Source organism: Amblyraja radiata, chromosome 7 (genome assembly GCF_010909765.2).
Source record: "Amblyraja radiata isolate CabotCenter1 chromosome 7, sAmbRad1.1.pri, whole genome shotgun sequence".
Classification (NCBI taxonomy): domain Eukaryota; kingdom Metazoa; phylum Chordata; class Chondrichthyes; order Rajiformes; family Rajidae; genus Amblyraja; species Amblyraja radiata.
In genome coordinates, this window is record NC_045962.1 from 34,750,785 (window position 1) to 34,878,705 (window position 127,921).

General features: G+C 43.5%; 1 protein-coding gene across 4 annotated transcripts; it reads right to left on the minus strand.

The window, feature by feature from the left end:
* Window positions 1-338: 338 nt before the first annotated feature.
* On the minus strand, window positions 339-82,961 carry rbms1 (RNA binding motif single stranded interacting protein 1). 4 transcript variants are annotated; one of them, XM_033024141.1, is made up of 14 exons: window positions 82,695-82,961; window positions 46,919-47,091; window positions 23,430-23,488; window positions 20,662-20,753; window positions 19,055-19,212; window positions 12,188-12,267; window positions 8,897-9,003; window positions 7,004-7,047; window positions 6,752-6,845; window positions 5,619-5,669; window positions 4,179-4,289; window positions 3,324-3,404; window positions 2,067-2,157; window positions 339-486 (listed from the first exon to the last, which is right to left on the minus strand). In XM_033024141.1, exons 1-13 carry the CDS (start codon window positions 82,758-82,760, stop codon window positions 2,074-2,076), a joined length of 1,200 nt encoding a protein of 399 aa, XP_032880032.1. In that variant the 5' UTR covers window positions 82,761-82,961; the 3' UTR covers window positions 339-486; window positions 2,067-2,073. The 4 variants fall into 4 exon arrangements, with proteins under 4 accessions (XP_032880032.1, XP_032880031.1, XP_032880033.1 ...); XM_033024140.1 differs by having other exon boundaries at window positions 8,888-9,003; XM_033024142.1 differs by lacking the exon at window positions 82,695-82,961 and adding an exon at window positions 66,118-66,478 and having other exon boundaries at window positions 8,888-9,003.
* Window positions 82,962-127,921: the final 44,960 nt, after the last annotated feature.

Genomic DNA, 127,921 nt, shown 5'->3' on the forward strand with positions numbered 1-127,921 from the left:
TTATTAAAAATATCACTTCACAACACTCACACAGCAAGCGTAGAACATCAGTGGAAAGGTGATCTGGTCACTTGTGATACTTCAGAAATTTCCTAGCATATAATACAGAAGATAAATCGAAGCAGAAGTTGTTAGTCTTCGAAGACCAACCTGACCTGCAACTTGAACAATAAATTTCACTCCATCAATCCATGAATATATATGTCAAAGGTTTGAGAAAAAAAATCTTAAAAATAACCTCTCTCTTTTTACCAAAATAAAGATATTTCCTAGAGGTTTATTTACCTCTTTATGAATGTTAGCATTTATATATACTTGACAGAACTTATACCAAAATATTTGTTTCAGTTGATTTTATTACAAATATTTCTTTCTTAGAATCTGTGCAAAAGTTGACAATTGTTAGAGAATATTAGATCAGAAGCCATGATTGTTTCAGTCCTTATGTGTTCTCCGCCCACCAGGGAGAGGGCCGATCCTGTAGATCTGAAAAAGGAATGTTTTTAATAAGAAGGATTTTTTCCATCTTTAATGCTCATCCATTCAAAGAAACTGCGATTTTCTTCCATTTCTCTGGCTTAGAAGAAAACTTGCTCGTGCTCAATGAAAGGAGAAAGAAAAAACGGGGAGGGGGTACGGGTAGGTTGGAGCAGCGGCCCTAAGAAAGGGCTGTCCCCAGGGTCTACAACGTGAGCCACAACAACAGCCATGTGACCGGAACGTGTAGTGGGCGAAGAAGGGCTCGCTGATACACCTTGCGAGTCGGGGGTGGGGTCAGAAGTCGGAACTCTAAACGTCCGGGGATACAGTGGGAGCCAGGGATGGGTTGGCAGGTCATTCCATTCACATTCAGCTTGCATTTTATACTTGTTTTATTTAAGTTTCTGGCACTCCATGATGCTTTAGAGGCATGGGAGGTGTGTCATTAGCGGGCCAGTGGTGCATTGTCGTTTCATTATTACGTGATCTCTATTGATCCAGAAAAACAGATTATCCAGAAAAGCTCTGGAACGGAGGGTGCCGGAAAATCAGTGTTTAACCTGAGTACCTGGCGCAACTAGAGGATGTACAACATCATTTAAAAGACATTTGGACAGGTTTACGGATAGGAAAGGTGTGGAGGGATGTGGGCAAAATGCGGGCAGGTGGGACCAGTGTAGATGGGGCATCTTGGTTGGCATGGGCAAGTTGGGCCAAAGGGCCTGTTTCCAAAGGGCTGTATGACTCTATGACTCAATGACCTACCCAGCTCCAGCACATCGATGTAACCATAAAGAAGGCACACCATCGCCTCTACTTTCTTCATAGTTCAAAAAGATTTGGCATGTCTCTGAATACTCAACAAACAAGATGTACTGTAGAAAGGATCCTGACTGGTTGTATCATGGCCTGGTATAGCAGTTGTAATGAACAGGGACTGTAGAGAGTGGTGGACTTAGCCTGGTCCATCAAGGGCACAGCCCTGCCCTCTATCGGAAGCATCTACACCAGGCGCTGCATCAAGAAGGTGGCATCTATCGTCAAGGATCCCCACCCTATGGGCCGTGCCCTCTTCTCTCTGCTCCCGTCGGCAGGAGGTACAGATGCCTGAAGTCCCACAACATAATGTTCAGGAATAGCTACTTTCCTCTATACTATGTTCCAATTTTACTTGGCATCATGTTCGGCACAGACATTATGGGCTGAAGGGCCTGTTCCTAATGCTGTACTGTTAAAAGAAACAAGGAATTGCAGAGGCTGATCTACAAAAAAAAGACAATGTAACTCTGGAATAACTCAGCCGGTCTGGCAGCTTCTCTGGAGAACATGGATAGGTGAAGAAAGGTCCAGACCTGGAACATCACCTATTCATGTTCACGAGAGATGCTGCTTGAGCCAATGTGTTACTCCGGCACTGTGTGTATGTACTGTTCTATGTTCTATCTCTGCTTATATTGACTCTACCTTTAAAATGCGCTGTGATGTATAAACAGGTTGGTTCTGTCATTCTGTCATTTAATTTGCCATAAGGGAATAACTCAGGAATAAAATAAAAATAATCAACACAGGGTATAGTTAATAGCTACCTGAGGATTACTTGCTTTGCTGATAGGAGTAGGGAGAGTGTTCAGATGAAGAATCCACAGAAACTTGCTGCTGCTGTTGACCGCTGGGCTCCTACAATAACAACACGTTTTATACCCTTGTCAAAGGAAGTTCACTACAATTAAGTCACAAGTTCTCATGGTCACCTGTAGCTTCTTACTAATAAGCATCTATAGTTTAGTTTAGAGATACAGCATGGAAACAGGCCCTTCAGCCCACCAAGTCCATGCCAACCATCAATCACCCATTCACACTAGTTCCCACTTTCACATCCACTCCCTACACACTAGGGGGCAATTTTCAGAAACCAATTAACCTACGAACCCGCACGTCTTTGGGATGTGAGAGGAAACTGATGCACCCTGAGCAACAGGGAGAATGTGCAAACTCCACACAGATAGCACCCAAGGTAAGGATTGAACCTGGGTCTCTGGCTCTGAAGGGCAGCACCCCTACCAACTGTGCCACTGTGCCGCCACAAGTAATTCATGACCATTACTCATGAACTTTATATTTTACTTAGGTATTTTACTGTCGACAATTATGGCAGAGTGAACAACATTCGATAAATCACTTTTTGAATGTCCATTCTTTACACGAATATTGGACATTTTTGCCATCATCATGAATTATTGTCAGAACATGTATGCAACAAGAAGATTGAGTAGTAATCATAATACAATGTTAACATACATCAAAATCATGTATATGTCACATACAATCCCCATACAAGAAGTCCTATTACTGCAATTGTTAAGGTTCACATTTTAAGAGGATGTTTTTTTTTACTTGAGACCTTGAGCTATAGGGAGAGGTTGGGCAGGTTGGGAGCGCAGGAGCTGAGGGGTGATCTTATGGAGGTGTATAAAATCATGGGGGGAATAGATAGGGAAAATGCACAGAGTCTTTTAGCCAGAGTAGGGGAATCATGAACAAGAGGATATAGGTTTAATGTGAGAGGGGATAGATTTAATGGGAACTTGAAGGGCAACTTTTTCATACAGAGGGTGGTGGGTATATGAAATGAGCTGCCGGAAGAGGTAGTTAAGGCAGGTGCTAACAAAGAAATATTTGGACAGATACATGGATAGGAAAGGTTTAGAGAGATACAGGCAAAACATGGGCAGGTTTGATAAGCACGGGCAATCTGTTTCCGTGCTGTATGACTCTCTGCAGTTGAATAACTGTTTCCATAACTGCTTATACTTGACGGATATACGATGTGTACACATACTCACCTCCATGGGAACATTGGCTGTTGGCACATGTGCATACTGGGGGATGTATGCTCCCTGCATGGCCGTGGCAGTCGGAATGTACTGAAAATGAAACCAAACAAAACAAAAATCATTATTATTTACAGTCTCCGAATCCCATCAGCTCACTGATGATGGTGCCTTCGCCATCTAGGTGCACAATAAATTATACCCTAGTTTAGTTTAGAGATACAGCGTGGAAACAGGCCCTTCAGCCTACTGAGTCCGTGCCAACCAGCGACCACCCCGTACGCAAGCACAATCCGACACACAAAAGGACAATTTACAATTTTTACCAAAGACAATTAACCTACAAACTTGTACGTCTTTGGAGTGTGGGAGAAAAGCAGAGCACATGGAGAAAATCTATGCAGTCTCAGGGAGAACGTGTAAACTCCATACAGACAGCACCTGTAGTTAAGATCAAACCCAGGTCTGGCGCCGTAACTCTACCGCTGTTCCACTGTGCTGCCCCTTGTATGTCATATACAAGATTTCATTTTAATCAACATTTAAGAAAAGCAAGAATGGTGAAATAATTTAACATATAAAACTTCGAATATTGAAACATTATTTAAAAACTGGATTTTTTTTGAAGGCATAAAGAACTGTATTTGGCTGTCTCTGCCCCTCGACAGTTTAGGTGGATCGATCCCTTACCGTTGGACTCCTCTCGGAGGCCATGACATCTGTTGGTCTGGCAAAACAGATGATCCAGAAAGGTTGGGAAGGAAGGGTGACGGAAAATCGGTGGTGGACCTGTATTGCATTTATCAGACCAACTTCCCTCAATGAGGTTAATAGCTCAAAATGATGCTGCCTTGAGACACCACCTACCGTTCCTGTGTTGTTCATTGAAAGATGACTCATTTGTTGTGTCAGTGGGCTCATCATTGATGTAGGTTGCATTGACATGGGGTGTTCCATGGATTGAGACATTACTGCGCCCTAAATGAAAAGAGAAAGCAATTTATCAAGGCACAGGGATGTTTGTTTGGTTTGCATCAAAATAATGTGGCTGTGTGAGGTGAAGGGATGGCGCGTTTGCGGGTTGATGTGTCCGAGTCATGGTGATCGTGGAGTAGGCCGCTGGAGGCCCTGCAGCAGCGCTCCAAGAGGCCGAGCTTGCGGATCGGAGGTGGCCTGCAGTGGCCGGTGTAGGCAAGTTGGGCCAAAGGGCCTGTTTCTACACTGTAAGACTATGACTATGACACTTTGTTGCATGTTACTTACATCAAAACACCCACAACACTTTCTACCACTATGTACAGCGGCACCTTGGGGTCAAGTCTACTACTCTCTAAAAGTGGCAACACAAGTAGATAATTTAAGAAGGCATTTGGTACGCTTGGTTTCACAGGTCATGGCATTGATAGACAATAGGTTCAGGAGTAGGCCATTCAATGTTATCATGGCTGATCATCCCCAATCAGTACCCTGTTCCTGCCTTCTCCCCATATCCTCTGACTTTAAGAGCCCTATCTAGCTCTCTCTTGAAAGTATCCAGAGAACCGGCCTCCACCGCCCTCTGAGGCAGAGAATTCCACAGAGAGTATAAGAGTCAGGAGGTCATGATGCAGCTCTACAGGGCTTTGGTTAGACCGCATTTGGAATATTGCGAGCAATTCTGTTGCCCTATTACATGAGGGATGTGGAGGCTTTGGAAAGGTTGCAGAGGAGGTTTACCTCAATGATACTAGGATAAGGAGAATATTATCTATAGGGAGAGGTTGGACAGACTTGGATTGTTTTCTCTGGAATGCTGGAGATTGAGAGGAGACCTGATAGGAGTATACAAAATTAGAGGCAGATATAGGATAGACAGTCAGAACCTTTTTCCAAGGGTGGAAAAATCATGGGAATCGTTTTAAGGTGAGAGGGGTAAAGTTTAAAGGAGATGAGCGGGGAAAGTTTTTTTACACATATGGTGGTGGGTGTCTGCAATGCATCACCAGTGGTGGTGGAGGCTGATATGATAGTGGCGTTTAAGAGACTTTTGGATAGGCACATGGATATGCAGGTAATGGAGTGATATGGATTATGTGCAGGCAGATAAGAGTTGGTCTTGGCATCATGTTCGGCACGGACAATGCGGGCAGGTACATGGATAGGAAAGGTTTAGAAGCCAAACACAGGCAAGTGGGACTAGTGTAGACGAGGCATCTTGATCGGCATGGAAGAGTTGGGCCGCAGTGCCTATTTCTGTGCTGTATGACTCTAGGCAATGTGAATATTCATCCCTGCAAACTACTGACAGTACGTTGCGAGTGAACTTACAGCGTGTTGCATTAGGTAAGGTTGGTGAGGCATCCATGATGTATTCTGCACCTGCAATGTAATGTAGAGAGAATCAAATTATATTGTGCAAAAAAATCAGACCGTGTTAAATCCCTGATGGATCTATCACGTAGCATGGAAACCCATCACTAATGGGATAGACACAAAGTACTGGAGTAACTCAGCGGGTCAGGCAGCATCTCTGGAGAACATGGATAGGTGACCTTTCGGGTCAGGACCTTTCGTCAGTCAGAAGAAAGGCCTGACCCAAATTGTTGCTGAACCATGTTCTCCAGAAATGCTGCCTGACCCGCTGAGTTACTCCAGCATTTTGTCTTTCCTTGGGAAGCCAGTATCCACAGTTCCTTGTTTCTACATCACTAATGAGGTATGGAAATACAAAGCATATGCCTGAAAACATGAATGCACAGTGGGATTTGGGGGCAATTGCATTACCTTTAGCACCACCTGAATTCAAGGCACAAACAAATATTAACTCAGTCAACGTCATTCTCAATCTACTGGAACATTTAATTGAAAAATGAATGAATTAAATTTTAAATGGTCCAAATCTAACGTAGCTACTCAAAAAATATTATCTTGCATTAAAAATGTTTAACACACCACTGGAATAAGTTTAGTGTTTAGTTCAGAGATACGGCATGGAAACAGGCCCTTCGGCCCACTGAAACCATGCCGACCATCGATCACCCATTCACACGAGTTCTACGTGTTATCCTGCTCTCTCATCCACTCCCTACACACCGGGGGCAATTAACAGAAGACAATTAACCTACAAACTTGCATGTCTTTGGGATGTGGGAGGAATCTGGAACACCCAGAGGAAACCCACGTGGTCACAGGGAGATCGTGCAAACCTCCCCCACAACACACAAGACAGCACCCGAGGTCAGGATCGAACTTGGTTCTCTGGTGCTGTGAGGCAGCGGCTCTACCTGCTGCGCCACTGTGCAACCCCTGGGAATTATTTGAGATGCTTCAAAACATTTGACACGAAATTATTTTAAAATCAGCCACACTCTCCTCCTTGCAACCCACCCTAAAGTCTTGCAAATTCATTATTACAGTTCCTCTCAAAAACCATAAATGATTTGGAAAGTTGGAAAACCGACCTGATAGGTTGAAACAGGAGATGCAATGTAGGGTGCAAGTGATGTCTGTGCAATCATTCGATTTGCTGCAATACTGTAAGGTGCCGAATAAAATCTAAAAAAAGACATACTGCAGAGATAAGCAACACTCGGCAATAGGCAGGATATTGCCAAAAAATAGCAAATGTGGGAAACAAATGTCACACCCAACATAATGCTACCTCGTTCAAAGGAAGCTTTGACAGGAGATGGAAAGCACTTTGCGTTACTTACCCGTTCTGCAAAGCTCCAGGGTCATATGCGAGGGTCATGCCAGCCTGAAAATGTAATCGGAATCATCTTAAATAATATTTGTTAAATTCCTGTAATAATCTAATATTGTAATGATTATTATTATAAATGAATACTATTACTATTATTAGATAATGTCATAATCAAGATTTAGCTGTTTTACTGCTTTAAGGAAACTATTATGACATCAAGATATCAAGCAAACAGTTCTCATCATTGTGATTAAACAGATAACAACATTGTCAATACTTCAGTCAAACTTTAAAAATGATTATTTGAGAAAATGATTATCTGATACAAAATTAATGAGACTTTAGACTTAGATAAGGCTTAGACTTTAGATATGGCGCAGAAACAGGCCCGACCAGCGATCGTCCCAAACACTAGCACTATCCGACACACTCGGGACAATTTAAATTTTTTACCAAGGCCAATTAACCTACAAACCTGTACATCTTTGGAATATGGGAGGAAACCAGAGCACCCAGAGAAAACTTACGTGGCCATAGGGAGAACGTACAAACTCCCCACAGACAGCACCCGTAGTAAGGAGCGAACCCGGATCTCTGGTGCTGTAAGGTAGCAACTATACTGCTACGCCACTGAGCCACCCCTTGATTCTTGTAGATTGTTTCAAAGCAATGAACTCTTGTCTGTACATCAGCATCTGATGGCATGAGGTTGTTTCAGACACACAATACTTGGCCCCAGACCTAAAAGTAGCATTTTCTCCAAACAATAAACGGGTGACTGTTACTATCGATACACCTTCAAGTTTATAGTTTATAGTGGGGGTCGGCAACCTACGGCCCTCGGGCCGAATGTGGCCCGTAACCTGAAATCATCCGGCCCGCAGGCGGATATTTTTCCCCGTATTCATCCAGCCCGCTGAGCGCCGAAAGCGGCCGAGCTCTGGCTGCATTGCATCCTGCGCAAAGCTGCCAGCACGGTCGCGCACCTTCTGTGAACATGTTTAAGAAAGAACTGCAGATGCTGGAAAAATCAAAGGGAGACAAAAATGCAGGAGAAACTCGGCGGGTGAGACATGTAAGGATTGCATGAGGCTGCCTCACCCGCTGAGTTTCCTCGGCATTTTTGTCTACCTTCTGTGAACACGTGACTTGATGCCTGCCATCCGGGGCGGGATCCATGTGCACCCGTGATAGATGTGGCCCGCCATCCGCTCACGGACATGCATCCCAGCCCCTATTCAGAACAAGGTTGTCGACCCCTGGTTTATTGGATGCTCGAGAAATTAAAAAAAATACTCCTGGGGTTCGCTACTGTGTCCCTTCCACCCCTTGTCCTGTCTCCACCATCTCTGCTGCCGAGACAAACTTGTTTCCCTCTTTCGCAGTTCTGAAGGGTTCTGGACCTAAAACATTAATGTTTTCTCTTTCCACAGATATTGCTCGATCTCCTATGTTTATCCAGCAAGTGCCAATGTTGATTGAAACACAAGTAGAAAAAGCATACTTCCTAAATATTTATTGCATGAATATCTACTTTGAACTATCTGCACAAGGGCGGCACCGTGGTGCAGTGCCTGATCCTGACTGTGGATGCTGTCTGTACATAGTTGGTACGGTTTCCCTGTGACCTCGTGGGTTTTCTCCGGGTGCTCCGGTTTCCTCCCACACTCCAAAAACATGTACGTTTGTAGGATAATTGGATTCTGTAAATTGTCCCTAATGTCGGGTAGAACCCGTGTATGGGGTGATCATTGTTCGGCGTGGACTCGGCGGGCAAAAGGGCCTGTTTCCATGCTGTATCTTTAAACTAAACGCACATCATAAAAACTCAATTTGAGCAGTTGGCGACAATATTATTTCCACAGGGTTATTTTAATTTCCTGAGAGCACTTACAAGTCTCACCTCTCCCTCTCGATGCCAAGCCCGGCCATTTTGCACAAATTTGTTTTGATTTTGCCGCTTTTTCTGCCCACCATCTGCAAACTTGCAGAGTAATGGTTCTATGGGAGCTGTGAAGACACAAGATCAAGCTTAGGGAGTTACATTTTTTGTGTGTATGACTAAAAACATGATGCATTTTACAATTACATAGCACTACACCATTGTCTCCATCTACACCTCACACCTCAGGAAAGCAGCCAACATAATCCATGACCTTTTATATCCCAGTCATTCCCTCTTCTCCTCTCTCCCATCCGGCAGAAGATACAAAAGCTGAAATGCGGGTACCACCAGACTCAGGAACAGTTATCAGGCTTCTGAACGGTCCTCCCATAAGCTAGGGAGTAGTCCCGATCTTCCAACCTATCTCATTACGGACCTTGGACTTTTTCTCCGTAACTGTGACGCTCCAATGCAGTACAACTATATTTTTCCCTTTGTACCTGTTGTGCTTGTGTATGTCTTGGTTGTACTCATGTATAATATAATTTGATTGGATGGCATGTGAACAAATGTCATGCATGGAAACAGGCCCTTCGGCCCAACATATCCATGCCAACCCACATGCCCCATCTACACTCGTGCCACCTGTCAGCATTTGGCCCATACCCCTCCAAAACTATCCTATCCATGTACTTGTGTAAATGTTTCTCAAACATTGTGATGGTACCCGTCTCAACAACCTCCTCTGGGTAGCTCATTTTGTTTAGCCACCACACTTTTGTGTAAAAAAAGTAGCCCCAAAGGTTCCTATTAAACCTTTCTCCCCTCGCCTTACACCTAAGTCCTCAGGTTCTCGATTCCCCTACTCCAGGTAAGGATTCTGTGCTGAAGAAGGGTTTCAACCAGAAACGTTGCCTATCTCCTTCGCTCCATAGATTCTGCTGCATCCGCTGAGTTTCTCCAGCATTTTTGTGTACCTAAAGGATTCTGTGCATTTACTCTATCTGCTCCTCTCATGATCTTATACATCTCCATAAGATCACCTCTTAGCCTCCTGCACTCCAAGGAATAAAGTCCCTGCCTGCTCACCTCTCCCTATAGTTCAGGCCATCGAGTCCTGGCAACATCCTCGCAATTCTTCTCTGCACTCTTTCCAGCTTAATCAATAGATTATCATCAACAGATAAAATAGGCTGTAGGTATTCGGCAGTTTGAAGTAGGGTCCCAACCCGAAATGTAACCTATGCATGTTCTCCAGAGATGCTGGTTGAGCCGCTACGTTACTCCAGCACTTTGTGTCCTTTTGTGGTAAACCAGCATCTGCAGTTCCTTGTATGTGTTGTTATTACTGTAGGGCTCAGGCCTGACCCCTGGTGGTGTCTGTGTTGACTTGCACCCAGAAGGTGAACTGGCTGAAGTGATGCATAGAGAGTTAAGTGAGGAAGGGTTCCGACCTGAAACGTCACCCGTCATTTTTACCAGGATGTTGGGGCTGAGCTAAGGGCAGAGGTTGGGCAGGCTAGGACTTTATTCCTTGGAATGCAGGAGGCTGAGGGGTGATCTTATAGAGGTGTATAAAGTCATGAGGGGAATAGATAGGGTGAATGCACATACCAATAGTAGGGTAATGAAAAACAAGAGGATATATGTTTGAGGTGATGGGGCAAAGATTTAATACAGACCGGAGGAGAAACTCTTTCCACACAGAGGGTGGTGGGTATATGGAACGAGCTGCCGGAGGAGGTAGTTGAGGCAGGTACTATAACAACATTTAAAAGATATTTGGGCAGGTACATGAATAGGAAAAGTTTAGAAGGATATGGGCCACACGCAGGCAGGTGGGACTAACTTAGTTGAGACATCTTGGTCAGCATAGATGATTTGGGCCAAATGGCCTGTCTCTGTGTTGTATGACTACAGAAGCTGAATAGCTCTGGGGAAAGAACTCATCTTTCTGATACTCTATTCTTCCGTACTTTTCTAAACTCGAACACCCAGAACAAAGGAGGTTGTAAAAGCGGTGGACACTACCCGATCCATCACGGGTATTGACTTCCCCACCATCGAAGGGATCTACAGGAGTCGCTGCCTCAAAAAGGCAGACAGCATCATCAGAGACCCACATCAGCCTGGCCACGCTCTCATTTCACTCCTGCCATCAGGAAGAAGGTACAGGAGCCTGAAAACTGTAACGTCCAGGATCAGGAGCAGCTTCTTCCCTACAACCATCAGGCTATTAAATACTACAACCTTCAAATAGGTTCTGAACTACATGGACTTGAGGACATTATTTTTGCACTATTATTTATTTGTACGTATGCTTTTTTAATGTATATATACACTGAACTTTTTTGTAGGAAGTAACTGCAGATGCTGGTTTAAACCGAAGATAGAGACAACATTGTCTATCTTCACTGAACTTTTTAGGTTTATTACAGGGTTTAGAGAGTACTATGTTCACATATCTGTTGTGCTGCTGCAGGTAAGAATTTTATTGTTCCGTCTCGGGACATATGACAATTAAATTTGATTCTTGAATAATGTTATCGTCAAAATCTTGACTTGAATACTTGTGCTCTCGCCAGTCGACTGTATTTCCTCGTTTGGGATACATGTGTGCATCAATCACAAAAGCCAGAATGCGTGATGATCTGGCAAGCAAGCCCTTGTGTCACGCCCTATCACATGCGCCATTGAGGTCATGGAACAGGATGGCTATTTTAAGATATTAACTGAAAATATTTCTCAAACCCATTACTCAAGTTCAGCATTAATTGCTTTCCACTTCTGACTTTCTTTCCCCCCTGTTTTTAAAAATAATTCTCGTAACTTGAAAAATAGGCTGAAAGCAGGGACTGTGTAACAGAAACTTTTCTCCTTTAAACTTTGCTCCTCTCGCCTTAAATCTATGCCCTCTTGCCTTTGACATTTCCACCCTGAGAGAAAGTTTCTAATTGTCTACCCCATCTATGCTTCGTATAATTTTATACCTCTATAAAATGGTATACTTCTATCAGGTCTCCCCTCAACCTCTGACATTCTCAAGAAAATAATCCATGTTTGTCCAACCATTCCTTGTATCACATACTCCCTACTCCCCCCCCCCCCCTTGTTTTTCATTGTTGTATCAGAAAAATCAGTATTCCTAAATAGATGATTCAATATGCCTGATTCTTTGAAATATTTGAACAAACCCACAGCGTATCATCATTTCTCAGAAGTAATCGTATTTCTTCATCATCATCAATAACGTCATCTGTTCCATGAATTCACATCTACATCAGTTTAACAAAGGTCATCAAAACTCACCAGGGACTCCAGGAATGGTCTTAATAAATTTTCCATTAAAATGTGCTATGACTGTCTCACATTTCTCTGTCGATTCCATCCTGGCAAAAAAAGAATTTTTTGTTCATTTACAGTTATAAAAATTAGCTGAAAAAAGCATTAACCACTTTAAGGTGATTGGGGAAAGATTTAAGGGTCCCACGATACGAGTTTATCCAAGAGCTCTCCCGAGTTTAAAAAAAAATCAAACTCGTGGTAAGTACGTAGGAATGTACGTAGCGGGTTCGTTGGAGCTCGTGGATGTCTCGTAGCGGCTCGTAGTGCCAACGGCAGGTACTCGGGAAACCCGGAAACTCGTGAAGTTTTTTCAACAGTGTGAAAAATTTCCAAGATTAAAAAAATACTTGTGATGAAGTACCACGAGTTTGATTTTTTTTTAAACTCAGGAGAGCTCTTGGGTAAACTCACATCGTGGGACAGGGGCTTAAATAAGAACCTGAGGGGTAACTTTTTTTACATAAAGGGTGGTAGGTGTATGGAACAAGCTGCCAGAGGAGGTAGTCGAGGTAGGTACCATCACAATGTTTAGAAAATATTTGGACAGGTAAATGGATGGGGCAGGTTTAGAGGGAAATGGCCAAACATGGGCAGGTTGGACTAGTGTACAGTTTCTACCCCAAGGCCATCACCACTCTCAACTGAACACACAGCCCCGATAGCCAATATTTTGTACTGCCACAACACTATCCTGTGAAATATTGTACATTATGACCTGACTTAACGTTTTCTTGCTGTTTTTGTTATTCGTTTTTCGTTATTATTTATCTGATATGTTGGAGCTCCGCTCTCGCAGTGCGCCTGAGATTTTGTTGTATGTATTTACAATGACAATAAAGTATTATTATTGTGTAGATGGGGCATGTTGGGCAAGTTTGGCCTAAGGGACTGTTTCCTCGCTGTATGTCTCTATGACACTGCGTAATTAGTCTGATGGGGATTAGACCAGCATGGGGATTTTTATATATATTTCCTTTTTTCCTTTTGCAGTTGAGTTGTTGCCTCACTGTGCCAGAGACCCGGGTTTGATCCTGACTACAGGTGCTGTCATACGGAGTATTCTCCCCGTGATAGCATGGGTTTTCTCCGGTTTTCAGGTTTCCTCATACACTCCAAAGCGGAAAGGTTCGTAGGTTAATTGGCTTTGGTAAAAAATATAAATTTTCCGTAGGGTGTAGGATAGAGCTAGTGTTTGGGGTGAACGCTGGTCAACGTGGACTTGGTGGGTCGAAGGCCTGTTTCTGTATTTCTAAAGTCTCTAAATCATATCTAAACTTGAGAACATTTTATAAAACATAGAGCGGATTCTGGGCAGAAAACGCTTTTGAGAGGAAATAGGTGAAGATATTGGACAAGAAAGAAAGAGGGGTTTGGCTAAGGAGCAAGAACTGTCAAAAGTAATAATTGATTTTTGAGAATCCTATGAAGAACTGCGAGATCATGTGCAGATTTTGTTTTGAATGAATTTTACTTTCTGTACATTAATTAAGGTCAATCAATCATCGCTGAAAACATATTTGGGTTATCAACTCTTAAAAAAAAATCAGATGATGACAGCAACATATTTGGATAAAATGCGTGAAGACCAGAAAAACAGTACGGAAAAGAAAAAAATGCAAAGAGGCTGAGGGAGAAATAAAAGATTTACATAATACAGAAGAATAATGCCTCCATTTCCTGCTGAGTGTATTATAACGACCACGAGATGTGCAGAAAATACAAAAACATAAATAAAAAGCTCAGATAATTAGTGTAGAAACAAATTGACATCATCCAGACTACATTGGTAAGGCCACATTTAGAGTATTGTGGTCAGTTTTTGGCACAATGTTATAGGAAAGATGTCAAGCTGGAAATGGTGCAGAGAAGATTTACGAGACTATTGTCAGGACTCAAGGGCCTGGGCTATATGGACAGGTTGAGCTGCTGGGACTCTAATCCTTGGAGCGCAGGAGAATGAGAGGTGATCTTATAGAGGTGTACAAAATCATTAGAGGGATAGGTTGGGTAAATGCAGAGAGTTTCTCACCCAGGGTAGGGGAATCGAGAATCAAAGGACATAGGTTTAATAGGAACCTGAGGGGTAACTTTTTTTTTTACACAAAGGGCTGCCAGAGGAGTTAATTGAGGCAGGTACTATTGCAACGGTTAAGAATCATTTAGACAGGTACATGGATAGGATGGGTTCAGAGGGATATGGGCAAAATCAGGCAGATGGGTTTACTGTAGATGGGACATGTTGGTTGGTGTGGGCAAGTTGGGCCAAAAGGCCTGTTTCCATGCTTTATGACTAAGACTACTACACAATACTAATGGTGCAGGATGCTTTGAGATTCCTGCATCACATTTAGCAGTCAGCAGCTCATCCAAGCGAAGACCTGTCATTTTCTAAGCAAAACCATGCCATTTCTGGAAACATTTCAACGATTATTATGACACTCAACTTCAACAGCTCCGAACTGCAATCAAAATCATTGTTAGCATTTTCAGCATGAAAAATCACCCCAGCTTCAAATAGAGATTCAAATGTCAATCTCTCAGTTGTGTCCTCGTTAAGTGTGCATCATTTTTAACGGTTAAAAGAGGAGTAAATTGGGCTCCACTTTCAGCAAATTTGAAACATAGATGGCAAAATATTTGAAGTGATGGTCCACCACCAACTTTCCGACATCCTAGCTTCCAGAGCCGTTCTGGATTATCCATTTTGTCGGAACAACAGATGTCCCGGCCTCAGAGAGGAGGCCATCGGTACCGGAATGTTCCGTCTAGGCCACCGAGGGGCCGAGATATCGGCCTGTAAAGTCAGATCTGCCAGCTCTGGCTGGGCCTGATTTCCACAGCCCCAGCCGCAGGGGGCAAATTCGACCCACCGATCAGCTGCAGAAGTCCCGATGAGGTCAAGATCGGCTGCCTCACCCGGCCTAGTCGCCACATTTTCAGGCGGGGATTTCAAGTGTGCTCTCAGAATTTTTCCAGATTAAAGGTGGTCCTGGACCACCAGCAGCTGGAAAATCGGTGGTGGATCTGTACGTTAAATTTCAAAAGTAAGATGAAGCATCTTATTTTCAATTCTAATATTTGTAGCAGTCATAAGGTGATAACACTGCTCTTTGGTTCAATTGGGGTTAAGTTTTGATTTATTGTTGTCACGTGTGCAAAGGTGCGGTGAAAAGCTTTGTTTTGCATGCTATCTGAACAGATCAGATATACCATACATAAATACAATCTGTTCAATATCAAGAAGATAAATGGGAAGATGCAGGGAGATGTTAAAGAGAACACTGAAAATAGCAACAAGCTTGAGTACTGACTCACAACACTGTTCCTCTGATTCTGTGCTTGAAGTTTATATTTAGTTATACATAAAATATTAGCTGTCAGAGTGGACAGCTATCTGCAGAGCCAAAAGAGATGGGGGAGATATTGAACAATTTTTTTTCTTTTCTTTTTTTTTCTTCTGTATTCACCAAGGAGAAGGATATTAAATTATGTGAGGTAAGGGAAACAAGTAGGGTAGCCATGGAAACTATGAGGATCAAAGAAGAGGAAGTACTGACACTTTTGAAAAATATAAAAGTGGATAAGTCTCCAGGTCCTGACAGGATATTCCCTGTGACATTGAGGGAAGTTAGTGTAGAAATAGCAGGGGCTATGACAGAAATATTTCAAATGTCATTAGAAACGGGAATAGTGCCGGAGGATTGGCGTACTGCGCATCTTGTTCCATTGTTTAAAAATGGTTCTAAGAGTAAACCTAGCAATTATAGACCTGTTAGTTTGACGTCAGTGGTGGGCAAATTAATGGAAAGGATACTTAGAGATAATATATATAATCATCTGGATAAATAGGGTCTGATTAGGAACAGTCAACATGGATTTGTGCCTGAAGATATTGTTTGACTAATCTTCTTGAATTTTTTGATGCGGTTACTAGGGAAATTGATGAGGGTAAAGCGGTGGATGTTGTCTATATGGACTTCAGTAAGGCCTTTGACAAGGTTCCACATGGAAGGTTGGTTAAGAAGGTTCAAATGTTGGGTATTAATAGTGCAGTTGCAAGATGGATTCAACAGTGGCTGAATGGGAGATACCAGAGAATAATGGTGGATAACTGTTTGTCAGGTTGGAGGCCGGTAACTAGTGGGGTGCCTCAGGGATCTGTGTTGGGTCCACTGTTGTTTGTCATATACATCAATGATCTGGATGATGGTGTGGTAAATTGGATTAGTAAGTATGCAGATGATACTAAGATAGGTGGTGTTGTGGATAATTAAGTAGATTTTCAAAGACTACAGAGAGATTTAGGCCATTTGGAAGAGTGGGCTGAAAGATGGCAGATGGAGTTTAATGCTGATAAGTGTGAGGTGCTACATCTTGGCAGGACAAATCAAAATAGGACGTTCATGGTAAATGGTAGCGAATTGAGGAATGCAGTTGAACAGAGGGATCTAGGAATAACTGTGTATAGTTTCCTGAAGGTGGAATCTCATGTAGATAGGGTGGTAAAGAAAGCTTTTGGTGTGCTGGCCTTTATAAATCAGAGCATTGAGTATAGAAGTTGGGATGCAATGTTAAAATTGTACAAGGCATTGGTGAGGCCAATTCTGGAATATGGTGTACAATTCTGGTCGCCAAATTATAGGAAAGATGTCAACAAAATAGAGAGAGTACAGAGGAGATTTACTAGAATGTTGCCTGGGTTTCAGCACCTAAGTTACAGAGAAAGGTTGAACAAGATAGGTCTTTATTCTTTGGAGCGCAGAAGCTTAAGGGGGGACTTGATAGAGGTCTTTAAAATTATGAGAGGGATAGACAGAGTTGACGTGGATAAGCTTTTTCCATTGGGAGTAGGGAAGTTTCAAACAAGAGGACATGATTTGAGAATTAAGGGACAAAAGTTTAAGGGTAACATGAGGGGGAACTTCTTTACTCAGAGAGTGGTAGCTGTGTGGAATGAGCTTCCAGTGGAAGTGGTGAAGGCAGGTTCATTTTTATAATTTAAAAATAAATTGGATAGGTATATGGACGGGAATGGAATGGAGGGTTATGGTCTGAGTGCAGGTATATGGGACTAGGTGAGAGTAAGTGTTCGGCACGGACTAGAAGGGCCAAGAAGGGTCGTGCTGTAATTGTTATATGGTTATATGGTTATACTTTTTCATTGGAAACGCAATAAATCGCAGATGTTGGAATGTAGAGCAAAACACAAAGTGCTGGAGAAACTCAGTGAGTCAGGCAGCATCTGGGAAGAGAATGGACGAGCGACGTTTCAGTTCTTACTCCTTGGCCACAGCCCTGTCCTCTTCATTGGCAGACCAATGCCATACGCAATCTGGAGGAACAGCAACTCATAATTCCAATTGGGTAGCTAACAACCCAACAGAACAAAGAATACTGTTTCATTAGAGAGACGAGGAACTGTAGATGCTGGAATCTTGAGCAAAACATACAAGTCCTGGAGTAACCCAGCGGGTCAAGCAGCATCGGTGGAAGACCCTACTTTTTCTTTGCCTGGGTTCGAAGAAGTAACATAATGGATAACCGGTGGTTTTTTTCCGTTTTTTTTCTTCTTTGTTTCAATTTAGTTCCTTATTGTAAATAATGATGATCAACATTTAACAGTTGAAGATAAACAAATTGAAGACAAAGGAACCGCAGATGCTGGTTTACAAAATATGATACAAAGTGATGGAGGAACTCAGTGGGTCAGGCAGCATATCTGGAGAACATGGATGGGCGGTGGAATAGGTTACGTCAGTCTGAAGAATAGTCCCGACCCGAAACGCCACCTATCAGTGTTCTCCAGAGATGTTGCTGCCCCGCTGAATTACTCCAGCACTTTATGCCCTGAATTGAAACTGGATATTACTCCTTCAACAATTTAAAAAATCTCATTTTGGATGTACATTGGAGCTGAACATTGTATGCATTAGAATTGATAAAAAGCATGACTGAGCCAACAGTACCAATTAAGCTTTTAAAATAAAAACGATATGATACGAAATCTTCGGTTGGCGGCGCGACTCACGTTGCAGCAGCCCCTGCAGCCTGTCTGTCTTTTATTATTTTTTTGCCTAGTTAAATGTAGTTGTTGTGTTTTTTTATACTGTTTTTAACTGTGTATATGTGGGGGGGCGGGGGAACTTTTAAAATCTCTTCCCTGCACGGGAGACCTGACCTTTTCCCTGTCGGGTCTCCGTTGTCGTTGGGGCCTAGCACCATGGAGCGGCCTCCAACCGGAACGACCTGGTGGCTCCAGTCGCGGAGCCTGCGGAGTTGCAGACTTACCATCGTGGGACTGGTCGGCCTCGGAGCGTGGGGAGCGGTGGTGGCTCGCTGCTGCGGCCCGACTCCGGAGCTCGGAGGCTCCAGCCGCAGGTCTGAGGGACGGTGATATCGGGAGCTCGCGGGTCCGAGTGGGAGACCGTTTTTCAGAGCTCCCGCAACACAATTTCTCCCGCCCGTGTCGCGGGGTTGGAACGACCCGGAGCGGGGCTGGACATTCCAATGCCCGCCGGGGGCTCCAACTTTGAGGCATTTAGACCTAGAGTGGGGCAGTACATCGCCTGGCATGGCCTTAATGGCCGTGGGACTTATCATCGCCCGCCTCGGGCTTCAACATCGGGAGATAAATGGTGCACAGGGGAGAGAAAATACTTTGCCTTCCATCACAGTGAGGAGGAGATTCACTGTGATGGATGTTTGTGTGAATTGAATTGTTTATGTGTCTTGTAGGAATTGTTTTGTTTGTATGGCTGTAGAAACAGAGTTTCGTTTGAGCCTCACTGAGGTTCAAATGACATTGAATAAATATTGTATTGTATTGTATACCTTGCGAAGCCAACTCCACGACTTGTTCCGTTGGAATCCCGCAATATCCTTGTGGAGATTACTTGTCCGTATGGCTTTAGCATGTTCTCCAGTTCTTGTTCATCCATGGATGGTGGCAGATTGGAGATGTACAAGTTTGTGGGGTCCTGTTCTTGTTGCTAAAATAATATTAGAAGGAGCACTTTGTTTTAAAAGATGAATTGATCTCCATATTCTCGAACCTCACAGTTGAATGGCTTTGAGACCCAGAATTTTCACATTTCCCCCTCAGATGTGATCTGCATGTTTATATTTAGTTTATAACAAGCACAGTGAAGAATACTTTTTCATTGGAGACACAAGAAATTGCAGATATTAGATATTAGAATCAGAGAGTCATAAAGTCATAAGTTTGATTATTTAATTATAACATGAATGTTTTTGAATTTTAATTGGAAAGTATTTACTGGAAACACTTAATTCCGTCACTCACTTGTCCCACTTCTCCCACTTGTCACATCCCCTTCCCCTTCCTAGTTCTCCCACTTGTCACATCCCTTCCCCATCCCAGTTCTCCCAACAGTCTACTTCAAGTAGCCCTTGCTTTCTCTCTCCATCCCCCTCCACTTCCCAGTTCTCCCACTAGTCTTACTGTCTCCGCCTACATTCTATCTTTGTCCCGCCCCCTCCGCTGACATCAGTCTGAAGAAGTGTCTCAAACCGAAACATCGCCCATTCCTTCTCTCCAGAGATGCTGCTGAGTTACCCCGCTGAGTTACTCCAGCATATTGTGTCTACCTTCGATTTAAACCAGCATCTGCAGTTCCTTCTTACACACTTCATGTGCTGCATGTTCTACGTAGATATTCTAACGCTGATTTAAACAAATAAAAATTGGGGAAAAAAGGCACAAAGTGCTTGAGTAACTCAGCGGATCAGACAGCATCTCTGGAGAACATGGATAGACGACGTTTCGGGTCATGAAACCTTCTTCGGACTATTATTCATTTCTTACTTTGATGCTGTGAAGTGTTAAATCAGTTGATTGTTCATAGCAACATTTCTTGCTTTGATGGCACCTGGAAGTAGTTAAAAGGAAACCAGGGTTCGTACAAAGGACAGCCTGACTGTAATTGATGCCATTTTGAAAGCGGTGTTGTGTTCAGGGACCTTGCTCAACACAGGACTCTCAGTCATCAAACTAATGTGAAAAAGTGTTAACAATACTTCTATGTGGAACATTTCTCAAAATAAAATCAGGAGAAAATGTCAGATGAACAAGGCCCACGTTTGTGTGAAATGAATTAGGTCAACAAATCAAGTGCTCACTGTTCCTGTCCATGTCATTGCAAAAACAATACTCTCATAGTATCTGTTCATTAAATCAGGGCTGAATTGTAATAAAAATATACCAGATCAAATTTTTTCATAAAGATATAAAACTTAGAATCTATATTTTTCCTTTAGTTTCATGGTCATAGAACCAATGTTTTCAAGGACGTATTTATAGCAACCAGTTTTAGGGACAGTACGGATACTCAAGTACTTATCAAGTATGATACGTAATCAACATCAGTGTATTAATATGGGCTTAGTAATGATACTGATTTTAATTTCTAAGTTGTTACCTTTGCCATCTGGGCTTGGATACCGTTGCCCTTTAAGGCAGCCACTGCCTTCTGAGCTGCAGTCGGACTGTCAAAGTCCACAAAGCCATATCCTGAAACACAACAGCACAAGCACAGTTATCACGATATTGAATTCAGCCAAGTCTTCGTGCAATTAAATGACAAATCCGCTTCATTGTCTCTTGTGTGCATTAATTCAACTCAGAAGCCAAAGATATTGACAGTTCTCTTAACACTTAAAAAAAGACATACGCAAGTTTTAACAGAAAGGTAAAGCATGATGAGATCACTTTGCTGAATAGATTTGAGCTTAGTACGATCCTAAACTACCTACTTGTAACCTATATTACTGATATCAAAGATAACAGGGAAAATAATGCAATTACTTCAGATATATATGTCTCTTTTAAATGAGCCACCTCAAACACAATTTACTCATATATACAGCTTGAATTTCTTATTTTGTTGCAAGATGTTACATTTTTTTAAATCACCATCAAATTCACAGCTATGGTCTGTCATTTGTCATCAAATACTGTGCTGAGGTTTGTCATTGTGACATTATAGAGACCGGGTTCCCTGCGATGAGTGACTCATCTCCTGTTAACACAAAGACCTTCCAGTGGCTACAAGACACGGCAGGAACAACATGGAATAACTCTACACTGCTGAGCTGTCATACACCACTAAAGCAGCCCCTTCAGCCCAACGTGTCCATGCCGACCAAGAGTCAAGAGTTGAAGACTATTTTGTTGCTCTATGTCCCAAAACGGAACAATTAAATTCTTACTTGCAGCAGTACAAGAGACGTGTAAACATTGTACTCTGTAAAACCCGTAATAAGCAACACCAAAAAAGGTCAGGGTGTGTGTATATATATATATATGTATATAGGGAAATGGCATCAGCCGTGGACCTGTTGTGTCATCTGTGAATTTCTGTGAACAGCTTTTTTATTGCATGCTATCCAGTCAGTGAAACCCTGTAACTTCCAGCCTAACATCCCCTTGGGAATATCTTCAGCAAAGGGACTGCATCAGTTCAAGGCAAAGGTTTAACACAACCTTCACGGCTAACTACAATTAATGGCACACATTCAATGCTGGCCTTACACAAACACACGTCCTGGAAAAAGGAACAGAAATCAATGCATGTGGTGTGTCTTCCATCACGTTTCTAACTTTGTGCCTTAACAGCTGGTGGAAAATGGTGAGTCACTCACTGCAGGAGAGCCAGTCTCAGAACTGCTCCTCATCACTGTATTTATGTTTAGTTTAGAGATACAGCACGGAAACAGGCCCTTCGGCCCACCGTGTCCACGCCGATGTTATCCCACTTGCTCATCCTTACACACTAGGGGCAATTAACAGAGGACAATTGACCTACAAACCCGCACGTCTCTGGGATGTGGCAGGAAACCGGAGCACCCGAATGTAAACCCACACGGTCACAGGGAGAACGTACAAACTCTGTACAGATAGCATCCGTAGCCAGGATCGAACCTGGGTCTCTGCTGCTGTAAGGCAGCAGCTCTACCGCTGCGCCACTGTGCCACTCTTATGACTCTTACCAACTTCTGCAGATGCAACGTAGAAAGCATCCTATCTGATGCACCACAGTTTGGTGCGATAAATATTCTATCCAAGACCTCAAGAAGTTGTGAATACCGACCAATCCATCAAGTAGACCAGATTCACCACACGTCAACTGGGAAAGCAGCCAAAGTAAATAATCACCACTTCAACCCCAGTCATTCCCTCTTCTCCCCTCTCCCATCAGGCAGAAAATACAACAACATTAAAGTATGTATCACCAAAATTAACAAATAGCTTCTTCTCTACTGTTGTCAGACTCTGAACAGACCTATTATTTTTATCTGCCCTTTCTCTGTAACATTAGACCCTGCACTGTTTATTTTACTCCCTCACACTACCTTGATGTAGTCTAGTTTAGTTTAGTTTAGAGATACAGCGTGGAAACAAGCCCTTCGGCCCACTGAATCCGTGCCAACCTGCGATCCTCGCCCACTAACACCATCCTACACACTAGGGACAATTTACAATTCTTACTGAAGCCAATTAACCTACAAACCTGGAGTGTGGAAGGAAACTAGTGCACCTTGCTTTTTTTAATGTTGCTTGCAATCTATTTTCACATTGTCTGGGAGATCAAGTTGCTTGGAATGGCAGGAAGTAAATAGAAATTAAAAGCAAAGCTGATAACCAATGAAAAGCTTCTGATAACACAAATAATGTTCACAAACTACAGAAAAGCTCTGATAATCCAGCATCTGATTTGGAAACTGGGAGAAACAAGGAACTGCAGGTGCTGTGACAAAAAGACAAATTGCAGTAGGAACTCTGCGAGTCAGGCAGCATCTGTGGGGGGAATGGACAGACGACGTTTCAGGTCGGCACCCTTCTTCAGACTGATGTAGTAGGGGAGAGAAAACTAGAAGGGAGAGTTGACGGCGGAATAAGGCTGGCAAGTGATAGGTGGATACAGGTGATGGGGTGGTGATTGTCAGATGGGTAGAGTAAGTGATATCTAACTCCACCTACACCAATATGTTTAACTCTTAAGTACGCTCTGAATTGGCATTGTACCTCCAAGGGAAATTTGGAAAACACAATAAATACTGGCCTTGCCAGTTATAATTATTACCTAATAATGAATAAATAGAACACAATTAAGATAAAATTTAGAACGTGTAGAAAAGAGCTGGCATAATCAGATGCATTGAGATGCAGCCTGCATCAACAACATACCTTTGCATTTATTAGTTGTCTTGTCCAGAATGGCTTTTGTTGATACTATTTTGCCATACCTATAAACAGAAATAAATTATATATATTGAAAACAAACACTACAGCGTTGCATAGAAAAATCCTTGAACAAGTTGCAAAGCAACCAGGGTGTTCTATTCACTTTTTCATGGTTAATAGCCAATACTTTATAAACATTTAGTCCATCTTTATGGCCAGTACTTTATAAACATTCAAGGTCCATCACTGATTTTCTGGCACCCTTGGTTCCAAAGCCTTGCTGAATTATCCGTTTTGCCAGACCAACAGAGGTCACAGCTTCCGAGCGGAGTCCAAAAGTACCGGAACGGTCCGCATAGGCCTTCGAGGGGCCGATATACCGGCCCGCATAACCGGCCTCAGAAATCGGCTATTGTAACAGATCTGCCGGCTCCGGCCAGGGTGGAGTTCCAGAGCTCCGGCCGCAGGCAGCAGATTCAACCCGCAGAAGTCACATAGAGGTCAAGATCGGTTGCCTCACCTGGCCTAGGCGCCACAGTCTCAGCGGATTTCTAGGGTTGGGATTTCACGTGCACTCTTGTAATTTTGTCTGGATTAAAGGTGCCAGACCACCAGTTGCCAGAAAAATCGGTGGTGGATCGGTATTAAAACACTAGGATTTGAAAAGCGGGCTGAAAATCTTCTGTGAAGAAACAAAGAAAACTAAAGATGGGTCCCGACCCAAAATGTCACCTATCCATGTTCTCCAGGGATGCCACCGGACCCGCTGAGGTACTCCAGCATTTAGTTTTGTTTATTATTATTGTCTCATGTACCGAGGTACAGTGAAAGATTTTGTGTCTTTCCTATGAAATCTTCTATTGCAGTTATTAATTTATTGAATTTTTGTTTATGATAAATTATTTATTTGCCTTGTATTTACAGGCCTGTCAGCTGCAGCAAGTAAGATCTTAATTATCTGGTAGTCAATACATATGACAATTAAACACTCTTGATAAGAGCACAAACCAGAGAAAGGGAAAACTATTAGTTTCCTCGTGCCTTCTCCATTCAGCATGGGCCCTCTTTTGAGTTTGAGTTAAGTTTATCGTCACATGTACCGAGGTATAGTGAAAGGTTTTGTTGCGCGCTAACCAATCAGCCAAAATACTTTACATGATTAAGACATGCATGATTTTACATTGACATTAACAACATTCCTACAGTAACACCCTATCACTTGATTCTCTAAATATCTAAAACCACAGTCTCCATCTGAAATATACTGAGCCCCCATCATCTAGATGAGAAAAACAACAAAGATTAGCTACCCTTGATGAATCCGTTGCCTCTTATCTCTATCCTGTCTGCCCAATCACTTATTTGGTGACTCTATCAGCAGCATGTCCTTCCTTGAGAAGACATCAAACCCCATGGACAATTATCCATCTACTATCTCAACAGGGCCAGGGATGATTACATTAAAACATCCTTGGCCATGGTACATTGCCCGTAAGTACTTACTGTACCTTTATGTTAACTTTCAGCGATTTGATCCAAGGATGTCCAAGTCATTCAAACCACCAATACCTCATAATGTCTTCTCCACGCACTCCCCGGCTAACACAATACGCAACTTATGTAAGGTCGCACTTACACAATAATTCTTTAAGCCCACTGCTTAGTTAGAAAATATGTGCAGGAGGAGGCCATACGGCCCATCGAGCCAGCACCCCATTCATTGTGATCATGGCTGATCATCCATAATCAGTAGCCCGTGCCTGCCTTCTCCCCATACCCCTTGATTCCACTAGTCCCAAGAGGTCTATCTAACAATCTTTTAAATTCAACCAGTGAATTGGCCTCCATTGCCTTTGTGGCAGATAATTCCACAATTTCACAACGTTCTGGGTGAAAAGGTTTTTTCTCATCTCAGTTTTAAATGGCATCCCCTTTATTCTTAGCCTGTGGCCCCCTGGTTCTGGACTCTCCCAACATTGGGAACATTTTTCCTGCAACTAGCTTATCCAGACCTTTTATAATTTTATATGTTTCTATAAGATCCCCTCTCATAGACAATAAAAGACAATAGGTGCAGGAGTAGGCCATTCGGCCCTTCGAGCCAGCACCGCCATTCAATGTGATCATGGCTGATCATCCCCAATCAGTACCCCACTCCTGCCTACTCCCCATATCCCCTGACTGCGCTATTTTTAAGAGCCCTATCTAGCTCTCTCTTGAAAGCATCCAGAGAACCTGCCTCCACCACCCTCTGAGGCAGAGAATTCCAGAGACTCACAACTCTCTGTGAGAAAAAGTGTTTCCTCGTCTCCATTCTAAATGGCTTACTCCTTATTCTTAAACTGTGGCCCCTGGTTCTGAACTCCCCCAACATCGGGAACATGTTTCCTGCCTCTAAATTCCAGTGAATACAAGCCCAGTTTTTCCAATCCTTCCACATATGACAGTCCCGCCATCCCGGGGATTAACCTTGTAAACCTACGCTGCACTCCGTGAACCTACGCTGCACTAAACTGCACTAGTTGCGCTTCTCTGGAACAGTGCACTATTGCCGTCGCATGCGGCCGTTTCCACAAGCAATTCAGCTGTTCTCATAGATGCTTCCCCAGTGGTCTCCGCGTCGGAGCTCTCCCCAGACCTCTGCTTCGGAGCACCACCCCACCACAGTCTCCGTGTAGGAGCACTCCCCAGACGTCTGCTTCAGAGCACCACCCCACCATGGTCTCCGTGTAGGAGCACTCCCCATGCTTTCCGCCTCGGAGCTCCACCCGCGGTAAGCACTACCCTACCTCGAGGGTGGTGAATCTGTGGAATTCTTTGCCACAGCTGTGGAGTCCAAGTCAGTGGATATATTTAAGGCAGAGATAGATAGATTCTTGGTTAGTGCAGGTGTCAGAGGTTATGGGGAGAATGGGGTTAAGAGGCAGAGATAGATCAGCCATGATTGAATGGCAGATTAGACTTGATGGGCCAAATGGCCTAATTCCGCTCCTATCAATTATGATCTTGTGCACTCTGAAATAAATGTATGTATGCATTGAGCCACAGCAGTTAGGGCGGCATAGAGATGCAGCGGTAGAGTTGCTGCCTTACAGCATCAGAGACCAGGATTCAATCCTGACCATGGGTGCTGCTTGTGCGGAGTTTACATGTACTTGCTGTGATAGGATTTCTCCAGGTGCTCCGGTTTCCTCCTACATCCCAAAACTGTGTAGGCTTGTGGATTCATTGGCCCTCAGTAAAATTTCCCCCTCGTGTGTGGGGAGTGGATGCAAACGTGGGATAACATAGAACTAATGTGAGCGAGTGATTGCTGGTCAGCATGGACTTAGTGGGCTGAAGGGTCTGTTTCCATTCTGTATCTCTAATACTGAAACTAAAACTAGTGTGTAATAACAAAGAAATGCAGTTATAACTTTAACATGCTTAGAAAAGGTTTTATAGTATGCAATACACCAAACCACCACACGGGGGAGAATTCAGACTAGAACTGACGGAAGCTAATTGGGGAAACAGGGACAATTGACAGTGTATAGTGAAAGAAAGATGGTGATTTTACAGTAGAAAATGATATCACGGGGTGTCACAAGAGCAGTCAAGAAAGAAATACATAATCAAATACAGTCAAGCAAGCGTAAGACTTTGATCTTATAGACGTGTATAAATCATGAGGGGAAATGATAGCGTAGATGCATAGAATCTTTTACCCAAAGTAGCGGAATCAAGGACCAGAGGACACAGGTTTATGGTGAGAGGGGAAAGATTTAATGGGAAACTGAGGGGCCACTTTTCCACTCTGAGGGTGGTGGGAATATGGAACGAGCTGCCAGAGGAGGTAGTTGCAAGGGTGCAGATTTACCAGGATTTGTCAGGACTTGCGGGGCTGAACTATAGGGAGGCTGGTCAGGCTGGGGGTTTATTCCTTGGAGCACAGGAGAATGCGGGGTGATCTTGAGGGGTGAAATTGGTAATGATGAGGGCAATAGACAGGGTGAATGCACAGTCTTTTACCAGGGTTGGGGAATCAAGAACTAGAGAACATAGGTTTAAAGTGAGAGGGAATAGTGAGAAGGAAAGTAGAATAAGATAGAACTAGTGTGAAAAAGTGATCGATGGTTGCCATGGACTCGATGGGCCGAATGGCCTGTTTCCATGCTGTGTCTGTATAGCTAAACAATTAATTGTCAGATGTGGTTTGGGCCACATCGAACATTCTTGGCATTGTCAAAACTGTTCATTGCTCCAAGTCATTGAACGCGAGACATTACAGAAGTCTTCTTGTTTTCCAATACCAACTATTGCATTGAATCCTTGCCCTTCCCACCCTCTCCATAGACAACTAAATAGCCTCTCTCTTTACAAACAAGTTCGAGACCTTGCCCTTGAAACTGATGCGAGTATTTATTTTGATCTTTGGGCTGTGGAGGCCAGGTCAATGACAGGTTCTAGATTAGTAAGGGTACCAGGGGTAATGGGGAGAAGGCAGGAGAATGGGATTGAGTGGGAAAGGAAGATCAGTCATGATTGAATGGTGGAGTAGACTTGATGGACCTAATAGCCTAATTCCTCTCCTATAACTTATGAAAACAATGCAATGTATCACCTAACGTTTTTCATAAAAGTTACATAATGCTTATGAGATTGGTTATGGTGCATATTCACTCCATCCTCAGCAAGAAGCTGGGCCCTACCACTTCAGTAGATCAACGGGGGATGCGATCTCGCTCGTCACTCTGCACTGGACCACTTGGACTTTAAACACACATACATCAGGCTGTTGTTCATAGACTGCTGCTCCGCGTTCAGCACCATCATCCCCTCTAAACCTGTTACCAAGCTCAGGGAGCTGAATCTCTGTGCATCCGCCTGCAACTGGATCCTTGACCTACTCACCAATAGAACACAATCCATACAAATTGCTTCCTCGATAACCATCAGCATAGGGGCATGTCCAGGCTGTGTGCTCAGTGCCCTGCTCTATATCCCTGACTGTGTAGCTGGACACGATTCCAACTCCATTCTTAAATTTATTGATGAAACCACCGTTGTTGGACGAATTACATATAATGATGTGTCAAGAGTCAAGGAGGTAGACCAGTCATCTGATTGAATGGAGCGAGAACAACAACCTTGCTGTCAACATCAGTAAAACCCAAGGAACTGATTGTTGACTTGAGAAGATGAAGGTCAAGGATCCACAAACCCGTCTTTATTAATGGGTCAGTGGTGGAGGGAGTCAACAACATCGTTCCTGGGCATTCATATCTCTGAAGATCTGTTCTGGACCCCACACATTGATGCAGTCCTGAAGAAAGCCCATCAACGTCTCTACCTCCTTAAAAGATTGAGGAGATTCAGTATGTCGACGAATACTCTACGGTAAACAGCATATTGAGTGGTTGCATCACAGCCTGGTTTGGCAACTTGAAAGCCCAGGAACGAAGATTCCAAAACGTGGTGAACACTGCATGTGAAGTCCATCATGGGTATTGACTTCCCCACCACCAAAGGGATCTATAGGAAGCATTGCCTCAAAAAGACAGCCAGCATCTTCAAGGACCCACACCACCCTGGCCACACTCTCACTTCTGCCATCAGGAAGAAGGTACAGGAGTCTGAAAAATGTACCATCCAGGTTCAGGAACAGTTTCTTCCCAACAACCTTCAGGCTATTAAACTCTACAAACTCCAACTAAACTTCGAACTGCTTTTTTTTGCACGAGGGGTTTGGGCCCTGTTTAAGAAAGAACTGCAGATGCTGGAAAAATCGAAGGTAGACAAAAATGCTGGAGAAACTCAGCGGGTGAGGCAGCAATCTATGGAGCAAATGAATAGGTGACGTTTCGAGGGTCGAGACCCTTCTTCAGACTGATGTGGGGGTGGGGGAGGGGGGAGAAGAAAGGAAGAGGCGGAGACAGTGGGCTGTGGGAGAGCTGGGAAGGGGAGGGGAAGGAGGGCGAAAGCAAGGACTACTTGAAATTGGAGAAGTCAATGTTCATACCGCATATTTTACCCAAGCGAAATATGAGATGCTGCTCCTCCAGTTATCGGTGGGACTCACTCTGGCCATGGAGGAGGCCCAGGACAGAAAGGTCGGATTCGGAATGGGAGGAGGAGTTGAAGTGCTGAGCCACCGGGAGATCAGGTTGGTTAATGCGAACTGTGCAGAGGTGTTGGCCTGCGCTTGGTCTCACCGATGTAGAGCAGTTGACACCTAGAGCAGCGGATGCAATAGATGAGGTTGGAGGAGATGCAGGTGAACCTCTGCCTCACCTGGAAAGACTCCTTAGGTCCTTGGATGGAGTCAAGGGGGGAGGTAAAGCGACAAGTGTAGCATTTCCTGCAGTTGCAAGGGAAAGTACCAGGGGAGGGGGTGGTTTGGGTGGGAAGGGACGAATTGACCAGGGAGTTACGGAGGGAGTGGTCTCTGCAGAAAGCCGAAAGGGGAGGAGATGGGAAGATGTGGCCAGTGGTGGGATCCCATTGGAGGTGGCGAAAATGTCGGAGGATTATCTGTTGCATGTGACGGCTTGTAGGGTGGAAAGTGAGGACAAGGGGGACTCTGTCCTTGTTACGAGTGGGGGGGTGGGGAGTGAGAGCGGAGCTACGGGATTTAGAAGAGATTCTGGTGACAGCCTCATCTATAGTCGGAGAGGGGAACCTTGTTCTCTAAAGAATGAGGACATCTCCGATGCCCTGGTTTGGTACACCTCATCCTGGGCAGGGCCGGCCTTAAGCCGATTTGACCGTTTGCCCCCAATTGGGCCCCGCACTAATGTTCCGTATTTCGTACGGAAATACGAATTCTCTTTGTTAAATAAAGATTTTTTTTTAATTCGCCATCCGGATTTTCTTTTTAAACAGACATGTATAACAACCGCTGCATGGCCATCAGACACAAACGATTTGTTAACTAGCACTGTTAGCACTTCTTAACATGAAGTAGTTAACAAGATGTTATATCAATCTGCATCCATCCACATTCCTCAGTAAATGTTATTGTGTTTTGAATGAGTATTAATGACGCCATGTTCCTTTGAATAAAATTCACGCGGCGTCAATAATACTTGTTTAAAACACAATTACAATTACTGAGGAATGTAGATCGATGACACATTGAGAATTTCTTTAAACTCACCATCATGAGTGAGGGCCCCGGACCGCGAGAACGGGCTTCTTCCTGGTGTGCAGGTTAGTCATTCACCTACCGACTCACGTTGTGTCTCTCTGGGTTTTGCTCTCTCCCTTCCTCCCTCTCTCTCGCTCTCTCTCCCGCTCCCCATCTCGTCTCTCTCTAGCTCTATCACCCCGTTGCCTCAGCATTCCCGGAATCATTGACGTTTTGCGGTAGACGAAAATGCTGGAGAAACCCAGCGGGTGAGGCAGCCGCCTTGCCCGCTGAGTTCCACCAGCACTCTGTGTTTTTTGTTTGGTTCTGAAGTTAAAGGTGGTTCAGCGGGACGGGCAGCGGCTCTGGGGAGAGGGTTGCGTTTCTGGTCGAGATCCTTCTTCAGACAATCACAAGTACTCTCACCGATGAGAGTTCAATTCAGTCTGAAGAAGGGCCTTCTCTCCAGAGTCGCTGCGCTGCCTGGCCTGCTGAGTTACTCCAGCTTTATGTCTATCTTCAATTTCAGAGAAATACAATTTCTCAAGGGGGGCTTATAACGTCTCTAAACCCCTCTGGGACCCTCTGAACACCTCTAACCCCCCTCTATTCCCCCCTATTTCCCTATATAACACTTCTGAACACTTCTGAACCCATCTGAAGCCCTCTAAACATCTCTAAACCGTTTAAACCCCTCTAAACTAGGAGGCTACAAGGTGACTTGTTTTGGCTGGGTGAGTGGGCAAATGCATGGCAGATGCAGTATAATGTGGATAAATGTGAGGTTACCCACTTTGGTGGCAAAAACAGGAAAGTAGACTATTATCTGAATGGTGGCCGATTAGGAAAAGGGGAGATGCAACGAGACCTGGGTGTCATGGTACACCAGTCATTGAAAGTAGGCACGCAGGTGTAGCAGGCCGTGAAGAAAGCGATTGGTATGTTAGCATTCATAGCAAAAGGATTTGAGTATAGGAGCAGGGAGGTTCTACTGCAGTTGTACAGGGTCTTGGTGAGACCACACCTGGAGTATTGCGTACAGTTTTGGGCTCCTAATCTGAGGAAGGACATTCTTGCCATAGAGGGAGTAACAGAGAAGGTTCACCAGACTGATTCCTGGGATGTCAGGACTTTCATATGAAGAAAGACTGGATAGACTCGGCTTGTACTCGCTAGAATTTAGAAGATTGAGGGGGGATCTTATAGAAATGCACAAAATTCTTAAGGAGTTGGACAGGCTAGATGCTGGAAGATTGTTCCCGATGTTGGGGAAGTCCAGAACAAGGGGTCACAGTTTAAGGATAAAGGGGAAATCTTTTAGGGCTGGGATGAGAAAAACATTTTTTACACAGAGAGTGGTGAATCTCTGGAATTCTCTGCCACAGAGTGTAGTTGAGGCCAGTTCGTTGGCTATATTTAAGAGGGAGTTAGATGTGGCCCTTGTGGCTAAAGGAATCAGGGGGTATGGAGAGAAAGCAGGTACAGGATACTGAGTTGGATGATCAGCCATGATCATATTGAATGGCGGTGCAGGCTCAAAGGGCCGAATGGCCTACTCCTGCACATATTTTCTATGTTTCTATGACTGCGTCCAACTGCTGTCTGGCTCGTTGATCGGTTTGCTAGATATGAACTGTTTTGGGAGAGAAAAATGCTCACGGCAGACCAAACGTGTTAAACAGAAATTGGTCAGATATTGAGCTTTACACAGTAAGAAATCATGTGAAATAATCACTGAATTTAATTTTAAATGAATGTACCTGCATGTTATACTGTTTAGTTTGGAGATACAACCAGATAGTCTACTGAGTTCGCACCGACCAGCGATTTTTGTTACAGATTTGACTATTTTATTTGGCGGCCAATCAATCGCTGTCTCTAAGGGGGTTGCATCCAATCATCAACCAGCTTGCTTTAAAATTCCCGTCCAATCAACAAATAGGTCTCCTCCCGTCCAATCAGCCGCTGTCTCCAAGGGCATTGTGTCCAATCGCATAATGCAGTTTAATGGTAATTAGCAGCTACGGTAAATGTTGGAAGCCAGCGGAGCTACTGACAGTCAAACGGGAGGAAGCAGGAGAGATTCACACAGTGTATAATCCATAGCTCATCAGTGTACAATTTCATAATATATACTAAATAACTGGGCTGGCACACCTTGGCTGGGAACCTGGGGCCCACCAAAATTGTTCCCAATTGGGCCCCGCACATCCTAAGACCGGCCCTGATCCTGGGTGCAGATGCGGCGTAGACAGAGGAATTGGGAGTAGGGGATAAAGTTCTTACAGGAAGCAGGGTGGGAAGAAGTGTAGTCCAGATGGGAGTCAGTGGGTTTATAGTAGATGTCGATCGGTAGTCTGTTACCTGAGATGGAGATAGTGAGGTCTAGAAACGGTAGGGAGATGTCCGAAATGGTCCAGGTGAATTTGAGTGCCTGATGGAAGTTAGTGGTGAAATGGATGAAGTCAGTGAGTTCTGCATGGGTGCCGAGGTAGCACCATGCAGTCGTCAATGTAGCGGAGGTAGAGTTCGGGGATAGGGCCACGGTACGCCTCGAACAAGGATTGTTCGCCGTACCCTACAAAGAGGCAAGCATAGCTGGGGCCCATGCGCGTACCCATAGCTACGCTTTGGATTTGGAGGAAATGTGAGGTGTCAAAGGAAAAGTTGTTGAGGGTAAGGACCAGCTTTGCTGGGCGGAGGAGAGTATCGGTAGACGGGGATTGGTTGGTTCTGCGACGAGGAAGGAACGGAGGGCTTTAAAACCCTCCTGGTGGGGAATGGAGGTGTAGAGTGAAGGGCCTGTCCCACCAGCATGCGATTGCATACGTCTAGCGCGACCAAACGTGGTTGCATGGGGCGTACGGCTGCGCGGGGCTGGTCCCACTTCGAACCGCGGAGGCGTATGGAGTTTTGCGGGGCTGGTCCCGACATCGCGCGGGGTCTGAAAATCCCGCACTGTACGAAATCTTTGCGCGCCAACGGCCTGTCAGCCCGCAGGCGCATTAAGGGCGTACGCAGCATCTCGACGGGGTACGCAACGCCTTGACGTAGTACGCAGCGTCTTGATGGCGTACGCCTAGCGCGTGGCGTTGCGCGATGATGCCACCGCCCGGCGTGCCGTTTCGTGATGACGTCACCGCCCGACGCCGTGCAACGTCCAAATTCAGTCAGCCCGCCCCCTGCCCAGCTGATTGGTGAGTTTGACGTAAATCACGTCACGCGCGAACTTTGCGCGTACTTACCGTGAACTTAGCGCGAACTCCGCTTCCGTTTGGTCGCGCTAGACGCATGCAATCGCATGCTGGTGGGACAGGCCCTTGACTGGACATCCATGGTGAAGATGAGTGAATGGGGGCCTGGAAAACGGAAGTCATGGAGGAGACGAAGAGCGTGTGAGGTGTCTTGGACATAGGTAGGGAGGGATTTGACTAAAGGGGATAGGATGGAGTCGAGGTATGTGGAAATAAGTTTGGTGGGACAAGAACAAGCAGAAACTGGGTCTGCCAGGACAGTCATGTTTATGGATTTTGGGGAGAAGGTAAAATCGGGCCGTGCGGTGTTGGGGAACGATGAGGTTGGAGGCTTGGGAGGGCAGGGAGCCGGATGTGATAAAGCCAGTGATAGTGTTTGAGATAATGGCCTGGTGCTCATCCGTGGGGTCATGGTCCAAGGATCAGTAGGAGGAGGTGTCTGAGAGTTGGCGCCTGGCCTCAGACAGGTAGAGATCAGCACGCCAGACTACCACGGCACCTCCCTTGTTTTGTATTTTTGCACTATATTGGGTGATTTTTTTAATTTCTCAAACTTTTTTTTTGTTTGTTTATTATATCATCTATTGAGTACTGTGCTTACAAATTTGTTGCGTTGCAGCAAGGACGAATATCTTGGTGCATTTCGATACATATGACAATAAAACACTTGCCTTTTGACAATTGAGAACATCATTTGCAAGGATCACAGAACAGGATTAGCAAGTTTTGCTGGGTAAGGTCACTGAAACTAATGGTTCTATGATTTCTTTATTACCACGTTTACCAAGGTACAGTGAAATTCATTTTTGTTATACAACTCAGCAAGACTATCCCCGTTCATGACACAATCCTCCAGTTAGTACAGAATGTACAGAACAGCCCTCTGAGTCCATATGCAAGAGGCATCATTCTGGTGCCATTTTACGGTCCAGGCTGCAGCTGGCCACAAAGGCCCGTTGTAGCCAGCACCTCCACTTCCATTGTCCCACGAACCGATGTCCTTCTCCTCGTCTAGCCCTTATCAGCCTCCTGCAGCTGACCTTGAGGGAGCGGAAGGTAAGACTATCCCCGGGACTTCTTACCAGTGGTATGTTTCAGTGTGATGTTCCCTATTGAAGTGTTTGCAAGATTGAAGGATCTGAAGAAGGCCTCCGACACAAAATGTCACCTATCCACAGTCCCCAGAGATACTGCCTGACCCGCTGAGTTGCTCCAGCACTCGGTGTCTTTGTTGGCATGGTTGTCTCCTTGCAGTCCTTGCAACCAGATCTCAAAGGGACATGCAACATACTTGCATTTGCAAACACGTCATTATTGGATGAATGCTGTGACAAAGGAAGGGGGTTTTAGAGATTGGGGCACTTGAGCAGGCTGTCGGCACATTCTTTGAGTAACAGGGGGGCGGAGGACCCCCGGAAAATTCCAGGAATGCAGTCAGGCACTTCTTGCAAGAAGATTTGTAAATTGCCCCTTATGTATTGTGAGTGAATGAGTAAGTGGGAATAACATAGAACTAGTGTGAATGGTTAATCAATGGTTGGTGTGGTTTGTGATGGTTATGTTGCATTTATCTTTCATACATTTTCACATAAAATAATTTGTGATGATTCTTAGAACCACCTACGTCATGAAATCTTTGGTCTTTCCACCCTCTCCACAGACAGACGGTCATCTAAATCACATCGCTCTTCACAAACAAGGTGGAGATTTTGTCTTTGAATCTTGGCTTTGAAAGTGATCCAAGTCCTTATTTTGATCTTTAAAACACTGTAGTGTGTCATCTACCTCTTTGTGAAAATTACATGATGATTGAGAATGTCATTTGACAAGGATCTCAGAACCAGATTATCAGGTTTCCCAGTGCAATGTCACTTTGAGACTCTGAAAAACAAAGTGCTGGATAAAATCTGCAGGTCAGGCAGCATCTGTGGTGGGAAAGGTCAGACCACATTTCATGTCAGGATGCTTCTTCAGACAGGTAAACATGTCTACGTCTAATTCCTATGTGTGAAACTTGCAAAACTGATGTCCACAAAGTGCCGATAAGATTTTCTGTGGCAATTTCACCTAAATTATATTAGAGGCATAGAGTCATGCAGCATGGAAACAGGCCCTTCGGCCCATCTTATCCACACTGACCAAAATGCCCCATCTATATTAGTCCCACCTGCCTGCATTTGGCCCATATTCATTCAAACCTTTTAATGCATAAGTCATAGTAGCAGAAGTGGGCCATTTGACCCATCAAATCTACTCCTCCATTCAATCGTGGCTGATCTATCTTACCCCCTCAACCCCATTCTCCTGCCTTCTCCCCATAACCCTTGACACCCTTACCAATCAAGTGTCTGTCATCTTTGCTTTAAAAATACCCAATGACTTGGCCTTCTCAGCCATATGTGGCAATGAATTCCACAGACTCACCACCCATTGACTAAAGAAATTCCTCCTCATCTCCTTTTATTCAGAGGCTATGGCCTCTGGTCCTAGACTCTCCCACGAGTGGAAGCATCCTCTCCACATCCACTATTCAAGCCTTTCACTAAGCAGTTAGTTTCAACAAAGTCTCCCTTCATCCTTCTAAATTCCAGCGGGTACAGGCCCAGTTACGTCAAATGCTCATCATACATTAACCTACTCATGCCTGGGATCATTCTCGTCAATCATTTTCTATCCATGTACCTGTCTTTTAAATGTTGTTAAAGTGTTCCCTCCACTGATATGTTTATCTTTGATATTGGCTCTTGGCAGAACAGACCTTGTGAGTTTGGCCCGCAGCCACTCCAGATAATGCTGAAAAATGTAGGTATGTTTTAGTTAACATCAAATCGCTAGATGTTCTGTGCCCTCGCCAGCCACCATCAGTACTTTGGGTCACAGACTCTCTGTTCAACGTCTGCCTCCAGGTGCCTGATAAACATTTATTTTCTCTCGCAGCCAAGTGGGTTTTCCAATTCAAGAACGCGTTACATTGTAGTTAATTGACTCTTCATTAGTTTATCAGTCACCGTGGAACTGGGAAAAGTGGACCAGATGCAACTAGTTCTCAACCTTGAGGGATTGCCAAATTATGTTCTATCCAGGGATTCTTTACTGTCATCAATAGTTTTCGAAAAAACAGTTATTTTACAGAACCCTCTTTAGTCAGAGGAGGGTGAATCTGTGGAAGTCATTCCCACAGAAGCTTCAGATTTTAGAAATACAGCATGGAAACAGGCGCTTCGGCCCATGCGTCCGAGCCGACCAGTGATCACGCCATACACCCGCACTATCCTACACACTAGGGACAATTTATAATTTTACTGAAGCCAATTAACCTGTAAAACTGTACGTCTTTGGAGTGTAGGAGGAAACCGGAGCATCTGGAGAAAACCCACGCGAACACAGGGAGAACGTGCAAACTCCGTACAGACAGCACCCGTGGCGTTGTAAGGCAGCAACTCTACCACTGCGCCACTGTGCTGCACTTTTTTTCCGGGGTTACGTCCGTGCCTGGGTGGTGTTAGAGGGACTACGCGCTGTCCATGGGTGCTCTGGGGGATTTCCGGGACCGCTGGGCACCGCGGAGTGTAAGATAGTTGTGTAATAGTTTATTGTTTGTCATGTATTCTGGTGGCGGGTTCTGTTTGTTTTTTTACTGTACTGTATATATTAAATCAATATTTGAACAAATATTTTTGATTTTTTTTAAACTGTGCTTCCCTTTTTTATAACATCAGGTAAAAAAGGTGGAGACCAAGTCATTGGGTATTTTTGGTGGAGATTGACAGATTCTTGATTAGTGCAGGTGTCAAAGGTTATGGGGAGATGGCAGGACAATGGGGTTGAGAGGGAATGATGTATCAGCCATGATTGAATGGCGGAGTAGATTCGATGGGCCAAATAGCCTAATTCTGCTCCAAATGAACCTATTGGAGGGTGCTGATAAAGAAGCCAAGAGGTTCTTCATTGATGTTGGTCATCATGGACATGAGGACAGTCCAGACGTTGTGGACACACTATGCTTCTTGTTGGTCAGCACATTCAGGTTATCTATGAGGTGCTAACCCTGGGTACACGAGACCTTTCTCGTGATTTTCCTCCAGCAGTATTTACGTTCCCTCTGTTGTTTTGGGGCCAGACTGGTGGAGATAAGGATGGATTAGCTGGCAGCAGGTCTAACCGTCTTTAGTACTCATCAGATCATGGGTACTGCCAGTGTGCTTGCAGACCTCCCCCAGATGATTACGTACCAGTGACGAAACAATGTGAAGCCCTGTATTCTCTAACAGAGTGGCATTGTGGTGCAGCTGGTAGAGTCTCTGCCTCACAGCCGCAGAGACCCACGTTCCATCCTAACCTCAGCTGCTGTCTGTGTGGAGTTTGCACATTAGATTAATTGGCCTCAGCAAATTGTCTCTAGTATGTAGCGAGTGAATGCAGAAGTGGGATAGCATAGAACTAGTGTGAATTGGTGATCGCTGGTTGGCGTGGACTCAGAGGACCGAAGAGCCTGTTTCAATGCTGTATCTCCAACCAAACTAAAACCAAATTATAAAGGAATGGAATTAAGATAAGATGATGACTGCGTGTTTTGCTGCAGGTTGAGGCAGTGGCAGAAGAGGTGAAATAATGATTGCTCCCTGTCTTCTGCAACTTAGCCATCCAAAACTGCCTGGGATGTAGTTCAGTGGTGGAGCGTGTGCTTTGCATGTGTGAGGTCCCGGCTTCAATCCACGGCAACTCCAGGGCTATTTTTTGGTGGCCACGGTGGCGCAGCGGTAGAGTTGCTGCCTTACAGCGCCGGAGACCCGGGTTCGATCCCGACTATGGGCGCCGTCTGTACGGAGTTTGTACGTTTTCCCCGTGACCATGTGGGTTTTCTCTGAGATCTTTGGTTTCCTCCCACCCTCCAAAGACGTCCAGGTTTGTTGGTTAATTGGCTTGGTGTATGTGTAAATTGTCTCCAGTGTGCGTAGGATAGTGTTAATGTGCGGGGACCGCCGGTTCGTGCGGGCTCGGTGGGCCGAAGGGTCTGTTTCCGCACTGCATCTCTAAACTAAACTAAAACTGAACCTCCAAGGTATTCTTCAGATGCCAAGGCAGCAATGAGTCAAGAGAGAGTAACAAGATAAGCAAGTTGTTTACGATGTACTTTAACACATGGAACTGCCAATGCTGGTTTACTAAAAAGGACACAGTGGTGGAGTGACTCAGCGGGTTAGGCAGCGTTTCTGGAGGCCATGGGTAGATTTCTGGTCAAACACAAACTGCATCCATCTAAAGAAAGGTCCTGACCTGAAATGTCGCCTATCCATGTTCTCCAGCGATGCTGCCTAACCCGCATATAGTATGATTTGACTGGAGAGCGTGCAGAACAAGCTTTTCACTGTATCTCTGTACATGTAACAATAAATAAACCAAACCAATTGTGTTGGCACGGAGATTAAAACCACATGATGCAAACCCCAAACCCAAGAATTAAAACCCGAGACACCCCACCCAGCCCCTGCCCCGGGGGTCTGCAAGACCCAGACAGTCTGCAAGTTCCACATTAGCCTCATCTTGCTCCTTGTAATCAGAGTGGAAGCAAGTAATCCTCAATCCAAAGGAAGAACGAAGAACAAAGACTATCCAGTCAAAGTGGAGATACAAATATAACCATGAAGTGTAGACCATTGGGGCGCCGGGGAGATGACTGCCCTGCCGGCAGTCTGGTCGTATTTTCTTTCTTTTTGTTATTTTTTAGTTTGTTAAAAGTTTGTTTTAATGTTCTTCGGTTTGTTTTATGTGGGGGGAGGAGGGAGGGGATCGGGGGAAACTTTTTTTCAAGCTCTTACCTTCCCGGAGATGTGATCAATTTTCGGATCACATTCTCCGGGCTCTGCGGCCTACCATCGATGGACCTGGAGGCCTCCTCGGACTGTCGTGAGCCCCACCGCGGGGCGCGGATTTAACATCGGAGCTGATCCCTTGCCTGGGATCGCTCCCACCGCAACCATCACGGACTTTAACATAAAGAGTTCGCAGACGGGAGAGGCTAGCGGGAAGCTCCAACGTCGCGGAAGGTTCGACCAGCCCCGACGCGAGGTTCGATCGCCCAGCGCGGGGGAGCTGACATCTCCTCGATGAGGGAGCGGATCGCCTCAATGCGGAGGGCCCGTACGCCGCCGGCTACGGGAGTTAAGATCATCCCGTCAACGGGGGCTCGAGGCCCACGACCGAGGAAAAACAAAAGGAAGAGACTTGAACTTTATTTCGCCTTCCATCACAATGAGGAATGTGTAGGTGTCACTGTGGTGGATGTTCATGTTAAAATGTGTTTTTTTGAGTGAACTGGTGCTTTTAATTGTATGACTGACCTGGCCAATGAAATTCCTTGTATGTTGCAAAATATACTTGGCGAATAAAGTGTGATTCTGATTCTGATTCTGAATGACAGGGACATTAGACCAGAGTACATTAACATTGGAGTTACGAGTGCACATGCTAATCGTTGATCAGCTGACAGAATTAAAAGTGTTGGGCGGGATGGAATACATGGAGGAACTTTGGACCAAGAGGATGTACCATTGGTGAGACAGTATTGATTGGGCAGTTTGAGTCATAGAGTCTTACAACATGGAAACAGGCCCTTTGGCCCAACCTGCGCACACTGACCAACATGTCCCATGTACACTCATTGCACCTGCCTGCATTTGGCCCATATCCCTCTAAACCTATCCTATGTACCTGTCTAAATGTTTCTTAAACGTTGTGCAAGTATCAGCCTCAATTACCTCCCCTAGCAGCTCATCCCATGCACCCACCGCCACCACCACCGTTGCTTGACTACATTGAAGCAGTGAGAGATTTCTTAGAAGAGCTTTTTGCAGAATACAAAGATTCACATTAAAGAGAAAGCTTTAATGATCATCCTCAGACATAATTCCAGTTTAAATCTGGAAGGAGCCCAATTCTTAAATTCAAAGTCACGGTGCCCTTGATGGCCACTGGGATTGCGGTTATCTTTCTAGTTAGTAAGTGTGGCTGCAGCAGTAACATCATCTTTATTGAAGTGCTGCACTGCTACAATTGCTTTTAATATGTTAAACCGAGGCTCTGACTGCTCACATTGAATGCAAAAAATATTCCTGAGTACTTTTATTCTCAAGAGTCTCAGGCAAGTTGACATCAATGTCTTGTGATTTACCTTCCAATTAGCATTATTTGCTATTAATATGCCTCTACTGCTGAGGCCTACGGTATCTCTGGTTGCCAACCATTTTAAATCGCCTTCCCGTACTGACCTTTCTGCCCTCTCCACTGTTAGAGTGAGGCCACACACGAATTGGAGGAACATCACCTGATATTCCACTTGGGTAGCTTACAACCCAGCGATATGAACATTGAATTCTTCAATTTTAGGCAAGCTCTAACTAAGCCCCCCCCCCCCCCCCCCTCCTCCAACTCCCCCTTTCTCCCCCCCTCCCCCCCTCCCCTCCCCTGTGCCCCACCTGGACTCCCAGATGTTTCTCCCCTCCCACCACCTCCCCTCCTCTCCCCGCTTCTTTTCTTTCTCTGGATTCACAATTGGCAACTCTTCAAATCTGTCCCTCGTTTTCTGCTTTTATCTCTGGCCTTTGTTTCACCCATCTGCCTATCAAAAACCATCCTCACCCATGTCCACCTGGTAACTGCCACAGGTTGTCCTCCCTCATTCCTCTTCCAACTTTCTTCTTCCCCCCCCCCCCCCAACCGCGATACAGTCAGTCTGAAGAGGGGCCTCGACCTGATACGTCACCTATCCATGTTCTCCAGAGATGCTGCCTGACCTGCTGAGCTACTCCAGCATTTTGAGTCTTTTATTAACATGCTCATGGCTGATCAAGTCAGGCCTCAACTCTAATAGGAATCTGAGGGGTAAACTATTCACACATAGGGTGATGGATATATGGAACAAGTTGCCAGAGGAGATAGTTGAGGCAGGGACTATCCCAACATTTAAGAAACAGTTAGACAGGTACATAGATAGGACAGGTTTAGAGGGATATAAGCCAAACACAGGCAGGTGGAACGTGTAGATGGGGCATGTTGGTCAGTGTGTGAAAGTTGGGTTGAAGGACCCGTTTCCTTGCTTTGTGGCCCAATGGCCCTGTGACTCCACTTCAAATACCTCTGACGATCCAGTTTCCATCACACATTGGGGCAGGAAATTCCAGAGATTCACCAGAGAAGGTACATTTCCAGGTACCTCTGTTTTAAACAACTGGTCCCTTATGTTAGGTTAGTTTAGAGATACAGCATGGAGACAGGCCCTTTGGCGCACTGAGTCCATGCTGACCATCGATCCCCACACATTAACACTACCACACACACACACACACACACACACACACACGTGAGGGCCGATTTAGCCAAAGCCAAGGAACCTACAATCCTGTACATCTTTGGAGTGTGGGTGGAAACCGGAGCACCCAGAGAAAACCCACGCAGTTTACGTACACGGTAAAAACTTCGTACAGACACTGAGACAGCACCTGTAGTCAGGATCTCTGGCGCGGTAAGGAAACAATTCTACCGCTGCGCCACCATGCCAGCCCACAGACTGTATAGGGACAGTGATCACACATCACATTTTAATGTGTAGGAAGGATTTGCAGATGCTGTTTACACCAAAGATAGATGCAAAATGTTGGAACTGTTCTGAACCTTTCATACCTCTAGCTCCCCCCCCCCCCCCCCTTCCCAACTCTCAGTCTAAAGAAAGGTTTTGACCCAAAACATCACCTATTCCTTTCCTGTTCTCCAGAGATGCTGTTTGACCCACTAAGTTAATCCAACGTTTTGTGTCTATCCATAAGTTTTAAGAAAGATATGAATGAGAGTAAGTCTGGACTTTAGGCGGGGAGGGGGGGGGGGGGGGGATGCTAACATGGGGTACAGTAGATTGCAACATTATCAGGCAAGAGCTAACAAGAGTAAATTGAGAGTGGCTGTTATTGGAAAAGCCCCCGTCAGTCGTGGGAGCTATTTAAAGGACAGCTAATCAGAGTTCAGGACCGGCATGTTCCAGTAAACAGGAGGGATAAAGATGGCAGGGAAAGGAAACCTTAGATGACCAGAGAGGCTGTACATTTGGCTATAAAGGAAAAGGAAGCACATGCAAAGTTTAGGAAGATAAAATCATATACAGCTTTTGAGGAGTATAAAGCAAGCAAGAAAGAAGTAAAGTAGAAGGGCCAAAAATGGCCACAAATTGTGACTGTCAGGTCAGATTTTAAAAAAAAACCAAGGCAGACAACACCAAAATTGGTGGAGTTGCGAACAGAGAGGAAGGCTGTCAAAGGACACAGTGAGAGATAGATCATTGGCAGAAATGGGTAGATGAAGTTTGTTCTGAACATGTGTGAGGTGATATGCTTTAGAAGGTTGAATGAAAAGGACAAGTAGACAGTTAATGACAAAACCCTTCACAGCATCGATGTACAGAGGGATCTTGGGGGTCCAACTCTGCAGCTTGTTGAAAGTAGCAACACATGTCGATAGATTAGTAAAGAAGGTGTATGGTATGATTGCCTTCATCGGTCAGAGTCAGGCAATCATCACAGCTGCATGAAACTTTGATTGGGCCACATTTGGAGTATCGTGTGTACTTCTAGTTGCTCCATTACAGGAAGCATATGAAGGCTATGGAGAGGACACAGAGGAGGTTTACTAGAATGCTGCCTGGATTAGAGGGTATCAGCTATAAGGAGGTTGGACAAATTTGGATTGCTTTTTTCTGGAACGTCAGGAGGCTGAGGGAAGACCTAATAGAAATTATGAGAGGCTTAGATAGGGTAGATCGTTAGGACCTTTTTCCCCAGCGAGGAATGTCAAAGACAAGAGAGGATAGCTATATTGTCAGAGGGGGAAAGTTTAAAGGAGATGTGCGTGGCAAGTTTGTTTTTTTAACACACAGATTGTGATTGGTGCCTGGAACATCCAAACCGATGTGGAGGAAGCAGATACGTTTGTGGCATTTAGATAGGCACTTGGAATATGCAGGGAATGGAGGGATATGGATCGCATGTAGGTAGAGGAGATTAATGATTTGAATGAGGGAATTGAATGCAACATCTCCAAGTTTGCGGATGACACGAAGCTGGGGGGGCAGTGTTAGCTGTGAGGAGGATGCTAGGAGGCTGCAAGGTGACTTGGATAGGCTGGGTGAGTGGGCAAATGCATGGCAGATGCAGTATAATGTGGATAAATGTGAGGTTATCCACTTTGGTGGCAAAAACAGGAAAGTAGACTATTATCTGAATGGTGGCCAATTAGGAAAAGGGGAGATGCAACGAGACCTGGGTGTCATGGTACACCAGTCATTGAAAGTAGGCATGCAAGTGCAGCAGGCAGTGAAGAAAGCAAATGGTATGTTAGCATTCATAGCAAAAGGATTTGAGTATATGAGCAAGGAGGTTCTACTGCAGTTGTACAGGGTCTTGGTGAGACCACACCTGGAGTATTGCGTACAGTTTTGGTCTCCTAATCTGAGGAAAGACATTCTTGCCATAGAGGGAGTACAGAGAAGGTTCACCAGACTGATTCCTGGGATGTCAGAACTTTCATATGAAGAAAGACTGGATAGACTCGGCTTGTTCCCGCTAGAACTCGCTAGAATTTAGAAGATTGAGGGGGGATCTTTTCGAAACTTACAAAATTCTTAAGGGGTTGGACAGGCTAGATGCAGGAAGATTGTTCCCGATGTTGGGGAAGTCCAGAACAAGGGGTCACAGTTTAAGGATAAGGAGGAAATCTTTTAGGACCGAGATGAGAAAAACATTTTTCACACAGAGAGTGGTGAATCTCTGGAATTCTCTGCCACAGAAGGTAGTTGAGGCCAGTTCATTGGCTATATTTAAGAGGGAGTTAGATGTGGCCCTTGTGGCTAAAGGGATCAGTGGGTATGGAGAGAAGGCAGGTACAGGATACTGAGATGGATGATCAGCCATGATCATATTGAATGGCGGTGCAGGCTCGAAGGGCCGAATGGCCTACTCCTGCACCTATTTTCTATGTTTCTATTAGTTTAACTTGGCATCATGTTCGGCACGGACATTGTGTGTTGAAGGGCCTGCTCCTGTTCTATGTTCTATATTAAATGTTCTGCAACTTTACTGCTATGCAGCATCAACTATAATGTTTTCCACAGAATTAATGGTTTGATATAAGTTTACATCACAATTGTTTAAGAGACAAATGACCAAACAGACTTTCAGGAATTAGGGCGGCGTGGTGGTAGGTTTGCTGCCTTACAGCGCCAGGGACTGTGACCGCATGGGTTTTCTCTGGGTGCTCCGGTTTCCTCCCACAATCCAAAGATGTACAGGTTTGTAGGTTAATTGGCTTTGGTTAAATTGTAAATTATCATTAGTGTGTAGGATAGTGCGAGTATACAGGATGATCATTGGCCAGCGCGGACATGGTGGGCCGAAGGGCCTGTTTCCGCGCTGTATCTCTAAAGTCTAAAATAGTTTTCACAATATGCAACGAGATATTTATCTGAAATGCAACTGAAATAAAACATGATGGGGTGCAATGCATGTTTAGCATTTCCGTGACAAAATATCAGAGGCTGACTGGCCTGTGACAGCTGAGAGTGCGGTCTCAGGAAAAACACAAAAGTGGAATAAAGGCAAATTTCCAAATGGTTGCAGAAGCTGGATTGTCCACCAAAGCAAGAACACAATTCTGCAGATGCAGCAACACTGACGAAATGTCACCAACATAAAACGTTAACGTTCCCTGACCACAAGCGTTGCCTGGCCAGCAGTTGCAGAGTAGGTCGTGTGGCTATTGCCAAAGACTCTGTCAAGAGACTATTGAGCGAGTGTCATATTGACTGAAGAAGGGTTCCGACACAAAACATCACCTATTCTTTTACTCCAAAGATGTTGCCTGACCCTCTGAGTTACTCCAGAATTTAGTGTCTATCCTTGCAACAACTTTGTTAGGTCTAGTAATTATCACATGCATGCATACCTGCAGACGTTTCTTGAAGCATACATGATGAACTCATTGATTACAGAGATAGGAAGGATTTATCATCAATTTGCAATATGATGCCCAAATGTTCTTGTCCAAATTAATTCCGAAACCCTCTCCTTCACATAACTAGGCGTACACCTCCAGATTTAGGGACATTTTTTTCCCAACTGGCTATCAGGCAACGGAACTACCCTATCACCAACTAGAGAGCAGTCCTGACCTCCCATCTATCTTTAATCGGACTTTACAGGACTCGATCTTGCACTAAACATTATTTTCCTTATTCCCTTTATCTTGTATCTGTACACTGTGGGTGGCTTGATTGTAATCATGTACAGCCTTTCCGCTGACAGGTTAGCACACAACAAAAAGCTTTTCACTGTATTTCGGTACATGTGACAATAATACACTAATCTAAACTAGATGGGCATGAAGAAGGGTTTCGGCCCGAAACATTGCCTATTTCCTTCGCTCCATAGATGCTGCCTCACCCGCTGAGTTTCTCCAGCATTTTTGTCTACCTTCGATTTTCCAGCATCTGCAGTTCCTTCTTAAACATTTTGTCTACTCCACTGCGATATCTCCTCAAGGTATGCCTACTTTGAAGAAGTTCTCCTCCTCCCTCCAAAGACAGTTTAACAACCTCCTCTCTCACTGCCCCCCCCCCCCCCCCCCCCCCCCTGTGATTCCCCCTTCCCTCCAGCTCTACGGCCACATCCTAACCCAGACCCGGTACCACAGCCACGTTTGCTTTCTCGAGACTGGCCTGCGCCTCCAACTTGTGCCTCATGGTTTCCAGCTCCAGTTCCCTACCTCCCAGTTCGGCCCCAACCCAACTATAGATACCGACTGGCTACCTGCCGCCATACACGGCAGTTCTCCTGCCGTGCCCTGCGATCCACTCTGGCTGCTATGCGCCGGCACCAGCAGCACCTCGCTTTGATATATCATTTTTTTACATTTTGAAGAAGGGTTTCAGCCCGAAACGTTGCCTATTGCCTTCGCTCCATAGATACTGCCTCACCCGCTGAGTTTCTCCAGCATTTTTGTCTACCTTAATGTTGAATAACAGCACATTTTAAAATGAGCAATAACAAATGGGATTAAATGGTTCTGATGCGTTTGCAGCAAATACTTACGGCTGGCAGAGTTTCACCAGATCTTGGTCAGTGGTGCCTGGTGGCAGTCCTCTGATGTAAAGGTTCGTCTTACTAAGCTGTTCCCACCCTGCGTTACTGCTGCCACTGCTGTTGTTGCTGCTCGTGAGGGGACTAGGAGGGGCCATTGGATGCGAGGTGGGTACACAAGAAGTCTACAAAAAAAAGGAAAATGTACTTCATTTTATATTCTTTACACTTTAGACATTAGAGGTACAGCGCGGCCCACCGAGTCCATGCCGACCAGCCATCACCCCATACACTAATACTATCCTACACACTAGTTTACAAGTTTACCGAAGCCAATTAACTTCCAAATCTGTACATCTTTGGAGTGTGTGAAGAAACAAGAGCACCCAGACAAAATCCAAGCGGTCACAGGGAGAACTTACAACTTCTGTATAGACTGCACCCGCAGTCAGGATCAAACACTGGTCTCTGGCGCTGTAAGGAAGAAACTCTACTGCTACGCTACTGTGCCACCCACAAATTTATTAAACCTGACAGGCAGACTGCATATTTCTAATATATACTGAGATCACATTTGAAAAGTAGATTCTTAATGATTTTAAGGATAGCACAGCTGGTAGAGCTGCTGCCTCACAGCGCTAGAGACCCAGGTTTGATCCTGACTTCGGGTACTGACTGTAAACCAACATCTTCCTCCCATAGAAACAAGATGTTGGTTTACAAAAGTGGGCAAAAAGTGCTAGAGTAACTCAGCGGGTCAGGCAGCATCTTTGGGAAGCATGGATTGGTGATGTTTCACATTTGAAACCCTGTTCTCCCTGTGACCAAGTGGGTTTCCGCCGGATGCTCCCGTTTCCTCCAACATCCCAAAGACATGCAGGTTTGTAGCTTAATTGGCCCCTGTAAATTGTCCCTAGTTTGTAGGGAGTGGATGCAAAACTGGGATAACAAAGAACCATTGTGAACAGGTTATCGATAGCCGGCGTGGACGCGATGGGCTGAGGGCCTGTTTCCATGTTTTATTATTAACAGCAAAACGAAATTCATGCATGCAATATGCTTATCAATATACAGAAATAGTAATGCTATATCCACTGCTGCTCAAATTGAAGTGTAATGTTTAAAGGTAATTGTGTCATTGAAGAGGCTTGAATAGGCACGTTGATATGCAAGGAATGGAGGGATATGGATCACGTGCAGGCAGAGATTAGTTCAACAGTCAAAAGTGTTTTATTCTCTGCCCATTTCTGTAACTGATCTATCATGTGTAAGGTGATGTGTTTTAGAAGATTGAATGAAAGGGGCAAGTGGGCAGTTAATGACAAAAACCCTTACAGCATTAATGTACAGAGTGAGCCTGGGGTCCGAGAATCCCTAGAGTGGATGAGAAAGTGAGATTCATGGAACTAGTGTGAACCTAAACTGAACCTAAACCAAAGTGAGGTGCAGAGGCCCAAGTCTCGGAGCTTGGCGATGCATTTGGAGGAGATGATGGTGTTGAACGCCAAGTTGTAATGGATGCAACCCATACACAAGTTGATGCACCGCATTTCCATCACACGCTCTCTCACACAAAGAGTGGTGAGTGTACGGAATGAGCTGCTGGAGGAGATAGTTGAGGTAAGTACTATCGTAATGTTTAAGAAACAGTGACAGGTGCCTACCCTGAGCTATCAATATTTCAAAGACGTTTCCTTAACTACAGCATGATAATGGCAAAAAAACGTATACTTAAATTTTGGAAAAATGCATCTACCCCAACGCTTAAAATGTGGATCACAAGCATGTCTGAAACGCTACATCTTGAAGATATGAGACTCGTCTTAGCAGGAAAATCAGAGCAATTTTTAAAGATATGGTCTCCTTTTATTGATTCATTACAAGTATAAAATGGTGCAACACAACTCTGGAATTAAACCTATTTACAGGGTGATGGGTGTGATGAGAAATGAAGCAGGTATATCAGCACATAAGGGTCTCTTTTTTTCTTTTTCTTTATTATTTTGGGTTTTTGTCTTCTTACTCTTCCATGGGCTTTTACTTGTTCACTCCTGGACTGCACTATCTGCTAGTCTAGGGGTTTACACATCACTATTTCTCTCACTTTCTCTCTTTCTCGCTCTTTCTCTCTTGTTCTACTTCTCTCTTGTTAAATTTAAAATAGAAGATGTACATTAAATGTATTATGTCATATGCCGCGGTTTATACGACTGTACATTGCTTCTAATAAAAATACAAATAAAAAAAAAGAAACAGTGACAGGTATCTAATCTAATTACAGAGTGCTATAATTACTCCTTTTACTGTTAATTCGCTCTCATTCCCAGGAACACAACTGAGTGGTAAGCAAGATATTGACATATATATATATATATATATAGAGCCTATATATATGTATGTATGTATATATAGGCTATATATAGGCTATTTATATATATATAGGCTATATATAAAATACTTTTTTGTTGCTCTATTCGTTGCTTCTATTATTGAAGATCAAAACCCACTCTTACCACCACTTTCTCATGAATTATAAAATGTCATAACCACGGTGGTATACCATTTCCTTCCCCATTGATTCAGAAAGAAACCATTTTAAGACAAAACCTTCCCCTTCCCCATAAATCCCATTCTGTTGAATATCACACGCTTTATGCAGCGAATAAAGTGGCATCTGATGAAGGGAGGAAGTGAGCAACAAGAATCAAAAGGGGAAGGGGAAAAAAGCAAAAGAATAACTGAAGGAGCAGTCCTTTACAACCCTCACCAACTTCTATCGATGCTCCGTGGATGGCATATTATCAGGACGCGTCAAAACCTAGTTTGGGAACATCTCCACCCAAGGCCGGAAACCAACCTCCCTTCCATTGATTCCGTCTACATGTCACGCTGCCTCGGCAAGATCACCAGCATAATCATGGACCAGTCTCTCCCTGATCACGCCCTCTTCTCCCCTCTCCCAGCAGGCAAGAGGTACAGTAGTTTGAAAACACCTCTCCAGATTCAAGGACAGTTTCTTCCCAGCTGTTATCAGGCAATTGAACCATCTTCTCATCAGCTCGAGTGACCTAGCAGTGACCTGACCTCCCATCTACCTCATTGGGGACCTTTGACCTGTCTTTAATTAGACTTTTATTGGGCTCCATATTATATCTTGCACTAATTGTCGTACCCTTTATCCTGTATCTGTACGCTGTGGATAGTTTGATTGTAATGATGTATCGTCTTTTCTTTGACAAACAAAAGCTTTTCACTGTACCTCGGTACACATGATAACAATAAATTAAACTAAACTGTGCAAAAGAAAAGTGAGATAGTGAGAGCAATTGGCCACACATGAGCTATAAATCAACACGAGTAAACACAAGAGCAAGAGAAGACAGTTTCTTTCAGAGTCATAGAGCACGGAAACATATCCCTTGGATAAACTCGTCCAATGCCCCAGGAATTAGTTCCCTAGCTTCTCACAATGTCTGAGACTCTGAGGATCTATCGCCCGTAATATTCTTAAGAAAGGGATACAAAGAAATGCAGATGTAAGTTTTTTTTAAACCACACAAAGCGCTGGAGTAATTCAGCAAGCCAGGGAGCAAGTTTAGTTTAGTTCAGAGATACAGTGCCAAAACAGGCCCTTCAGCCCACCGGGTCCGTGCCGACCAGCAATCCCCATACGTTAACACCATCCTACACATTAGGGACAATTTACACTTATACCAAGCCAATTAACCTACAAACCTGTACGTCGTTGGAGTATTGGAGGAAACCGAAGAGCTCGGAGAAAACCCACGCAGGTCATGGGGGGAACGTACTAACTCCGTACAGACAGCGTCCATGGTCGGGATCGAACCCGGGTCTCTGGCGCTGCAAACGCTGTAAGGCAGCAACTCTACTGCTACGCCACAGTGCTGCCTGTAGGAAGGAACTGCAGATGCTGGTTTACAATGAAGATAGGCACAAAGTGCTGTTCAGGCAGCATCTCTGGAGTCCCCTATTCCTTTTCTCCAGAGATGCTGCCGGAATGTGGGTCTGAGGCTCGTCACCCTCTCGCCCTCGAGGACCGGGAGCTGGAAGGAGGAGAGAGTCAGCTCCACTGGCAGATGCTGGGCAAAGGCTGGTGGGAGAAACGATGGGGGGGTCTAACCTTCCACGCCTTCAAGGTCGGCTGCGGGAGGTGCCACCCCCCGGGGCACGAAGGCTGATAGCCTGGAGAGGAGAGATGGATGGCTCGCTGGCGATCTGAATGAGGTGATGGCTGCAACGGTCCTTTATGGTCAGTTGCAGCTTGGACTGTGTAAGATAGTGCTAAAATCTGGCGACTATTGCATATGCACTCGGTGGGCTGTTTCTATGCATGGGGTACTTCATCAAGGATTGGCTTTACGTGTGGCGACAATCTCACTGATCTATACACCACACGGATGTCAGAGGTTATTGGGAGAAGGCAAGAGAATGGGGTTAGGAGGGAGAGATAGATAAGCCATGATTGAATGACCTAATCCTACACCTTTTTGTGTTTGGACATCAGGCCACCTCACCCCCACCTATCGAACAATGGATGTTAAGTTGGTGATTAAACCACATAACCACAATGTAAAGTAGTACAGGAACTTGTTGCATCAGTCAAAGCTTACATGATTCCCTGCAAAACGGCACAAAGTGCTTGAGTAACTCAGTAGGTCAAGCAGCATCTCTGGAGAACATGGATAGGTGACGTTTCAGAATGAGATCCTTGAGGGCGAGGGTCTCCACCCGAAACTTCACATTGTGAGCACTTTTGGGCCCCATTTCTGAGGAAGGATGTGCTGGCATTGCAGAGGGTCCAGAGGAGGTTTACAAGAATGATCCCAGGAATGGTTGGGTTAAAATATGATGAGCGTTTGACGGCACTGCACTCGCTGGTGTTTAGAAGGATGAGGGGGAGGGGTCTCACTGAAACTTATCGAATAGTAAAAGGCCTGGATAGAGTGGATGTAGAGAGGATTTTTCCACTAGTGGGAGAGTCTGGGATCAGAGGCCACAGCCCAGAATAAAAGGATGAAACTTTAGAATTGAGACAAGGCGGAATTCTATCTGAGGAATTTCTTTAGCTTGGTTTGGTTTGGAGATACAGCGCGGAAACAGACACTTCGACCCGCCAAGTCTGTACCGACCAGCGATCCCCGCACAATAACACTATTCTACACACACAGGACAATTTACACTTATACCATTTTCATGGGACAATTTACACTTATACCATGCCAATTAACCTACAAATCTGTACGTCTTTAGATCTCGGAGAAAACCCACATGGTCACAGGGAGAATGTACAAACTCTGTACAGACAGCACCCATAGTCGCGATCGAACCCGGGTCTCTGGCGCTGCAAGCTCTGTAAGGCAGTAATTCTACGGCTGCGCCACCAAGCTGCCACAGGAAGTAGTCAGAGGGTGGTGAATTAGTGGAGGCGATTAAATATAGTCTGTAGGTCTCCATTAAGGTAGCTTGTAGCTCAGGACCGCTCTCTAGTGATAGAATGGTTTAGTTGCCTGATAACAGCTGAGAAGAAACTGCCCCTGAATCTGAAGGTGTGCGTTTTCAACTTCTGCACTCCTGCATGATGGGAGAGGGGAGAAGAGGGAGTGATGGTCTTATTTAGGCAGTGTGAGTTGTAAATAGAGTCAATGGAAGTGAGGTTGGTTTGTGTGATGGTTTGGGTTGCATCCACAATTGTCTGCAATTTTTGAATGAAAAATGTGTATCGCCACCTCAACAATCAGGAACTCCAGAGCAACCATTCCAATTATATACGGTAGACAAAAATGCTGGAGAAACTCAGCGGGTGAGGCAGCATCTATGGAGCGAAAGAAATAGGCAACGTTTCGGGTCGAGACCCTTCTTCAGATGTTGCAATTATGTCAACTTTTTTTTTCACAGTTTGTTTGAATGCTTAACTCTGATATAGACACATCTGTGGAAACTATGAATTGTCCATGTTGTCTTGTGTGTATATCAGTTTTATAAGAAACAGAGGCACACATTCTTAAACTTCATAAGGTTCATAAGTTCTCGAAGGAGAATTAGGATATTCGGCCCATCAAGTCTACTCCCCCTTTCAATCATGGCTGATCTATCTTTCCCTCTTAACCCCATTCTCCTGCCTTTGCCTAATAACCCCTGACACCCTCACCAATCAAGGGTCTGTCAATTTCCGCCTTAGAAATATCCATTCACTTGGCCTCCACACCTGTTGGTTGCTTCTCAGACTGGAGGCCTGTGACTAGTGGTGTGCCTCAGGGTTCGGTGCTGAGCCCATTACTGTTTGTCATCAACATCAATGATTTGGATGAGAACATACAGGGCAAGATTCGCAAGTATGCTGATGAAACAAAAGTGGGTGGTTTCGCAGATAGTGAAGATGGTTGTGAAAGATTGTAGCAGGAATTGGATCGATTGGCCAGGGGGGCTGAGGAATGGTTGATGGAATTTAATAGAGAGAAGTGTGAGGTGTTGCATTTTGAGACCATGTTATAGGAAAGATATTGTCAAGCTTGAAATGGCTCAGAGAAGATTTACGAGGACGTTGGAAAACTAGAGGGCGTGAGGTATAGGGAGTGGTTGAGTAGGCTGGGTCTCTATTCCTTGGAGCGCAGGAGGATGAGGGGTGATCTTATAGAGGTGTACAAAATCATGAGAGGAATAGATTTAGAGTAGGGGAATCGAGGACAAGAGGTCATAGATTCAAGATGAAGGGGAAAAGATTTAATAGGAATCCGAGGGGTCAATTTTTCATACAAAGGGTGGTGGGTATATGGAACAAGCTGCAGAGGAAGTAGTTGAGGCTGGGACTATCCCAACGTTTAAGAAACAGTTAGATAGGTACATGGATAGGACAAGTTTGTAGCTTCTTCTTCTTTCGTGTGGCGTGCACAGCCTAAAGTTGTTGGACAACTTGTTCTATTTGATCTTCCATTTGTGCACGTCGAGTTGATTGCATTAGTCGAAACAGGGCGGACCACGTGAAGGTTGCAATCTTCCACCCCAAGTTTGTAGCGATATGGACCAAGCACAGGCAGGTAGGACTAGTATAGCTGGGACATGTTGGTCGATGTGGGTAAGTTGGGCCGAAGGGCTTGTTTCCACACTGTATCACTCGATGAATTTAAGGTGAGTGGGGAAAAGATATAATAGGAAGCTGTGGGCAACTTTTTTTTACACGAAGGGTGGTAGGTATATGGAACGAGCTGCCAGAAGAGGTAATTGAGGCAAAATTACAAAATTGTTAGACAGATACGTGGATAGGATGGGTTTAGAGGGATATAGGCCAAACAGAGGCAGGTGAGTAGTTTAGTTTAGAGATACAGTGCGGAAACAGGTCCTGTGGCCCACCGAGTCCGCACCAATCAGCGATCACCCGTACACTAGCACCATCCTACACACTTGGGACAATTTACAATTTTTACCGAAGCCAATTAACCTATAAACCTGTATGTATTTGGAATGTGGGAGGAAACTCTGAGCACCCGGAGGAAACCCACATGTTCACAGGGAGAACGTGACCGTAAAAACAGCTTCTGTAGACAGGATTGATCCCGGGACTCTGGCGCAGTAAGGCAGCAACCCTACCACTGTGCCTCTGTGCTACTAACGTAGAAGGGATCTGTTGGTCAGCATGGGCAAGTTGGGCCGAAGGGCCGGTTTACAAACTGTATGAATATCTCAAATTTTATACACAACTGGCTCTCATTTGGCACATAAGTTTCCTTGGATCTGTGGCCTGTGAGCTGCCCAGTTCATTACGGGCAGACACAGATATTAGGATAAAGTTATGGCTGTTTCCGAATTGAAGGAATCATTCCTGCAAGTGGGCGGTGAACTCTGAATCCGACACTTCAATTTCCTGTCAGATAAGTCCTTGGAGAGTTATTTTCATTTCTCCCTGTCATCCTATCAATCATATGCATTCCAATGAAAGGTCATCAACTCTTCCAAACTCTCTCACACACACTCGTGCTCTCTACCTCTATCGCCCTCTTTCTCCAATGACACTGGACAGACTTACTGCATTTAACTTTTCACTGTGGATTTCCAGTGTTTTGCATTTGATTCCATAATGTGTTGGATTCCATTGCCAAGAAATGTCCAAGCACTATGAAAATGGGGTATGAAGGAAGTTATGGGATAATTTAGTTCATTAAACCATAAAAAAGCAGCATAGTGGTGCAGCATTAGAGCTACTGCCTTACAGCACCAAAGACCTGGGATTGATCCTGACTTCAGGTGCTGTCTTGTATGGAGTTTGTACGTTCTCCCTGTAACCTCGTGGGTTTTTCTCCGGGTGCTCCGGTTTCCTCACACATTCCAAAGACGTGCAGGTTTGTAGGTCAATTGGCTTCTGTAATATGTCCTTGGTGTGTAGGATGCGAAACTGGGATAACAGAGAACTAGCGGGCTGAAGGGCCTTTTTCCCCAAGATGTATCTCTAAGCCAAAATTAATCTTCAGAATGGGAATGAAAAGTAGTGCTAAGGATGCAAAGAGGCTTAAAAATATATATTTTGTCGAGTCCAAATATTCTTATCTCGACACGCCCTTCCACCTATTTTTGTGTCATGGGCAAATGTGGACTCTTTAAATTCTACCTCCTTCTTCAGAATATTAATATACATTGCAATTAATTGAGAGCCAGAAACAGATCCTTGGATAGGCCACTAATGCCATCCTACCCAACTGAACAAAAATCAATTATTTCAACCGATGCTAACAGATTTGCTCCAATACCACAAATTATATATTTTTTAGTTTAGTTTAGAGAAACAGGCCCTTTGGCCTACCGAGTCAGAGCTGACCAGCATTCACCCCGTACATTAGCACTATCCTACACACTGGAGACAATTTAAAATCTTTACCGAAGCCAATTAACCTACAAATCTGTACGTCTTTGGAGTGTGGGAGAAACCCGGAGCTCCCAGGGAAAACTCATGCGGTCACAGGGAGAAGAACTACAAACTCCGTGCAGACAGCACCTGAATTCAGGATCAAACTGGATCTCTGGTGCTGTCAGGCAGCAACTCTACTGCTGCGCCACTGTACCGCTTACTCTTGTGGAAATATGCATAAGTATCACATCTGCGAGCTCCCTTCTGTTTACTCTGGTTGTTACATGAACTATCTCCATTTTGTCAAATATGATTTGCCTTTCATAAACCATGTTGATGGCTGGATTATATTCCACTTTCCTAAATGATTAGCCATTTATTCTTTGATTATTGACTCTCGTATCTTGCCAACAATAAATGTAGAACAATCTGGCCTATGGCTTCTCATCTTTGGTCTTCCTCCCTTCTGGAATATCATTTGATGTTTTGTAATCCACAGTCCCTCCTGGAATTCAGGATCTCTGCTGCCATGTGCTATAAAATCCCTGGAGGGATCCACCGGGTCCTAGCAAACTGTCTGCCTTTAGTCATAGAGTCACACAGCACGGAAACAGGCCCATCAGCCCAACCTTTCCATGCCAACCAAAATGCCCCATCAAAGCTAGCCCCACCTGCCAGTGTTTGGCCCATATCCCTCTAAACCGTTCCGTTCCATGGACCTGTCCAAATGTCTTATAAATGTTGTTATGGTACCTGCCTCACCACCCTCCTCTGGCAGCTCGCTCATATACCCAACACCCTCTGTCAGTTTTTCTGATGCCTTGTCCCTCATGATTGCGATGTTTACGTCATGCTATGCCATTTGAAATTAATTAATATCCCATGATAACAGATGGGCTGTGTCCTCCCTGGTTACGACGTGCAAAATTATGGTTTAATATATCTGCCATTTCCTCGTTTCCTGATATTAAATTTTACAGCGTAAATTTACTTTACCCACCAACTTCCTTTTACATGTCCAGAGAAATATTTACAGTTTGTTTTGATACTTCAGGCAAGTTTTGTCTCAAAAACTTTGTGAATCTGTGGAATTCATTGCCACAGAAGGCTGTGGAGTCCAAGTCAATGGATAATTTTAAGCAGAGATTGACAGATTCTTGATTAGTAAGGGGTTACGGGGAGAAGGGAGGAAAATGGGGATGAGAAGGAAAGGCAGATCAGCCAAGATGGAATGGTGGAGTAGACTTGATGGCCCTAATGGTCTAATTCTGCTCGTAAAACATATGAACTTCTGAAATCAGCTCCACCCCTAAAATGACCATTTTAGTCTTTTTTTTTGCTAGTTCCCGAAAACTTCCCAGTCCTCACAACTTTTCAATTCAGCATTATTTTTGATTTCCTTTGTGAGCCAGGGATTGTTCCTCTTTCGCCTGGAACCTCTTTCCAAATACAATAGATATAAATTGCTTCCAAACATTATGAACTTGCTGTGAGTCTACAACCCAAAACATCGTCTGTCCATTCCTTCCACAGATGCTGCCTGTCCTGCTGAGTTCCTCCAGCACTTTGTGTTTTGATCGAGATTGCAACATCTGCAGTTCTTTGTGTCTCTGTTTAAATATCTGCCAGTGCTCATCTACTGAGCGATCTCTTAGATGATATATTTCGTCCATTTTGGACAATGCCAGCCTCATTGCATAGTAATTGAAATTAAATAAGCTCAGGATATTGCTTTCGACCCGGGGTGCTAACACTCAAATTATCTCTGGACCTTTCTCCTGGCTGAGGAATCTATGAAAACGGATGCAGCCTCACAATAAGATTTAGGCCAATTAAGAATTGTTACATGTGGAGAATTGTGGACACACTAGCCCAGACCGTCACACAAACCAATCTCCCTCCTATTGACTCCATTTACACTTCATGCTGCCTCAGCAAGGCCACCAGCATAATCAAGGACCGGAATCACCGCGGACACTACCTCTTCGCCCCTCTAAGGGTGTCAGGGATTATGGGGAGAAGGCAGGAGAATGCGGTTGAGAGGGAAAGATGGATAAGCCAAAATTGAATGCTGGAGTACACATGATGGGCTGAATAATCTAATTTTGATCCTAGAATTTATGAATTTGCTAACCACTTCAACTCAACCATTCCCACACTGACCCTTATGTCCTGGGCCTCCCCCAATCTCAGAGTGCAGACACACGCAAACTGGAGGAACAGCACCTCATGTGGGTAGTTTACTATCCAGCAGTATGAATGTCTGAAGAAGGGCTTCGGCCCGAAAGGTTGTCTATCTCCTTCGCTCCATAGATGCTGCTGCACCCGCTATTTCTCCAGCATTTTTGTGTACCAGTATGAATGTTGAATTCTCTCATGTTAAGTAACTTCTACTAACACTCCCCTCCCTCTTTGCCACCTTCCACTCCAACCACCCTAGTCTTTTAACCAGTTCCACAGTTCACCATATTGTACCCATCTTGAGATTACACCTTCCCTATCCAACAATGGGCCTACCAGAGCACCTCCCTGCCTGAGGTCATTTGTTGCTGGCCCTGATTGGTCCTGGTCTTTTCTAGCCACCAGCTCTTTACACCCCCCTCCCCCCAACCACTACATTCAGTCTGAAGAAGGGTCCCGATCCAAAACGTCACCAACCCTTTTTCTCTGAAGATGCTACTTGACCCAATGAGTTACTCCAGCACTTTGTGTCTATCTTTACTGGTTCTTATCATTGTATGGAGGTGCTTCACAACATCAAAACTTCACTGTCACCCTCCCCCCACCCCCAACCTTTGTATTTTAACAATGACTTGAGTCGAGAACCGACTTCAGTTTAACAGGGCTTTCTCAACTTTAATCTCATAAAACACTTCAAATCATTAACAACTGACAGAATATTCTTTTTTTTTTTTTTTAAGTTTTTCATCGCATACTGGCCTCTATTTAAATAATAGGTTTATAGTTTCATTTTGAAATGATCACATAGGCAATAGGTACCTAATTGTTCGAAAAATAAAATTATTTTTACATGCCCAAGGAATCATTTGCATTGCTACTGGAAAACCGGAACTAAATATTGAAAACTGGAATTTAAAGTATGCAGAAACAAGGAATTACATTTATTGGTTTCCAAATGTAATTTGTATCTTTTCTTTTAAAGACGTAGGATATTTTGTTTAATATGGGAATGCATTGAACAAGTAAATCACCAATTTAAATATACAATCATAATCTATTTTTCTATACTGCTTAGTTTGTTTAAAAAAAAATATATATATATTAAGGTTTTGCACTCTTCAGTACTTTAGTGTGTATGTTCTCGACTGCACACATACACATGCTCACACACACTGATCTAAATCCACCTGTGCAGTCTTTAATAAAAGTAAATCATTGCATAATGTTGCAATGCAAGAAATACTGATAATTTACATCAATTATTTTCCATGAGGTGGTTCAACATCATGGATTTAAGATGAGGAGGAGGAGTTTCAAAGGGAGACGCAAAGTGCTGGAGTACCTCAGCGGGTCATGCAGCATCTCTGGAGAACATGGATAGGTGAAGTTGATTCAGGTCCCAGAGTTTCAAAAGGGATTCAAGAACTTTAAAAAAAAAACACAAAGAGTAGTTGATATCTGGAACTCTCTGCGGTGGTGGAGTTATAGCAAGAATCATACGGAACAAAAACAGCCCCCTCGGCCCAACCTGTCCATGCCGACCAAGGTGCCCCATCTACACTAGTCCCATTTGTCTGCATTTATTGAGTCATATAGAGTCAGTTACAATCAGAGATATATTAGGTGGTTATTAGAGGCTGCTTCGGTGGTTATTAGATTGACGTGTATGTGTGCATGTGTGCTGTAGAGGACATGCACAATGATGCACTGAAGAATGCAAGACCTTAATATTGTTAAAATCTGAGATATTGAGACAGGCACTGCACAGACGGATACTAAACTAAATGGGTTGGCATAGACATCATGTGTGAAAGACCCACTTATGTGCTGAACAACTCTGATTCTATTTCATGTGCACAAATAAAATGAAAGATCTATGATCTTTCTAAATACTACATCCCGTCAATTCCGTTGGAAAGAAGGATCTTCTGCTAATGTTGTGCAAGATTTTGGTGAGGCCACATTTGGAGTACTGTGGTCAGTTTCGGTCACCCAGCTCTGGGAAAGAGGTCACAAAGCTGGAAATGGTGATATACGAAGATACTTCCGAGACTTGAGGGCTTGAGCTATTGGAAGAGGTTGGTCAGGCTAGGACTTCATTACTTGGAGCGCAGAAGGCTGAGGTATGTTCTTACATGGGTGTAGAAAATCAGGATGGGGATAGATAGGGCGAATGCACAGTGTCTTTCACCCAGAATAGGGGAATCACAAACCAGAGGATGTAGGTGAGAAGCAAAAGATTGAAAAAGGACTCAAAGGGCAACTTTTTCACACAGAGGTGGATATATGGAACCAGCTGCCATAGAATATAGCTGAGGCAGGAATTATACATAATTAAAAAAACCATCTGGGCAGGTAGGTGGATAAGAAAGATTTAGAGGGATTTCGGCCTAATGCGGGTAAATGAGACCTGCATCTTGGTCAGCGTGGACAGGTTGGGCCGAAGGGCATGTTTCCGTGCTGTATCACTCTGTGACTCTAGTTCTTTGTCAGGCCAAATATCTGCTTGCTGTTAAATTCCTCACTGGTGCTATTATCCTGTACAGCTGGTTGAAGAGCAGATTTAGTTTCAAGTGGAAACACAATGGACTCTCTGGTCCAACCTACACATCAGAGATCACATCAAAAGTCAAGTACTTGGCTGATTAAGAAAAAATATACCTGCAGCCCATTCTGGTATTTCAAAAAACCTAGCCATTTCCCAAACTAAATAAAATCATGGAAACATTCAAAGCAAAATTTTTAAACAAATCTCAATTTTTTAATTTAAAAATTGTTTTAGAGTTAAACACCTCTTTCACATTATCAGTTTGTTTGGCTGCCTTGCAGAACTTTAGTAAATTATAGTACCCTAGTGTATAACTTGCACAAGTTTAAACAAGTCCAGAAATACTTCTATCTTTGAGTAATGAAGGAATGTGTTTGGTCACTCAAATTCCAGTTGCTTTTTTCCTAACAGCAACATAATTTTGATTTTCTGTTCTACCAAACCAATATAAATGATCAAACTGGAAAATTTGTCCAGGCACCAAATTAAAGCATTAAAAAAAAAAATATTAAAAAAAGAGGGGTTAGATGATAGAAGGGACAAAAGCTGCAATTTTGGGCTGTTTAATAAAAGGAAGGAATGAATCATCAATCTTGCTGCAAACCCTGAATACAAAGTAATTCAACCTCAGAGGTTTAATTGCGGACAAAAGAAATCTCCAAGTTAAATGGCAATGCATGCCCTGGGTTCCATGTCCATGTGGTGTCTGCACATTGACTGCTTCCCTTGTCATTCCTGCACTGAAAGCCTGTTTGTTTTCCCGAATATGTCAGCCTATTCAAGCCTTTCAGTCTATAGACGAAGCGTGTAAAAAGGAGCATCTTATCAGCATGCTCCAGACCAGCCGGCTTAGTCACATCCGCAGAAAAGTTACACAGCCATTCCAACTGTAGGCCTCACCCACAAGGCTTGACTCATTCTCAGTGCAAACACCCCCTGCTATTGTGCCAGAGAGCAGGAGACACAGCCATATGCTGTTTCCGTCTACAGACTATTTTAAAGGAATGAAATCATACATCATGTGTAAATACGATCATTAAATTACAGAAGTTATTTTGAAATTTACATCTTCCAAAATGCTATGAACAATTGGACGGCACAGTGGTGCAGCGTTAACGGTGCTGCCTTACAGCGCCAGAGACCCGGGTCCATTCCTGACCATGTCTCCGGATTCCTCCCACATTCCAAAGACATACAGGTTAGTCAGTTAATTGGCTTCTATAAATTGTACCTAGGGTGTAGGGTAGTGTTAGTGTACGGGGTGATCACTAGTGATACGGCCATTCAATGTGTATTTGACCGGTTTGACCCAACCTTAAACAAAATTTACATTGGTTAATTTGCTTTGTTTTATTTCATTATTATTACTTGTCATGATAACTCAATTTCAGTTACATTTAATTTTACTTTGACTCTCTGAAATAAAGTCAATTTCCAATGGATATTGATAGTAGCAATATTAAAGATAAGAAATAGCAGTTATAACCAGCACAAGAATTTTGGGGGAAAATAGAAAACTTAAAAAAGAACATTCATCCTGCATAAAAAGTGAACAGGAATTTCATGTCAAAGGAGCAGAATTAGGCAATATGAACCACTGAGTCTATTCCACCCTGGCCAATCTATCTTTCCCTCAACCCCATTCTCCCCACAACCCTCACTAAACAAGAACCTAGCAATATCTGACTTAAACATACTCAATGACATGACCTCCGCAGCCATCTGTGGCAATGAATTCCACAGATTCATCACCCTCTGACCAAAGAAACTCATCATTTCCTCAATAGAAGAGTTAAATAATGGGTCGAGAAAAATCGTGAAAACGCAAGATATTTTCATTTTGTCACCAAAACACATCCTATTTTCTCACAACAGGGAACATCAATTGAAAAGTCCGAGCAGCCTTTTAAAAAGACCATCTTCAATCGGAAAGTTTGGAAATGATTTATCAGCAATAAAAGATGTGATATAAAAACTGTCTTGGTATGACTGCAACATGGCTCCCTCTCCCTGTGTATAATATTGAAGTGCAATATATTCAAGCTGCCACTTTATCTCTGGAGGGGTTTTTTTGTTACAAGTGACAAACCATGGACTGTGCGCCAAATTAGATTTCCTTATCCTCTGTTTTCTTGCCGAGGCAAGTAATATATTTGCATCGCATGCAACAGCTGTTAGATGTGCATTATTAAATTAGTAAATTAATATTGGATAAAAATACCTAAAATGTATTCAGTTCAAATGTAACATGATACATAGAACATAGAACAGTACCGCACAGGAACAGGCCCTTCGGCCCACTCTGTCTATGCTAAACATGATGCCAAGACTAACCCCTTGGGCAGCACAGTGTTGCAGCAGTAGAGTTGCTGCCTTGCAGCGCCAGAGACCCGGGTTCGATCCTGACTACTGGTGCTGTCTGTACGGAGTTTGTATGTTCTCCCTGTGACAACGTGAATTTCTCCGGGTGCTCCGGTTTCCTCCCACAATCCAACGACACACAGGTTTGTACGTTAATTGGCATCGGTGAAGATGTAAATTGTCCCTTGTGTGTAGGATGGTGCTAATATACAGGGATCGCTGGTCAGCGCAGACTCAGTGGGTCGCAGGGCCTCTTCTACGCTGTATCTCTAAATTAAAAATAAACTAAACCAAACCTTGTCTACCTGCACATAATCCATATCCCCCAATTCCCTGCATATCCATTTGCCTATCCAAAATTCTCTTGAACACCACTATCTTATCTGCATCCACCACCACTCCTGGCAGCTTGTTATGGACACCCATCACCCTCTGTATAAAAAAAACATAGTTCATAATTTCTAGGAGCAGAATTAGGCCATTCGACCCATCAAATCTAATCTGCCATTCAATCATGGCTGATATATCTTTCCACCTCAACCCCATTCTCCAAGCTTCACCCCATAACCCCTGACAGCCCTGCCCTGCACATCTCCAATAACTTAAAATAATACTCTCTAGTATTTGATTTATTTCCACCCTGGGAAAAAAAGGTTCTGTCTATTTTATCTATACCATTCAAACTGTTGGATTAAATAATTATTCCACATTACACACAGTTCCCCATTCACTAACAGAACATTTCTTCCAAATGAAATGCCTGAACTTCCATCTACTGAAGAAATTCTTTGCGCCAATTAACTTTGGCTGCAGTCGACATTTTTGGTCCCCTGTGAACAAATAGTTAACTATAGCGTGTGCGATGGGCAGCAACACGTATCTTGTGCTTTATTTTGCATGCATTCAATCTTGTGGTTCGGAGACGCTGATGATGTCAGTCATAAAATAAATGAAAAGCAGCCAACATAATCAACAGTCAGCCTGATCAACCATAATTAGTCTGAAGAGAGACCCGATCTGAAATGTCATCTATCCATGTTCGGCAGAGATGCTGCCTGGGCCCGATGAGTTACTCCAGCATTTTGTGTCATTTTTTCAACATAATCTATGACTTGGCCACCTCCAGTCATTCCTTCTTCATAGTTCATAAGTTCTAGAAGCAGAATTCGGCCATTTGGCCTATCAGGTCTACTCCGCCTTTCAATTTTGCCAAATCATGGCATGTTCTACTCCCCACTCCGGCAGAAGTTAGAGAAGCTTAAAAGTGCACACCACCAGACGCAGGAACAGCTTCTTCCCCTCTGTTATCAGGCTTCTGAACGGTCCGTCCATAAGCTAGGGTACTGTCCGATTCACCTCTCCCCCATCGTGCTCATTGGACTTTGTCTCTGGAACTGATGTGCTACAATGCTTAGAACTATATTCTGCACTCCGTATCTTCCCCTTTGCCCTACCTATTGTAGTCTGAAGAAGGGTCTTGTCCCAAATCTATGCATGTTCTTCAGAGATGCTCCTTAACCTGCTGAATTAATCCAGCACTTTGTGTCCTTTTCTCCACCCAGTGTACATGTGTTTCACTTCATGAGTCATAGTGGCAGTATTAGGCCATTAGGCCCATTGAGTCTATCCCACTATTCAGCTGAACTATCCTTCCCTCTCAATTCCATCCTCTGCCTTCTCCCCATAACTCTTGACACCCTTACTAATCAAGAACCTGTCAAAATCTGCTTTAAAAATACCAATGACTTAGCCTTCACGGCAGTCTGTGGCAGTGCATTCCACAGATTCACCACCGTCTGACTAAAGAAATTCCTCACCTCCTATCTAAATGTCTGTCCTTTTGTTCTGAGGCTGTGCCCTCTGGTCCTAGACTCTCCCACTAGTGGAAACACAAAGAGTCAGGAATATTTCATTGCCATATGTCCCGAAACAGAACAATGAAATTCTTACTTGCAGCAGCACAACAGATAGTTTAAAATAGTACTCTGTAAAAAACCATAGTAAACACCAACAAACATTTTCTCCCCCCCCCCCCCATCCCCTACTTTCAGTCTGAGGAAGGATGCTGACCTGAGCACTTTGTGCCTATTTTTGGAAAAAACCCATCATTTGCAGTTCTTTGTGAACGAAAGAACTGCAGACGCTGGTTTATACCGAAGATAGACACGAAATGCTGGAATAACTCAGCAGGTCAGGCAGCATCTCTGGCAAAAAGGAATAGGCGACGTTTTGTGGTTTTGGGTCTGAAGAAGGGTTCCGACCGAAAACGTCACCTATTCCTTTTCTCCAGAGATGCTGCCTGACCCGCTGAGTTACTCTAGCATTTAGACAATAGACAATAGACAATAGATGCAGGAGTAGGCCATTCGGCCCTTCGAGTCAGCACCGCCATTCACTGAGATCATGGCTGATCATCCACATTCAGTACCCCTTTCCTGCCTTCTCACCATATCCCCATGACTCTATCTTTAACACACATTTCGTGCCTATCATCTGCAGTTCTTTGTTTCTAAAAATAAAAATGTTTAGAAACATATACATATTATATATACACACACATTTATATATATGAAACAGTCAAATAAGTAAACAATAATAGTGCAAAGTCAAAAATAAGACCCCCAAGTCCATATGTGGTTCAGAGCCTATTTGGAGGTTGCAGTTGTTCAATAGCCTGATGGTTGTAGAGAACATTGATGTATGGTATGTTTAAGAAAGAACTGCAGATGCTGGAAAAATCGAAGGTAGACAAAAACGCTGGAGAAACTCAGCGGGTGAGGCAGCATCTATGGAGCGAAGGAATGGGTGACGTTTCGGGTCGAGACCCTTCTTCCTTCGCTCCATAGATGCTGCCTCACCCGCTGAGTTTCTCCAGCATTTTTGTCTACCTTTGATGTGTGGTATAGTCTTTTTGGATAGCATGCAAAACAAAAGCTTTGCAGTGTAACTCGGTACACATGAGTGAGAATAATAGGCGTAAAGCTAAAGCAGAGTAGGAGCGCAGACCTTTCTTGCCGTGAACGTGTCAGGCTCTGTGCAGTGTGGGCGTTGTTCTGTGATCCGGCCCATTATGGAAGGGGAAATATGCAGAGCCGCCAAGTCCAATACCAGAGCGACTTACATCTTAACCAATGCGGCAGCCGTTACGACAGAACCCATTTGCTGGCCCTCAGTGCAAGACCAATTACTGTGCTAAAAATACATTAATAATAAAAAAAACATTATATAACCCCCCCCCGGCAAAAAAAAAGGTTTAAAGCCCACCTGCTTGCTCGATGGATTTCTGACGGGATGACTTGGGAAGATCATTCTTTAACTGGTGCAATAAGTTTGACAAAGGGGACAAGTTGCCTGAGTCTACAACACGGGCGCTCCACTCATTTGAAGTGGGAAGCAGGAAAACGCCCTCCCCGACTATTCTTTCAGGGGGAGCCTTTTTCCCGTGAATGCAGCGCAACTGGCGAACGTTTCCACACACACACACACACTAACGGAAAGTAAAAGAAAATAAAGTCGCAAGGAGTAAGTTTGAGCGTTGCAACCGGTTGCTGGCGTTGTGTTCACCTCATCGCGGCTCCCCGCAGCCCCGGCTCCCTCCTCCCTCTCCACCAGCCCACAACCAGGGATCACCACACACCCTGCCAACCCTTACACGTCCCACCCCTGCACCCTGCACCTTTCCCCGACCCATCACACCCCCATTCTCCCCCACTGCCCCACTCCACAGGTGACTGGCTGCCAACTCTGTGTTTTAAGGCAGCTTCCCCAAGCCTAACTTCTCGAAGAGAAAGTAGACCTTCCTCTCAGTGCAATGGTAGGTTCCAACATAAATACTTGGCATTCCAACCACTAACCATCAGATCCTCCCGGCCCGTTGGAGGGAGAGTTTACCAGATCAGGCGCTTGTGCAAATGGGATTTTTTTTTTTTTTTTAAAGGGGGAAAAATTGACACAGAGTACAGGAGGAAGAAGATACTGATTGACAAGAACACACAAAGTGCTGGAGGAACAGAGAACCGCACATGCTGGTTGACAAAAAAAAGACACAAAGTTCTAGAGTAACTCAGTGGGGTAAGGATGGAAACACGTAACTGCAGGTGCTGGTTTATTTAAAAAAAAGACTCAAAGTGCTGGAGTAACAAGCAACTACAGATGCTGGTTGAGTTCCTACGGCACTTTGTACCTATCCATGTTCTCCAGAGATGCTGCCTGACCTGTTGAGTTACTCCAGCAATTTGTGTCTTTTTTTAGGTTGGAAATGCAACAAGTTCTGGAATATATCCCATGGAATCGGTGCCCCGCTCCCTGCCATGGATGCCCTCCACCGGAAACGGTGTCTGAGACGGGCTGGGAAGATCATTAAAGACCCCTCCCACCCCAACCATGGACTGTTTGCCCTCCTCCCATCAGGGAGACGATACAGGAGCCTCAGGTCTCGTACCAGCAGGATGAGGAACAGCTTCTACAATTATACCATCACATTGCTGAACTCGGAGTCCCGCCGATAGATTTCTCCGGTCCCTCCGTCCCCATTGTTTAATTATTCTGTATTTTTGATTATTCTGTATCTTCTTTTTTTTAAATTTCTATATGCACTACTACTACGGACTGACGCAAAACTGCATTTCGTTGTACCCATACTTAGTATTTGTGCAATGACATTAAAGTTGAATTGAATTGAATTGAATTGAATTGAATTGGAATCAAAGAAAGTCATGGCACAAAAGGAAGTTTGATGGCCCACTATGCCCACATCTACCACAAGTGTTACTGAGGCTACACACATTTCCTTTTTATGGTCTGCATCCTCAGAGGTCACATCTCTTCAAGTGCTCATTCAAGAATTTTTGAAATGTGACATGGGTTTCTGATTCCAGCATCATTTAAACCAATGAGTTCATGAAATTCACTCCAGTGATCTTAGTGCAGCACAGTGATGCAGCGGAAGAGTTGCTGCCTCACAGTGCCAGAGCCCAGAGTTCAATCCTGACCTCGGGTGCTGTCCGAACGGAGTTTGTACGTTCACCCTGTGACCACGTAAGTTTCCACCAGATGCAATGGTTTTCTCACACACTCCCAAGGTTTGTAGGTTAATTGGCTTCTGTTCATTCTCCTTAGTGTGTAGGATAGAACTGGTGTACGGGTAACCGTTGGTCGGCATGGACCCGAAGGGCCTGTTTCCATGCTGTTCTTCACATTGTTTCCCTCTGGAGATCACACCTTCCCAAGCCAACAATGGACCAACCAGGCACCACCCTGCCTGTGGCATTTGTGGCTGGCCCTGGACTTTTCTCGCCACCAGCACTTTACCTTTCCCCTCCACCCCAAACTTTCAGTCTGACGAAACATCCCAACCCGAAACCTCACCTGTCCTATTACTCCAGAGATGCTGTGTGACCCGCAGAGCTACTCCAGCACTTTGTGTCTATCTTTGGTATAAACCAGCATCTGCAGTTAATAATAGTCACACAGTGTGGAAACAGGCCCTTCAGCCCAACTTGCCCATACCCATCTACATGTCCCACCTGCCTGCCTTCGGCCCATATCCCTCTAAACCAACCCTATCTATTTAATGGTCTAAATGTTTCTTAAACATTGCAATAGTCCCTGCCACGACTTCCTCCTTCGGCAGCTCGTTCCATACACCCACCACCCTTTGTGTAAAAATTTACCCCGCAGCATCCTATTACATCTTTCCCCACTCACCTTAAACCTATGTCCTCTGGTTCTCGATTCCCTTACTCTGAACAAGAGACTGTTCATTTACCCGATCTATTCCTCTCATAATTTTGTACACCTTTATTAGATCACCCCTCATTCTCCTGCCCTCCAAGGAATAGAGTACTAGCCAGCTCCACCTTTCCCTATAGCTCAGGCCCTCGAGTCCTGGCAACATCCTCGTAAATCTTCTTTGTCATTCCTTTTTTTCTATAGTTTCCATGCTGTATCACTAAACTAAACTAAACTCAACTCACCAAACCTACCCCTTTTAGGGGGAAACTAATTTTCCTCTCTACTAATCCTTCATTCAAATACTAGTCATTAACCTCGACTAAGGGAGCAGGTCCATCCTGTCCACTCTCAGTCCTTCAAAATTTTGTATTGCTCAGGATCTTCTGTTGAAAGAAAATACCACAGTGTGATCTGATCAGCCTCTCCTCATAAATACAAGTTTCTGGTGATGACAACATCTTCACATTACTCCAACGCATCTTTTCTGGTGTGTGGTTATTGTGCACAATACTTCAGATATCTCACCCTTCCATTGATTCCATCTGCACTTCATGCTACCTCAGCAAGGCCACCAGCATAATCAAGGAATAGTCTCACCCCGCTCACTCCCTCTTCTCCCCTCTCCCTATCTGGCAAGAGGTACAGAGGTTTGAAAACGCACACCTCCAGATTCAGGGACAGTTTCATCCCAGCTGTTATCAGGCAACTGAACCAAGGAGAGAGCACTCCAGACCTCCCATCTACCCTTCAAAATATCTTTAATCGGATTTAACTGGAATTTATCTTGCACTGAACATTATTCCCTTTATCCTATATCTGTACACTGTGGACGACTTGATAGTAATCATGTATAGTCTTTTCGCTGACTGGATAGCATGCCACAAAAAGCTTTTCAATGTACCCTGGTACACGTGACTAATAAATTAAAGTAAACCAAATGTGGCCTAACAGTGGCCTAACAGAGATCAATGTAGTTTGCGAATGAGTCAATCAGTCTGAAAATAAGGTCTCAAATGTCACCTATCCATGTTCTCCAGAGATGCTGCCTAACCCGCTGAGTTACTCCAGCACTTTGTGTCCTTTTGAGAATGATGACATTGCTCACATACTCAAATTCCATAAAGACAAAATGCTTCATGTTATTTGAATCATCTGACCCCTGATTTATGATTATGCGCCTGAAGGTCCCATTAACTCTCTTCACTCCTTATATCCTAACAATTACAATTATCACCTTATTGTTAGCTCTCTTAAAATGCATAAGCTAACAATTCAGAATGAACTGAATTTGCCACATTTGACTCCAACGAACCAGTCTATTGATATTTTAGTTTATATTATTTTTGTCACATATGCCAAGGTACAGCAAAGATCTTTGCATGCTATCATACAGATCAGATAATACTATGAATAAGCACAATCAAGTCAAACTCAAGTACAATAGGTAGAGCAAAGGGGAAGATACAGAGTGCAGAATATTGTTCTCAGCATTGTAACACATCAGTTGCATAGACAAAGTCCAATGTCCACAATCGTGTAGAGGTGAATTAGACAGAACCAAGTTTATTGTAGGACCATTCAGAGGCCTGACAACCGAGCTATTGATGCACACTTGGTATCTGGTGGAAACGTCTGTACCTTCTGCTGGACAGGTGCAGGGAGAAGAAGTACTGATCGGGCTGGTGTCTTCCTAGACACCAGGAAGACACCTGGTCTCTTCCAGTTGAAGCTTGCTTTGTCACTGCCAAACACACTGCCACTTTTAATATTATTAGATCATTTTATAATCTGAGCACCTATATACAAGCCCAGATAATTGACCTGTACCCAAGAAAAGTAATAGTTTGAGTATTGAGTCCAGCAGATCCTCACTCCATTCATCCCTCTGTTATCAGTAATAAACCCAAAGTTAACCTGAATCCTAAACCAAGTCTGATGAAGGGTGCCGACTGAGATGTCACCTATCCATGTCCTCCAGAGATGCTGCCTGACCCACTGAGTTACTCCAGCATTTTGTGCCTTGTTTTAAATGTAGACTTTGCTTTAGACTTTAGAGATAGAGCGGATAAATAGGCCCTCAGCCCTCCGAGTCCACGCTGACCAGTGATCACCCCAAACACTGACACTACCCTACACACTAGGGACAATATATCATTTTACTGAAGTCAGTCAACCTACAAACATGTCCATCTTTGGAGTGTGGGACGAAACCGGAGCACATGGAGAAAACCCACGCCACCACAGGTAGAACGTACAAACTCCGTACAGACAGCTCCTGCAGTCAGGATTGAACACGGGTCTCTGGCATTGTAAGGCAGCAATTCTACCACTGCGCCACTGTGCCATCCTAATTAACAGTTGTCCCTTCTTATATTTTAATTTATGCCATCCCTCATAATTATTTTCCAATAACTATCACACTACTGATGTTAGGCTGACTTGCTGTTTTTTTTAAAACAACAATATACATCAGCAACCTTCCCGTTTTCCGCCACTCCGAGTTTAGACTGGAAAATGATAGTCCGAGCTGACTGCATTTCCTCCCTCACTTCCTTTAGCTGCTGAGTACATATTTAATTCATGCTTGCAACTGCCGGTAATCATTGGGCCAAAGAGGGTGAATGGATCAAGGAATCGAGAGCCAGAGGACATTGCTTTATGTGAGGGGAAATGTGCGGCTCAAACAGAATATTGATTTTTACTGGGTTTTGATTATATATTATCTGTGTGTTATTGTGTTTTCAGGCCTGTGCTAAGTTGCAGCAAGTAAGAATTTCATAGTTCTGTTGTGGGTACATATGCCAATTAAATACTCTTGAATCTTGAGAGCTGTGCTTTAGTTACACTTCATCATCTGCCCTCCTCTTCTTTTAATCAAAATGAGAGCATGTACTTTTAATTTAGTTCTATCTTTTACTCGACACAAGTCCATAGGATAATCAAATCGTCACATTATAAAGGCAATGAGATTGGGCCAATGCACAGTGGGGCTAAAGACATCTCTTTATTGTTATGATTAAGATTTGACTGCATAATGGGCAAATTGTGACCTTTCCAATTAGTAAATGCTTCACATCAATACCTCCCTGGAATCAAAGCAGTCATAAGATCTCTCAAAGAATGGCCTTTTCATACAAGCAATGTGAACTGAAGATGTCTCCACCGACTGCGAACCGGGGTCAGGCGGTCAAGGGTGACAATACACAAATGAGGCTCCATCGAGGGTACAACAACCTGCGACTGTGGCACACAGACCCAGACAATGCAACACCTACTGCAATGCCCATTGCTGGATAATCCATGTACTACTGCAGACCTTGCACTTAACACTCCAATAGCACAACGATGTGTACAGCAGTGGCGAGCCACTATGTAGCATATGAACATGAAAGAAGAATGTGTTCAAGAAGGAACTGCAGATGCTGGAAGATCGAAGGTACACAAAATTGCTGGAGAAACTCAGCGGGTGCAGCAGCATCTATGGAGCGAAGGAAATAGGCGACGTTTCGGGCCGAAACCCTTCTTCAGACTGATGGGGGGTGGGGGGGAGAAGGAAGGAAAAAGGGGGAGGAGGAGGAGCCCGAGGGCGGGCGGATGGGAGGGTGGGGGGATGGGAGGAGACAGCTAGAGGGTTAAGGAAGGGGAGGAGACAGCAAGGACTAGCAAAATTGGGAGAATTCAATGTTAATGCCATCCGGACGCAAGGTCCCCAGGCGGAATATGAGGTGCTGTTCCTCCAATTTCCGCTGTTGCTCACTCTGGCAATGGAGGAGACCCAGGACAGAGAGGTCGGATTGGGAATGGGAGGGGGAGTTGAAGTGCTGAGCCACCGGGAGGTCAGGTTGGTTATTGCGGACTGAGCGGAGGTGTTCGGCGAAACGATCGCCCAACCTCCGTTTAGTCTCCCCGATAGAATGTGCCTGGTTATATTTGAGAGACAGGCACAGAAGCACTATGTAGCTCGCCATGAAATGGAGGAGCAAGGACCGGTCAGAGGGTGAACCGTGGTAATGCCTCCAGCGCTTTCAAGGTCGGCTGCAGGAGACGCCCCCGGGACACAATGATGGACGGACGAGGAGAGGGACGTCAGTTCACGGGCCAATCCGGTCAAAGGCTCCATGCAGGAGCCTGGGGCTTTCCTGGATTGGAAACTACTCCAGTAGACTGAGCACACTGGTGGACCGGACTTTGTAAATGGCGCCAACGTTTGGCAGCGCCCGCATGTGTAAATATGCAGAGAATTTCACTGTGCATTTGCATACGTGACAAATAATGCACCGTTGAACCATTGAAATTGAAGCAGCTCTGTATGTGCAGTCAGAGAGTATGTTATGTGGTCATTATGTGGATATGCAGGGAATGGAGGGATACGGATTATATGCAGGCAAGTAAGATTTGGACTTGGCATCCTGTTCAGCACAGACATTGTGGGCCCAAGGGCCTGTTCTTGTGCTGTACTGTGCTATGTTCTATCAGCAGAATGTTTCTTTGCCTGCTTGCTCTGGTCTGGACATAGACAATAGGTGCAGGAGTAGGCCATTCGGCCCTTCAAGCCAGCACCGCCATTCACTGTGACCATGGCTGATCATCCACAATCAGTACCCCGTTCCTGCCTTCTCCCCATATCCCTTGACTCCGCTATGTTTAAGAGCTCTATCTAACTCTCTCTTGAAAGCATCCAGAGAATTGGCCTCCACTGCCTTCTGAGGCAGAGAATTCCACAGATTCACAAATCTCTAGGTGAAAAAGTTTTTCCTCACCTCCGTTCTAAATGGCCTACCCCTTATTCTTAAACTGTGGCTCCTGGTTCTGGACTCCCCCAGCATTGGGAACATGTTTTTCTGCCACTAACATATCCAATCCCTAAATAATCTTACATGTTTCAATAAGATTTCCTCTCATCCTTCTAAATTCCAGTGTATACAAGCCCAATCGCTCCATTCTATCGTCATATGACAGTCCCGCCATCCTGGGAATTAACCTCGTGAACCTACGCTGCACTCCCTCAATAGCAATAGTTCATGGGATCTGGAGCTGAGGTTTTAATCTGCCGTGGCCATTTCTTTTCCACTGCACCCGTGTGCTGTCTTCTCCTGTGTGGCTTTCTTACCCGTGCGATAGAATGTACCCAGGAATTTTAAACACAAGGAACTTCCATGGCGGGTTGAATTTGTCCCCTGCAGCAGGCACTGGAACTCCAGTCTAGTTGAAGCCGGCAGATCCGTTCCCATAGCCGACATCAGAAGCCAACTTTGCGGGCCGTTAGCTCGATCCCCCTGGCAGCCTAGGTGGACCGTCCCGTACCATTGGACTCCTCTCGGAGGTCCGGCAAAATCGATAATCCAGCAAGGCTCTGGAACCAAGGGGGCTGGAAAATTTGTGGTGGACTTTTACTAGGTGCCATCCCTACAAAGAGCGATCACATCAGTCCCAAACCCCACCCAGTCACCAGGCGCCGCAAATTATTTTGCCTCAGAGAAATGAGAAACAGCCGTCACAGATGAAACAGATCAGAGCATTTCACAGTACAATCTCACACCCTATCTCTTGCAAACATCAGGAACATTTTGCTCTGCAGGAATTTGCTGAGCAAGCTCACAAAATATACTTGAAGTAAATAGCACAAGTGAGGAATAGATAATGGTTCTAGCACATTATCATCAACATGGCAAGACTCCAGCAGCACTATATATAAATACAATCAAGTCCAACTCAACTACAATAGGTAGAGGAAAGGGGAAGATACAGAGTGCAGAATATAGTTCTCAGCATTGTAGCGCATCCGTTCTATAGACAAAGTCCAATGTCCGCAATGGGGTAGTGGTGAATCGGACAGTACCCAAGCTTATGGAAGGACCTTTCAGAAGCCTGATAACAGAGGGGAAGAAGCTTTTCCCGCGTCTGGTGGTGCGTGCTTTGAAGCTTCTGTACCTCAGTGCAACGGGAGCAGAAGGGACAAGTCTTTGATTATGATGGCTGCTGAAGAAACAAAGAACTGCAGAGGATGGTTAATACACCAAAGGACACAAAGTTCTGGAGTAACTAAGGGGTCAGGCAGCATCTCTACCTATGTCTGGGTCGTTAACGTTTCGGGTCGAGGCTCCTCATTAGAAGTTGTTCCTGAGTCTGGTGGTGTGTGTTTCCAAGAGAGGAATAGATTGTGTAAACATGAGAGGGATAGATGGGATAAAATCACAGAGTTTCTTGCCCAGAGTGGGGCATCGAGAATCATAGGTTGAAGGTGAGGAAGGAAATATTTAATAGGAACCTGAGGGGTAACCCCTTTAGCAAAAGGGTGGTGAGTGTATGGAACGAGCTGTCAGAGGAGATAGGTGACACAGATACTATCGCAACATTAAATAAACATTTAGACAGGAACATGGATATGAAAGGTTTAGAGAGATATGGGCCAGGTGGGACTAGTGTAGATGAGACATGCTGGTTATTGCGGGCAAGTTGAGCCAAAGGGCCTGTTTCCACTCTGTATGACTCAGTGACACTATTGGGATAGAAATCCCCCAATAATTTATAATAATAGAAACGAGGAACTGCAGATGTTGGTTTACAAAAAAAGGACACAAAATGCTGGAGTAACTCAATGGATCAGGCAGCATCTCTGAACAACATGAGTCGGTGATATTTTGGGTCATGACCCTTCTTCAGACTGATTGTAAGGAAGGGGAGGGAAGAAAGCAGGAAGGAAAATTTGTAGGTTAATTGGCTTGATAAATGTAAAAATTGTCCAGTATAAAATTGTCCAACTTCCAGTATTGGTCCTGGTGGACTCTTCGGAAGGTACAAGGTACAAGCCACCTAAATCAATAAATGTTTAGTTTAGTTTACTTTACAGCGTGGAAAGAGATCTTTCGACTCACCGAGTCCATGCTGACCAGCGATCCCTGTACTGTAGCACTATCCTACACACGAGGGATAATTTTATAATTTTACCAAAGCCAATTAACCCCCATACCTGCGCATCATTGGAGTGTGGGAGGTGACTGAAGCACCTGGAAGAAACACACAAGGTCACAGGGAGAACGTACAAACTTTGTACGTGGTCAGGATTGAACCCGGGTCTCTGGCACTGCGAGGTAGCTACTCTACCCCTGTGCCACCCAGTACTATAGGGTTCTCCAGTCTTGGTACTTAGGAGAAAACTGATGTGTTCTTCCTATGTTATATATTCCATGTTCTATGGTCCATGTTAGCCTGCAGCAGCTCGGACTATGCTGGAGCTCGACTCTACACAACAACTCAAATGTTCCATACCAGACAACAATAACGCTCCAGGACAGTATCTGTTTAGTTTGACAAAATAACATCTTATTCATCTTCTGTGTTGTCAGGATGGTTATCAGGCACTCAGTCCGGGATGAGACAAAATTATCTCCCTTTAAACTCTGGGAAGATCAAAGACACTCTCTACCCTCACCGCAAATTCTATTCTCTCAGCGTTGATTATAGCCCTCTCCCTGGCCAATGTCTCCGGCTTAACCTGCCTAATTGCAACCTTATTATCTGATCACATCCCACGCAAGATGTACTTCCAACAAAGTCCCAATGACACGCGATGCTGGGTTTGGTTCTATCACAGCAGCTGGAAGGTGAAGCGCACATCTGACTCCATCCTTCCCCAGGCAACAGCAAAGTGGTTTCATGAAAGGACACAAAGTGCTGGAGTAATTCAGCGGGTCAGGCAACATCTCTGGAGAACATGAATCTCTGGAGAATCCAGCATCTGTAGTTCTTTGTACCTACAGCTTCTGTTGGGCCAGTGCAAGACGTAATCAGTCACCATCTCCTTTCCCTCTTCCGTACGCTAATTCCCATCACCGAGTCCCTCATTTCCCCTTTACCTCTCCTCTTTTCTCTCCCCCTGACCCCCTTACACCCATATTCCCTCCCAATGGCTTTGACATTTCACTCCTCCTCTTCTCTCCATATCTAACAACCTTTTGTCTCCTTTTCATCTTCAGCCTTTGTCACTTACTCCACCCATCTGCCAGTAAACCTCTCCTCACCTGTATCCTCCAAACACTTTAGCTTAGTTTTTAGTTTGGAGATACAGTGTGGAAATAAGGTCCATCGCCCCACGAGTCTGCGCCAACCAGTGATCCCGGTACACTAGTTCTATCCTACACACTGGGGACAATTTTACAGAAGCCAATTAACCTACAAACTTGCACATTTTTAGAAAGTGAGAGGAAACCGGAGTACCAGGAGAAAGCCCATCTGGGCACAGGGAGAATGTATAAACTCCGTACAGACAGCACCCGAGGTCAGGTTCAAACCCGTGTCTCTGGCGCTGTAAGGCAGCAACTCTACCACTGCGCCACCTTGCCAGGCTTTGTCCCACCCCTCCCCCCAGCTCTCCTTTTCAGCTTTCTTCCCAATACTACAGTCAGTCTGAAAAGGGTGCCGACCTGAAACATCGGCAGTCCATTCCTCCACAGATGCTTCTTGACCCGCTGAGTTCCTCCAGCACTTTGTGTTTTGATCAAATATAACATCCCTCAGTCCTGTTCTCCCTAAGCTCATCCATTGCTGAAACACTTGCGTTGGAAACTCTGTTGCCTAAACATAATTTACACTGACCACGTTATCTAAAACTCTTCTGTTTGCTGATCTGGAGAAGGATCCCAACCTGGAACGTCACCTATTCATGTTCTCCAAAGATGCTGCCTGACCCGCCGAGTTACTCCAGCACTTTGTGTCTTATGACTCTTGAAATGTTGGCCAAGTTTATGTTTTCAATTCCGACACTGGCACTAACATGCAATCTTGATTGTCGCAGAGGAAGAGGTTTTCAGCTGATCTGGTGAATGGGACTGAAAAATACAGCATCAGCCTCCATGCCAGTCAGATTCAACCTTTCCTATCTTTCTCTGAACAGACTGGAGTTTGGGCCAGAGAACTAAAGTGCCACAAAAATCTTTCTTAAAAATGATTATCTTGCAGATAATAAGTTAAGGAGGTGCAAGAGATTGGGGCATTTTGGTCAACATGGACGAGTTGGGACGAAGGGCATGTTCCCGTGATGTATGTGTCTATGACACTAGATGTTGGTATCTCTATATAACTAAAAGTCTTCGTCTTGTTTGTGTCTCTGTGTCTCTGTGTGTGTGTGTGTGTGCCAATCTGGTTAATTCCTATCTTCTTCCAAATGCTAGGCCACAGCCTTCCCAGTTTCACACATCCTACTCACATTTTTCTCCTGGTGACGATAAACATCTTCCCGTCGCATTTCCACCTATATTTCTGAAGTTATTAATCGTTGACATTTTAAAAACAGCCAAAACCGCCTTCTCACAACAGCTTCCAGCCTTCTCACAGTAATGATGCTGTATGAACTCGACAGGTCAGGCAGCATCTGTGGAGGGAACTGATAGACGACGTTTTAGGTTGGGACACTTCTTCAGTCTTATTGCAATGGGTGGGGGGCCAGAACAAGACTATTGACTGTAGAAGGATCCCATCTCAAAACATCGTCTGTCCATCCCCTCCCTAGATGCTGCCTGACCCGTTGAATTCATCCAGAACTATATTTAGCTCAGGATTTCAGCAACTGCATTATCTTGTATCACTTTAAATTATTATTTATAAAATTATCATTTTTAAGAAAGTGGGTCGTCTATCATCTGCATTGGGAATGGATCGACAGCGTTTTAGGTCGAGACCCTTCTTCGGTCTCATTGAGTAATAAGCAAAGAGCTCGAAGAACTCAACAGGTCAGGCAGCACCTATGGAGGGGGAGGGACAGTCTGAAGAAGGGGCCCAAACCGAAACATCGTCAGTCCATTTCCTTCCACAGATGTTGCCTGACCTGTTGAGTTCCTCCAGCACTTTGTGCTTTGGATTGGGAAATAAATTATCTCCTGAAAAGAGTTATCTTCCCAGTTACTGGAATTGACAAAACAAAAATTAATTGCACGCAGTAATTTTAATCACCCGATATGATTATTATTTTTTGAAATGACAAGAATATTCAAATCCAGAAACAAATTGATACACATCTGATTATTTATACCTCATCCTGGCAACTCCTTAAAATTGAACAAAACTGTCACAACAGTGGTGTCATATTTCATCCACAGATGAGATATTGGCGGCAAATCCCATCGTAATTAAGACTATCCGTTTCCACCTCCGTAATGTCAAACAACTCTGCATCTTCCTCAGCTCTGGGTCACTATAACCCTCATCCACATCTTTGTTATTCATAGAACATAGGACAAGAACATACAGCACAGGAACAGGCCCTTCCACCCACAATGTCTGTGTCGAACATGATGCCAAACTAAAGTCATCTCCTCTGCCTGCATGTGATCCATATCCCTCCATTCCCTGCACATCCATGTAAACAATTTTGGACATGAAGTGTACAAGATGGCACCTAAAACGTGGCGGCTTGTGTATGTACTTGTGTATGTGTGTCCTTCCGTCTTGTACATGGTATGATTGTGCCTGATGTATGGCAGGATCATCACTGAACTGTATGCAAGAAAATAATTTCATTGTATTTAGGTACATGTGACAATAAAGTACCATTGGACCATTGAACTGTCTATTAAATGCCGCAATCATATCTGCTTCCACCATTACCATTGGCATCGCCTCCCAGGCACATTCCAAAGCACTTGAGTTTGAGTTTAGTTTATTGTCACATATACCAAGGTACAGTGAAAAGCTTATGTTGCGTGCTAACCAGTCAGCAGAAAGACAATACATGGTTACAATCAAGCCATCCACAGTGTACAGGTACATGATGAAGAGAATAACGTGAACTTCTGCTATCCCTCACTCATCGACCTAAAATAAAACACTGTGTCTGTATCCTACCTTGTGCTATGTTTTATTCATCCAACACTCCTGTGCCTGCAAAACTACAAAGGTCCATGGTGAAGGAACACCTCAGTGTTAAAATGTTAATGTTTGAATTTAAAACTCTCTATGGATAGACCTTTTTTCTCTAAAATCTGCTTCAGCCTCACAACACTCAATTGCCTCCACTGATGCTGCTTGACCTGCTGAGTTACACCAGCACGTTGTGTTTTACTCAAGAATCCAGCACTGCAGTTCCTTATATCTGCAGGTACACAAAAATGCTGGAGAAACTCAGCGGTTGCAGCAGCATCTATGGAGCGAACGACTGAAGAAGGGTTTCAGCCCGAAACGTTGCCTATTTCCTTCGCTCCATAGATGCTGCTGCACCCGCTGAGTTTCTCCAGCATTTTTGTGTACCTTCGATTTCCCAGCATCTGCAATTCCTTCTTAAATCCTTTTATCTGCATCCTGATTGCCAAACACTAACTCCCCTTTCCATTTCCATACTGACCTTTCTGTCCTGGGCCTCCTCCATTGTCAGAGTGAGGCCAAACGCAAATTGGAGGAACAGCACCTTATATTTCGCTTGGGCAGCTTACAACCCAGCAGTATAACTATTCATTTCTCTAACTCCAAGTAACCCTTGCATCCCCTCTCTCTCTGTCCCTCCCACACCCAAGTCGTTTCACTGTCGTCCAGCTGAGTTTTACTCGACTATTCATTATCATCTTCCCCATGGCCAACAATAAACCATTGTGGGCTCTACCTTTCCTTGATCATCATTGATTTTTGCATATCTTTCATTTATGTTCTCTGTACCTTCTACATCTCCCCCCCTCCCCCCCCCTCTGTCTTTCAGTCTAAAGAAGGTTTCCGTCCTGAAATGTTGCCTATTCCTGTTCTCCAGAGATGCTGCCTGACCCGCTGAGTTACTCCAGCATTTTGTCACTCCACTATTAAAATCTGAACAAGGGCCCCGACCCAAAACATCACTATCCATCCATGTTCTCCAGAGATGCTGCATGACCTACTGAGTTACTCCAGCATTTTGTGTATTTTTTTTCTGAGGACATCCTGTGTATAATCTGTCCTGAGATCTGGAAAGAAGACTCTTCCTTTCTTCTTCCTGACCCCCCCCCCCCCCCTCCTACCCTCACATCAGTCTGAAGAAAGGTTTTGGCCCGAAAGGTTGCCTATTGCCTTTGCTCTATAGCTACTGCCTCACCTGCTGAGTTTCTCCAGCATTTTTGTCTACCTTACCTTTTTAACTCTCTTTCCACTTTAAGATGTGCCATAAAGCCTTGCTTTCTGAGCAAGCTTTTGGCCATTTTAGTTCCGTTTAGTTTATTATCGTCACAGGCACTGGGGTACAGTGAAAAGCATTTGTTTGTATGCTATACAGTCAAAGAACAGACTATACATGAATACAATCGAGCCGTCCACAGATAAAGGATAGATTAATTAATAGTAGTAGATTTAGAGGGATATGGGCCAAAAGCAGGCAGATGGGACCAGCATAGATGAGGAAGGAAGCATGGGCAGTTGAGCCTGTTTTCACGCTGTATGACTGACTATGACTATGATAAAGGGTACAGCATTTAGTGCGGGATAAAGTGTGATTAAAGATAGTTCAAAGGTCTCCAATGAGGTAGACGGTAGGTCAGGACCGCTCTCTAGCTGGTGAGAGGACCGTTCAGTTGCCTGATAACAGATGGGAAGAAACTGTCCTTGAATCTGGAGCTATCTGTCCTTGTGGCCATTTGCAAGGCTCACAGTCTAACCGTGTCCGATGGCACCTCTCTGTAAAGAGCTTTGGGACATGTCACTACATGAAAGGCATGAGATGAGAACATGGTATTGTTGATTGTTTAAAATATCCGAGTCACCCCAGTTTGACCTGTACTCATTCCCCATATTCTAACACAGCTGTGAGCTGAAAGGAATGGCCGGAAGCATTGAGCCTATTTATCAGCTTGTCACCTTTGTATTTTTTGTGTAACGTTCGGGACTGGTAGATCACTTCAGCTTCCTCGGTAAGCGACCACTAGATTCATGTGGCAATTCATTATAAATGTGTCCCTTTTGATAAACTATTCCACACATTGCAACAGGTATAATTGTTTAGGCGGGACCAAAATAATGATAGGCTTTACTTTAGGTTTCCTGTGGATCAAGAACATGTTATTGGCCAGTTCAATAATATTCTTGGCCACACGGTATGATGTATCTGGGGATTAACAGCAGTGTTTAAATGATAAACATGAATAAATTGCCATTTAACTGATAAAAGAAAATTGTAATGGAGGCCAAACATGAATAAAATGTAAACATCCAATTAAATGATTTAGACACAAAAATATGCTCTATTATTCCACTTCTCTATCACACTCTTCTCATTCCATGGACATATTGAAAATATTAACACGGATTTGTTCTGGCCTTTTCTCGCCTCCAGTTCCCTCCTCTCCCCCTCCCCCTCCCCCCCCCCCCCCCCCCCCCCCCCTCTGTCTTTCAGTCTAAAGAAGGTTTCCGTCCTGAAATGTTGCCTATTCCTGTTCTCCAGAGATGCTGCCTGACCCGCTGAGTTACTCCAGCATCTTGTGTCTGCCTTCGGTGCAAACCAGCATCTGCATTTCCTTCGTACACATATTAACACAGCCGTTCTGATGAATTTAAACTAAAATGGGACTGCAAGATTCCTTTGGAAAAATCTACCCGCTGCCTCAGCAAGTTACATGGGAACCATTTTATCGTTCTGTAAATTGTGTCTAACTTCACAAATATGCAATAATGACTACAAAAAAAGTTATCCACCCACTGAATTCAGAGGTGGCCATTACATTCCACAATTGTCAAATCCACAGCTGAGAAAACCTCCCCCACAATTACAAATTAAGCAAAAAAACCCCAAAGAATTTACAGCATTTTTTAACTACTTTTCAATTATCCGCCTTTCCCAGTGACTGACATGATTCACAAAACATTACGCGCTGAAGAATGAAAATGAATGTAGATTTTAAGAAGACCAGAGTTGTGCAAAGATGTTGGCCTGGCGACTGTTCTAAGAATTCCACTGCTGGGAACATGACAAGCCTTCCTTTGATGAGCCTGCCTGTGTTTCTGCAACTTCCTTCTCAGTCACTTCCTTCAAATTAAAAAAAAACCCTGCCCAAAGAACTACGTGCTTCAATTTTTTCAGAGCGAGATTGATGAAAGCCTCACTCGCCGACTCACTGTGGAGCAGAACCAGAGCCAAAAGCAAGAGAGAAAAGCCTTTGTGTTACCTTTTTAGCTTGCTGTAGACGGTGTGTGCGAGGGCCATATCCCATCGGTGGCACAGACAGCAGCATCTTTTACCGATCTTGGGTGTCACACCAACAAGCCGCACAGGGGAGATTATGTTCCACAGGAAGCGAAGCTCGAACAGCGAGTCTACAAGCCGGCCAATTTGTAGGGGGAACGCCACATAACTCACTGCTGTACACGGACAGTCCCTGGCAGATCAGTAGGCCTGAGTATTGGGAGGAGTCTGTACAACCACAGGGTAGAGGGAGGAGGAAGGCTGAGATCACACTGATGAATGAATGGCATTATGCCTGGGGCAGACGCAGGCAAATCCTTTCTGCAGAAAGTGATACAAAAAAAAAGAGGAGCCATTGTTTTCAGTTAAGAAAGATACCAATTATGAACAATTTTCTTGCATTGAAGCTCTAAACACGAACATTTAAAAGATTAAATAATGGTGTAATCAGTGCAAAACTCACAAACAAAGTGATTATGCACTAAAACTGGACAGAATCCTAGAATCATGCAGCGTGGAAACAGGCTCTTCGGCCCAACTCATCCATGCCAACTAACATGTCCCATCTACACCCATGCCAACTAACATGTCCCATCTACACTAGTCCCGCCTGCCCGCGTTTGGCCCATATCCCTCTAAACTTTTACTATCTATGTACCTGTCCAAATGTCTTATAAATGTTGTTATAGTATCTGCCTCAACTACCTCCTCTGGCAGTTCATTCCATATACCCACCTCCGTCTGTGTGAAAAAGTTATCTGGGTAGAATAAAGGGAAGCACAAGATACTGTAGATGCTAATTTACCAAAAAGATGCAAAGTGCTGGAACAAGGGTTCAGACTCAAAATGTCACCTATTACTTCTCTCGAGAGATGCTGCCTGACCCGCTGAGTTACTCCAGCATTTTGTGTCTATCTTCAGTAAAAAAAACAGCATCTGCAGTTCCTTCCTACATGTTCAACAATGGAAAAGCAAATATTCCAGGATTGGGGATGATCAGCCATGATCACATTGAATGGCGGGGGGAAGGGCCGAATGGCCTACTCCTGCACCTATTGTCTATTGTCTATTATCTATTGATACCTGGTGCATTCCTAAAAAGACTGGTCTTTTTGAACAATATATTTACTAGTAAAATGCAAAGATGTAAAATTTGTTTAAATGAAAGAAAACAACTGCTGGAGGAATTCAATGGGTTGGGCAGCATCTGTGGATGTAGAGGGATGCTCTACGTTTTAGATCAATCTCAGGATCACGACTGAGAGTGGAGGAAGGGGGGAGGGAACCATAGAGCCAGGTGGAGGGAGATGGGGAGGGAGGGTTGCAGATGTACGCGCTGGAGTTTAGAAGGATGAGGGGATGGGGGGACCTCATTGAAATGTACCGATTAGTGAAAGGCCTGGATTGAGTTAAGTTTGAGTTTTGATTATTGTCACGTGTACTAAGCTACAAAAGCTTTTGTTGCATACTAACCAGTCAGTGGAAAGACAATACATGATTACAATCATGCCATCCACAATGTACAGATACATGATAAAGGGAATAATGTGAATAACGTTTAGTTCAAGGCAAAGTTCAGCAAAGTTTGATCAAAGATAGTCCAAGGGTCTCCACTGGGGTAGATGGTGGGTCAGGACTGCATTGTTGCCGATAGTTCAGTTGCCTGACAACAGTGGCAGAGTGGATGTGAAGAGGATGTTTCCACTAGTGGAAGAGTCTAGGACCAGAGGGCACAGCCTCAGAATAAACGGACATACAGTGCCTTTAGAAAGGAGATGAGCAGGAATTTCTTTAGTCAGAGGGTGGTGAATCTGTGGAATTGCCACAGATGGCTGCGGAGACCAAGTCATTGGGTATTTTTAAATCAGGTATTGACAGGTTCTTGATTAGCAAGGACGTCAAAGGTTATTGGCCGAAGGCAGGAGAATGGGACTGAGAGGGAGAAATAGATCAGCCATGACTGAATAGCAGAGTAGACTCAATGGGCTGAATAGCCTAATTCTGCTCCTATGACAGAAACCTCGGATGGGCAGATGGAGCTGGGATTGAGAATGGGCTTCGGGAGACAACGGCTGGTGGGTGAAGGGAAGAGACAGATAAGGAGAGTGAAGAAAGAGGTGGATAGAGCCGGGAGGGAGTGGGGGAGAGAGACGGAGGCTGGAAGGCGATGCGGAGACACAAAAGGCTGCAGATGCTGGAATCTGATAAGTAAGGAAAGTGATAAGTGGAAGCAGATAAGGGTGGGACAGCAGACGGCTAGAATCGGTTGGGAGGAGGGAACAGAGGTGTGTGGGTGGTGGGCAGGTGGAACTAGGTGGGGGAAAGGGAATGGAACTGAGTGACAGAGGGCTCATGAGGGTCAGAGGAACGTAGGCAGAACTGGCAAGCTGAATTGAAGAATTTATTGTTCATACCATCAGGTTGTAGACTACCCAGGCAGAATACGAAGAACAACATCTCTGCTCTCCTTATATCTCCCCTCTCCCCATCTCTTCTCCCCCCTTGCCCAACCTCTCTCTCCTCTCCCTTACGACTTCCTCCTCCCACCCTCCCCACTCCACTCCCCTCTCCCCTTTTTCTCTTCCACTTCTTTTCCACTCCCCTCCTCGATCCCTTTTCTTTCCTCCCTCCCCTTTCTTCCTGCTCCCCTCTCCTCCTCCACACTTTTCCTCTACCCACCTCTCCCTCCTTTTCCTCTACCATCCTCTTTCTCCCTCTCTCCTCCTCCTACCCCCCTCCCCCTTTTCTTCCTCTCTCCTCCTCATCTTCCTCCCCTACATCTTCTCCTCCCTCATAACGCACCTTCCCCAACCCACGTGGCTCCATCTGCCCATCATCACATTCCAGGTTCACGGCTGACTCAAGGTGGTTAAGAAGGTTACAGGGAAAGACATATTGAACAAAGGTTAATCAAAGGGGCCATTGGAGTGCACAGTCTAAACGAGTGGTAATTGCATGGTGGGCAAACCCATGGTCTTGACATGAGAATGCTGTGTGCAGGTATCGTGAAAAGAGAAGCAGCTGATTAATGATGTTGCTGTTATGTGGCCTTTAATGAAGAGCAGTATAATCTGATACAATTTAAAAATAAAACGGAAAATGATTTAGTTCAATATGAAACCACGGTCTTTAATCTAAACAATTAAAGAAGATGTGAGGCATTTTTTTGATTTTGATGGACTGTGAATCTACCTCAGATGCTTAGACAGAAAACTTTCGTTCAATTATCTGCCCATCAACAACCCCCCCCCCGCCCACCTGTGTTCACCTATTATCTGCCAGACTTTGTCCTGCCTCTTATCTCTTCCAACTTTCTCCCAACCCCCCTACAATCAGACTGAAGAAGGGCTCCGACCCAAAACGTCACCTCTCCATGTTCTCCAGAGACGCTGCCTGACCCGCTGAGTTACTCCAGGACTTTGTATCTTTTTTTTTTTGGAAACCAGCATCTTTAGTTCCTTGTTTCTACAGATAATGGCTAATGTTCAAAGGTTTTGGCCACAGTTTAAGAACAAGTCCTATCCCTTTAAGTCATTAGGCTTAACAGGGCAGACGTGATAATTTGAAAGCTAGCATTCAATTAAAGAAACAAACATGAAGCAGGAAACAAGATTGGAAGATTTTTTTAAGAATTCAGCAAAAAATGACCAAGGCTGGAAATAATGCTGGAATTAATAGCAAATCACAGATCAAATGTGAATCACTAGCTGGGGAAAAAAAGTTTTGTTAAAAGTAAGTAGTGTTGGTATAATGAATGGAATTGGATGTAACGCACTGCAAGGTTTAGGTTAGGAATAATGGATGTGTGAGTTGTTGTCTACCAAAATTCCACAAATTCTTTGCTTGTCCCACAGATTAAAAGATAACAATTCCATTTCTTACAAACAGAGGGAGGAATGATAAACTTCAGACTAGTTTACTTGACATGGGGAAAATACAAGTCTGTTTTTAAGAAAGTGGTCACAGTGGCATTAGAAAAGAGTAATAGGTTTGGGCAAAGTCAGCTAGTTTTTATAAAAAAAGGAACTTATCTTTGACAACTCTGCTATGAAGTCTTTGAGCCTGTAACCAGCTGGATAATCGAGGGAATGCTGGATGTGTCCGGGTGCTCCGGTTTCCTCCCACACTCGAGAGAGACGTACAGGTTTGTAGGTTAATTGGCTTCGGTAGAAATTGTAAATTGTCCCTCGTGTGCAGGATAGTGAACGGGGGATCGATGGTCGGCACAGATTCGGTATAAAATAAAGAGTGCTCATTGTGATTGTTAGCAGGAATGCAAAGGTGGGATAAGAATAATGAAGGAATGGGAAGATTGGATTGTTTATTGATAACAGGAAGAAAGATTCTAAGGGGAGTAAGAGGCAACCGTGGCTGACAAGGGTAGTTAGGGATGGAATAAAACTAAAAGAAAAGGTGTATAGCATAGCAAAGAGTAGCGGGAAGCCAGAGGATTGGGAAACTTTCAAAGGACAACAGAAGGAAACAAAAAGGGCAATACAGGATGAAAAGATGAAGTATGAGGGTAAACTGGCCAAGAATATAAAGAAGGACAGTAAAAGCTTCTTTAGGTATGTTAAAAGAAAAAGATTTGAAAGTCAAATGTAGGTCCCTTGAAGGCAGAAACAGGTGAAATTATTGTGGGGAACAAGGAAATGGCAGAAGAGTTGAACAGGTACTTTGGTTCTGTCTTCACTAAGGAGGACACAAACAATCTCCCAGATGTACGAGAGGACAGAGGATCTAGGGAGACAGAAAGAAATTTGCATAAGGAGAGAAATAGTACGCGTAGACTGATTGGGCCTGCAGGCTGATAAATCCCCAAGGCCTGATGGTCTGCATCCCAGGGTACTCAAGGAGGTGGCTCTAGATTTCGTGGACAGATTGGTGATCATTTTCCAATATTCTATAGATTCAGGATCAGTTCCTGTGGATTGGAGGGTAGCTAATGTTATCCCGCTTTTAAAAAAAGGAGCGAGAGAGAAAACGGGAAATTATAAACCAGTTAGCCTGACATCGGTAGTGGGGAAGTTGCTGGAGTCAATGATTAAAGACGTAATAACGGCTCATTTGGATAGCAGTAGAAGGTTTGGTCCAAATCAGCAAGGATTTATGAAGGGGAAATCCTGCTTGACTAATCTTCTGGAATTTTTTGAGGATGTGACAAGTAAAATGGATGAAGGAGAGCCAGTGGATGTAGTGTATCTGGACTTTCAGAAAGCTTTTGATAAGGTCCCACACAGGAGATTAGCAGGCAAAATTAGAGCACATGGTATTGGGTGTAGGGTATTGATATGGATAGAGAATTGGTTGGCAGACAAGAAACAAAGAGTAGGAATAAACAGGTCCCTGTCACAATGGCAGTGGCGAGTGGAGTGCCGCAAGGCTCGGTGCTGGGGTGCAACTATTTACAATATATATTAATGATTTAAATGATGGGATTAAAAGTAACGCTGGCAAATTTGAAGATGACACAAAGCTGGGTGGCAGTGTGAACTGCAAAGAGGATGCTAGGAGGTTGCAGGGTGACTTGGACAAGTTGAGTGAGTGGACAGAGGCATGGCAGGTGCAGAATAATGTAGATAAAAGTGAGGTTATCCACTTTGGCGGCAAGAACAAGGAGGCAGATTATTATCTCAATGGTGTCAGATTAGGAAAAAGTGAAGTACAAAGAGACCTGGGTGTCCTTTGTTACTGAAAGTAAACATGCAGGTAAAGCAGGCAGTGAAGAAAGTTAATTACATGTTGGCCTTCATAACGAGAGCATTTGAATATAGGAGTAAAGAGGTCCTTCTGCAGTTGTACAGTGCCCTGGTGAGACCACATCTGGAGTATTGCGTGCAGTTTTGGTCTCCTAATTTGAGGAAGGACATCCCTGCTATTGAGGCAGTGCAGCGTAGGTTCACGAGGTTAATCCCCAGGATGGCGGGAATGTCATATGAGGAAAAATTGGAAAGACTGGGCTTGTATTCACTGGAATTTAGGATGAGAGAGGATCTTATAGAAACGTATAAAATTATACTGGACTGGACATGTATATAATTTATATACATTTGTAATGTCAAAAATGTAACCAACTGGACTCAGATCCAAAATTAATAATATTAGGATTATCAGAACAAAGCATAAACTTTACGATAAGTCAGAGACACTTTCTTGATTACAGTTTAATAACTGCGAAAAAAATAATACTAAAATTTTGGAAAAAAACAGCAGCCCCCACAATTAAAATGTGGATTACGGAAATGACTGAGACCTTGCATTTGTAAAAAATAAGATTTGTCTTAATTGACAAACCAGAATTATTTGTTAGAATATGGACTCCATTTATTGAATTCTTAAAAAAGTGAATTGGTTTAGCACAAAATCAAGGTTGAAACTTGAGTTTGGGATTGGATGAATAATTATACTTAATATCTCCTGGATCTATCTCCACAATCTTATTATTTGTAATTTCTTTTTTCGTCTTCTTTTTCTCTCTATTAGTTTATAGTTTCTCTTATCTTTTTCTCTCTTTATCTTTATTCTTTAAAAAAAAAAAAATTGAAGCTATGTAAGAAATCTGTAATTAAATTGTCGATTACTACTATTTGTATACATGATTCTAATAAAAATATATTTTTTAAAAGGACTGGACAAGCTAGATGCAGGAAAAATGTTCTCAATGTTGGGGGAGTCCAGAACCAGGGGCCACAGTCTAAGAATAAAGGGAAGTCCATTTAAAGCTGAGATGAGAAAAACTTTTTCACCCAGAGAGTTGTGAATTTGTGGAATTCTCTGCCACAGAAGGCATTAGAGGCCAATTCACTGGATGAATTTAAAAGAGAGTTAGATAGAGCTCAAGGGGCTAGCAGAAACAAGGGATATGGGGAGAAGGCAGGCACGGGTTAGTGATGGTGGATGTTCATGATGAATGGCAGTGCAGGCTCAAAGGGCCAAATGACTTCCTCCAGCAACTATTTTTTATGTTACTATCTTCTATATCTATCTATCTATCTATCTATCTATCTATCTATCTATCTATCTATCTATCTATCTATCTATCTATCTATCTATCTATCTATCTATCTATCTATCTATCTATCTATCTATCTATCTATCTATCTATCTATCTATCTATCTATCTATCTATCTATCTATCTATCTATCTATCTATCTCTATACATAACTAAAACTCTGATCTTGTTATCTTCCGGTTTGGCGGTCTTTCTATTTGCGCCAAAAATGATTTGCGATGGCGCTACAATTTTTCGCCAGTTCACTCACCGTTCTCCTATGCTGCGAGTGCACCAAGTTTCGTTCTGATCGGTTGAATGTCGTAAAAGTTAATGAGGTTTAAATAACTTTAAAACCGCGCGTGCGCAGATCGAACTCTTTCCCTGTCACTCCCGGGGACGGTCCGCCCCTTCCTGCTCCATCACTTCTTTACTGGAGCTGAGGATGGCCGGTGGAGGTTTCCAACTAGACTTTCGGAGGGACCCGAAGCAGCCCAGCCCCAAGCAGCAGCCCCGCCCCAAGCAGCAGCCCCGCCCCAAAAGCAGCCCCGCCCCAAACAGCAGTCCGGCCCCAAACAGCAGCCCCGCCCCAAGCAGCAGCTCAGCCCCAAGCAGCAGCCCAGTGTCGGAGTCCGGAACCAGCCCAGCCCAGAGTCGGAGACCCAGCCCAGAGTCGGAGACCCAGCCCAGAGTCAGAGGCCCAGCCCAGAGACAGAGACCCAGCCCGGAGTCGGAGACCCAGCCCAGCCCGGAATCGGAGATGTCGTCGATGTCGCCAAACGGAAAGTGGAGACTCTGATCCCGGCGGAGGAGAATAACCAGCACCCGCTGTGAGTCCCCATCGCAGCGCCAATTCCAGCCACTACACCTCTGGTCCCTCTCGCTAGCTCCTCCCCACCTCCCCCGTGATGCCCCCCTCTCCCCCCATCATGGCTCTTCCCCCGTCTCTCCCCACTCCCCCCCGCCCACACAGCCCTGTCCCCCCCACAACACCCCCCCGCCCGCACCTCTCTCCCCTCACACAAGCCCCCCGCCCTCCCACAAGCCTCCCTGCCCCCACCCCCCCGACCCCCCAACCACCCTCCCCCTCCCCCCACACACCCACCCCCCACAAATGCAATGATTTTACAGGTACATGAAGAGAGAAAGGGTAACAAGGGAGAGAATAGCCCTCTTTAAGGATCACCATGGCCATCTATGTGTGGAACTACACAGCAGGGCAGCACAATGGTGCAGCTGGTAGAGATGCTGCCTCACAGCACCTGAGACCCGGGTTTGATCCTGACCACGGGTACTGTCTGTGTGGAGTTTGCACGTTTTCCCTGTGACCGCGTGGGTTTCCTCCGAGTGCTCTGGCCTCCCACGTGCAGGTTTGCGGGTGGATTGTCCCTCTGTAAATTGCCCCTAATGCGTAGGGAGTGGATGCGAAAGTGAGATAACACAGAACTTGTGTGAATGGGTGATCGATGTTCGATGTGTCCGTATCTTTCAATTAATCACAACATAATGAGAAATGGCAAACAATTTTCACATTATCAAAAGATTGAAACAGCCTCAAAGATAGATTTCATTCAATCTGATTTTAAAAGTTAGATACAACTATGGATTATCAACTCAATTATTTTTATTAATGTGGTTGGCAAAAGTTAGATTACCAGAGAATCTCCAAATGACATGGGAAAGCCACTTTCAAATGTAAATGTTCACAAAGAATCTAGTTGAAAACCTCCCGCAACTTCAGCTGATGGTCACAAAGCAGGTGTGCGGGATTGTCGCAAATGCATTTACTAGTGATGCAGCTTAAAGTCGTAATAGTGCCAAAGGACTTCTGCATGGTAAATATTAAATCCCTGTTCAAGGAAGGAAATTGCTGGATATCCAATGCTATTAGGCTTTTCTTGGGGGTGATTAGATTCTTAGGATATGGTGTTAATTTACACAGTTTAGGAGACATCAGCAAGGCTTGCACTTTCTCACCAATTCCAGAGTAATTCCCCTGTTTACATCCTAGTTTCTGATGATGATGATATTTTATTGTCACATGTACCTATGTATCTACAGTGACATTCTTTGTTTTGCATACAATCCAGTAAAATCATACAATAGATAAGCACATTCATAGATCAAGTCAAATCAAGTCAAGTCTAGTTTATTCGTCACATACACATACGAGATGTGCAGTGAAATGAAAAGTGGCAATGCTCGCGGACTTTGTGCAAAAAGACAAACAAACGGACAACCAAACAAACTACAAACAGAATGGAACAGAATCACATATTCTTTTACATATTAAATATTGTGGGCGGAAGGAAAAAGGGAAAAAAACAGCAATATTTAAAAAAGCAGTAGAATGGTTCAGTAAAGTTAGTCCCTGGTGATATAGGAGTTTACAGTCCTAATGGCCTCTGGGAAGAAACTCCTTCTCAACCTCTCCGTTCTCACAGCATGGCAACGGAGGTGTTTGCCTGACCATAGCAGCTGGAACAGTCCGTTGCAGGGGTTGGTCTCCCATGATCTTATTGGCTCTGGAGTTGCACCTCCTGATGTATAGTTCCTGCAGGGGGGCGAGTGAAGTTCCCATAGTGCGTTCAGCCGAACGCACTACTCTCTGCAGAGCCTTCTTGTCCTGGGCAGAGCAATTCCCAAACCAGATTGTAATATTTCCGGACAAGATGCTTTCCACAGCCGCTGAGTAGAAGCACTGGAGGATCCTCGGAAACACAATGAATTTCCTCAATTGCCTGAGGTGGTAAAGGCGCTGCCTTGCCTTACTCACGAGTGCTGCGGCATGTGATGTCCATGTCATATCCTCAGAGATGTGGACTCCCAGGTATTTAGAACAGCTCACCCTATCCACAGTATCCCCATTTATCCTCAATGGTGTGTACATCCTCGGATGATTTACCCTCCTAAAGTCCACGATCAACTCCTTAGTTTTTTTGATGTTCAAGAGGAGGCTGTTGTCCTGACACCAGAATGCCAGATCAGCCACCTCCTCCTGGTAGGCCTCCTCATCGTTATCTGAGATCAGGCCCACCACCACAGTGTCATCAGCAAACTTGATTATTGAGTTGGAGCTGAACCTAGCCACACAGTAATGTGTGTGGGGCCAAGGAAAGAGCGTTCACGTCGCGGCCCTGTTTCAACCAATCTTTCCACCACCACGCACAAGAAGCACAAGAAGCGCAAGACAGACACCATTGTGCAGATGCCGAGAAGTGTGTTCAGCTCTGGCTGAACAACTTCTAATCTTGTGTGTGGACTCGATAAGAAGAAGGAGTAATGTGTGTACAGGGAGTACAATAGGGGGCTGAGGACGCAACCCTGGGGGGATCCTGTGCTCAGGGTGAGGGACTTCGATGTATTCCCTCCCATCTTGACTACCTGGGGCCTGGCGGTGAGAAAGTCCAGGACCCAGGCACACAGGGAGGTGTTGAGCCCCAATTCCATTAGCTTCCCGGTCAGTCTGGTGGGGACTATTGTGTTGAAGGCTGAACTGAAGTCTATGAACAGCATCCTCACGTAGCCCCCCTTCTGGCTGTCAAGATGAGAGAGAGCGGTGTGCAAAACCTGGGAGACCGCTTCGTCCGTGGATCTGTTCGGACGGTATGCAAATTGTAACGGGTCCATGTTGCGTGGGAGGAAGGTGTAGATGTGTTTCTTCACCAGCCTCTCAAAGCATTTCATGACTACCGAGGCGAGGTAGTCATGATAAGTACAACTGTGTAACGGTTGTAGTGTAATAGTAAACTTCACCAAGACAGTACACAAAGAGTTGCTACGTTTCTGACGCCCACAAAGTTTAAAAGTTCTAAAGAGTACAGTCGTATCTTGGCCTTAAAGGCCCGTTGTCCTGGCGGCACCGATCCTTTCCTCCATCCGCCGTCATCTTGAAAATTGTTTTTTTCCAGCGTCCACCGCCATCGCTGGGCAAACATGAATGTTCCAATATTGTCAGCTCATGTTTGAATTTTATTAAAAAGTACCTGTATTTAAAACACAAGACAATAGGAGTAGGAAGAAACCACTCAGCCACTCTAGCCTGCCCCACCAAAGACCTTCCCTCTTTGCCTGTGCCAATTACCCTGAGCTCAAGATTCCCTGATCTGTCAAAAATTCAAACTGTTTCTATTTCCTCTTTAAATACCACAATGATATACAACTCATGCTGTTTCAACACAAGCAAACAAGCGGTTAATTAAATGTTCGCCTTAATCTCAAAGAGGCTGAAAATTGTGAAGGGGAAGAGTTTAATGGAATATACAGTACTTCAGTTTAATGGAGCTTTGATCCGGCAAGATCTGTAGAAGTTTCATTCAGTTTTATGCGCTACATTTCAGATTACAATTAAGACACAAAGTACTTGTGCTATAACTCCAGGATAAGCGCTCAACTAAGAAAATCAAGCCCAAAGCCAAAGTATTATCTAACTATCTAACTAAATATACCAATTTACAATAAATGAATCCAAATGCAAAAAACACATTAATTAACTCTTTTAAAAAAAACAAATCCTGTAGATGCAAGTATATCGTTGGGGTTATCAAGTGGGCACCTCCCTTCATTGGTGTTTCATTGAGTTAGGCCCACGACAACTCGGGAAGGATCAGAAAGGATATCCTGTCTTTGAGAGGTTGCACATCCGAGAAATATTGCATCATGAATAAGTGTTTACAAAAGAAGGGTTTGGAAAATCAGGCCAGAATAACGATTGAATTTCAGAAACAAAAGTGAAATTCAGAAACAAAAGTGAAATTATGTCTCATTGAGGTCATTTGAAGATACTCATCTCCAATCACATACCAGTGCATCAAATCTTCTGAATGAGACATATATTCAAAGGCACAGTGCTGGAGTAATTCAGCAGGTCAGGCAGTATCTCTGGAAAAAATGGATTGGTGACGTTTCAGGTTGGGACCCTTCTTCAGATTGTGGTGGGGGTTGGGGGGGGGGGGGGGGGGGGGTGAGAAGGCTATTAGAGAGAGGGGCAGTACAAAACCTGGCAAGTGATAGATGGATGCAGGGGAGGACATTTTTTTGAAAGGCAGATGAATGCACAAAGAGCAGAGATGAAAAGACAAAGGTGTGAGAGAATAGAAGAGGTACAAATTTTAATGCCAGGAATATTGGTGAAAGGGGAGGAGGAAGGCGAGAAATGGGTGTGAATCCAGGCAAAGTACATGGAAGAGGAAAAAAATCCCTGTGACATTTTAATCTGATGCAGGAATTTCTGGTTTGAGGCCCACCAGGAATAGTGGGAGATTTACTAACGACTCGTACCTTTGTAAAAGTAACATTTTTACTATTCTTCCTAAAATCATCCCAAAGGACAGAATCAATTTAGAAATTAAGTAAGACCCAATCTCAATGATGTGGAAAATCAAGTTGCTTGTGTGTCCAATAAAAGCCCAGATATATTGAATTGGAATATTTCTTCTGCTAAATGATCAGAATATTTACCAGTTATTGTGTGCTTGTGGAAACTTTGGAGAGGGTACAGCAGAGGTTTACCAGAATGATGCCGTGATTAGAGGGTATTAGCTATAAGGATAGGTTGGACAAGTTAATTCCAAACATTAACACCCTTTGTGTTAAAAGGTTACCCGTCAGGTTCCTATTAAATCTTTCCCTCTTCACCTTAAACCAATGTCATCTGGTTCTCGATTTCTCTACTCTGGGCAAAAGACTCTGTGCTTTGCTTGATCTATTCCTCTCATGATTTTGATCATCCCTCATCCTCTTGCGCTCCAAGGAATAAAGCCCTAGCCTGCTCAACAGCTCCCTAGTGTTTAGGGTTTCGTTTATTATGGTCACCTGGGTACAGTGGAAAGCTTTTTTTCTATGCTTTCCGGTCTAAGAACGATTTATCTTCCCAGTACTCATGGCCCTCTGGGGTCCTCGTTTCTTGGCTGAACCATTTAGTTTAGTTCAGAGATACAGCGTGGAAACAGGCCCTTCGGCCCACCCAGTCCACGCTGACCAGCAATCATACATACACTAGCTCTATCTAACACAGCAGGGGCAATTTCCAGAAGCCAATTAACCAACAAACCTTTGGCATGTGGGAGAAAGCTGGAGCACCCGGAGAAAACCCACACGGTCACGGGGAGAATGTACAAACTTCACACAGACAGCACCTGTCGACAGGATCGAACCCGGGTCTCTGGCCCTGTGAGGCAGTAACTCTACCACCGTGCCAATGTGCTGCCCACCACTGCTTCAGGTCTGGCTTGTATCCCTCTGTTGGGAGGTCATGGAGGATTCAAGACGCAATTACAAAGTCTCCACACCTGCAGTGCTCCTCAGACTGGTTCAGGCATGAGAATCTCACCTCAAAACACCCATTGATGTTCTCTGTCACTGTCCTAGTAATGGTATGGTTTTCATTGCATGTGCAGTGATAAATGTCAAAAGCCACATAATTTGCAAGTCTGTAGTAAGGAAGGCAAATGCAATGCTAGCATTTATTTTGAGAGGGCTAGAATATAAAAGCAGGGATGTAATGTTGAGGTTTTATAAGGCACTGGTCAAACTGCATTTGGACTATTGTGAGCAGTTTTGGGCCCCATATTTGAGGAAGGATGTATTGGCGTTGGAGAGGGTCCGGAGGAGGTTACAAGAATGAGCCTAAGAATGATTAGGTTCACATATGATGAGCATTTAACAGCACTGGGCCTGTACTCAATGGAGTTTCGAAGACTGAGGGGGGAAACATGAAACTTACTGAATAGTGAAAGGCCTGGGTAGAGTGGATGTAGAGAGGATATTCACACTAGTGGGAGGGTCTGCCCCTGCCACGCTGTACCTATAAAGTCTAAAGAGCAGTGGGGATAGGACAAAGCCTGACAAGTGATAGGTGGATGTAAATAAGGGGATGGCAGATGGGTGGTGTAAGTGACAAAAGTTAGTTGTGAAAAGGAAATAAAAGTGTGTTGGATAAGGAGAAAAGAGGAGTGAAATGTAAACCCAATGGGAAATTTGTGGGCAGAAGGGAACTGTGAGGAGTGGAAAGAGAGGAGAAATTCATAACGATAATGTGGCCAGCATTACAAACGCAGTTCCATTATAATCGTGGATATCTTAATTCATTGTGGAAAATATGATTGAATTTAATTTTTGATTTAAAAACAAAGATAACTGTACCTGCTTACACCTGCACTTCCAATTATCCTCCTCCATCTGAAGACTGCACTTGGTCTCCACTTCTAACATGAAATGTAAGTTGACATTAATTTTGTATTTAATTCAGCAAATTAAATTAATATATTTTTTGAGGTAAAGAATTGGAGCAATTAGTTTTCAGACAAAATATAATCTGGTGCCATTAATAACCTTAGCCTGCATTTGTTGTACAATTTTATACAAATTGGTAATAGTTATGGACAGGTTTAATATAAATTTGTTTATATCAAGACTAGCTTTTTACTGTTAATTCACAGATTATCTGAAGGAACCTTGGACATGAATTTATCATGAATATGTGCCACAAAAAAAAAGCAAGTTGTTTGTGAGGCCACAGTTGGGAGTATTGTGTTCAGCTTTTGGCTCCCCTGCTCTAAGAAGGATGTCATTAAGCTGGAAAGAATGAGAAAAAGATTTACGAGGAGGTTGCCAGAACTTGAGGGCCTGTGCTATAGGGAGAGGTTGAGCAGGCTAGGACTTTATTCCTTGGAGCGCAGGAGACTGAGAGGTGATCTTATGGAGGTGCGTCAAATCATGAGGGAAATAGGATGTAAACACATTTTTTTATACCCAGAGTAGGGGGAAAAAGCAAGAGGTCTTCGGTTTAAGGAGAGACAAAATTTAATACAAACCCGAGGGGCAACTTTTTCTCTCAGATGTTGCTGGTTATATGGAACGAGCTGCCAGAGGAGGTGGTTGAAGCAGGTACTATAAAAGCATTTAGAAGACACTTTGACAGTTACATGGAAAGTTAAGGTTTGGAGGGATATGGGCCAGACGTGGGCAAATGGGACTAGTATAGATTGGATGTCTTTGTAGACATGGACGCGTTGCGCTGAGGGGCCTGTTTCTGTGCTGTGTTACTCTGTGACTCTATGTGAATCTATGTCTCCAATGCACTTATGCACCAGGAAGTAATGAGGTGAGTTATGTTAGTAATTTTTGTATCATTTAACATTTAAAATCAACTTGAACAAAATGGATATGTCAGCATGCCAAAAGAAGCCAGCAGACTTTGGATCTGTTTCAGGAAATGAAGAATCTGCAGGAAGGGTCCCGACCCAAAAGGTCGTCTGTCCATTCCCTCCACAGATGTTGCCTGACCCTGAATTCCTCCGGCACTTTGTGTTTTGCACGAGATTCCAGCGTCTGCAGTCCCTCGTGTCTCCTATCTGCAGGAAGAGATCTTACAGGAACACAAATACGAGTAACCCCTGGATACGACTTCCTTTCTCCATAGTGTTTCTGTGACGTAATTGTCTACAGAATTCCCACCGTCAACTGATGCCAAAGTTCACTCGAGAAAGAAATTTTCAAGCTGCTGATAAACTAAGGAGTTCTCCCTCCTCAACTCGACTTTCAAGCGAAAAATTAAAAAGTCAGAAATAGTTTAGTTTAGAGATACAGCGCGGAAACAGGCCCTTTGGCCCACCAAGTCAGCACCGACCAGTGATCCCCACACATTAACACTATCCTACACACACTAGGGACAATTTACACTTATACCAAGCCAATTAACCTATAAACCTGTATGTCTTTGGCGTGTTGGAGGAAACCGATCTTGGTGAACACCCACGTGGTCATGAGTAGAACGTACAAACTCCGTACAGACAGCACCCGTGGTCACGATTGAACGCAGCACTACTGCCGCAGTAAGGCAGCAACTCTACCGCTGCGCCACTGTGCCGCCCATATACTCAGCAAGTCAGACTGCGAAATTGGGAGAGAAATAGAGTTGACCCTTCATCGGAACTAGGAAGGGTAGAAAAGAAGCTTGTTGGGTTGCTGAGAGAGGTTTGTCTTTGAAATCCTGAGAAACATGAATTCCGTTTTTTCTTCCCTATAAACTGCTGAGTATTTCCAGTGATTTTTTGCATTTTTAAGATTTAAGGGAATACTAACTACTACACAACTAATTATGTTGGTCTGTAGTTGACTAATACATATATTTTCTTCTGCCAATAGCCGCAGCAAACCAAATTAATGTCCTTATTTAGTTTTTTAGTTTAGCGATACAGCACGGAAACAGGCCCTTCGGCCCACCTAGTCCGCACCAACCAATGATCCCCATACATTAACACTAGAGGCAATTTATATCAAGCCAATTAACCTACAAATCTGAACGTCTTTGGAGTGTGGGAGGAAACCGAAGATCTCAGAGAAAACCCACGCGGTCACGGGGAGAACGTACAAACTCCATACAGACAGCACCCGTGGTCAGGATCGAACCCGGGTCTCTGGCGCTGTAAAGCAGCAACTCTAGTGCTGTGCCACCATGCCGCTATTAGAAACAAGGAACTGCAGATGCTGGTTTATAAAAGACAAAGACACAAAGTACTAGAATAACTCAGCGGATCAGGTAGAATCTCTGGATAATTAATATTTTGGGTTGGGTCCTTTCTTCAGACTCTGTAGCAGTTAGTTCTCCTTTATACCTTTTCTCAGCCTATATCTATTTGGGATTACGCTTGTCACCACTCATTGAGCAACTCATTCAGATCCCGTTTGAAGAAGCGCCCTGACCCCAAACGTCATCTATCCATGTTCTCCAGAAATACTGACTGATGTGCTGAGTTACTCCAGAACTTTGTGTCTTTTTTTTAGGTCTTTAGACTTTAGACTTTAGAGATACAGCATGGAAACAGATAGTTTGGCCCATCGAATTCCACTGACCAGCAATCACCCATATACTAATACTATTCTACACACTGGACAATTTAACCAAAGACAATTAACCTACAAATCTGTAGTCTTTGCAGTATGCGACGAAACCGAAGCACCCGGAGAAAACCCACATGGTCACAGGGAGAACATACAAACTCCGTTCAGATAGCGCCCATGTTCAGAATTGAACATGGGTCTCTGGTGCTGTAAGGCAGCAATTCTATCTCTGCGCCACCACGCCGCAGGTCAGCACAGACCTTATTAGGTTGGATCTTATCTTTATTCATGCGGCCACCGGTTAGATGGAGCATAGTTAAATAAGGTGGGCAAAATAATGGTATTCCTTCTTCTCTCTGCTCCCATTGGGCAAAAAATACAGAAGCTTGAAAGCATGCACCACCAGACTCAGGAGCAATTTCATCTCCTCTTATATCACACTTCTGACCGGTCCTTTCATAAGCTAGGGTTGAGTCTGGTTCACCTCTACCCCATTGCAGACATTGAACTTTGTCTAAGGAACTGATCCACTACAATGTTGAGAACTACATTCTCCACTCTGTATCTTCCCATATGCTCGACCTATTGTTCTTGAGTTTGTTTGCTTGTATTTATGTATAGTAATTTCTGATTTGCTTGGATAGCACGGATAACAAAGCTTTTAATTGTACCTCAGTACGCGTGACAATAATAAACCTAAACTTAAAGTATTCTAATTGTGATAAATGTCTACATTTAGAGGCTAATTTAACACATACGTTTGCAAACTGTATAAAATCTGGACAGATATTTTTGAAATAACTTCAGAAGTTATTAATACAAAACTGGACCCAGACACAAAATTAATAATACTTGGAATATCAGAACAAAGCTTAACACTCACAACAAACCAAAGAAACTTCCTCAATTACAGTATAATAACCGGAAAAAAATTAATATTAAAATTTTGGAAAGGCACTACAACCCCCACAATTAAAATGTGGATTACGGAAATGTCGGAGACCCTATACTTAGAAAGAATTAGACTTGTCTTAATGGACAAACAAGATCTTTTCCATAAAATTTGGGCTCCATTCATTAACTATCTGAAGGGATAGATTGGCACAGCACGAGGACCCAGCTGAAACTTGAACTCAGGAACAGATGAAAAACTATACTCTATACTTTATAACCTACGAACCTATCTCCATTGATGTATTACAGGTAACCCATTCCACCTCCCTTGTTTTTCTGTTGTGTTGTTTCTTGTTTTTTTTGGGGTTTTTTTGCTTTCTTTTTTATTTGTAACTTTCTACCCTCTCTTTTTCTCGCTTTCTATAAAAAATAAAAATACTAGAAGCAGAAGTAATTGATAATGGAAAATTTTATTAATGTATGACTGATGTATATGAAAAGTTTTTTTTTTTTTACTATAATATATAACTACATTTTATAATATGTCTACTTCTAATAAATAAATAAATAAATAAAATAAAAAAGTATTCTAATTGACTGTTCTCAGTGTGGAATGTATAACCCGCTTGTCAATTTCCAAAGTAACTTTAAAGTGGTGCTTACTTTATGCGTTATAGTGTATATATCACATTGGTTTTCCACCTAAGTTATTGATATAGACAGTAGTGTACTGTAAATAGTTGAGCCCCCTGCATTGTTTCCTACAAAGATAACCCAATTATCCTTAATTAAAAGACAAACTGTGCTAGAGTAACTCAGCAGGTCAGGCAGCATTTCTGGCGAACAATGATAGGCGACATTTTAGGTCGGGACCTTGCTTCCACCTATTATCCTTAATCTGTTTTGTGTCATCGCACTAATCCTGAATCCACACTTGCAAAAGCCCGGATCCCATGAGAATTTTTCTTCAGCAATAACCTTTCATGCAGGACCTTATCTAATCGCTTTTGGAAATCCAAATAAAGCATATACTAATCATATTATACGTTGTGTGCTATCGGTTCCATAATAAAGGCATCAGTACTTTCTTGACAGGTGATGTCGTGTTATTAATTCCCTATTTTCTCTCTTCCTCCTTTGTTACATAATGATACTGCACCTGTAATCCACAAGAACCTTTACAGAATCTAGGGAATTTTGCAAAATCACAACCGGTGAATTCACCGTCTTGGCGACCCCATCTTCAGAACCCAAGGATGCAGGCCATCAGACCCAAAGGAAATGCTAGACTTTGGTCCATTTAGTTTTCCTTGTACATTTTTTCTGGTGACATTAACCATTTTAACTTCTTTCACTTGATTTCTCCAACCATTTCTGTTTTGTTTTTTTACCATCTCCTATGGTGAAGCTAGATATTCGTCTAATGTCTCTGCTACTTACTTTCCCCCCATTATTAATTCCCACATTTCAGTTTCCAAGAGACTTTTCTGCTTGGTATTTTCTTCCTTTCTTTTCACCTCCAGAAACTCATAAGGAAAGACACAAAATGTTGGAGTGACTCAGCGGGTCAGGCAGTATGCCTGGAGTACATGGATAGGTGATGTTTCGGGTCAGGACCTTTCATCAAACTGATGCAGGGGTGGGGGGGAAAGAAGGCTGGAAAAGTGAATGGGCAGGACATAGCTTAGCAGGCCATCACATAACCATGTAACCTGCCTTCACATTTTATGTTTGTTCATTCTCATGTTCCACTTTATTATTTTTTTAATTCACCCTTTGTCCATCTCCAAAATTCACCCAATCCTCAGGCCCACTACAGTTCTTTTAAGCCTTTTTCCTTAATTAAATATAACTTTTAACTTCATTAGTTACACACAGATAAATTGCTTATTCATTGTCTTTACTTCCCAAAAATGTATAGAGAATTATGAATTTGTTTTTAATATCTGCCACTAGTTATCAAGCATCATACTTTTCAATCATATTCTGAACTACCTTAACAAGCTCACCCCTCTTAACTAATTGCTTAGACATAGCAGAATAAATATTTGAATATCATTTTAAAACAACTTCCAAAATTGTACTTGTATTAGTAAACGTGTGGATCTTGGTTTGAAATAAAAAATACTTCGTCCAAAGATCCTTGGAAGTTGGCAGTGCTGGACAACACTAGACACAATGCTAGATCCTTGGAAGTTGGCTAGGCTAGACAAATACCACCCAGTCTACCTCATATGGTAGACTGGTAGTCAAAATATTTTACACAAGATGGAAAAATCAAATACAAGAGGACATAGTTTTATGTTGAGAGGGGTAAAATTCAAAGGAGATGTGCAGGCCAAGTGTTTTTACACAGAGGATGGGGAGTGTCTGGAATGTACTGCTGAGGGCGGTGGTTGAGGCAGGTACGATAGTGGCATTTAAGAGGCTTTTGTATAGGCATATAGATATGCAAGGAATGGAGGGATACAGATTATGTGCAGACAGATGACGTGACATACAGTGACTATTAGGAATGATACATAAAACATTAAACATTAATAATAAAACATTATTGATTAAACATGTACATTAAATAAAATATGAGAGCAAAAGGAGGGAACAGATTTTTGGTTATTGAGTAGAGGCTACTACTCGTGGAAAAAAGCTGTTTTTATGTCTGGCTGTGGCAGCTTTGACATTACGGAGTCGCCTTCCAGAGGGAAGTGATTCAAAGAGTTTGTGGCCAAGTCATACATTTTGTTTATAAACAAAGAAATAATTTCTACGCTCACAGCATATTGGAATTTTCAAACTCTGCACAATCAACTGTTGATGCTTGAGATTTTTGTTACACATTAAGTCAACTATTCATCAGAAAGAACAGCAACTACAATGTTGACTTTTTTTTCCCTCTAAGATGCGTCCTGGTCTATTGTGTGCAAGCCTGTGTTTTCTGTTGTTATTGCTGATTTCCAGCATATGGCGCTTTAACTTTTGGCTCATTACACAATGGATTGTATTCATCCCATTACAAGAGTAAAAGGAAGAATTTCTTTATTATCTTATTTTGGTGAGATTTATGAAGTGCATTAGCTCCACCTAGCAACAGAACAGAGTGCTGCAATTAAATTGAATACATTTTATATTGGCTGATTGATTTTACGTCAAGTCAAGTCAAGTTTATTTGTCACATACACATACGAGATGTGCAGTGAAATGAAAAGTGGTAATGCTCGCGAATTGTGCAAAAACAAACAAACAGAATGGAACAGAATCACATATTTACATATTACATAATTGTGGGAGGGAGGGAAGAAAAAGGAAAAAAACAGCAATTTTAAAAAGACACCACACAACAGTAGAATGGTAGAGTAAAGTTAGTCCCTGGAGTGATAGGAGTTTACAGTCCTAATGGCCTCTGGGAAGAAACTCCTTTTCATCCTCTCCGTTCTCACGGCATGGCAACGGATGCGTTTGCCTGACTGTAGCAGCTGGAACAGTCCGTTGCTGGGGTGGAAGGGGTCTCCCATGATCTTATTGGCTCTGGAGTTGCACCTTCTGATGTATAGTTCCTGCAGGAGGGCGAGTGAAGTTCCTATAGTGCGTTCGGCCGAACGCACTACTCTCTGCAGAGCCTTCTTATCCTGGGAAGAGCAATTCCCAAACCAAATCGTGATATTTCCGGACAAGATGCTTTCCACAGCCGCTGAGTAGAAGCACTGGAGGATCCTCAGAGATACTCTGAATTTCCTCAATTGCCTGGGTGGCGCTGCCTTGCCTTACTCACGTGTGCTGCAGCATGTGATGTCCATGTCATTTCCTCAGAGATGTGGACTCCCAGGTATTTAAAACAGCTCACCCTATCCACAGTATCCCCATTTATCTTCAATGGTGTGTACGTCCTCGGATGATGTGCCCTCCTAAAGTCCACGATCAGCTCTTTAGTTTTTTTGATATTCAAGAGGAGGCTGTTGTCCTGACACCAGAGTGCCAGATCAGCCACGTCTTCCCGGTAGGCCTTCTCATCGTTATCTGAGATCAGGCCCACCACCACAGTGTCATCAGCAAACTTAATTATCGAGTTGGAGCTGAACCTGGCCACAGTCATGTGTGTAATAATAATAATAATAAATTTTATTTATGGGCGCCTTTCAAGAGTCTCAAGGACACCTTACAAAAATTTAGCAGGTAGAGGAAAAACATGTAAGGGGAATGAAATAAATAGTAGAGACATGACTAGTACACAAAGTAAAGACAGAATACAATTCAAAATACAGGGAGTACAATAGGGGGCTGAGGACGCAATCCTGGGGGGATCCTGTGCTCAGGGTGAGGGACTTCGATGTATTTCCCCCCATCTTGACTACCTGGTGCCTGGTGGTGAGAAAGTCCAGGACCCAGGCACACAGGGGGGTGTTGAGCCCCAAATCCAGTAGCTTCTCGGCCAGTCTGGTGGGGACTATCGTGTTGAAGGCTGAACTGTAGTCTATGAACAGCATCCTCATGTAGCCCCCCTTCTGGCTGTCAAGATGAGAGAGAGTGGTGTGCAGAACCTGGGAGACCGCATCGTCCGTGGATCTGTTCGGACGGTATGCAAATTGTAGCGGGTCCATGTTGCGAGGGAGGATGGCGCAGATGTGTTTCTTGACCAGCCTCTCAAAGCATTTCATGACTACCGAGGTGAGGGCCACCAGACGGTAGTCATTCAGACAAGCTGGGGAGGCCGTATTCCTTCAGGAAATATTAATATACCTTTAAAAAGAAAATACTAAGCAAAGTTACCTCCATAAGCAATCATTTAATATGTTACCTTGCACCATTTAGTTCACACAATCTTCTGCCTTCCATGAGGCGGCATGGTGGCGCAGCGGTAGAGTTGCTGCCTTACAGCGAATGCAGCGCCAGAGACTCGAGTTCGATCCCGACTACGGGTGCTGTCTGTACGGAGTTTGTACGTTCTCCCCGTGACCTTGCGTGGGTTTTCTCCGAGATCTTCGGTTTCCTCCCACACTCCAAAGATGTACAGGTATGTTGGTCAATTGGCTTGGTAAATGTAAAAATTGTCCCTAGTGGGTATAGGATAGTGTTAATGTGCGGGGATCACTGGTCTAAAGTAAAACTAAACTAAACTAAATTTAAATATGAATTGCATTTTCAGATTTCAATTTACAGCGTACATGAGAGGTTTCCTCAAAGCTGGTCAATGGATGATGGCATTGGAAGTTAGAGTCAATGGCTGCTTGAGTTTCTCCCTTTTTAATTGTCGTTCTCATGACAGCACAAAATGGGAGTTCAGCCAGGAATCTGCGTAGTGAATAGCAGAATCTATAAACCACTCATTTAAAAGGATTTACAGTGGCTTGTAAAAGTATTCATACCCCTTGAACTTTTCCACATTTTGTCACGTTACAACCACAAACGCATATGTATTTTATTGGGATTTTATGTGATAGACCAACACAAAGTGGCGCATAATTGTGAAGTGGAAGGAAAATGATACATGGTTTTCAAATTTTTTTACAAATAAAAAACTGAAAAGTGTGGCGTGCAAAAGTATTCAGCCCCCCTGAGTCAATACTTTGTAGAACCACCTTTCGCTGCAATTACAGCTGCAAGTCTTTTAGGGTATGTCTCTACCAGCTTTGCACATCTAGAGACTGAAATTTTTGCCCATTCTTCTTTGCAAAATAGCTCAAGGTCAGTCAGATTGGATGGAGAGCGTCTGTGAACAGCAATTTTCAAGTCTTGCCAGAGATTCTCAATTGGACTGTGACTGGGCCATTCTAACACATGAATATGCTTTGTATTCAGCCCCCTTTACTCTGATACCCCTAAATAAAATCCAGTGCAACCAATTGCCTTCAGAAGTCACCTAATTAGTAAATAGAGTCCACTTGTGTGTAATCTAATCTCAGTATAAATACAGCTGTTCTGTGAAGGCCTCAGAGGTTTGTTAGAGAACATTAGTGAACAAACAGCATCATGAAGCCCAAGGAACACACCAGACAGGTCAGGGATAAAGTTGTGGAGAAGTTTAAAGCAGGGTTAGGTTATAAAAAAAATATCCCAAGCTTTGAACATCTCACGGAGCACTGTTCAATCCATCATCCGAAAATGGAAAGAGTATGGCACAACTGCAAACCCACCAAGACATGGCCGTCCACCTAAACTGACAGGCCGGGCAAGGAGAGCATTGATCAGAGAAGCAGCCAATTCATGGTAACTCTGGAGGAGCTGCAGAGATCCACAGCTCAGGTGGGAGAATCTGTCCACAGGACAATTATTAGTCGTGCACTCCACAAATCGGGCCTTAATGGAAGAGTGGCAAGAAGAAAGCCATTGTTGAAAAAAAGCCATAAGAAGTCCCGTTTGCAGTTTGCCACAAGCCATGTGGGGGACACAGCAAACATGTGGAGGAAGGTGCTCTGGTCAGATGAGACCAAAATTGAAGTTTTTGACCTAAATGCAAAACGCTATGTGTGGCGGGAAACTAACACTGCACATCACCCTGAACACACCATCCCCACTGTGAAACATGGTGGTGGCAGCATCATGCTGTGGGGATGCTTTTCTTCAGCAGGGACAGGGAAGCTGGTCAGAGTTGATGGGAAGATGGATGGAGCCAAATACAGGGCAATCTTGGAAGAAAACCTGTTAGAGTCTGCAAAAGACTTGAGACTGGGGCGGAGGTTCACCTTCCAGCAGGACAACGATGGATACAGCCAGAGCTACAATGGAATGGTTTAGATCAAAGCATATTCATGTGTTAGAATGGCCCAGTCAGTCCAGACCTAAATCCAATTGAGAATATCTGGCAAGACTTGAAAATTGCTGTTCACAGACGCTCTCCATCCAATCTGACTGAGCTTGAGCTATTTTTCAAAGAAGAATGGGCAAAAATTTCAGTCTCTAGATGTGCAAAGCTGGTAGAGACATACCCCAAAAGACTTGCAGCTGTAATTGCAGCGAAAGGTGGTTCTACAAAGTATTGACTCAGGGGGGCTGAATACTTTTGCACGCCACACTTTTCAGTTTTTTATTTGTAAAAAAATTTGAAAACCATGTATCATTTTCCTTCCACTTCACAATTATGCGCCACTTTGTGTTGGTCTATCACATGAAATCCCAATAAAATACATTTACGTTTGTGGATGTAACGTGACAAAATGTGGAAAAATTCAAGGGGTATGAAAACTTTTGTAAGCCACTGTACGTGGCTGCTTCAGAAATCTTATATGGAGTGAAGATATAGTTTCTATCTGTAATGCTTTTAAAAAAACATATTTTATATTTATCTTCCTGTCCACCTTAAGCATGCTTAACAGGCCCGTACAAAGCTTTTCAAAAAGGGGGGTGGCATGACAGGATTACAAAGAATTTAATGTGGAATAATGTGCGCGCTGCGCACATCACGAGCGCAAAGCGTGAAGTCCCTGGATGCTGGGGTCCAGGGCCCGCGTAAGGGCCCTGGAAGCTCAGGGGTTTCAGATGCTCTCTGATGCGTTCTGAGCCTTATTTTGGAGCATTTTTGCATCGAATTTATGATCAATATTTCAGAAATTAACTGGAATCTGAGAGGTAGCTTTTTCACACAAAGGGTGGTGGGTGTATGGAACAAGCAGCCAGAGGAAGTAGTTAAGGCTGGGACTATCCTAATGTTTAAGGGACATTTGGACACGTACATGGATAGGACAGATTTAGATGGATATGGGCCAAAATGCGTGTGAATGGGACTAGTTTACATGGGACATGTTGGTTGGTGTGGGCAAGTTAGGCTGAAGGGCCTGTTTCCACACTGCATCATTCTATGACTAAAAAGTTAAGAAGAAAAATGCATGTAGATAAGTAGAGCAGATTTGAAAGAGGAGTGAATGTAAAGGCAGAGAAAGGTTTATGGGTGGAAAGGAACATAGGAAAGGAGGGGGGAGAGTGGGCTTGGGCAGATGGGTGAAGATAAAATGGACACAAAGTGCTGGAGTAACTCAGTGGGTCAGGCAGCATCTGCAGAGAATATGAATAGGCGACGTTTCACAGAGTGCTGGAGTAATTCAGTGGGTCAGGCAGCATCTCTGGAGAACATGGATAGGTGACATGTCACAGAGTGCTGGAGTAACTCAGTGGGTCAGGCAGCATCTCTGGAGAAAAGGTATAGATTATATTTCGAGTCAAGACCCTTCTTCAGTAATATTCATGATGTGCAATGCATAGACATTCCTGAATGTTACCTAAACCATCGTGAGCTACTTTGTTACGGTGCTTGCCCTCTCCTATAACATCTCTGCTGCCTTGGGTGATGCAGGACAGGACACAAGCTTTGGGACATGGTGTGAAGCTGTTGCAGTTTGTTGCCGTCTGTCCCAGCCTGGTAAAAACCTGGATGGAGTGGATGTGGAGAGGATGTTTCCACTAGTGGGAGAGTCTAGGACAAGTGGCCACAGCCTCAGAATTAAAAGACATTCCTTTAGGATGGAGATGAGCAGGAATTTCTTAAGTCATAGGGTGGTGAACTGTGGAATTCATTGCCACAGACAGCTGTGGAGGTCGTCAATGGACATTTTTCAGGAGGAGATTGATAGATTCTTGATTGATACGGGTGTCAGAGATAATGGGGAGAAGGTAGGAGAATGGGTTTGAGAGGGAAAGATAGATAGAGTCATAGAGTGATACAGTGTGGAAACAGGACCTTCGGCCCAGCATGTCCCATCTACACTAGTCCCACCTGCCCACGTTTGATCCATATCCCTCTGAACCTGTCCTATCCATGTACCTGTCTAACAGTTTCTTAAATTTTGCGATAGTCCCTGCCTCAACTACCTCCTCTGGCAGCTTGTTCCATACACCTACCACCCTTTGTGTGAAAAACATACCCCACAGATTCCTATTACATCTTTTGCCCTTCACTTTAAACTTATGTGCTCTGCTCCTCAATTCACCTACTCTGGGCAAAAGACTCAACCATATCTATTCAAATCATGATTTTATACACCTCTATTAGATCATCCCTCATCCTCCTGTGCTCCATGAAATAGAGTCCCAGCCAACTCAACCTCTCTCTATAGCTCTGGCCCTCTAGTCCTGGCAACATCCTCGTAAATCTTCACTGTACCCTTTCCAGTTTGATGACATCTGTCCTATAACATGGTGCCCAGAACTGAATACAATACTCTGAATGCGGCCTTACCAACTTCTTATGCAATTCTATTGGGGCTGATTGCACTCCGATTTAAAAAAAAATAAAATTCTCGGGATTTTTTCTTACTCTGGGGAAAAAAGGGGGGGGGGGGGGGGCGCGGTCGCACCCAACGTACCCCCCCTTCGGATGGCAATGCTTAATATTCTTTCTTGTAATGGCAAAATTCAGCTCTCCCTCGCTCTTCTGCTTCCCTTGGTAAATTTGTAAATGTCTTCTCAAATGGAATGGCAAATTACTTGGTTCGGGGGGGGGGGGGGGGGGGCAATGAAGGAGAGGTAATAAATGCTGGCCTTATTAGTGATGCTCACATCCCTCAGCAAGATCAATGTAAACAAACACCTTTAGCTATATTCTGTCACCTTACCAAGTTGAGGTCATGAAAATAGCTCGGAGTATTACATTAACTACAGGCTTTGTGAGTGTAGCGGCAGATTTTCATATCTTTCAGGAAATTAGCACCCTAGCCGCTAAATGAATGAGCATGGTTGAAGGGGGTGTCTTCGAAACGCATGCGAGCTCACTCACAGAGACCTTCAGAGCTTCTTCACAGATATGGCATCAAAACACAGTCTTTTGATGAATAAATGCTTTATTGTTGATGGAAAACAGTAAGATACATCCGACTCGTTACTGCAATCTTCATTGAATTCCAGCTTGCAACTTTAAACATTACAAAACTCCTCGTGTCTCCATAACATTGGCATGATTTCCTTTAGATCTCGCATGGACCCCACATGGTCGAAGGGTTAACCTTCCCCATCATCTCTCGAAACTAATCTAAAAACTAAACTTCTGCGCAAGCATCTAAGCTCCAAACACACGTCATAAATCCCACCCACAATATAACGGACAGTCTCAAATTTAAAGGCACATGCCATCATCAATGACATACAAAACAGGCCAAATGGCCATTACATACCGGCCCCTAATTGTTCCGAGTATATTACGAGGCAATTACTAATAAACATTAAAAAAGTGGCCATAAAGGCTTAACATATATCAAAAGCAAAAGGTCAGGGAATAAAACCCTGTGGCTCCTCGTCGGGAAATTGAACCCCGGTCTACCGTGTGACAGGCGGGGATACTAAACCACTATACTAACGAGGAAAAAATACCATGCACTTATATATCCGCAATCAGGATTCTTAATCGACTCTTCCATCTTCACTTTCACCTTCTCGAAGCAAGCACAACTAAGTTATTAATCTTATTAAAACACTGGTTTTAGTTCAAAGTCGACCGTGCACACCAAACCCTTAAAAGGGATGTGTTGTAACAGCAATGTTGAAGTATAACAATTTCACTGTGTACAATAACAAGTATCAAAAGAATAACAGGATCTTTAACAATAAAGTTCACCGTTAAGTTTGATTTAATGTCCGGATCATTAGCACAGATTTCAAATCCCAGCTCAAGCTTTGGCCATTCTCTGTCTGGCTTGCAGAGAGATTTTAGTTCATTGATCCATTTCTTCTCGCTTAAGAAACGGTTCACTGTCAGTTCTCTGGAAACTTCATTCACGGAATTTTCTTCTGTGTTAACATATTTCAGTTGTACAACTTTAGTAACTCCCAATGCTCTTTCCATTGGCAGATTGTCTTTGTCCAAATCCAACTCTCTGGTTTCTTTGGCTCTTATCATCTAGTGGAATGCTTTCACAATTGTCGCTGTTCCACTTAGAAAGTATGAATCCTCCCTTATTACAAAGAGAAGTCAGATGTTCTACTGGTAGAGTTGCTTCCTGCTCAGTAGACATGGATATTAATTAATCATCCATGTAGAAATTATTCTTCAAAGAGATTCTTATTTCATGAAATTTAATATTCTCGCCAAACTTGCGATTCAAAGTCTGGGTACGTTGCTCTGCCATACAACGATTATTCGGCAGATTAACACTTTCTTGTTTAAAAAGGTAAGTCCACACAATAGTGTCCGTCAGTTTTCACTGAGTAGTTCATAACATCCATGATCTTCAACTCTTCTTTTGACATCTCTTCAGATGGCTTGCTGGTACTTTCATTAGACAGAGATAAGACAGAGTTGACATGGACAAGCTTTTCCCATTGAGAGTAGGGAAGATTCAAACAAGAGGACATGACTTGAGAATTAAGGAACAGAAGTTTAGGAGTAACATGAGGGGGAACTTCTTTACTCAGAGAGTGGTAGCTGTGTGCTATGAGCTTCCAGTGGAAGTGGTGGAGGCAGGTTCAATTTTATCATTTAAAAATAAATTGGATAGGCATATGGATGGGAAAGGAATGGAGGGTTATGGTCTGAGTGCAGGTAGATGGGACTAGGGGAAAATAAGTGTTCTTCACGGACTAGAAGGGCCAAGATGGCCTGTTTCCGTGCTGTAATTGTTATATGGTTGTTGTTATATGGTTATTAGAGTCATGATTGTATAGCTTCATCACCAGCTTTTCTAATTTATCAGTAGACATTTGATTTACAGCAATGGCAGGACAGTTCTTCCGATTTTGTGGTTCCTTTTCAAGGAGCCATAAATAACCCATCCAAGTCGGGTTTTCGTAGCATACGATCCATTGCCTTGGCTCCTAACAATCTGTATAGGTCCCAAAGCCTTCAAAACATTCATTCCGATAAGTAGATCAACACTAGAATTTATTTCAGATATCTTGACACCCTTCAGGTAAAGCCATTGCTTTAAGTCTTCATGTCTTGGTATATTTTGACGACCAACAGACATAGTTCCATGCGTAAACACTTCAGATATTGGTATGAAATTATCTTCATCCAAACTGGATATCTCCATACTCTTAATGTAATGACTCATGCTCTCTTTATCTTTAGTCATGGTACGTAATCGAATCTTAGTCTCTTCTCTTGTGATGTTCAATCTTCTCGTCAGGTTTTCTGTGCAAAAGGTAGTCGAACTTCCGTGATCCAGAAAAGCATATGTTTGCAACACTGTATTCGTCTTGCTGTTATTTACTTGCACTGGTAAGATAGAAAAATTATAAGCTTCAACCCCGGCCCCAATATGAGCAGCTACTTGAGGCGAGGTGATAGCATTTCTAGTCGTTGGCTTCTTGCCCAGTTCATCTTCTTCTATTTGCTCTGGTATTTCATCATCCGTTTGTTCCTGTTCTTCTTCTTCCCAATGCTCTGGTAGCACTTCATCAGTGTGAGGTGCTTCAGGATGATATTCTAAAGGTTTCTTAGAATATATTCTATCCTTCTAAACCTTTCCTACCCATGTACTGCCCAAGTATCATTTAAATATTATGATAGTGCTTGCACTCATAACAAATTATAGGACTTACAGTCTCTCACCATATGTCCTTTTTTCAAACATCCAAAATTTCCTTCTACTTCAAGAAATCCATCTTGTCTTCATATTCTTTCATCTTGAATCTACGACATCATCTTATGGTGTGACCAACTTCATCACATAACAAACAAAATACTATTTGCTTGCTAGTAGACACATTTCTTTTTATTCCATTTGTCGTTTCCACAGGTATGGTCGTGATAGCAAAACTATTTCTCTTAGGTTCAGATCTTTCTTCAGTTTTGGTAAAGGTAGAACCTTTGTTAGTTGCAATCGGTTTGTAATCTTCACCAATCCAGTGTGGTTCTAACATGTTTTCTACTTCCCTGTCCAAAAATTCCACCAGGTCTGGTAGCCTGGCTACTTGCTTCTTTTCATTTCTAATTTTGCCTGTTTCATCTCTCCACTTTTCTCTCATTCTTCTGGGCAGTTTGTTAAAGATGATTCTAGTATTACTCAGAAGATTCATTTCCTCCATGTGGCCGAGATTTCTCATCGAGCTACAACAATTTCTCAGAAATATTGCATAATTACTCAATGCCTCCCCATCTTCCGGCTTGATTTCTTTCCAAGCATGGGCCTTCTCCATGTAAGCATTAGCAATCCTCTGTTCATCACCAAAACGTTCTTTAAGTAATCTTCTTGCCTTTCTATAGCCATGGTTGCCTTGCTCTTTCTGACAACTTTCCACAAGCTCTTTCACACTTCCACTTGTGTACTTCACCAGAAATCGTAAGCGCTCTTTTTCATCCATAACTTTCATTTCTAATATTTATTTTAATGCATTTACGAAAGCTTCATACTGCAAAGGATTTCCACTGGGCCAAATGGCTAATACAGTGAGGCCTTATGTTCTAAGGCAAGGTCCTGTTAATCACCATCCATTGCCTTCAATGGTGGTCCAATTGAATATCATTTGGAATACCCACATAGGACATTGAGGGCGAAGAAATAAACACTGATTATCATTTCATTTTCCATCAACAAAAACAAGTAGGTAAAGTCTGAAGAAGGGTCTCGACCCGAAACATCATCCATTCTTTCGCTCCAGAGATGCTGCCTGTCCCGCTGAGATAATCCAGCTTTTTGTGCCTATCTTTGGTAAAGTTACCACCCACTGAACTGGCTGAACAAAGCTGTCAGGTTGGAGGTACAGAAGGTGGTGAGATAACCTCTTTTCATCTTTATGTGATCAAACAATAAGCTGCAGATGTATTGCTCACAGGTAGGAGTAACACTTAGAGCAACAGTGTCCTCCGTCATTTGATGTACCACTAACATAGTGAGATAGAGCCATACAGTCATACAGCATGAAAACAGGCTTTTTGGCAGCAGCCAGGTAAACCACACTTCCTTAGAAGTGCTTTGATTTCAGAAGTTCGCTATGTCCCCAACAACCCTCGCCAACTTCTACAGATGTGCCTTAGAAGGCATTTTATCGGGATGCATCACAGCATGGTTTGGGAACAGGTCCATCCAAAACCATAAGAAATTGCAGAGAATTGTGGACGCAGCCCAGACCATCACACAAACCAACTTCTCCACCATTTATTCCATATATACCTCACGTTGCCTCGGCAAGGTCACCAGCATAATCAAGGGCGAGTTGCACCCTAACCACTCCCTCTTCTTTCCTTTCTCATCAGGCAAAAGATACAGAAGTGTGAAAATGCACACCTCCAGATTCAGGAACAGTTTCTCCCCATCTGTTATCAGGCCATTGAACCATCCTACCAACAACTACAAGATACAAGATACATTTATTTGTCACATGTGCCAGTTGGCACAGTGAAATGTGATCACCATACAGCCATACAATAAAAATAAAGAACACAACACACGATAGAGTTCAACATACAACATCCCCACACAGCAGAATCAAAGTTTCCCACTGTGAGGGATGGCATCAAAGTCAGTCATCTTCCTCTAATGTTCCTGAAGTTCACCCTCCGCAGTCGCTGCAACGGACAGTCCGCCGTTCATGCCCGCTCGCCAGGATGTTGGAACTCCGACGTCGGAACGGGAGGCTAACCTCAGCAGCTTGGACCTCCAAATAAGCAGCTTCCCACCGGGGTCCGTGGCCCCGGACGGCAGTGTACAGAACTAGAGAGCAGTTCTGTACACTGTGGATGGCTCGATTGTAATCATGTATTGTCTTTCAAAGTCAAAAGTCAAAGTATCCTTTATTGTCATTCAGACCTTTCGGTCTGAACGAAATTTCGTGCCTTGCAGCCATACATATAATAAAAATAACAAAAACACACAATAAACACAAATTTTTTACATCCACCATAGTGAGTTCACCAGGCACCTCCTCACTGTGATGGAAGGCAAAAGTCTTAAAGTCTTTGTCTCTTCCCTCCTTGTTCTCCCTCTGCGCTGAGGCGATCCAGGCCACTGATGTTGTGACCCCGCCGGATGATGGTAAGTAAGTCAGTCCCGTGGCTGAATCCGAGCTCCGCGAATGGGCCGGTTCAAACTCCGCAGCCCGGGGTGGTCGAAGTTGCCGCTCTCCAGTCCAGCGGACAAAGCTGTTGTTGCGGGAGCTCCGGAAAAACAGGTCATCAACCTGTGACCCGCGAGCTCCCTACGGTACAAAGACGTACAGGTTTGTAGGTTAATTGGCTTGATATAAATTGCCTCTAGTGTTAATGTATGGGGATCACAGGTCGTTGCGGACACAGTGGGCCGAAGGGCCTCTTTCCGTGCTGTATCGCTAAACTAAAAAACTAAATAAGGACATTAGTTTGGTTTGCTGCGGCTATTGGCAAAAGAAAATATATGTATTAGTCAACTACAGACCAACATAATTTGTTGTGTAGTAGTTAGTTTTCCCTTAAATCTTAAAAATGCAAAAAATCACTGGAAATACTCAGCAGTTTATAGGGAAGAAAAAACTAATTTCCAGTTTCTCAGGATTTCAAAGACAAACCTTCTTTCTCCAATAGCTAATAATCCGTCGTTCAAAACCTCTATTATAGATAAAACGTTTATTCACTGGGAAAGACTAGGAATTAAAAAGGTTGAAGATTTGTACGGAATGGGAAACCTTTTATCATTTCAGAAATTACAATCCAAATACAATCTGAAAGGTAATCAATCTTCAAATACGAGATTATTTGAAAAAATATACCCACGAATATCAAACTCTGCTGCCAGATATATTAGATGAAGGTATGAATAGAAACGCAATCAAATAATTTAATATCATATTTGTACAATATCATTGTCAGATGTAATTAGAAGAGAGTGTGAACAGGAATTAAGTTTAAAAATTCCCAAAGACAGATGGGAAAAATATCTTCTATATGTACATAACTGTTCGATTAATGTAAAACATACTCTAATCCAATTTAAATTATTACATAGACTATATTACTCAAAAACTAAACTGAACAAAATTTTCCCAAATGTATCTCCCATCTGCGACAAATGTTTATCTCAAGAAGCAACTATAATACACTTCTTCGCCTCTTGCATAAAACTCCATAAATTTTTGAAATAAATTTTTGAAATCTTCTCAAAATTATTAAAAACAAAACTGGACCCCCACACAGAATTGATTATTTTTGGAACAATAGGTGCCTGCTCTGAGCTATCAATATTTCAAAGACGTTTCCTTAACTACGGCCTGATGGCAAAAAAAATTATACTTAAATTTTGGAAAAATGCATCCACCCCAACGCTTAAAATGTGGATCACAAGCATGTCTGAGACGCTACATCTTGAAGATATGAGACTCGTCTTAGCAGAAAAATCAGAGCAATTTTTAAAGACATGGTCTCCTTTCATTGATTCCTTACAAGTATAGTATGGTGCAACACAACTCTGGAATTAAGCCGATTCACGAACGGGTGATGGGTGTGGTGAGAAATGAAGCAGGTATATCAACACGTAAGAGTCTCTTTTTTCTCTTTCTTTATTATTTTTGGTTTTTGTCTTCTTACTCTTCTATAGGCTTTTACTCGTTCACTCCTGGACTGCACTATCTGGTAGTCTAGGGGTTTACACATCACTATTTCTCTCACTTTCTCTCTTTCTCGCTCTTTCTCTCTTCTACTTCTTACTTGTTAATTTTAAAATAGAAGACGTACACCAAGATCGGTTTCCTCCCACATGCCAAAGACATACAGGTTTATAGGTGAATTGGCTTGGTAAAAGTGTAAATTGTCCCTAGTGTGGGTATGATAGTGTTAATGTGTGGGGATACCACCCTCTCCCCCCCCTACATCTCCCCGTCCACACACACCTCTCCTCCCCTCCCACCCCATTTCCCTCCTCCCCCCCTCCCCTCCCACACATGAAAAGGAGGGGGAGGGAGCACTCGGGGATGAGGGGAAATGAGCCGTGCCTGCGCAGTTAGGGGCTATGGGTGAGTGGTGGAATATTGCGTTGGGGAAACGGGTTGCTTTGGGAGACCAGGCCTCTCATGTGACTGGGACCTAACGGGTCCCACTTAGTTTAGTATCCTTCTAAACCTTTCCTACCCATGTACTGCCCAAGTATCATTTAAATATTATTATAGTACCTGCCTCAATGACATTCACAGGCAGCTCATTCCATATACCCACTACTTTTTGTGTAAAAATGTTACCCCTCAGGTTCCTATTAAATCTTTCCTCTCATCTTAAATCTACTGTATGTCCTCTGGTTCTTGATTACCCTCCTCTGGGTAAGAGACTGTGCATTTACCCGATGTATTCCTCTCATGATCTTATGCACCTTCATAAGATCATGAGAGGAATACATCGGGTAAATGCACAGTAGATGCAATACAGTAGATTTAAGATGAGAGGAAAGATTTAATAGGATCATCATCCTGTGCTCCAAGGAATAAAGTCCTAACCTGCACTACCTCTCTCTGTAGCTCAGACCCTCAAGTCCTGGCAACATCCCCGTAAATCTTCTTTCTAGCTTGACAACATCTTTCCTATAACAGGTTGAGTTTAGTTTATTGTCTCGTCTACCGAGGCAGTGAAAAGCTACAGTGCTGTCAGTGGCTGGAGTCTTCAGCACTAGCCCGTTAGCTGTCAGGGTATCCACTGCACCTTGGTGGGACGGGTGACTGTTCCAAAGCTGTGCCTGGAGGCAGGCCCTTTGGTCCAACTCATCCATGCTGTCCAACATGCAACACAAGCAACATCAGAGCCTGGCTCATTTTCCCAATTGAATGTCTGGTATTGTTCGCACTGTTTTTAGGAATCCTCTTGAATGCACCCAGTCCATGTTGGGGAAATTAAAGTCACCCACTGTGCAAATCCTGCTGCTTTTCATAATCTGCCTACATATCTCTTCCACTCTTCCCCACTAGCTCTTGGGAGGCCAAGAGTTTAACCACATCATAGTTATTGCACCTTTCTTATTTCTGAGCCTTACTCATATTGCCTCAGTGGATAAACCCTCCAGTATATCCTCTGCGAGTGCAATTGTGACATTCCCCTGATCAGTAATGCAACACGTGGGTTTTCTCCGAGTGCTCCGGTTTCCTCCAACATTCCAAAGAGGTGCAGGTTTCTAGGTTAATTAGCTTCTGAAAAATTGCCCCTATCGTGTAGGACATCAAACTACTGTATGGGTGATCATGGTCGGCGCAGACTCAGTGGACCAAAGGACCTGTTTCCACGTTTTATCCCTAAACTAAATTAAATTCCTCCACCTCTTGTTCTCTCTCTCTCTCTCTCTCTCTCTCTCTCTCTCTCTCACGTTTGAAGCATTGAAACCCTGGAAGATGGAGTCGCCAGCCTTGCTCCTCTCTCAGACATAGACACAAAGTGCTGGAGTAACTCAGTGGGTCAGGCTGCATCTCTGGAGGTGGTGATGTTTTGGATCGTGACCCTTCTTCAGGCGCCTCTCTCAACCAGGTTCGCGTAATGGCCACAAGATCATGGACTAATTACATTGCCTTGCCTATATAATTTTCTTTTACAATGAAATAAAATCCACCTGTCAACTGTGTGTTTAGTGACCTGACACATTAAATTATAAACTTAACGCATGGCCCACTGATTTCACCAAATTGCTTCTTCTACTCCATATTTTATTCAGTGTAGTGAATTTTGTTCATGTAGTGATCAATGTTCTCAGCTAATGTCACCAAATAAATGAATAATTGGTCATTATCTCAGCTTGTCCTGTCTCTGTGGGCTGATGCAGAATTGCTGCTGTAGTTGCAAGAAGTTGCTCTTCAATGATGATTTGTGAACTAATTTGAAGCAATCCAAAATGGTGGACTACAGCACACATGTAAGTAGTTTATGAACTTTCATTTATTAATAATATTAGGAGCAGCACAATCAGGTACACAATTTCACTTGTCATTATAACAACAGTTGCAGCTTTTCATTTAATATTTTGTTTCAGCTATCTTTTCATCCATCCTGAAGATAGACACAACGTGCTGGTCAGGCAGCATGTCTGGAGAAAAAGAATAGGTGACGTTTTGGGTCCGAACCCAACTCATTTTTTTCTTGATGGCTGTTGAACTTTAAACCATTTGAAAGATCCACAGGTCTAACTTCAGTAAATAACTCATAGTACTCTGAATAAATTAAACCCAATGGTCATTCATTAGTTTAAAATCCAATGTTGTTCAACATATTTAGAAATTAATGTCAAAACTGGCAGTATTATAAACAATAAGATACAAAAGATCCATGAGATTGTATGATAAAATAACATGATGATGATACTGGAGAAGTCAAAATGCCTGTAAAATATTCTTCTACTAACATATCCTTGTAACTTTTTGAAAAGGTGAGTAGTCTAATTAAGACAACTATCAATGAAGATTTTGGTCAGTGACAATGGGAAAAATGCAGAAAAATGTTGCTTTTAGTTACGCTAATGCATCTTAATCCTTCAAAATAAATCCAAACCAAACAACCAGATTTGTGTATTGTTGTCAACCTCAAAGCACCAGGAGAGTGTCAATTGTGACAGAATGAGCATGTCTTGATGCAGTCACGAGAAATTTACCAACAGATGGATAACATTGTAAGTATCACAAACCACATCTGATTATTCACGAATGACAACCCTTTCCAACTGTAGAGTCAGATTGGATTCTGTGGCTTTGCATGCATTGCAACGTTCATGCAATCTGTTACCTCCAGTTACATAGAAAATTATGTCGGTTTTCCCTTATTTTACAAAAGGAGATTTGGCAATCAGCAAACCAAAGCAAAGTTGCTGTTAAACAATACAATATGGACAGTAGATTGCTCAGTCCTGTAATAACATCTGCATGATCTTGAACTATGCAAGAAATATAGAAAGCACCACCAGAGATAACTGGCAAAGATATACGTAATTGAGAATTTAATTTAAAAAAAACAATTTCTGAAAATGTCCAGTCTGTAAGCCTCGTAATCTTTCACAAATAGGCTTAGAACTGCGGCTTTTTTCTTGTCCTATCCAAAAATATCTGAGAAATTGAAGTTTGTCAAGATTGTTCTGTAGTTTATTCGAAGGAAATTATGCACTCTCAAAGAATTATACTTAAGGGCCTGTCCCACTCGGGCGACCTAATCCGCGAGTTCTGGCGAGTTTGCCCTCGACTCATACTCGCAGCATGGTCGACATGAGGTCGTAGGAGGTCTTCGTAACTCTCCTTCATGCTCGAGTGGTCTCCACGTACTCGAGGCCTCAGCTAGATCGCGGTGTTTTTTTACAATATGTTAAAAATGCCCGCGAGTAAAAAAAGGTCGCCATGGAAAAAAAATCTATACTTTTTTTACTCGTAGGTTTAGTCGTGGTAGGTCGGCATGTTAGTCATAGGTAATCAAGGGTAGTCGAAGGTAGTCGTAGATAGTGTAGATTGGTTTATGCATGAGAACCAATCATAGTAGAATAGCATCACTAACCCCACCCCACCGTACGATTTATACTAACACCCACTTCCTACACTGGTCAGTCTTGGAAGCGGTCACAATGTTCTAACAACTAACTATCTGCTGTACCACTATAATATGAATACTTGAACTTCAGATTGTATTCTTTGGTTATTTACAGATAGTCCTCATCATAGTCGAAGGGAGGTCGAAGGAGATCGAAGGTGGAGAGTGGAGAGTGTCTTCACTCTCCACTATTCGGTGTCCAATATTCCCGAAGTTAGTCGTAGCTAGTCGAAGCTAGTCTTCAACAATCGTAGGAGGTCGAAAGAGGTCTTCTACATAGTCGAAGGAGGTCTTCAACATGTCATTTTTTCAAAAACTCGCCAATTAGGTCGCCCAAGTGGGACAGCCCCTGTAAGGATTTATTAGCAGTTGTTCTATAAACAAGTACACGAGACAGTCTAACATCTGGATGTTATAATGACTTCACTTAAAAATAGATACATAGAAACATAGTCTTACCTATATTTTTGGTTGCAATGAGCATAAACAAGAATCATTCATATTCAATAATTATTTTGCCCAAAATAAATATTTGAAAGACAGAGATTCCTTCATGTAACCAATGCCAGAAGAGTATCGAGACGATATATCCATTTGCCAATATGATCCTGTCCTGTAACAACGGTGTAATATTATGGGCCTGTCAGAACACAATTTATTCTTTCTGTCCAGAGTTTCTCTTTGGTAGCAAATGGAAAGTGAACATAACTTCTCAGAGCAACACTGAACGTTAGTTATACCCTTTATCCTGTATCTGTACACTGTGAATGGCTCCATTGTAATCATGTACAGTCTTTCCGCTGACTGGTTGGCATGCAACAAAAAGCTTTTCTCTGTACCTCGGTACACGTGACAATAAACTAAACTAAACAAAACAATTAATGCTTGCATTAGGCATTTCATGTATGGATTAAATAGGAACAACAGAGGTGGATCTAAATCATAAATTTACACCCCCTTGAAGTGAAGCTTTATTATCAGAAATCAGTCAAAATGAAGCAGCAAAATGTTGTCATTGTTGGAAGATTTCTCATCTGGGGCACAGTGCATGCTCAGGGACTCCAGTTGCACTGCCTCGGATTCCTGACCAGTTGCATGCTGCTGGTGGATATTGCTTTATTATTGTCACATGCACCGAGATACAGTGAAAAGCTTTTGTTTGCATGCCATCCAGTCAAATCAAATCATACTACACATAGTATAATCAAGCCACAGGAAGTACAAAGAGAAAAATACCAGAGTGCAGAATATAGAGTCACAATATTCTGGTGTTACAGTTAAGTGTTACAGAATAAGTCCAATGTCCGCAATGAGGGAGGTTGGAAGATTCGGACAACATCCTAATTAATGAGAGTTCTGTTCAGAAGTTTAGAATAAGGTTATTGACATGCTAAGCTTTCCAGAACATGAACAAATTGATTTAAGCCATTGCTATGTTAGATCCACTTTGTGACACAAAAAAATGGGGTAACTCAGTGGGTCAAACAGCATCCCTGGAAAACATGGAAACCAGCATCTGCAGTTCCTGTTCCACATTAAGCTGGATAGATTTCTGGCGTCATAACACATGCCTTCCAACCACCAAATGTCTTATCCTCACATTACCACCACAGCTTGCCTGATAATCCTCCCTGCAAACCACCTATCTGCAACATTTGGAATATAAATACTTTCACTGCCTGCATCAATGATTATTGGCCCCCAGTCTACCATCCTTAACAATGCCTGAAAATCAATATATTTTTGTAGGTCATGATTTTTAACTGGAATGCTGGCTTACAATCAAAAAACTGGAGGAACTTAGAAGGTAACATTTGCAGAGGGAATCAACAGACGAATTTTCGGGTTGGGACCCTTCTTCAGACTCCTGATAGCTATGATATCTGCTGATTTAGGATGATCGGTCCTGTTATAAGTATTATTAAGGTTCATCTAAAATTTGCCTCACAAATTTGACTGAATACTTATATAACCATACTTTGCATTTCTTTGAGTTCTTCATGGCTGACTCAGCAGGTTGTTGTGAGACATTGTTGTGAGAAATTGCAAAACATCACTGTCACGTTTCTGGAGTTTTTGTAAATCATCAACCCTCCATCCAAGACCGCCAGAAATTGCAGCGAATTGTGGGTGTAGCCCAGACTATCGCACAAACCAACCTCCCTTCTATTGATTCCATTTATACCTCATGCTGCCTCGGCAAGGCCAGCAGCATAATCAAGATGGAGTACCTCAGCGGGACAGGCCAGCATCTCTGGAGAGAAGGAATGGGTGATGTTTCGGGTCAAGACCCTTCTTTAGGCATAATCAATAACGTCACACCCTGGCCACTCCCTCTTCTCCCCTCTGGCAAATGGTATAGAAGTGTGAAAACGCACACCACCAAATTCGGGGACAGTTTCTTCTCAGCTGTTATTAGGCAACTGAATCATCTTACCACAACCAGAGAGCAGTGCTAAACTACTATTTATCTCTTTGATGACCCTCGGACTATCCTTGATCGGACTCTGCTGGCTTTGCCTTGCACTACAAGTTATTCCCTTATCATGTATCTAGACACTGTAATTGCTTGATTGTCATCATGTATAATCTTTCTGCTGACTGGTTAGCACGCAACAAAAGCTTTTCACTGTACCTCGGTACTCGTGACAATAAACAAAACTATTTGTATTCAAAAGGCTCTGATGAGATGGTGGAGGAGTGGGAATTGCTGGATCGCTTTCACATTGGGCCAGTGTTGACAAGACAGATCAAATGTCTTCTTCTAGGCTATGAAGAATTTCCTAAGAGGCTGTCCCACTTGGGCGACCTAATCTGCGAGTTTAGAAGAGTGTCTTCGACCTTCAAACTCGCAGCATGGTCGACGCGTGGTCCTAGGAGATCCAATGAGGTCGCTGGAACTCTCCTTCATGCTCGAGGGAAGTTCCCGAATACACGTGGCCTCACCTAGGTCGCGGAAAATGTTTCAGCATGTTGAAAAATTTTCCGCAAGTAAAATTTGGGCGGCATGGTTCTTTTTGACTCGTAGTGCAGTGGAGTGGGGTCGCTATTTAGTTACAGGCAGTCAGGGGCAGCCATAGGCAATCTCCTTCGCTGACCGAGCATTTTAATTGGCTCATTGGAGTTTTCAGGACCAGGGAAAACTCCAGGTAAAATGCCCGCTAAACTTTATTATACTTCTTAAAAGTGTCTCCCCCCCCTTTTCTCCTCTTCTCTCCCCCCACGCTCTCTAAAGGACTTACGCGGACGGTCGATCCAGCTCGAGGCTTTCCAGGCAAGTGCCCTCGAGTTTGAAGGTCGAAGACACTCTTCTTAACTCGTGGATTAGGTCGCCCAAGTGGGACAGCTCCTTTACTGGAAATTGTCAAATGAATTTTCAAAGATAGAGCTTTGCTTGCTCATCCCCTAATTGACTGTGACATTTAGTAATCTGTTGACAGAAGGTAGCTTCCACTATTAATAACAAAAGAAAATACACAATTTCCTGAGCATATAAGTGAGAATAAATAAAGATGTAAATAAGTCAAAATAGTTTTGCTCTGTAAACATGATAGAGGGTACAGGAGCAAAGAGGTAATGATAAATGTGTGCAAGACAATATTTAAGTAACACTCCACAGGAAAGGTGTGCAGTTTAAATGCTTCTTTATAGGAGGCACATGGAAGTGATAGACACATACAGTGCAGATTCAGTAGGGTTTGGTTAGGATTTTTAAAAGGTTCTCATGAGACACATGGAACATAGGGCTTAACTTGAACTGCACAGAAAGATAATAGGTGGTTGATTCAAAGTTGTCAAAATTACTTATTTGAAAGGATGATTAGAGAAAAACTAATATCTGGTTGAGGGTGTATTGGCAAGAGTCATCAATTTTAAAATATCAGACGGCGAGAAGTAGAATTTTTTAGTACACAAAATGTTGGATTGCAGATGTCTTTGTTACAGAGAATACTTCACGCTGTGATAGTATTGCGTTTGGAGAATGGATTCGCGTTGGGGGACCAGGCCTCCAGCGTGACTGGGACCCAACGGGTCCTACTTAGTCTAGTTTGCCACTAATGCCTGTATCTCCATAAATGAATTAGAAAATGTTCAGTTGAGTGTCTGATGTCATGTTTAGGCCAGACCAGGAAATGAAAGGTGACTTCCTTCCTTTAAGGATGAACTCATTTCGAGTCATACAGCATGGAAACAAGCTCTTCAGTCAAGAGTCAAGAGTGGTTTATTGTCATATGTCCCAGATAGGACAACAAAATTCTTACTTGCTGCAGCACAACAGAATATGTAAACATAGTACATAACGGGAGAAGAAAAAAAGTTCAGTGCGTGTATACACATGCACACATACTCAATAAATAACAAATATAGTGCAATAATAATAATAATAATAATCTGTTGCAATTCAGAGCTTATTTGTTGTCGTGTTTAATAGTCTGATGGCTGTAGGGAAGAAGCTGTTCCTGAACCTGGATGTTACAGTTACCTTGTTCCCGATGGCAGTGGTGAAATGAGTGTGTGGCCAGGATGATGTGGGTCTTTGATGATGTTGGCTGCCTTTGAGGCAGCGACTTCGATAGATCCCTTCGATGGTGGGGAGGTCAAAGCGGGCACTTCTTTTCCAGTCTTTTCCGCTCCGGGACGTTCAAGCTGCCGTACCAGGCCACGATGTGAACAGTCAGTATGCTCTCTACTGTGCACCTGTAGAAGCACCTGTCCAACTTGTCCATGCCATCTAAGCTTGGTCCCATTTGCCCAATATCCCTCTAAACATTTCCTATCCATGTACCTGTCCAAATCTTTTAAATGTTACCACGTACTATGTTCACAGATCTGTTGTGCTGCTACAAGTAAGAATGTCATTGTGCCATTTTGGGACATATGGCAATAAAACACGCTTGACTTTTGAACTACTTCATAGAGTCATAAAGCGTGGAAACAGGCCCTTCGGTCCAACTTACCCGTGCTAACCAATGTGCCCCATCTAAGCTAGTCCCACTTGCCTGTGTTTCTTCCTGTTCTCCCATAAACTGTTATTTAATTCACTAAAATTAATTTCCCAGCTACCGTGGTGATATTTGAACAAATTTCCCTGGATAATAAGTACAAACCACTGGATCCCACTCCAGCATACGGTACCCCATATACAAAAGTGAAATGGGGTTGAGGGAAGAGAGTTAGAAAATGGAGGTGATATAAATATCAGGATGCCTCTGATCTGCCACTATACTCGCACTTCCTCAATGGCCGAGGATATTGGACTGGTTTTGGCATTAAACCACATACATAGCAACACGCTCCCTCTGGTGACCTCATTGACGACCTCCACATACTTCTTCTTTGTTTCATCAACAGGCTTCTTCCTAACAACATTTGAAAAGCCACCCCCCCCCCCCCCCACACACAGCTACCAGCATGTTAGGAAATAAAAAATCAGCCCATTTTTTGCCATGTGTGATCACACTCTTTTTTCATTTCAGTCTCCACTCTTCTAATGTAATATACAGTACAAACTCCAGGATGCCGTAATGACTGATATCACTAGTTTCAGTTAACCCACCCAATGTCCAAATCGTGAGACGTTTTCTGTTTAGAAACTATTTTTAATGGCCTGCATTTAATCATAGAGTTATGCAGCACAGAAACTGGTCTTTCAGCCCAATTCATCTGGATTGAATTGAAACCATTATAATCCAAACTCCCATTAAAATACTCCGTGAAAATAGAAATTTTAGGTAATGTAACTTAACTCCAGATTTTTACCATTGCTATGGATGGGAAAGGATTAAAGGGAATATGAAGGTTGGAACTGCAGAGGCTGGTTTATACCAAAGATAGACACAAAATGCTGGAGTAACTCAACGGGTCAGGCAGCATCTCTGGAGAAAAGGAATAGGTGATGTTTCGGGTCGGAACATCTGAAGGAGGGCTCCGATCCGAAACATCACCTATTCCTTTTCTCCAATAATGTTGCCTGACCCGCTGAGTTACTCCAGCATTTGTGTCTATCCAATGTTTAGGATATGGGTCAAATGCGGGCAGGTAGAACTAGTGTAGATTGGTCTGCATGGGCAAGAAGGGCCAAAGGGCCTGTTTCCATGCTGTGAGACTCAATGACTCTGTGTTTTTAACTTTCTTATCTGTTAAATGAACCCAAAAATCACCTATCCATATTCTTAAGAGATGCTGCCTGATCCACTGAGTTACTCCAGCACTTTGAATTTTTTTGCTCAAGATTCCAGCATCTGCAGTCCACTCTTTCTCTCAAATGTTGCTTGTTGAGCTCAAAATTTCCAGTAGGTTTTGATTTTATAACAAGTTCATAAAGTTACGTATGGGTTAGTTGACAATCTACATTTTGAACTCATTCATATAAGAATCAATAAGGGAGAAAGAAGACTAAACGACTGAGATAAAACAGCAACACATCATAGCTAAATTATAATTTTGCTGACACTTTGAAAATCAGAATTGTGACACTCAATACAAGCTTATTTCAGAAAAACACAAAAATCAATATTGCAAGTAGAGTCACAAAACTGTCACCCAGCTGCATAGATTATATAAATCCAGCAGCATCTCCTGTCCTAACCAGGTGGAGAAAATAAAATCTGAATTCATCTATAGTTACTTGTCAAATACAATCAATCTTTCGAAGAAGGAAAGAACACTTGAACTGAAGGGGGAGTCAATATTCTGTAATTAAATTTAAACAAAAAATCTTGATTTGTGAAAGAAGGTGCAAATTAAAATCAAAAGATATTAAACCTGTCAACAGAATCTGTTGCAGAACCACCAAATAATGATGCAATGTGTTATGTATCTTCTTTATTCACTGTTCTCTCATTTGATTGCTTAAAAATATGATTTAAACACCTTAGAAAAGAGGAACAGATTTTGCTCCAGATAATTTTTGCTTTGATTTTACCTCCCTTATAAGAATGGTTATTGTTTTAATTAAGTACATTAATGTTGATATTGAAATGGAAAGACCTGTGATCAAGGTTTGTGCTCTCTTCATTATTAGTCAGTTTACAAGTACTCTTTCCACTTGAGTTATCACCCTGTATTCCATGTTTGTGCACACCGTGGGGCACAGTGGTGTAGCGGAAGAGTTGCTGC

Coding starts and splice junctions, on each gene's coding strand:
- rbms1 (XM_033024140.1), bottom strand. CDS start 82,760: ATGCTGCTGTCTGTGCCACCGATGGGATATGGCCCTCGCACACACCGT. Junction 19,213..20,661: donor TCCAAGCCCAGATGGCAAAG/GTAACAACTTAG, acceptor ATATTATTTTAG/CAACAAGAACAGGACCCCAC. Junction 12,268..19,054: donor CGTGGAGTTGGCTTCGCAAG/GTATACAATACA, acceptor TTTTTTTGCCAG/GATGGAATCGACAGAGAAAT.